The 141,678-nt window shown below is 33.0% G+C and overlaps 17 protein-coding genes, 2 non-coding genes and 1 pseudogene across 21 annotated transcripts in view; 8 read left to right on the top strand and 12 right to left on the bottom strand.

Annotated features, from left to right (window-relative positions):
• Positions 1-1,835, bottom strand: part of CCP1 (P-loop containing nucleoside triphosphate hydrolases superfamily protein) — a 5,256-nt gene extending 3,421 nt beyond the window's left edge. Inside the window, exons 1-5 of the mRNA XM_016334973.3 lie at positions 1,589-1,835; positions 891-1,061; positions 743-798; positions 167-232; positions 1-23 (exon numbers count right to left, since the gene is read on the bottom strand). The exon at positions 1-23 is cut by the window's left edge and continues 85 nt beyond it. Of these exons, the coding sequence (XP_016190459.1) occupies positions 1-23; positions 167-232; positions 743-798; positions 891-1,061; positions 1,589-1,627 (355 nt within the window). The 5' untranslated portion in view covers positions 1,628-1,835. The remainder of the gene's footprint in view (positions 24-166; positions 233-742; positions 799-890; positions 1,062-1,588) is intronic.
• Positions 1,836-11,269: 9,434 nt separating this feature from the next.
• Positions 11,270-15,333, bottom strand: ATGA2OX3 (gibberellin 2-oxidase 3). Its single transcript, XM_016337446.3, has 3 exons — positions 14,928-15,333; positions 14,313-14,655; positions 11,270-11,693 (listed from the first exon to the last, which is right to left on the bottom strand). The coding sequence occupies exons 1-3, from the start codon at positions 15,323-15,325 to the stop codon at positions 11,454-11,456; spliced, it is 981 nt and encodes a 326-aa protein (XP_016192932.1). The 5' UTR covers positions 15,326-15,333; the 3' UTR covers positions 11,270-11,453.
• A 16,861-nt stretch (positions 15,334-32,194) lies between these two features.
• LOC107633849 (uncharacterized) lies at positions 32,195-32,866 on the bottom strand. The gene has a single exon (XM_016337447.1). The coding sequence runs from the start codon at positions 32,864-32,866 to the stop codon at positions 32,195-32,197; it is 672 nt and encodes a 223-aa protein (XP_016192933.1).
• A 16,942-nt stretch (positions 32,867-49,808) lies between these two features.
• On the top strand, positions 49,809-52,684 carry LOC107631510 (uncharacterized protein ycf23). The gene is made up of 9 exons (XM_016334974.3): positions 49,809-50,308; positions 50,551-50,616; positions 50,879-50,953; positions 51,164-51,226; positions 51,375-51,434; positions 51,657-51,746; positions 51,842-51,949; positions 52,072-52,194; positions 52,335-52,684. Exons 1-9 carry the CDS (start codon positions 50,108-50,110, stop codon positions 52,464-52,466), a joined length of 918 nt encoding a protein of 305 aa, XP_016190460.1. The 5' UTR covers positions 49,809-50,107; the 3' UTR covers positions 52,467-52,684.
• A 738-nt stretch (positions 52,685-53,422) lies between these two features.
• On the bottom strand, positions 53,423-56,253 carry LOC107631511 (HMG-box (high mobility group) DNA-binding family protein). The gene is made up of 6 exons (XM_016334975.3): positions 56,002-56,253; positions 55,360-55,500; positions 54,564-54,621; positions 54,196-54,240; positions 53,774-53,854; positions 53,423-53,681 (listed from the first exon to the last, which is right to left on the bottom strand). Exons 1-6 carry the CDS (start codon positions 56,064-56,066, stop codon positions 53,631-53,633), a joined length of 441 nt encoding a protein of 146 aa, XP_016190461.1. The 5' UTR covers positions 56,067-56,253; the 3' UTR covers positions 53,423-53,630.
• Positions 56,254-57,255: 1,002 nt separating this feature from the next.
• Positions 57,256-61,665, top strand: KASI (3-ketoacyl-acyl carrier protein synthase I). The gene is made up of 7 exons (XM_016334976.3): positions 57,256-58,331; positions 58,850-59,281; positions 59,483-59,656; positions 60,225-60,338; positions 60,477-60,578; positions 61,096-61,162; positions 61,266-61,665. The coding sequence occupies exons 1-7, from the start codon at positions 57,876-57,878 to the stop codon at positions 61,331-61,333; spliced, it is 1,413 nt and encodes a 470-aa protein (XP_016190462.1). The 5' UTR covers positions 57,256-57,875; the 3' UTR covers positions 61,334-61,665.
• Positions 61,666-78,905: 17,240 nt separating this feature from the next.
• MCM3 (Minichromosome maintenance (MCM2/3/5) family protein) lies at positions 78,906-83,858 on the top strand. 2 transcript variants are annotated; one of them, XM_016334977.3, is made up of 16 exons: positions 78,906-79,132; positions 79,231-79,340; positions 79,448-79,656; positions 79,945-80,075; positions 80,156-80,394; positions 80,480-80,716; positions 80,866-81,020; positions 81,102-81,310; positions 81,428-81,593; positions 81,668-81,870; positions 82,067-82,126; positions 82,220-82,491; positions 82,669-82,743; positions 82,946-83,084; positions 83,172-83,275; positions 83,499-83,858. In XM_016334977.3, the coding sequence occupies exons 1-15, from the start codon at positions 79,067-79,069 to the stop codon at positions 83,229-83,231; spliced, it is 2,331 nt and encodes a 776-aa protein (XP_016190463.1). In that variant the 5' UTR covers positions 78,906-79,066; the 3' UTR covers positions 83,232-83,275; positions 83,499-83,858. The 2 variants fall into 2 exon arrangements, with proteins under 2 accessions (XP_016190463.1, XP_016190465.1); XM_016334979.3 differs by having other exon boundaries at positions 78,976-79,132; positions 83,172-83,234.
• Positions 83,859-84,112: 254 nt separating this feature from the next.
• Positions 84,113-85,466, bottom strand: LOC107631517 (krueppel-like factor). The gene is made up of 3 exons (XM_016334981.3): positions 85,349-85,466; positions 84,428-84,710; positions 84,113-84,319 (listed from the first exon to the last, which is right to left on the bottom strand). Exons 2-3 carry the CDS (start codon positions 84,678-84,680, stop codon positions 84,285-84,287), a joined length of 288 nt encoding a protein of 95 aa, XP_016190467.1. The 5' UTR covers positions 84,681-84,710; positions 85,349-85,466; the 3' UTR covers positions 84,113-84,284.
• Positions 85,464-87,765, top strand: LOC107631516 (uncharacterized protein At4g18257). The gene is made up of 3 exons (XM_016334980.3): positions 85,464-85,889; positions 86,233-86,553; positions 87,227-87,765. Exons 1-3 carry the CDS (start codon positions 85,612-85,614, stop codon positions 87,399-87,401), a joined length of 774 nt encoding a protein of 257 aa, XP_016190466.1. The 5' UTR covers positions 85,464-85,611; the 3' UTR covers positions 87,402-87,765.
• Positions 87,766-88,158: 393 nt separating this feature from the next.
• Positions 88,159-88,242, bottom strand: TRNAL-CAA (transfer RNA leucine (anticodon CAA)). The gene has a single exon. It is a non-coding gene; the product is annotated as a tRNA-Leu (tRNA).
• Positions 88,243-89,413: 1,171 nt separating this feature from the next.
• Positions 89,414-91,599, bottom strand: LOC107631518 (NAD(P)-binding Rossmann-fold superfamily protein). Its single transcript, XM_016334983.3, has 4 exons — positions 91,150-91,599; positions 90,734-90,853; positions 89,891-90,163; positions 89,414-89,785 (listed from the first exon to the last, which is right to left on the bottom strand). The coding sequence occupies exons 1-4, from the start codon at positions 91,465-91,467 to the stop codon at positions 89,630-89,632; spliced, it is 867 nt and encodes a 288-aa protein (XP_016190469.2). The 5' UTR covers positions 91,468-91,599; the 3' UTR covers positions 89,414-89,629.
• A 1,650-nt stretch (positions 91,600-93,249) lies between these two features.
• On the top strand, positions 93,250-96,287 carry UREG (urease accessory protein G). Its single transcript, XM_016334984.3, has 6 exons — positions 93,250-93,689; positions 93,802-93,862; positions 94,147-94,348; positions 94,512-94,633; positions 94,746-94,850; positions 96,008-96,287. The coding sequence occupies exons 1-6, from the start codon at positions 93,433-93,435 to the stop codon at positions 96,089-96,091; spliced, it is 831 nt and encodes a 276-aa protein (XP_016190470.1). The 5' UTR covers positions 93,250-93,432; the 3' UTR covers positions 96,092-96,287.
• Positions 96,288-96,417: 130 nt separating this feature from the next.
• LOC107631520 (putative small nuclear ribonucleoprotein F) lies at positions 96,418-97,844 on the bottom strand. The gene is made up of 5 exons (XM_016334985.2): positions 97,729-97,844; positions 97,549-97,636; positions 97,334-97,371; positions 97,166-97,230; positions 96,418-96,757 (listed from the first exon to the last, which is right to left on the bottom strand). Exons 1-5 carry the CDS (start codon positions 97,732-97,734, stop codon positions 96,688-96,690), a joined length of 267 nt encoding a protein of 88 aa, XP_016190471.1. The 5' UTR covers positions 97,735-97,844; the 3' UTR covers positions 96,418-96,687.
• A 2,991-nt stretch (positions 97,845-100,835) lies between these two features.
• LOC107631521 (NADH dehydrogenase [ubiquinone] 1 alpha subcomplex subunit 13-B) lies at positions 100,836-102,675 on the top strand. Its single transcript, XM_016334986.3, has 3 exons — positions 100,836-101,155; positions 102,069-102,140; positions 102,236-102,675. The coding sequence occupies exons 1-3, from the start codon at positions 100,941-100,943 to the stop codon at positions 102,378-102,380; spliced, it is 432 nt and encodes a 143-aa protein (XP_016190472.1). The 5' UTR covers positions 100,836-100,940; the 3' UTR covers positions 102,381-102,675.
• Positions 102,676-103,464: 789 nt separating this feature from the next.
• Positions 103,465-105,357, bottom strand: LOC107631523 (tetrahydroberberine oxidase pseudogene; annotated as a pseudogene). The gene has a single exon (XR_015907524.1). The product of XR_015907524.1 is annotated as a tetrahydroberberine oxidase pseudogene (transcript).
• Positions 105,358-108,246: 2,889 nt separating this feature from the next.
• Positions 108,247-112,296, bottom strand: FLS2 (Leucine-rich receptor-like protein kinase family protein). The gene is made up of 2 exons (XM_016334987.3): positions 109,011-112,296; positions 108,247-108,913 (listed from the first exon to the last, which is right to left on the bottom strand). The coding sequence occupies exons 1-2, from the start codon at positions 112,294-112,296 to the stop codon at positions 108,570-108,572; spliced, it is 3,630 nt and encodes a 1,209-aa protein (XP_016190473.3). The 3' UTR covers positions 108,247-108,569.
• A 2,129-nt stretch (positions 112,297-114,425) lies between these two features.
• On the bottom strand, positions 114,426-114,497 carry TRNAP-AGG (transfer RNA proline (anticodon AGG)). Its single transcript has one exon. It is a non-coding gene; the product is annotated as a tRNA-Pro (tRNA).
• Positions 114,498-131,877: 17,380 nt separating this feature from the next.
• On the top strand, positions 131,878-134,836 carry LOC110269543 (uncharacterized). The gene is made up of 5 exons (XM_088507695.1): positions 131,878-132,386; positions 132,446-132,653; positions 133,255-133,846; positions 133,947-134,491; positions 134,576-134,836. The coding sequence occupies exons 1-5, from the start codon at positions 131,878-131,880 to the stop codon at positions 134,834-134,836; spliced, it is 2,115 nt and encodes a 704-aa protein (XP_088363821.1).
• A 418-nt stretch (positions 134,837-135,254) lies between these two features.
• LOC110269851 (uncharacterized) lies at positions 135,255-135,792 on the bottom strand. The gene is made up of 2 exons (XM_021117624.2): positions 135,601-135,792; positions 135,255-135,527 (listed from the first exon to the last, which is right to left on the bottom strand). Exons 1-2 carry the CDS (start codon positions 135,790-135,792, stop codon positions 135,255-135,257), a joined length of 465 nt encoding a protein of 154 aa, XP_020973283.1.
• Positions 135,793-138,150: 2,358 nt separating this feature from the next.
• LOC148572687 (uncharacterized) lies at positions 138,151-139,050 on the top strand. Its single transcript, XM_088507694.1, has one exon. The coding sequence runs from the start codon at positions 138,151-138,153 to the stop codon at positions 139,048-139,050; it is 900 nt and encodes a 299-aa protein (XP_088363820.1).
• The last annotated feature ends 2,628 nt before the right edge of the window (positions 139,051-141,678 follow it).

The raw sequence follows: 141,678 nt of genomic DNA, 5'->3' as shown, positions 1-141,678 counted from the left end.
TTGGACTCCCACGAATTATATCCCTGCCAATAGTATGATGTGGAATAATAAAGATAAAGATAAAACGAAAGAATCACACATGAAATCCTTGATCCAAGCACAATGTATCGGTTCCATATGACCATCAGTTGTATAAATGTTTGTGAAAGATTAGGAGAAAATTTACCTACTTAAGCTCTCTGCTAAAGCACGCATCTCTGCAGATTCAAAAGGTGGAAGCAAAGACTTTTGCCTGAAAATGTTCAGGATAATTAATTATCAGTAGTTTAGAGAATGAAAATTTTTTCAATCTACCATAACATCACTCAAAGTCAGAGCTTAGCAACAATCCAATTAATTTGCTGCTCAATTAATTACGGACAACAACCTACATGTTTGTGATACATAGGATTCCAATAAACTGCTCTAATTAGTGTAGAATACACCAGTGACATCTTTGTTAATAAGATTTAATGTTTCATTTTATAAATAACAGAAAAACTAGAAAGACTTCACACTACTATCAATTACCCAAGCAATCAATTTCAACCAATAATTCATAAAATAGATTCAAGCATTGAAAATGATGACTTCAACAATTATAAGAGATGCAATTAATATCCAATCATAACACGATTCACGACTCGAGCATGCCAATACCATTCCTTCTTTTTTTCTCTCTACACGATTAATCCATACAGAAAAATAGAAGTGCTGAATTCTTTTGGAAAATAATACAAAGTGATGAGTCAAAAAACCATACGGCCTTTCGTCCCCATGGTTTGGTGAAAAGCCATTTGTCTGCGCAGGATTCTGCCCCTGAAACACATAAAAATGAAGCACGGATGAGTCAAATTTGAAGCATTGATGAAGGGTTCACGTGAAAAATCTGATGTATCAGACATAGGAACCTGGCTCTGAAACTGCTCAAAGATTGTCATATCAGATGATCTTTTAGCTTGCAGATTGCCGTTGGATGCATGGTTCAATGAGTTTCCATTACCAACAGCTTTATCAGCAGCCTCACCATTCTCCACCACTTTCTTCCTCCCAAACATCGCATCATAATTCAATTTGAAGTCCTATAATAATAATAAATAAAAAAGACAAGAGAGAGAGAGAGAGAGAGAGAGAGAGAGATGAAAAATTGTAAAACCCTCGGCACAAATACACTATCCACCAGATCAAGATTCAAAAGCACAACCAACGAAATTTCAGACAGAAAATTACACAACAGACAGTAAATGCCTTCTCAAATAGAAATAAATTTTCCTAGAAAGTTTGCAAGCTAGTTAGAACACTAAACGACGGAAAATGGATCCAATCTAGTAGAACAGCTCAACTAGCACGACGAGAAAACGGAAGAAAAAAACAACCGATTAACAAAAACACATCAAACCGATCCTACTTCTACAACTGCATGACAATGCAATTGAAAGCATCGCAACAAATCGTCCGAGTAGGTTGATCGGGGGAAGTGCAGTCCAAGGGTTCGTAGCGCCAAAAAGGGAAAAAAGCAGCAAAATAAATTGAGAATTGCGCATGGTTTTAGCGTTGAAGATCTTCTGAGGAAACAAACAAACAGAGATGGAGAGAGAGAGACTGAGACCTGGAAGGACCAGCGAGTGGGCATTGGTTCATCGGCCATGTAAGAGAGAGAGAGTTGAAGCGAAAAGCGGTTTCTCTCTCTAGAAGTTCCGTGGCCAGCTACACCAAGAGTATAGTATGCAAAGCAACAGCTTCTGACTCTGGAAAGAGTGATGAGCGAGGACAACCAACAAAAAATGAAAGGGATACTCTTTCTACTTTCTACTGAGTTGGAGATACTCAGTCACGTGCTGCCACCACGTCTCTACGCTCAAGCTAGTGTGAGAAAGTTAATAAAATAATAGGAAATGATAAATAGGTCTACAAATATTTAAATTTTTGAAGATTTAAAAATATATTTAAATTTGTAATTTTTTAAAAATCTAAACATATTGATTTTTCATGTTTATTTAGGTATGTCAGGGTCTATCATATTCAATGAAAAAATTAAATGTGACTCCACACGTGAGAGAATTTTTTAAATTAAATAAATTAGTCCCAGATCAATATGTTCAAATTTTAAAGAGGTTAGATATTTAAATGTATTTTTAAATTTCCAGGATCTTAGATGTTTATGGACCAAAAAGTCAAGAATCGATTTATCTTTTTTTCATAAAGTAAAAAAAAATAGATAGATTAATTATTCTTAAATTAAGATAATTAAATTTAAATATAATAAAAAATATATAATATTTATTTACTTATTAAATGGTTAAATAAAATATCTTAAAAGAAATAGTAATAGTGATAAAATAATAATAATATTAAGTGTGTGTTTGAATTGTGGTTTGTGAAACCGAAGTTTGAATGAAAGTAATTTTATAGAATTGATTTTAGAGTAAAGTATCGTTTTTGTCCCCAACATTTGGGGTAAGTCTTATTTATGTCCTTAACGTTTAAATCGTCATATTTGTATCCTTAACGTTTATAAAAGTGATTCAATGTTATCCTACTATCAATTATACTAACAAATCAGATTATATTTTTCAATTATTCTCACTTAGATGTATTCATTCTCAATTAGGTGGATGCGTTCGATTTTAATATTATACCCACTATTTGTGTTTAGATTCAATTATGTCCTTAGAAAAATGAATTATGTAAATGTTGTAGGAATTAGTTTCAACTTTTGATGAGCTATTTTTGGGAGTGGATCATCGATTCTATCCCAGACATTTGTATTCTAACTTCAAAAATAGATTTTTAAAACTCAAACTAAAACGCTCATGATGTGTAATTGACGGCAGGATAACATTGAATCACTTTTACAAACGTTAGGGATACAAATAGGATTTACCCCAAACGTTGGGGACAAAAACGATACTTTACTCTTGATTTTAAATAGAAGTAAATTTGTGCCAACATGATTTATGTTTGGCAATTCTATACTAAAATTGATTTTGATAAAATAAATATTATTTGGATAATATTAGTTAAAATTATTTTTAGATAAATAATTACTAAAAAGGACATGACAATAAATTACAATATTATTTTTTTATACATGTTTAATTTTTTTATACTTTTTTCTTATATGTTTTTATATAGTATATTTTTAGTACTCTTAGTATTATTTTTTAGTATGCTATAATTTTTTACTATTATTATTATTTATGGTTAATTTTTTTGTTTAATTTATTTTACCTAATGGGATCAATAAATTATATTATAAAAAGATAATAATAAATATAATGTACAAAAATTACAACTATAAAAATATATAATGTGAAACAAAAAATTAATAAAAAATATAAATAATAAAAAAAGAATTCGAGAAATAATAAGAATTCTATAAATAATACAATAATATGTATAAAGAATAAAGTTGGTAAAAGAAAAATAAATGTTAAATATCAATAGCAAAAGTTCTTTAGTGCAATGCAAAAATTAAAAATAATTACTTATTGTAAACATAATTTTGTTTACAAAATTACTTCTACATTTATATAAAAAAAATTATTCAAACTAAAAATTAAAACTTTCAAAAGGTTGTAACGTTTTTTTTTTTTCTTCCAACATATTTATCAAACATACCCTAATTGATTAGAGACTTAGAGCTACTGTGTGGTCTAAAATAAAACTGGTCTAAATGGCAGTATGTTGCTAAGGTTTGGTGTAAATTAATTGGGCCAAAATGCCAGAATGGATTGTCGGTCCTACACATGTTTAATAAACAATTAATTCATTTAATTGATGTATATAATTTAACAAATGAAACGTGTGAATAAAAAAGGAAAAATAAGGCACTCCTGTAGGGGTGGCAACGGGGCGGGTAGGGGTCGGTTTTTGTTCTATCCGACTCCGCTCTACCCTATAAAAAACTCGCATCAAATCCGTCCCATTCTATCTGTGGGTTGTAAAATATTAAACCCTAATTCACTCCTGTGGGTATCCGCTCCTGCGGATATCCGCTCCTGCGGATATCCGCTCCTGCGGATATCCGCTCCGCCCCTACTTGCCCCTATAATTATTAAATTCAATAAATAAAATTAAATTTTAAAAATTATATAACCACCATTTACATACATAATATAAATTAAAGTAAAAATTTATATATGATATAATATTATTAATCATTTTACTAATTATGTTATATATGTTACATATATTATATATTAAAAATATATATATTTACATATATATTATATATAGCGGGGCGGGTAGGGGCGGGTTCAACCTAAACCCGACCCCGCCCCGCCCTGCCCAGCCCAAAAATCCGACCCATTAAAATCCGTCCCCGTGCGGAGTCGAATAATTATCTGCCCTAAGCGGATAAGGACGGGATGGGTACCCGCGAGTTCGGGTAGTATTGCCACCCCTACACTCCAGTCCACTCTATATAGGCCAATTCAATGATTCACAGCTTCTAAAATTTATAGGAATTTTGTGACAAAAAATGCAGAGTTAATGAAACTCAGCAAGGGGTTGAAATCCACCAACCAAATGCATGAGGAAGAGGGATTGATGGCGCATCAGATTTGATTACCTGGATGACATTGACTCCAACACCGCTGCTGCATCCAATGTCCAAGCGGGGCGGGTTGGTTGACCAGCTACATTTCCCAAATAGGGAATTCTCCCAATACACATTTACAATTGATCAACCAATTGAATCTTTCAACTTTTATTTTTATCGGTTAAATAGTTGGTCTTATGTTTTTTAATTTTGGAAAATTCATGTTTCTTGTTTGTTTGGAGATAATCCCCCGTCCCATATAATAATTAATTCCTCATTTACATAAATTAATTCATAATGAATCTAAATTTTATTTAAAATTTACTGTTGGCTAATAAATTAGTTTCTACTAATTCAAATTGAATAACACTTAAAGAGTTCTGTTTATTACTTAGCATTTGTCATATTTGAATCTGGATATAGCATATTAAGAAACATATAATTTGTCACTTTAATTAAAATTTTAACTGTTAACCTAAATTAATTTAATCTGTATTGATTTAAGGGACGAGTGAGTTGACTATTCAACCTTCTTAAGTTAATTTTTTTGTTAACCCAATTTTGTTTACTTGGTTTTTTTTTTTTTGGGTCTTGTTGATCTACTTGCTTGATTTCTATATATGGGGCTCTTTAACATGGGTTTATCCGTCCAAGAAAAGAAAAAAGTTTTCGATCGGCCTTAGAGTCCTTTATAGCCCAAATTATGAGGAGAAAACGACCATGACCAAAAAATGCAAAAGTACATTTCGCTCAGTCCACCTGTGAATAAACATAAACTATGATGAGAAAAGAAACTGGAGCCATATATATCCCAAAAAATAAAAAAGAAAATGGTGCAACCACAGAGAATGGTTTAAAATTACTTTAGTAGGTCCGTTAATTTAATCATGGAATAGTTTGCCTAGCTTGTAAGGATTCAATCGCTAATTCTTGCGTGATTAGCCATAACTATTAACCGAAGATTTGAGCGACAAAAGAGGATTGAGTCATATTATATCACGAATAATTTCATAACCAATATGTAATTGTTTGGCTTGATTTTGGTTTATTTTTTTTATAAATGGATCCATCAATTTTATATTCTATATCTTAATTCAAAGAATATATACGATTCTTCTTAAAAAAATGAGTAACTCAAAATTTATTGATTGTAGTGTAATAACTTTACAAGCGATAAAATTATATAAATATAAATGAATCAAAACTATCTAAACAAAACGCTATACTAAAAAAACTTGAAGAATGCCATTAAAATATTCTTAAATAAAGATGTTAATAAATGAACAAAAAACTAAACAAAAAAAAAAACAGTAAACAAAGAAGGGAATTGAAAACAAGGCAAATATAAACAAATGAAAAAAAAGGCAATGCCATAAAGAAAATAATAAAATAAATTGACTTCAAATATTTACATATATTGACATTCTATGATTTTTTTTTCTTTTTGCATTAGTATGACTGAAAATTTATAGAAATTTAGTGTAATTTGAAATGTTGAATAAAAGTCTTTTTAAATTTTTTTGATTTTCCTATTTATAGAGAAGAAATTTATACTGTATTTGAGTAGTTATTTATCTTTTACCTATGTTCATGTATTATTTATTTTCTGAGTTTAATTACCCACGTTTTTATTATATCTTGATGGTCAAGTAATAATTTTCACATTCATCTGTATTAATTAAGAATCAATTCTATTTCTCAGGTATTATTTATATTTTACTAGTTCAACTCATTAAAACTCTCCCTTTCGATTTTGACTATACTCTTGGACCAAAATTTGTGTTATCAACTACTTATTATAGTAGAAGTAATTACGCTGTGTTGAATTTTTTGTGCTAACAACAACTAATATATTAAAAAAAAAAAATCATTCAATCAAATATTTTTTTAATAAAATAAAGTAAAATTAATAATCATATTAGTAACACAAACTTTTTCTTTTGAAATGCGTAGCGATGAGAAGGTGCAAATTAAAGGGTCCGATGAAATCTTTAGTTGATTATACACTCAAAGCAAGAGAAGAAGCTAGCTAGGATACATCACAAAAACAGTAGAACTCTGACCAAAAAATGTTACATCTAAAATTCTAAATTATTACGCTAGGGTCCTTATTGACGGTTACCTAATTACGAAACTAGACGTCTAGACCCATAAAAAAGAAAAAAACATATAATGGCTTTAAAAAAAATGACACTAAGCTTGTTTAAAAATTATTTAATACAATTTTTTTTATTTTTTTAATAAAAGAATTTATTTTTATTTAAAATTTAATTTTATTATTTAGAATGATTATAATATATTAAAATAAAATTCAATTATATATGAATTAATTTTTTTTTTATAATTTTATCCTTCGAATTCACAAAGTTATTTTATTAATTATAAATAAAAACATTTTTAATATTTGACCTATTAAATTTAAAAAGTACGAGAATTGATTTAGAAATTAAACTCTTTTTAATCTAACTTATAAATAAAAAATTAAAATTAAAATTCTCAAAGAAAATTAAATAATTCATTTTAATTATGTTAGGAGTTATGAATTGAAGAAAGGTGATGAGAGCCAAGCTGCTGATTTTGGAAGTTAGTTAGAGAATGAAAATGACATGGCATTGAGTTAGTTACAATTTTTCTGTTAAGAAGTCAAGTGATGGTACTAGAAAGATAAAAAAATCATAAGTTATCTTATTTAATATTTATTAATTATTATAATATTAACGAGTTCTACAAGGTAGATAATAAAGAGTGTGAACAACTAAGGCTGGAAGTGAGCTGAGCTGAGCCGAGCTAGACCAAGCTCAAGCTCGGCTCACGAAAATTGAGCTTGAGCTTATTTTCTTAAGTTCAAGCTCGACTCACCAAAAGCTCACGAGCTTGCTCGAGCTCACGAGCTGGCTCAAATAAGAGAAACATAGATACATAATCTATAATTTTATATCAATAAATTATAACTTATATATTTTTAAAAATATTTGAAAAGATCAACTTTATATATTGTTTATCTATCAATAAATTATAAATTTTTTATTTATGTCCTATATTAAAATTATATGTAAAAAATAAATATAAATATTAAATAATTAAGATTGTTATATATATATAATCGAGCCAGCTCACGAGCTAATGAGCTGAGCTTATCCAAGCTCAAGCTCGGCTCATTTAATTTATGAGCTCAATTTCAGGCTCAAGCTTAGCTCACCAGCTCACGAGCTTAGCTTATCGAGCTGTTAACGAGTCGAGCTCGAGCTGGCTCATGAGCTGGCTTGACTCACTTCCAGCCCTATGAACAACGTAAGCAATGAGCTCCATTCCAAGTCCATTAAAACTAAAAAATATTTAACTCCATTTATCTATCATAACTCTAGTTTCTCACCTTCCACCTTTTTCTCATTTTACTGCAGTTGTTTCACTCTTCATTTTCTGTCGCACGTCACTAATGCACCTCACCGCCATCGCCATCGTTTGAAGAAGCAACGCACCGTATTGCTACTACACCTTCTCCCCTGTGTCGCGCCACCCTTGTGTTCCCTGCAACCGACACCGCCGATGCACCTTATTTTTTCCCTGCGTCGCACCCCCTACTCTCGACGCTGCCGCTGCACCTTCTTCTTCTATGCATCACGCCGCCCCTGTTCTCTCTACAAGCGACGCTGTCGCTGCGCGCCTTCTTCTCCCCTTCGTGACGTCGCACCGTCGCCGAGCTAGAGAACTTGTTTTGCCGCTTCTCTAACGCTGCATCTCTGTCCTTGCTTCCACACCGTTGTGTATGTCGTGTTTTCGCCACTTCCATCACGTGCCGCTTTGTTTCGTTCACCTAAATGGTATGACCCAAATAAATATCCACATCTTAGTGAAAAAAACCATTCGCATACATAGTAAAATGAACATCATGCGGAGCATGATCATGCAGAATCAAGCAAATCAAGTAAAATATCAACGGTATACCCAAATAAACATCTAATTTAAATGAAAAGAACCTTCTGCATATATAGTAAAATAAACACCCGACTTAGTTGATAAGAAATAAGTAACGAGACAGCAGTTACGGGGCACAAGAGTCGCAATACAACAGCAGCGGTGACACAAGATTGCGAGAGAGTAGTTCCGACAAAAATAAAAGATTCAAAATTGTGATTAGACCTAATAAATTCAAATTTTGATTTTTAAAATTAAAATTAACTTTTTTTTAATTTATTGTTTATATTATTCAAAAAATATGTTGTTTTTTTTTATACTTTTTTAATAATCAATGAATATTAAATAAGATAAGTTTTGATTATTTTTAACTAATTTTTTTTATTACCAAATATTTCTAGTGTTATAAATACCTCCACTAGTATCTGTAATAATCACCCATTCACAATGACAATCACATTACTCTTATTTTTAAATCACACTCTCTTCTCTCTAGAACTGAGTTCAGCTCTTGCTACACATTCTAGAGTTTAGACTCTGATCCTTCTAAAAAAAAAAAAAAAAGAAAGTTAATTCTCGAATGAATTTTAATTTTTAACATTTCAAACAAACTCTAAACTTAGAAGAATCAGAAATGATCAACAAATCGTAAAGTATGACCCTACTACTATGCGTGTCATCTTAGAAATTGAGAACAAAATTATTCGAAAGCACACAATGATGCATTGGCATTATGCCATTGTATAATAGTTGTTATTATTTGCACATAGTCCAGTTTTTCCGTACGGACATGGATGGAAGTTCAATGAATTTGGCAAGCAAAATATAGATAGCAGCATATGATGTTTATTTTCAAATAAAGATGAACTCACTTTAATTATTGTGCTGGAAAATGAAAAAAAAAAAAAAAAAGGTCTTTGTTTGTTGGTTCTCAATAATATGGGATGCACACGTGTATTTGTGGCTTCGATCCTTATAGTATTAAGTATGATCGCATGTGCATAACTGCATAAGGTACGTCAAATTTGGACCCTTGAAAGCAAAAACTCATCAAATACATTACATTACATGCATGCATGTGCATGTCTTTGAAGAGAACAAACAAACAGAAAGAAAAAATCACCGACCATTATTGTACTTATTGATGAACTTAATAAACATGGCGCCCACAAGTTTGTGCTGTAGTTGAAAAACTAAAATTTTAGATTATAATTACAACCATGCATGATATATATTGTGATTAAGTTGCACTAGTATTTGCAGTAAGCACATGTTTGGTAACAAAAAAAATTAAATAAAAATATTTAAAATTTATTTTATTTAGTATTTATTAATTATCGTAATAATTAATAATAAATATTAAATAAAATAAATTTTGATTTTTTTTCTTTCTAATATTACTCTTCATTGTATTAAAATTGTTGTTATTGCTATTAAACTATGGTTTAAACCAGTCACACACAAAAAAAAAAAAAAAAAACTATGGTTTAAACCAGCCGATTGAACAAAAATTTTATCTAAATACTTAACTAATTCGATTTACTATTTCAATCTATGATCAAAATCCAAAGTAAACTTACCAAAATATTTGTATAAATTGATTGGAATCGATTTTAATTTTGATATTTATAATTATATTTATTGTATAAATGTATATTTTTTTTACATTTTATATTATAATAAAAATATTATATATATATTAAAAATTAATTATAATATATTCATGTATAAATATATATTATTTAATTTTTAATATATATATTTTATATTTTAATATATATTATATACGAATAACTAATTTTAAAAGAGTTCCCACATGTATGTTTGACTTATAATTCCTCCTTCTCCAAATATATGTCTACATTCTTAATTTCAATTAAAAAATATGAAAAAGGACCGAAGCTAATATATATAGGATTTGAATTCTCTAAAGTGTGAATTTTACTTTAAAGAATAAAATGTGATCTCTCACCATTTATTTTATAGGTAGGATAAAAAATAAATATAAAAAAAAAATCATTCAAAGGTAGAAGATCACACTTTATCCTCTAAAGTACAAATTTAAAATTTAGAGAATCCAAATTTATTTGAGCTTGATTGCAACTTGGGAAGCTTAACGCCCAATCCGACGTAATAATAATATTATGGAAAAGTATAGGGTACAAATATATTATCTGCCAACTTCTGCCAACTCTTATTTATAATTGTGTTTCATGGAAGTGTGTTCGTGGATGTATCTAATAATTAATATATTTTAAATACATATATAAAGAGACACATCCATAAAATATATCTATAAAGACACGTCTATTAAACACAGCTATAAAAAAGATATTTTTATTAGACACATCTACGAACATACTTCTATGAAACACAATTATAAATAAGAGTTGGCAGAAGTTGGCAGATATGCTGTTGGTAACGTAACGGAACCGTAATATTATATATGCTTGACAGACTAAATTTTTGTAATAGTTCTTGAAATTTACAATTTTTATTGTTTTAGTCTTTTAAATTTAAAATTTATTATATTAATTATCGAAATTCAATTTCAAATGTTATATTAGTCTCTTGACTTTTTTATCATTATTTTTTAGAATGTTGAGTTATCTCTGACTTATCATGTTAGACACAATATTAAATAATATCATTTTATTTTGATGTTTAAATAAATAAAAATGAGATCGATTATTTTAAATAACAAGCGAAGATAAAATAATTTGTATATTATATAAATATTTTTTTTATCTTTTTATTTTTGTCTTGTTTAAGCATTAAACAAAACAGTGGCATTTAATTATGTGTCCAACCTGTTAAGTCACAGTTCAGTACTTTATTTATTGATTCAACGCTAAAAAAATTTCAAAAATTAATATAGTATTTGAATCTCAAAAATTAATATAATAATTTTTGAATTTAAGAGACTAAAATAATAAAAATTGTGAATAAAAAAGATTATTTTAAAGATTTACTCAATCTGCCATTATATTTAATTTCATCATTTGAGATTAGATTATTATTTCTCAAAGAGGCTGAGCCTATTATCAGCAAGCCTTGACTTGTATGCAGCATTCTTGTATTCCAACCATGTGAATTCCTTGTAAAGGCTCTCTTCGTCTTTCGACATGAGTGATTTCAATGGTGCTATCTTTTCACTTAATGCTGCTCCTCCAAAATATATCATTGACATCCTTGACTGCTTTGACTCTGCCAATACCCTGTGCTTTACACTTTTAAACCTTCTATTGGTCATTACCTTCACGTGTGCAAAACCAAATTAGATAAAACCAAATAGAAAAATATATTTTACAAAAAAAGATAAAGTATATTTTTTATTTTTAATATTTGCGTTTTTTTTAAATATTCTTAATATTTAATTTTATTTTTTATTTTAGATTTATTTAATTTTATTTTTAACTTTTTTTATTTGTATTAAAACAACTCTAAAATTTGTTAATTTTGCCTCTATAACATTTGAAGTTAATGTTTAAGAATAATTTTAACATAAATCAAAAACGATAAAAACAAAATTAAATACAACTAAACATTAAAAATATTTTTTTTAAAAATTACAAACGTTAAAAATCAAAAATATATTTTATCCTTTAAAAAAATTTGGGAGAAAATAATAAAAGACTAATTAACTACTAACTAGTAAAATGAATCAAATATTGGAATGTCATTTTCTTAACTATGCAATATAATAGTAAGGATATATGATTTTTTTTTTTTTTCGGACACATAGGTACATACACCCCTTAAACAAGGACATCAGTCGCTGGCAGATTATGAGGAACAAGCTTGAGACATGATTCCTGTTCTTCCCTTGAGAATGTAGGGTATTATTTGGTCTAAAATGATATCTATATTCTTTTTTTATGAGATTACAATCACTTATTTTTCTTTGATATTGAATGTGATGTGGAGTCTATATATATAATGCTATTGGCTAACGTGCCTTTAGCATGGTACTTAATTTGTTAAAAAAATTAAATTGGTAATATTTAATGAATTCTAAACATTTAATTTTTTATTTTAAAAGGTAAGTTAGATAAATTAAGCACAAAACAAAAGGTACTATAGAATTAGACATATATAATATAAGATAAAATATTATTTTAGTTTTCAATATTTTAGTTAAGTTTTAATTTTGATTTTAATGTTTAAAACGTTATTTTTTTGTTTCTTGGTCAAAATTATTTTTTTCAAAAAAAATTATTTTTTCTATTACAGTTTTTGGTGCTACTTGAAGGAAATCATAATAGAATAGTAATTTTGGATTAAAAATTTTTAATTTATTTTGACTTAAATAATTAAAATAAGACAAAATAAGACATTTAAAATGAAATGAGATGTTTTAAATATTAGGAATAAAATGAGGATTTAATTCAAATGTTAAAAATTAAAATAATACTTTATTCTATAATCTATATATTATATAGTCTAAGAAAAATTGATATAACGTGAAAAAAAATACGAATAACAAACGGGATAAAAAAATACAAAAATTTAAAGTTAAAACATCTTGATCTTAATAGAAAATTATGCAAAAAGATAAAATGGTTTTCATAAAAATATAATGTAATTTACTAATCAATATAAATAAGTATTGTATTATTATACTTATTCTATCTTCTAAAATTACATAATTGTTATTAGAAAAAAAATAAAAAAGAACATATTAATTAATATAAACGTTTGACAATTTTTTTTGCATGAAAATTAAATTTAATAAATATTTAAAAATCTTAACAAGTATTATCGCAAAAATAATCAAATGCTTACTTAAATTTAATAAATAAAAAATAAGTAAAAAAATTAACTATTTTATCTTAATAATTAAATATATATTTTTTATTTTATTAATTAAAAAATATTTTAAATATACAATTAATTAATATAATTTTATTTTTATACAAATATTAAGAATATTTAGTATGTAAATAATATTTTTATATAAAAGATTTAAAAATATTATTTATACATTAAAATTAGCTAACACTGTATTTATACATAAATATATGTATAATTTAATTTATTTTCAATGTGTATTTGTATTATAATATATAATTTATACTAGTGATTAATTTTTGTAGTTGATTTTGATGTACACGTAACATAGTTGAAAAAATTAGGGTAATGGATTCTCTCAAATTTTTTTAACAATTGAGGGAGTAAAGTGTGATCTCTCACCATTAGTTTTATATGTGGGACTAAGAATAAATATGAGAGAGAGAGTAATAAAGGGTTAAAGATCACACTTTACACTCTCAAATTTTGTTAACAATTGAGATGATTCATTCCCAAAAATTAGACACTCCTAACTATTTTGTCCCTTAAAGAAGAATGATCATGTTATGTATACACAAAAATTAGCTACTAAATCAGTCACTAATATAAAATATATATTAGAATATAAATACATATTAAAAATAAATTAAATCACATATATATTTATATACAAATATATTAGTGACTGATTTTAGTGTGCGAATAACATTTTTGAAAGGTTTTGCTAGGTAGACAATGACTTTTGTAAACAATATGAACAATGGGCTTTAAAATTGACCCAATAAAATAAAAAATCACTTCACCTCAAATTACTTCCTAAACCTTAATATTAGGATAACTATCTGCACATCTAGTAAATAATAAATTAAACATCCAACCATTATTAACTATGTACGAATAAATCAAATTAAAAGAAATAAACATCTAATTAAAAATCTGCATACCTATTAAATTGAATATCTAATAAATACATTATTGATATTATTTAGTATTTTTTTTATTTACCTATGCTTTTCCTTTTTGAAACAAAGAAAAGAGTAACACTAAGATAGTAAGATGAAGGAAAGAAAGAGTGAATGGGTACCTGCAAGGAGTCACCAACATTGATGAAAAAGGAAGTAGGATCAGGTGGTATAGAAACCCAACTGCCATCGTTAAGACATATCTGAAGCCCCGATTCGTTGTTCGATCGAAGCACTGATATTATCTGTGGGTCTGTGTGCTCCCCAAACCCAATCAACATTTTCCCATCCTCCTCTGCCGCCACCGGCGGATAGTGGTTCAACCTAAAGCACGAATCACTCCTCTCGTCCCCAACCACCCTACTCAGCGCATTCCTCTCCCCAATCCCCAGTCCCTCTGCCATTACCTCCAGCACCTCGCAGCACATCTTCTTCATCGCCACCATGTACTCTTCCAACGCGCATCTTCAACAACAAAATTATTTGAGTCTATTTTATTATAAAAAGAAAAAATCTAGGTGCCAGCACCCTGGTTAGCATGTAACCAGCAAAAGAAGAGTGAATAATCTCACACCATTAGATGAAATCTCATATCATTGAAAATATCATTAATGACTACTTCCTAGCTACAAATCACAAAACTTGCTGCCCCTAACATTTCTCTTATAAAAAATATGGAATGCGTCATGAAATTATTATATAATAAATGATTGTATATCTAACATGAATCATGGAACCTGAAGAGTACGGGTAACTGGTGGAGAATGAGGAGGGAGTTAGGGGAGAGGAGGAGGTACTCGACCCGGCCGACGTCCCCGTTGGAGCCAATTCGGCTGCTGCCGTAGCCGAAAGGGTCGTGAGGCGGGGCAGCCATGTGTTTGAGAGACTGCGGGTGGTTGAAGAAGTTAAGGGCATGGTTTTCGAGGTTGGAGATGAGGTCGAATGAAACGCCATGGTTGATGAGCTTGAAGAAGCCATAGTCCTGGCAGGCCTTGACCATTATTGTCTTGGCCTCCGGGTGGAAGAGGTCCACCTCAGGGGTGCCGGAAAAGATGGTTGGAGGAGTAGTTTTGCATGGCTTGATGGGGACAAAGCGGTTTAATGCGCTTGTGTGGGACACAACGTTAACAACCATGGTGTTCTTTCTTGTTCAATTCCTTGCAATACTAGACGAGAATCAATCACAATTTATACTCTCTTCTCTTTCTTTTTATATAAAAACTTCAAAAATCATCCGAATTTATTTTCTTTTTATTTGTATTTTTAATTATTAATTTAATTCTTTTAGTATAATAATTTAATAATATATTTTTATAAATTCTACTAATTCTCTGGTAAGTCTCTTATATTATTATATCAGTAGAGTCGTACGAACTTTTTGAACCTTTTTTAGTGTTATTTCTGTGCCTCTCGCATTAGTCAACTCATCAATATGGTTCAAATGTTAATAGTATTTGCAATAAGATGAAAATACAGGACTTCACGTGAAGTTGATAATTGAGAGCCGTTAGACATGTGAAGTTGATAGCTGAGATCCGTTAGATAATTTGTCTAACGGCTCTTAGCTATCAACTTCATGTGAAGTTGACTGCATCTGAATTTTCATCTTGTAATAATGATACAAAAATAAAAAAACTATATTTGTTATTTTAATTCTATTATTAGTCATGGGTGAGACTTTTGTTCAATTTCCACGCATATGTTTTCTTATTAGCTATGTAATGTGAGTTAAAGAAAAGGTTTTGGCCCAGGTCAATTTTCCGAAGGGTTATTAAGGCAATACATTTTCTGTCTAAGATGTTCAATCAAGCATGTAGTTATGAGAAAGTATAGAAATAACGTTTTTTTTTTAAACAACATAATAAGTTAAAAAAAAGGTTAATTTTAATTTTAAAATTTAAATTTTGAATTAATTAAATTTATTCATAAGTCTGAGATGTAATTCATTATTTCCAATTTCCGATGTCTATCTAATAGAATTGTGAACAATAGACCACAGAAGGTAAAAAAAAAAAAGGTTATTTTAGATGATCAATTATTTTTTGAACAATATGAACAACCAACAATAAAATAAAAACACACTACATTTCTAAATTATCCACCTAAATTTTAATATTAGAATAACCATCTACACACCTAGTAAAATGAACATCCGATATATCCATTATTCACATTATTTAGTATTTTCATTGTCTACCTATACTTTAAAAAAAAAAAACAATCTACCCCTAATTACTCTTTTAAAAATTTTATTTTTATTTTTTACACTTTAACCCTTTTTTATTTCATTGTTTAGGTTGTTTAACATGATCATTATTCCTCTATACTTTCTCCTCACTTGTTTTTGTGGTTGGGTTAAACTCATTTAGTTTTAACTCTAGTAATTTTTTTTTTAAGAGACAACTGTGTTAACTAAAAGAGGGTAACAATTAACAAACATGAATTTGATGTGAGGTAGTTCCGAGCCAATTTGTAGTTGACTTAGAAAAAAAAAAGAGTAAATTATTAGGGTCACTATCCTAAATCTTTATGGGTGATATTGTTGTCTAAGATTTCATGTGACTACCCTGACGGAAGGTTGCTATCACAAGGAAGCACCAATAACATGCGGATTCAATGACAACCTTTTGGGCATATATATAGGGCAAGAATGCATAGAGTTGGGAGGGGCCATTTAAATTATAGAGCTTCCTCAACAAATAAAAGCATCTACCCTTACCCTAACAGATTATATCAGGCCATGAGTATCACTGTCAATGAAAAATCTTCACTGATATTTAATTATGGGTAAATATTTTATCGATAGTGTTAGAAAGACAAAAAAAACTGTCAGAACTTGCCTTATTTAGCATGTATTAATTATCTATTTTTGACTAATTTTTTTTGTTACTAAATATTTTCGATACTTTATCTTGTTTCTGATTATTTTTTTGAGACATAATACACTTTAATCATTTTTTAACTTTAGTACATCAGACTCCCACCCATTAAAAAAAATTGACAAAAAAGAAGGAAGGAAGAGTAGCTAGGGAAAGAATTTTTAGTCTTGTAACTATTTGGAGGTGACACGTGACAGGATTACTTGACATGTCAGCAGCAATCTTTTATCATCTAATAGTAGGAGTCGATCCATCATTTTTTTTAATGGGTGAGGCCTGATTAAGGTTTAAGAATGATTAAGATACGTTATGTCTTATGGGCCGGATAGAGTATTTACCCTTTAATTATTTATGTAACGTTAGATATTAATATCAACCTATACTAAAATTAGCTATCAAAATTAGTTTCTAATATAAAATATATATTGAATATAAAATACATATTAAAAATGAATTAAACAACACATATATTTATACATAAATATATGATGATTGATTTTAATTAGTAATTTTAGTGTATAAATATTATTTTTGTATTGATATTTAACGAATATCTAATTTAATTTCTTTCTATTTTTAATGATAAAACATTCATTGATTATTTGCTTTTTAAAAATATCGATTTTTTTCAAGACACGTTGTTTAAGCGACCAGAAAATTTATACTATTTTCAAAAATATATATTATTCAAAACTGAGTGAGCTTAACTCAATTTCAGAAACTAAATTGAAAATAAAAAAAAGTTGTGAGCATAAGAAAGGTTAGGAATATATAGCCATAAATTTTATACATACGAAATGAATGACTAATTGTATGTATGTGTATAGAAGTCGAGTAATGTGATGTAGACACATACATCCTTTATTAAGTGCACGTTTCTATCACAAATTCCATTATGAGTAAAACTAAGTGCTCTCTTTTGAACTTAACATTCATGCACTTCGATAGTTAGTGTCCCGTCAGATATACATGCTTGATTATAACTGATATGGAAAGTTATGTAAGAAAAGAAGTAATAATGTAGCTTCATAAATAATGATAAAGTTTTGAAAGATCCATTTCATCATGGTGCTTGTGAGAACCTGCTTAGCTTTCACACTTTGACTCCTGCTTTCCATTCGTTTTCATATGTTGTTTACATTATTTCCTTCTTCTTTTTTTTTAGAAACATTCCAACGGGTAAAAAGTAATCACAACTTTTGTGTCTAGCTAGATACAGCAATTTTATTCAATAAATATAATCTAACAAAAAGAAAATACCGAAGAAGTAAAAAGTGACTTGTATGTCATTATAGAGATTATTATATAATAAATGGATTTCTAGCTTGGTCATTCATTCAGCCATGTTCAGTTATGTTCATTTATGACTTTTGAATTTTGATATATCATAATAAATTAAGTTGAGGGATTATTTATCGATAATGCTAGAGAGTAAAAAAAAAAACGCCAGAACTTCTTTTATTTAACATTCATTAATTGTCGCAACAATTAATGAATACTAAATAAGGCAAGTTATAGCTGTTTTTACCTAATTTTCTTTAGATACCAAATATTTTCGATATATAAATATATTTGCATAAAAACTAAGTCATAGTAAATGTATCAATAATGTGCCATTTCAATTATTAGGGTTTAGGGTGTAGTTTATACAAAGAAACATGTATTGATTATGTTATTCGTTCTCATCATATTGCTTGACTGATATAGTTAATATAATATGATTTTGAAAGGTAATCTGTTTGGGAATTGAGGTATTATAAATGAGAATTTAGATTTATACAATGAGAAAGTTAATAAAGTAGTAAAGTAAAGATTAATTACTATTGATTTTATAATTTTTATGAAATATACGTTTCATTATCTTAATTTAAAAATAATTAACTCTTCGTTTTATTATTTTACTAATTTTCTCAGTTTAAAAAATTCTGATCCTATAAATGAAAAGAATGAAATAGAATAATAAGTAAATAGCTAATATCTTTTTATTCAAGTAAAGCTCAAGATAAGTTCCAAGTAAAATCAAACCATATATTTAATATATGTTGGTCACATAATTTTAAGTAAAAGATTGTATTTTAGCTAATAGCTAGTAGTTATAACTTTTGATTCAGGGGTAAATTATTAATCCAACATCATAACCAAAGTCATTATCAGAAAATAAAGAAGTGCGTGCATAGCTAATAGCCATGGGATCGAGTTGCCTAGGATCTGATCTTGATAAGAACGCTTAGCTTGTTCAAAAATAATCATGGACAGATCGGAGTACAATAATATAATGATGACTTAAATATGGCTATGGCAATACCAACGAAATATTTGGCATGGTCCCTAGAAATATGCTTCAACATGAAATCTAAGGTAATAATTAATAAAAATGACTATGGATCTAATTAAGTTCCCCAAAAACATTAACAAAAATATATTAAACAATATATATATTGATTCTGTTATAAAATAACTCATTTCAAAAGTTTAAATTAATAGGAATTTTTTTTGGGTTTGAATTTGTTTAATTTTTTGCATAAGCCTTCTTTTTTTTCTTTTATTTGCCTTATGTTATTAGATCAAATTCTTGACCTTTTGAATACAGATATATGATACCATGTCATAAAACTACTTAGAATTCATTTGAGAAGTAGCAAAAAAAATTATTTTTTTAACATTTGGATTATAAAAAGTTATATTAAGCATATTTGATACCACTTTTGAGAAATATTTTTAATTTTATGAAAAGTTAATGAACTTTTGAAGAAATAAAAAAATTGACCTCTTCCTTCTCAGAAGTTATTTCATCATTCATATTAAAAAAAAATTGACTTCAAAATAAAAGAGAACATTGTGCTACTTTCATTTTTGGCTCATGAAAAATATTTTCCTATTTATGCTGAAAATATTGACACTGTATCATTATTTTTACGCAATGTTTCATAGAAGTATTGACCTTTCACTACCATTTTCACACAATATTTACTGACTCTCCACCACTATTTTCACATACACAATGTTCCATCTACGAACCACCTGCTGCATATGTTCATTCCAAAAATTTTTTTTATCATTCTACCACTCTATTTTTATTATTAAATTTGTATTTAACATTGTTCGTGATATAAAATTTCAGTGATTAAGTTATGTAAAATCAATATTCAATATTAAAAGGTATTTGTTATCACCGTTATTTTAATATTCATTCTCTTTGTGTAAAAAAATTGTATTTTTTGAGTCATTTATCCAAACGCTACAATTTTAAAATAAGTACTTCTATGACTAAAAATCCAAACACAAAATAACTTATTTATAATATGCTATTAATAAAAGTCCTTATATTTTAAACTCATTTCTCAAAAGAACTTATTTAAAAAATTTATCTAAATTAAATCTTATTCTAAAAATTTAAACCGATAAAAAAAATAACATTAATAATTATATCTCTCACATATTTTTTTTATATATATACAGTATTTTGAAAATATTTGGCATGGCCATTGAGACACTAATCACACTATGATTGGTTGACAAACATGTTTCAATATCTTGGGATATATATAGTTGCAAACAAAATTACTGAAATAACTACAAATTTTTGTGATGTCTTTAAAGTAGTGTGCCGCATATAATTGGTCCTCATCTCCCGTCATTATACTTCTGCACGCTTAGCTTCCAATCCATTGAATCAATTTCAGGAACAATTCTGTCAAAATCCATCTCTTTAATGTGTCGCTATGATATTTTTCTTTTCTTTAATTTATATCATCATTATTTGTTAACAAGCATATACACCATAAATTTCTCAAGAACATGCATATCAGCATATGTACTTATTGAAAAATTTTAAATGCTTTTGAAACACTGACATTTCAATAATTTTAATCTGTTAATTTTAATTAATATATATTATATTTTTTATTATAATTGAGATCCACCGCTAAAAGTATTGGATCATTGATGTATTACGAACATATGAAATTCTTCCCTTATTATTTATTATAAGTTTTTTTTTTTCCGAAAAAAAAAAAGAGCCAATGAAGATTCGAAAACAAAGACAAGTGCAGTTCCATAAAATTGGGTCCATTTTTGCCAGCACCCCCATTATTATTCCACACCCACAATCCCATGAAAGTTACGTACCAAAGTATACCTAGCTGCTAGTACTGTCCCGCAACAAGCATGATTGCTTACAATAAACAAAAAATAATAATTATAACTCAATATTTTATAAAATCAAATTCGACTATATATATACAAAATAACTATTTTTTATCATATAAACATTTAATTAATTTTGTTGTTCATAATCTAGCTAGATATATAGATTCCCTTCTTCTTTTTGGGAGGTTTAATTGAAATAAGAAAGCAAAACTTGCATTGCTTTTCCGGTGATGAATCTTGATATATAATACTAGTATATATAACTAGGGAGAAAATAATAATGAATGTTCCAATTTGCAATGCACAACTAACACTACTACGTGTTGAAACTAGAAAGGATTTACATATTTGGTCCCCTACCCAATGCAATATGATGCAGTGCACGAACTTCATTATGATCATGTGCTTGAAACAACTGCTTTTGGTAGAATGTCAACCAAAAATAATTTATTTATTTATTTTTCCAAAGATAGGAGATTCCAATTTGCAATCTCTAGAGTAACGTTTGGTATAGAGACAGAGACTGAAAGATTGAGACTGAAAGACAAAAACTAAGAGACAGAGACTGAAATAAATTTTAGTATTCTGTTTGGTATAAAGTGGGAGACAGAAATTGAAACAAGAATGAAACTCTAATTTAATTTGCATAAAAGATAAAATTGAAAATTAATTGAAATGAGGGTATTTTAGGTATAAAATGTTATTAAAGTTTCAGTCTTTATCTCTAAAAATTTTAGTCGCCTATGTCCCTACTTTTTGGAGATACTGAAATACTGAAATTTTGGGGAAAGAGACCAAAATTTTACCAATTTCTAAACCAACAAACATGATACTGAATCTCAGTCTTCCAATCTCTGTCTCAGTATCTCAAAAGTAAAAACAAACGCTACCTAGATGAGTATAAAGAGATTATGTCATTTGAGTTATAACTCGTTAGTAAAAAATAATTTATTTATTTTTATATATTTACTTAATTATATTAATTTTAGAGATTATATATGTTGTAGAAATCTGTCTTTAAGTGGCAGAATATATGTTTAAGAAAAATAACATGCATAGAACTCAACCGAGAGGTTGGATTAGATAGAGTTCAATAGTTAGAAAAAACAACGAAATTTTGAGGAAATTAACTATTAAAATGAAATTTAAATATATATAGGTTGAAGATAGATAAATTCAGGGTAATTCACCTCATTAAAGTAAATGCATATCAATATTATTTGGATGTCTTAAATAAAAAAATACAGCGTCAAAATTCTAAAACACATTTTTATATATTGAAACATAAAGTAAATCGAATCAAATGGATTTAAATGAGGTGAAAAATGTTGCTGAACAAAAATCGAATCAAGTGGATTCGATTTAAGTGTAAGGTTAGAATGATAACAAATCGAATAAATTTGCTTCGATTTATAAGTAAGAGTAAATCGAATTCAATAGATTCAATTTAGCCAACTGCAAAAACGCCCAAGGTAATTCGAAACCAATGAATTCGATTTGATGATTTTGTAAATCGACATCCATTATTTTGATTTACTGTTTGTTTTCGTATCCCATAATTCGATTTATACATTACTGATGTTTTTTTTTTTCATTTTATCACTGTTTCACATACAATTTTCATCGGTACACTTTTTTTTATCTATTATTTCATCAAATTACATTGAATGTCCATTATATGTATATCTTTATATTTTATATATAATATTTTTATATATAATATTTTTACTTTATATCAATTTTAAATTTATAGATTTTCTATTTTATAAAAAATAGTGATAAGTAGAAATAATATCATTTATATAAGTACTTAAAATAAAAAAAATAAAAAAAGTATAATTTTGACTTTAAAATAAGTTAAACAATATTTATACACAATTGCATAACGATTAATTTAGTATTTAATTTTTTATGTATATATAATATTTTTATTAAAAATATGAGTACTAATAGTAAAAGAATATCAAAAATTTTTTAAAATAAGGAGTACACAAAATTCCAAAAATTTATAATAATAAAAAATCAAAAGTATTAAAAATGTAAAAAAAATAAAAACTAAAAAATATATTATTCATTATGTTGTCTTTTTTTATGCTCAATCAATAATAATTTATGATGTAAGGAGACTTTACTGAGTTGTTGTATCCGTGTGTCGGACACATTTTAGACATGACATTTACTGACACTCGTCCAACATGCGTGTCTACTGCGTCCAACCGTGTCTTAATAAACAATAAAAAAATCTTCTCTAGACACGCTTGGACACACCTAAATACCATTATTTGTCACCGTGTCCAATCTTATTCTTAACATATATTTTTGAAATAAATTTAGATGTAGTATATATTATTATTTATTAAAACAAAAAATATTTTAAATATTTGATATAATTAAAATAAGACATTAAAAATAATTTAAGAAATTAATTTATATTTTAATATCAATAAAATATCAAAATATGATTACAATTTATTCAAAAGATACTTTATATTTGATATGTATGCGTGTTTTATGTCTTATAAGATTTTAAAATTCGCGTATCCACGTGTCTCATATTGTGTCGTATTCCAGGTGTCAGTATCCGTACATCATAGATAATGATACATAAACTCATAATTAATTAATGTTGTCAAAGATACTCGTTGAGATTTTAATTAACCATCTGTCTTGTTTGAAAAATTAAATATATAGATCCCACAATGGTTAAGATATTCAAAATTATTTTCTAACAACAATATCTTAAATTAAATTCGTGCCTCATTGTTCGTGTTTGAATAATTCTTGACAAAGTTTTTGACCTTGAAAAAAAATTTCTGATTATTAACTCCACCCACTGCATCTAAGTGAGTAAGTTGACCCACTTATTGGAACAAACACTCATGATTATTTTCTGCAATAACAATTTTCATCACATACATGCATGTAACATATAATAGGACAACTTAACATGATATCTAATTTAGGACAACATTATATTAATAATAGCAAACTATAATATGTCTTATATATATATTTTCCAAGGTTCAACAATAATGGGAAAACAACATTAACATTAACTTTAATCAGCACAAATTTTATTATTCTACAAATTCCTTTAGAAAAACCCTCCACCGCCATAACCATCATTGTTAAATGGATTATTATTGTTGTTGTATGGAAAACCAATAAAGTCTCCGGCGTTATTATTGTTATAATTTGAAGTGTAAGGATGATTTCCACCGCGGTCGCCGTGGCCGCCGTGGCTTCCCCCAGCACCATTCCAGTTACTATCATTGTAGAGAAATGGACTATTATATCCTTGTTGGACAGGGGCATTATGATCATCAAAGGTTAGGTTGGAGAAAATACTCACACTTACATTAGTAGGGTATGGTTCAATAACTCCTGCGTTAACTTGAACCATGATTTAATCTACTTAAAAAACAATTAAAACAAGTCACATTGAAGAATTGAGCATTTATTATTATTAAGACAAAGTTGACCAACAACATTAACTTTGCTTAATAATAAAATTTATGAAATTTGTCTTAGATATGAATTTATTTATTTTTGTACCTTTATTTAACAATTGATTTTACCTAATTGTAGAAACTGCAAATGTAGAAATTGTTTATAGAAAGATAAAATTTTAATATTTTAATGATATTAAATATATAAAAATTTACTTTGTAAAAACGTTCTACAGTCAAATCCTTTAACATTTTAAAATTCTAAAAGAAATAATTATTCATGCTTTAACTTCAAAAGTCAAAATTTTAGTAGAAACGAAAATAATTAGCTAAAAATAAAATACTTATGTTGGACTTCATAATTGAACTCTTTAGTGTTAGACACTCGATTATGCCCTTTATCTATTACCAAAAAAAAAAAAAAATTGTTATAACCCTAAAAGTTAAAATTTTAATAAAAAATTTAAGTGATCTCTACCTATGTAATATAATCCATATCTATTATTTGGTATCTAAGAAAATTTTTTTGTAAATGAAATATGAAGATTTTGGTAAAAAGATAATTCATGGCTTAATTCATTAAGTGTTTATACCTGAGTAGATTTTTTGGGTTGGAGATGTGGAAATGAAGAGGTTTCTGATGAATCATCCGAGTCAGAACTGCTTGAAGAGGAAGAGAGAATCTTCGAATGGGAAGAAACTTGTTTCTTTTAGGGCTGTTGGCTTTCATCGGAGGTACTCTCACTCAATATTTGTTTCTGGAATAAAGATGGTAGAGTTTAATACAAGGTTTTAGAAGGAAGATCGATAGAAGGAATTAATCGAGTTATTACCTTTGTCGATTTGGTAGTTTTGACAGAAACTTTTTGTACTTTTTGCTTTGGTTATTTGGATGTTTTGGTGATCTCGATTTTTCTTTTCTGAGTTCTTTTTGGAGATGCCTCAGCTCCTAGAGGAGTTTTAATCGAAGACTCCTTGATTTTATCCAAAGAGCGACTATATCGAGACTAGTAATTGCCCTACCATTCGACAAAAGACTTGGTGACAAATTCACTATGAATGTAAGGTAGATAGGAGTAATGGCCCGATGTGCATCATTGACATCGAGACATCTTTTGATGTCCTCTTTTGATTTGAATTTGACATGACAAAGGGATTTGTTTTTTCGAGGAACGGGAGATGGGAGAGCTTGTAAAAAACCTATCTGTCTCGCAACATAATGGGGAGCATGGAGGAACACCTTAAATTGTTCTTTTTTGTATTGGGGTATTCCTATTGGAAATACCTGAGTAGCAAAAAAATTGGCCCAAGTTGCATTATCCAAAGCATTGTCACCATCATCGGTAGAGAAAAGGAGGCGTTCCAACCAAACTAGGCCACAATTTCGACGTAGAAAAGAGGTTAACATCAGTTCTTCATTTCGAAAGCTCTTGCATGAATGAAGTAATGAAAATACGACCTAGAAAATGTCTTCAGTCGAAGTGGCATCTTTAAAGTTTAGCTGAAAAGTAACCATCGAAATCCTTCAATATGTTGCTTTTCCAAAGTGGTGATCCCATCTTGCTTCATATACTTTTCGATGGCATTTAGCCAGATTTACAAAAGCTAAAGGGGCCCCCTGCATTGGTCGAATATTTCTTTCAGAGGCAATCGATTAAATGCCCCAGTTCATCATATAGATTTCCTAAGATTAGCTTGGCCAAGTTAAATTTGTGGCCTTCATGAATTAAGACGGCCAATGGAATAAATAACTTTTGCATCAAGATTCTCCTCAAGCAGAAGATGATGACATTTAGCCAGTAATATAAAAAGGTCACACTCTCATCATCAGTAACATGATCATTTTCATGTCCAATATTGTGATTGATGAAATCACTATAAAAATTCTTTTGGATTATCATATAGGATTTGGTAGGTTTTATGTCGAATGTAGCGACAGGGTTGTTTGTTGGGAGCCCAATAATAGCAGCAATATCGAAGAGTGTGGGCCCCACCATCCCACAAGGAAGGTGAAAATTATTTGTAATTTTATTCCAAAATCAGAGTGCAACTCCAATCATCCATTGATGAGTAGTCGGTGTGAAGTGAGAGAGACGAAAAATGTCATAAATACACTGTGCTTTCCAATCTTTGCCTTTTACTGGTTCAAGGCGTTGATACCAGGCAAGAAAATCAACATTTCTAGAAGTGATTTTAGGATTGTTTTTTGAAGAATTTTTTGCTGTCGATGAAAGGTTCAATGAAAAGATTTTGCTTAATAAGCAGATCTTTCCCTTCGACACTCGGAAAGAAATGAGCATTCTTTTTGGTTTGTTCTAGGGTTTGTAGGGGACCAACAAAGCAACAAGTATCATCGTCGGCAGTAGAAGAGAGGAAGAGCCTTTTGTCATTTGGCACGTTCTCAAGATCTTCAATGACAACGTTATTAAATCGAGACAATATCTTCAAATTAAACTGTTCGAAAGTTTCAGTCATGATGTGTTTACCTTTGTCTTGGGTAGTTGAAGTTCTTGGAATTGAGGGGGAACCCATTGATGTGTGTGAAAAGGAAAGTCTTGATGATTGATTTAGTTATGGAGGGAAAAGTTCGCACAAGAAAATCCGAAAAGGATTGGTAAACGTTTTTTTTTTTTGAAAGAAGATGAATTTGAGAAGAAGAGTGAAAGTTGGGAGACGAAAGGTCAACGTTGTGAAACAGTGAGAGTTTTTCTTAAGTGAAAATAAATGAGGTAAATAATGCTGTCGTTTTGTATTTCATTTTTTCAAAATTTGAGATAAGAAACTTTCTTGAGAAGGCGAAGTGAAAGAGAGAGAAACGACAAGTAATGGAGAACGTGCCATAGTGGGTACAAATAAATGAATGGTTAATAAATGTCATTTAAATCAAATTTTTTTATTATAGTTGTGAAGCTAGCCAAGTAAAATAGGATTAAGTATTTTATTTTCAAATGATAACGGAGAGGAAACGCATTAATCTCAAGGGGACAATTTGTTTATCGGAAAAAATGTAATTTTGAGAAACACTTAGGTCAAGGTATAACAAATTTTCTTTCGAGAAATGGTATCCTGATCGAAAAGGATTTGTCGATAAGAAGGAGTAGAAGCTGTTCGATGAACCAAATCGAAGAAGAGGAATATTTGAAGCTATTTGTTGGCAGTTACCCATGTTATACAAAAAAGAGAGGGAACGATTACTCAAGGATTAACGCACGTGGAAGTTACACTTAAATCTGATTGGTCGAATACTTCAATAAGTGGGCGAAAGATCGAAGAGAAAAAGGTTGGAATCTCTTACCAGAAAACACTCTCGTACACTCATATCCCCAGTGAATTTCTGAGTCTGCAAAGAGCTTTTTTTTTGTAGGGTTCCTTCCATTGTCTTTTAAATTTCCTTTAAATTTCTTGCAATCTTTATTTTTCTTACAAATTTATCTTTCAAGTAAGTTTATTTTTCCTGTTCACTTTTAAGATTCAAGATTCAGTACTTTATTTTCAGTTTCAAAAGTCCTTCGATTTCATCGAAGGCAGTTTACCGCTTCAATTATTTTTAATGCAATTCATTTCAATTATAGTCAATTTATGTATGTTCAAATTTACTTTGTTTATCTTTCATTTTTTTTTTTTGTTCAATTGAAAGACCCTTTGATGCACTTTAAAAAACTGGTACTTACAAAAAAAAGTAAATTTTACTCCTAAACCACTAAATACCGAACCACCTTCGATTTGTTAAAAATCGATAAAATAAGAATATAATAAAATAAGATATTAAAAATAAGATAAAAAAAATAAAAATATAAAAATTAATATTTTTATATTTTGTTTGATATTAAACTAAATATAAAAAAGAATAAATTATAATATTTTAATTTTTTTATTTTTTATACAAAAAATTTAAAATATATATAATAACAAAAAAATTATTATAAAAAATTGATAAAAATAATAAAAAATAAAAAAATAAGTTGTATTTTTGTTAGTGTTTTTATAATTTTTTTTGTCTGAAATAATGATAAATATTTTAATTTAATATCTCTGAATACAATATATATCTATATTCATATTTTATCTATTAAATATAATTTTATGTATTTATATCTCTGTTTCAATATTTTATGCTAGTAAACAAACACGGCTAACATTTGCCAATGATTAGAACTCACAACGCTTTTTACGTATTAACAAAGTAATCTAGCAATTAATCCAAATAATTAGTTATATCTAGTTAATCACAAATTCAATTTATATCAAAGTGATGTTACATTTTATATAAGAAGATATAAACATTTAATTTTAGAATGCAGCTGTATTATTATTAAACTATGGCTGGTATATGAATACAACATTGTATTTAACTATTCATGCATCTCTCTGTTAAGACGTTTCTAATGTTTCTGGTTTTAATTTGAATTTATCCTTCTCCATAATTAGAGTTATGGGTACTTCCTCAGTAGTTATTGAGCTAACGATGGCGAAGTTCGCAGTGCCCTGAACATACATAAGGTAAAACTAACACAATGTTAAAAGTAGTTTTATTGCATGGATGGAATAAGATCTTTAAACTACTCCATCATAGATGATTGGAGGCCATGGCACACAAATGGCCAAGTTGCAGGGTATGCCCTGAAGAATGCTTGAACATGTACAGTAGATGGATGTCTAGGATGCTTTTGTAGTAATTAACCAAATAAGACCAATTACAAAGGTGGTTACTGGTTAGGACAAAATGGTGTCCATTTTGTATCACAGTTATAATGAATCATTGAATGTGTATAATATTGTGTACCTTTCTCAAGCTTGCAAATGGTAGTGCACATTATCTATTCCTCATGCAATGCAGGCACAAAACATGAGAAGGTTTTAATTAGCATACTGTCACCTAAAATCTAAAATAAACTCTTATTTTCTTTTTTGGATAAAGCACTTGGTTTTTAAAGATATGGGTTCAAAGTTAATTACGGTTGTCCTTCTGTCACTTTTTATATTGACGGCATCAAAGTTTGTTAATAGTACACGTTAAGTATAATTGGTGGAGATTTGAGATATTTGAATTCCTCAATTTAAAATTAATTTGATCTAATTTTATAAATTTATTATATATATCTGTTGTGGTGTCACCTTAACAAAAAAAGCAATAAATAGACTAATATAATTAATTTAAAATCTTTAAAAAATAAGTAATTTTTTAAGAACTAATCTAATTATTTACTATTTTTTATTAAACTCCTCAACAAATTTAGTCATCTAACAAATATTACTTGTTCAAAGGATTATGCTTTATATATATCTAGTGCCACGAGGTCATCCATGAAAAATATTTATTGTTTATTACGGTTCAATTATATATTTAAATTTTTCAAATATAATAACTTACGAGTTATACTAATTAAATTATTAAGTGTCTGTTTAGTTCGGTATTTTGAAGAAAAAAATACTTTTTATTAATATATATACACACACAATAAAAATAAAAGTATATTATTATTATTAATGTTTAAAAAAAATACATTAATATGAATGAATTTGGATCCTTTAAATTTTAAATTTGTATTTTAGAGGGTAAAGTGTGATATTCTACTCTTAAATGGTTTGTCTCTCATATTTATTCTTGGTTCTATCTATAAAATAAATGGTGAGAAATCACACTTTACTCTTTAAAGTGAAATTCAAACTTTAGAGAATTCAAATCCAATACGAAGAGGCAAGAGGCGTTTGCAAAAATATGGATCATTAATTTAAGGGAGCTACTCAAATGAAGATGCAAAAAACATCTTTTTATGAAGATGCTTTGTATAAAAGTGTGATTTATTGATTTGACCACACTTCAAATAAAAACAACACTTTTATAACATATCAAAATCTAACCCTACACTCCATCATCTAAGGGTCAAAAAGAAAAATTATCACATGAAGACAATTATAATATCTTCATGGGAGTACCCACCTTAATTTAATTCCACCCTTACAAGTTCCAGCATTAATTCCGCCCTTAAAAGTTCTTCCTTGCTTGATAGATCAAGCTTTTTTTATTGCAATACCCTTCTGACTTCAGACTTCAGGGTATCATAAAAGCTAAGAAAGGTTGATTTAGAGCAACATGCACTTCAGCTCACATAAACATTTTAGTAAAATTGTCAAGTAATGATACAATGAACGTGTAAAGTTTACTTTACACTGCACTTTCATTTTAGTTCTGCGTAAGTTTAAATCTTATTAAATAGTTAAGTCCGATTAGAGTTAGACTACTTTAATTGTGATTTCAAAAGCCAAGGATGCATGCAATGTTTCAACATATATAATAATAGAATAAATTATTATTTGTATCCATCAAAGATACATAAATGTACCATATAAAAATAAAATGACAATTATAACCACGGAACATGGCTTTCGTGTGGCAAGAGTATCCAGACGTTGGTTACACAATTATTTTTGGCACATGAAAGCTATCTTCTGTGGGTACAATTGTCGTTTTATTTTTATATGGATACATTTGTCAAAAATGTATAGAACCAACTCCAAATCAGTCAAAAATGGAACAACTTAATTAATTATAAATATAGTAATTAGTTTTATTTATTTATGATTTAAAATATTAGTTATTAAATGTTTCACCACATTTAAATTAGGAGGAGATACATTCAGTATCATTGCAACGTGAATCATGGAAACTGATTCAATTAGCTTCCATCTCTTCACCCTCTTTCCCTCTCCAAATGTCTAAACATGATAAATCAAAAAAACAGATTCAGAACCATTTAATTTACAAAGAAAAGAAACATTCTAATGCTTAGCATAAGTACTATCTACGTAGAGATTTTGGATTCACCCTAGCATTATTGTAATAATAATAATAAAAATTTCGTTAGATAAACAATAAAAAATTTGAACAACGTGAATAATAGGTTGATTTTTTTTAATCCATTTAGGATTAAAAAAAAAAAACCACTCCAAATTAAGTTAAAAAAAATCTTTTTAACTCTACCATTAGAAATTTTAACCATCTTACTCCCTTTTAACTCTAATTACACTTCCTTCAAATTCAAATCCCCTCTCTATTGTCACCATCTCCAACCATCACTAATTGTATTAAGAATAAACATCTCATTACCATAAAGAATAAATATCTCATTTACATTAAAAATAAACATCTCATTTATATGAAAAACAAATATCTTATTTATATTAAAAATAAACATCTCATTTCTATGAAAAATAAACATTCATATGCCTATATAAATTGACCTGGTTATGTGTATCAAGAGTACAAGGTGGGAAGACTTCTCCCAACAAAAACTTCTATTGACAATGTATTAAAAAAAAATAATTCTCAAATATATAACAAAACAACTCTTAAAATCATACTTTAAAGTTGGAGATTTATCCTGACTAAAAAAAATAACATTTTAACAAATAGGATAATAATACTACATAGTACATAAGCAGAACATAAATTTAAGTGAAAAACAAATTAAAGAACCCTACCGAACGTTAAAACTAAAAAAAAGAAGAGTTCCTTCAAAGAACCTATTAATCTCTCTGTGAAGTTGGAAATATAATGCAGCGGCACAATGGGCAAGAATAGGGTGATTGATGGTCGGCACAATGCCGCAGCCAACGGAACATGCAGCGTTCATGGAACACATGCGAGCAATTTGTGCGAACAACTTCTACACTTGAATCTTCGATACCATGTCTAAACTCTTCCAAGCAAATACTGCATTGTTCAGCATCATCATCTTGCTCATCAATTTTAGGTCTTTCCAACAGATTCACAAGTCGGACTAAATCAGAATCTTGGACAACAATGTGCGTCCTAACATAAAGGTTCACAACAATCTCTGGCATGCTGGAGTCACACCCTTCACGGCTTAGAATTGTTCTTGCGGTTCTGCCCATGACAGGTAAAATTTGGTCCAATATCTGAGGAGATATAGGCATTGAAGAGAAGATTTCATGTAAGAATGCGGTGTCTTCTCCGTTACGCAGGACATCGAAGGGAACCAAGAACGCTTCATTGAGAGTAGTAGTTGCAGAAGAAGAAAAGTCAAACTCAGAGGTTTGGTTTGTGGACGGGGTAATTTGGATCAATTCTTTGGTGAGACTGAACATGATGGAGAAGAAATCAGAAAAATAGAAGTCTTGTGGTACGGTTGGGTATTCAATGGAATTGATTGCCCATGAAAAAGAGTTGAATTCCATTGCAAGGCAGTGAAAGTAACTGGTTCAGGATCTTGATTTCCTATACTCTATAGTTAATTGGTTATGTAGCATTTTATAGAGTCCTGAAGGAAAAAATCTTTTATTAAGAGATTCAATCTTTATTTTAACCATAGATGGTTTTAAATTTGATTCTAATTTGTTATTGATTGATATCTTTGATATATCTTTATCTCAAACAATTTAATTAAATATCTTTTGATAGAATTTAGCTAAATATTTTAATGCAAATCAAATGTGATGTTTGAAAGTTGGTTTGGGATTATTATTGTAGTTTAATTGTATTAAAATTTAAACTTTGAATTTGATCTTAAAAAAATTAAAGTATCTTTATACTTGATTTTAAAAATATTAATATAATTAAGGAGCAAGCTAAGAGGTTAATATGGTATTTCCAAAAACGAAAAGTCGTTGTCAGTGCATGACTTGGTTCAAAATTATCACACAATGTGCTTAATTTCTACCCAATTTATAACCGCCAAATTTTTTTAGCTAAATAATTTTAGCCAAAATTTATTTATTTCTTCATCTGCATTAGCATTAGCCTTGCTGGTGGTTCTTTTTCAAAATTATATGTTTATATTAATGTTAGTTTTTCTTATGAGTTGTTGTTATAATTATATTAATATAATTTTTATATACACTGTTTATGTAAACGGTAAAGTAGTTTTATATTTGTATTTAATTACGTAAAAATAACTACTTTTTATATTATATATATGAATTATAATCATCTAAAAAATATATGTGATATTAAAATTAAATTCATATTAAAAACTAATAATAAAATAATAATAAAAATAAAATTATAAATTAATTAAAAAAATAAAAATATAAATTTAAAAATAAAAATATGAAGTGGCTTATTCCGGTGTATCTATGTATTTTTAGAGGCGATAACAATGGTTGCCATTGTTAAATATGGCTTTTTATTTTTTAATTTATAATTAAAAATCCTTGAAGAAGCTATGCTTGTTGTCCGTGTATTTTTGTGTGTTCCTATATACTGTTTATAGATCTATATACTATTTGGAGATGATGATAATGGATTAAAAATGTCGAATTGAAAAAAATAAAAAGGGAGTTCGCCATGGGTTAGGCGAACTTGCCAATTTAAATACAAAAAAAAACCGTATTTGGGGAATTAAAGTCTAAAAATCATGTTGGGAGAAATAATAATTTTTTTATTTTATAAATGAAAAAATTCTAGATATTTTAGCTTTTAAGAAAAATTAATAGTGCATGTGAACGATAACACTAACATATTAATATACTATTTTCGTTAAAAACAAGTAAGGTGAATAATGATGCTTTGAAATTCAGATTAAAACATTTTCTTTTAATACAAACATATTTTTTAAAATAGGACATCTTTTGATTATATTAAATACAAAAATATCAAATAATTTTAAAGGGCAATTCACGCATTTAAGCCCGGGGGGAGAAAATTTACGCCAATCAGCCAAAAGCAAAACTGGTTCATGAATCAACCAAGACACATTTCTATGTAGTTCGAATTAACCTAATTCGAACTTCAAACAATATGTAATTCGAATCAACACACATACGCACACACCCACTAATTCGAATCAACCTGATTCGAATTATACACACACAGTAATTCGAATCAAGGTGATTCGAATTACACACACGCAATCCAAAGTAATTCGAATTGGGTAGATTACATCAAGATACGTTTCAATGTAAGAACCGCAACTAATCAACCGGTTAATTAGGTGATTATATTGCCCAAAGTAGGTTCCGAAATATTAGAGTGAGAACTTGAGGATTTAAGTATGATTTTTGGACTCAGTGGGTCTTTTTGAGTTAGAAAATGTGCTTCTGCGAAAAACCGTGAAAAATCACAAACCGGTTCAAGTCTGCCCGGTATCGCACGAGAAAAAGTGAAAACCGTCAAAAACCTTAGAAAAATATTAGAAGTTAAAAACCGGGTGTTAATTTTAAAGGTTTGGCCCGAAGTTGGGCTAAACGGGCTAAAAATGCTAACGGGTTGGACCGGGCCCAAGTTGGCCCCAAGCCCAACATATATAAGGTTCATTTAATGAACCCTCACCTCATAAACACACACACACTAGAAAAGAGAAAGGGGAGAAGAGGAAGAAGAAAACACTATTCACACCTCTCTTCTCTTCGCCATATCTCGAGCTATGGTACTCCGATTTGCATGCTGTCAGCGGCTACACGTTCCTTGTGAAGAGCTCTAAAAAACCCATATAAAAAACTGGTAAGGAAAATCTCGAATTCCTCTTAGTTCTTCTCTTCAAAATTTCGGTTCTTAGGGCTTTGGGATTAAGTGAGTTTTTGTGTTTTTGGATGTTTAGATTCACTATAATCCTTGATTAGCATTGGGAGTCGACTCCCAAAGCTATTGGGAAAGGTAAGAGATCTAGAACCTTTGTGAGTTTATTATTATGTGAACCCTAAACCCTAAACCTTATATATGTTGGGCTTGGGCTCAACTTGGACCCGGTCCAACCCGTTAGCGTTTTTAGCCCGTTTGGCCCAACTTCGGGGCAAACCTTTAAAATTAACGCCCGGTTTTTAACTTCTAATATTTTTCTAAGGTTTTTGACGGTTTTCACTTTTTCTCGTGCGGTACCGGGTAGACTTGAACCGGTTCAACTGCCAGTTTGTGATTTTTCACGATTTTTCGCAGAAGCACATTTTCTAACTCAAAAAGACCCACTGAGTCCAAAAATCATACTTAAATTCTCAAATTCTTACTCTAATATTTCGGAACCTACTTTGGGCAATATAATCACCTAATTAACCGGTTGATTAGTTGCGGTTCTTACATTGAAACGTATCTTGATGTAATATACCCAATTCGAATTATTTTGGATTGCGTGTGTGTGTGTAATTCGAATCACCTTGATTCAAATTACTGTGTGTGTGTAATTCGAATCAGATTGATTCGAATTAGTGGGTGTGTGCGTGTGTGTAATTCGAATCAGGTTGATTCGAATTACATATAGTTTGAAATTCGAATTAGGTTAATTCGAACTACATAGAAATGTGTCTTGGTTGATTCATGAACCAGTTTTGCTTTTGGCTGATTGGAGTAAATTTTCTCCCCCTAACTTAAATGCGTGAATTGCCCTAATTTTAATATTGAATTTCTTGTAGAATAATCTCTAATAATTTTATTGAATATTATTATTATTATTGAGTGACTATATATATTTTATATTATAAATACATACATAAAAATTTAATGAATAAATTTATTATTTTTTGTCCAAAAAAATACAAAAAATTATGGTACAGTATTATTGTACAATTAATAATAATAATAATAATAATAATAATAATAATAATAATAATAATAATAATAATTTTATTTTACTTTTTTTGGACGGAAGACTGTTATTCTAACGAATAGAAATGTTGGAGATTGATCCGTGTATTAATTTTTCTTGGAGACTAAAATGTCTGCTTTTAAAATTCTTGGGGACTGATCTGGGTAATTACACTGCCAGAAAATGAATTGGGGATTGATTTGTCTGCCGGAGTAAAACCTTGGAGACTGATCTGTGTATTAATTTTTCTTAGGGACTAAAATATTCACTTTTAAAATCCTTGGGGACTGATTTGGATAATTACTCTTGTAAAAAATTAATAGAAATAATGAAAGAAAAATGAAAAAATAAGTTATATTTTTGTTAGTATCTTTATGTTCTTTTTATCTAAAATAATGACAAATATTTTAATTCAGTATCTTTGAATATAATATATGATCCATACCCGAGATACTCGGCCAGTGACACTATATCTCGGAACCCAAGATTCAAATATCAAAATTAACCCTTGCAAAAGTTCTCTATGGCTCTCGCTTATATCTTGGCATGTATATAATCAGTTGAGAGGACTGCTTGAGTAAACCACGAACAGTTTGGAGAACCGGTATAACACAGGAACTCCCAAACAATAATAATTAGGGACCATCACAACTATAGAGGCAAGATATACAAAAAAGTCACAAAGTAACACAATATACTTATGAATATATTTCTAAGAGTGATAATTGACTTGAGCGTCGGAGTCCTTTTTGCAGGTTGGACACCTGGTCGGAACCTTGAGGAACAAGTGAAGCCATCGTTGAAGCTCGGAAGCGGAAACCACGTCTAGTGTGACCGAGCTATTCCTCGAAAAGCAGCTTCTAGACAGGAATATTTGGCGCCCACCGTGGGGCCAGAGACTCATTTTCAGTTTGATCTAACGCTTTACCAGATCACTCGGTGACCCACATCCACCCCCAACTAATGTTGAATTGTTGGCCGCCAATGCCGCCTTACAAGCGGAAGTCCAACGAATGGCCGAGCTATTGGCGGCAAAGCAAGACAACGGCAAACAAAAGGATGACCATAAGAATACCAATGATGACCCTCATGAAGAACATCATTCTGAGTCAAACATAAAGACAGGGGGAGCACCCCACAAGATAGAAAGGCGGAGACTCGGCCCCTTCTCCGAAGAAATAATGAACTTTGAAATACCTAAAAGTTTCACACTTCCGACGACATTGGCACCATATAAAGGAATTGGAGATCATAAAGTTCATGTTACTAAGTTTAAGTCCATGATGTTTCTTAACAGCGACTCCGATCCTATTTTGTGCCGGTCTTTTCCTACTTTTTTGGATAGAGCTGCTTTACTTTGGTTTTATAACTTACCTGCACGTTCAATTTCAAGTTTTGACAAATTCTCCAAGCTATTCATAAACAACTTTGCAGCATCCAAGATTTACGAAAAAGACTCAGATTATCTCAACACAATCAAACAAGGCCAACACGAAAGCCTAAAGGACTATATGATACAATTTGCAATGGCCGCAATGAAAATTCCAAATCTCAACCCGGAGGTACACCTACATGCTTTAAAAAGCGGTCTCCGACCTGAAAAGTTCCAGGAAACAATAGCGGTAGAAAAACCAAAAACATTGGATAAATTCAGAGACATGACAATCAGACAAATTGAAATTGAGGAGTTGAGAGAGGCTCGAAGAATGGAAAGGCCACCATCTCAAAAAGAAGATGAAAAGTCCAACAGAACACCTAACAACTAAGAAGGGAAGAAGCCATTCAGATTGACAACAAAATTTGATTCATATACCCATTTCAACACAAAAAGGAAGGACATTATTAAGGAAATCTTAAATGCCAAAATCATTAAACCACCCAGTAGAGTGGGCACGTATCAGATCAAAAGTATGCTGACAAGACTAAACACTGTGCATTTTATCAAAAGTTTGGACGTACAACCAACGAATGTGTAGTCGCGAAAGACCTACTGGAGTGGCTAGCAAGACAGGGGCTATTAGACAAGTATGTCACAGGACAGATGCAAAAAATTCCTGGAAATCCTCTATCTACCAACGATAATACAAATGCTGCTGCAGCCACAAAAAACAATTATGACCAGCCTCAGCTAACAAGGAGGATCATAAATTACATCTCAAGAGGATTCGCGTGCGGTGGAATAACGAACTTACAGGACCATGTTAACCCTAGCAAACGAGCAAACAGAATCCCGGTGAAGGGGAAATACAATGCTAGGCATAACTTTCAATGATGCTGATTTTCAATCTAAAATCCAGAATCTGGATGATCCTGTGGTCATCTCGGTCACCATTGCAGAAGCAACAGTGAGGAAAGTACTAATGGACCCCGGTAGCAGTGCCGATGTGTTATTCTTATCGACCTTCAAGAAAATGCAATTGAATCCAAACAGCATGCAAGCCTCATCAGGAGAGTTGGTCGGTTTCTCTGGTGAAAGAGTATCGATAGCAGGTCATGTATGGTTAAGGACAACCCTAGGGGAATACCCCACTCGAAAACACTAGATATTCAATATCTGGTGGTCAATTGTGCTAGTCCTTATAATATTATATTAAGACGACCGTCTTTAAATTTATTTGGAGCTATTCTTTCTACTATCCATTTGTGTGTTAAATTTCAGGTACAAGATGACATTATTACAACCGTACATTCCGACTACAAGGAAGTGCGATAATGTTACAATGCTGGGTTGAAGTCTTCCAGGCCGACCTCAGACGCAATCCAACATGTGAACTCGGTATACAACGTCGACGACTTACCGATGATGGTGGAGCTCGACCCAAGATCAAATAGAGAGTGTCGACCAACTCCTGCAGACGAGCTCCAAAAGGCCCTTCGAAAAAAATTAGCTGATGCCAAAGGATGCTGGGCCGACCTTGTACCAGAGATCCTATGGAGTTACAATACAACACCACATTCCACAACTAAAGAAACTCTGTTCCGCTTGGCATATGGAGCGGAATCAATGATCCCAGTAGAAATTTCACAAGGATCACTAAGGATCGAATTCACGACTACTGAGGACAACGAACATATAAGGAGAGCCGAGATGGACACTATAGATGAAGATCGGACAATGGACACACTCAGGCAGCAAGCAATGTAGCATGTCATCGAGCGAAAGTACAACAAGCGAGTTTGGCCGAGGTCACTGCAACAAGGAGACCTCGTTCTGAGAAAGATAGAAGATGTTTGCAAACCCGCAGGACAAGGAAAGATCATTGCCTCATGGGGGGGACCGTTCCGAGTATCCAAAGTACATGAACGAGGAGCGTACTCCCTGAAGACATTGGAAGGAGCCAAACTACCAAACACATGGAATATATTTTCACTACATTTCTATTGCATGTAAAAGATGAGGTCGAAGGGTACTTTTTTTTCTACTGCCAAGGTTTTTTCCCAAATAAAAACAAGGATTTTATTCAGACAGGTTTAACGAGACCATTCACCTCATATTTCCCATTTGGGAAAATATTGTCAAATTCAACTATCATCAGTAAAGACCTAATGTCATTCAAACTAAAAATTTTTTTACAAACGCCTATCAAATGAAAGTCAAACATCCATAATATCGGTATGTAAAACACTAGAAAAGTCATATCATTAAAATAATCATTCAAAAAGTCAGAAATCAAACAGTCATACAATTCACAAACTACAGTTTTTTCATTTCAAATATCTTTTTGCACAGACCCTCCATTCTCACCCTCAGCCCCTTCACCAGCTTCATCATCCACTAACTTTCCATCAACAACTATTTTTGTAACATTTAGGCTCCCAAAATCAAATTTGGGGGATAACATGGTCACCTGGCTTACCGCTCGGTCAAAGCCAGCTGCAAACATCTCCAATTATTCCTCTTCCAGTTCGCGCACTCTAGCTGTCAACTGCCCTTTCTCACCGGCAACAGTTTTAATTTGACCTTGCAGAGACCGAATTTGTTCTTGAAGCTGAGCCACCTCCAGTTCCATTATCTTCATCCTCAAAGTAACCTCCACGACCACTCCATCCTTCTCTTTAAGAGACTTCTCCAAATCCAGTATTCTGTTTTCATTTTTTCTTTCTTCAATACCATGCATCTCAGTGGTTCGGCCTAGGCATAGCATCCTGGCACCCATCACCTAAGAACATAGGCAAAAAAGGTAACGAAACTAGCTACGCTAACCAATACACTACAAAACCAAACAATACAAAGTATACCTGCATATATTGTCCGATGGCTTCCTGGCCAACATCTTTTAGCATAGCAACATCGGCAGGATGCTGACCCACTTTTTCTGCCAGCTCAGCAAACGGAAAACGTTCGTTCCAGACAGAGCGAGCACTAACACCCCTGGAAAAACCATGGAGGCGTAGTTGTTCCCCCAGTTCAATACCCGCTCCAAAGTCAACCTCGGCACTGGAAAGAACTTCCAATGATGCCTCTAGACCCGGATTTTTTCTCTTCAACCGACAAGCACTAGATTGAGCGGCGTCAACACCCGGACCTGGACCCTTCTCGATAACTGCAACATGAGTTTCCTTATTCCCTTTCTTTTTCTAATCCAAAAATGACCTCAAACGAGCAGATGACAAGCTCATAACTTTCCCACCTAAAACCAGGAACAACCAATACCAATTCAGCCAAAAATGATGTCTATCAAAAGAAATTACAGTTTATCAAAGAAAAAATTTTACCAATATAATTTCCCAAACCCACCTTATTCCCTTCAAACTTTAACAATTTAGAGATAGATAACAATTTCCCTGATGAAAAACAGTCAATCAGGAACTCCAATGTCAAATTCTCTTCCTCATCACGCCCCGACGCATCCAAAATTTGCATGGGATTAAGGCACCAATACAAAGGGAACCTCTCTACTAACTCATCATCCAGGTAAAATGGGTGCATAGACTCACTAGATCTCACTTTTACATACAATTCTTTAAAACTTTTAAAAGATGATTTATACAACACAAAGAGAGCTCGTCCAGGATAACTACTAAGATTTACCCAAAGTTCTCTACAAAGTCCTTTCGAATGAAACACTGAAAAGAATACATTCAAAGTATGAGGAGTCTCTAAGAACTCCATCAAGCATTTGTAGGCACGCAGGAAGGCCCACGAATTTGAATGCAACTGTGAGGGAGCACAGTTTAACTGTGTCAATACTTTACATTCAAAACTAGTAAACGGAACTCTAACACCTAGTTCAAAAACTACGCACGTATAAAAATAAAAATAAGTCCAATCTCCTCTCCTTTCACAAACCCTGTCTCCAGCGCTACAAGGAAGAAACTCTACCCCTGTTAATGTGCTAACCCTAATGTAACTACAAAGTGAAAGTTCAGTAATTTTTCTACATTATCATACAAAGAAGAATGACACTTGACATCCGAGTGAACCCATGTGTAGAGGTCATATTTTACTTCTACCACCTTATCCTTTTCTTTCTTTTCCTTTGCGATAGTAATGAAAGCGAAAGAGACAGGCAACAGTAAAGGTAAAACAAACTAACCTCTTGAAGTCATATTTCTTCAACTTGGCACAGATAAGTGTTAACTTGCATAATGTATCTAGCAATAGTGTGAAAGAAAATACAACCCAAAATCCACTACTCCAAAAATAACCGAACGGCTCTGATTAAGGAAACTGTTCACTTATTGATCATGCCTCACGCAATTCCTGACTGTTGGATCAAGGAAACTGTTCACTTACTCCAAATGTAAGCAAATGGCTCTGATCACACCTTGCTTGCACCAAATAGAAATAAATACGTTTATAATATTAAAAATGCCATAAACGATTGACGTTTTCAATTTAGCATTAAAGGAAACCCCAAGATTTGAAAAATTATTCTAAGGTTCGCACGTTGAGCTTGGGGCTACCAACCTTACATCATTCCGAAATATAGGTGTCATAAAAAAGCTCAATTTGTTCTCCACAACAGCAAGTCAAGCTTGGGGCTATGACCCATACCTGAGATATTCGGTCAGTGACACTATATCTCAGAATCCAAGATTCAAATATCAAAATTTTTTTATAAAATAACCGTTGCAGAACACCTCTATGGCTCTCGCTTATATCTCGACACGTATATAATCAGTTGAGAGACTGCTCGAGTAAACCACGAATAGTTCGAAAAATTGGTATAACACAGAGACTCTCGAACAATAATAAATAGAGACCATCACAGTTATAGAGACAAGATATACAAAAAAAATCACAAAGTAACATAATACGCTTAGGAATATATTTCTAAGAATGATAACTGACTTGAATGTCGAAATCTTTTTTGTAGGTCGGACGCTTGATTAGAACCCTAAAAAATAAGCGAAGCACCGAACTATTCCTCGAAAAATAGCTTCCGGACAAGAACAATATATATCTTTATTTCAATATTTTATGCTAATAAACAAATACAGCTAACATCTGCCAATGGTTAGAACTCACAACGCTTTTTACGTATATATTAACAAAGTAATCTAGCAATTAATCCAAATAATTAGTTATAACTAGTTAATCACAAATTCAATTTATATCAAAAGTGATGTTACATTTTATATAAGAAGATATAAACATTTAATTTTAGAATGCATCTGTATTATTATTAAACTATGGCTGGTATATGAATACAACATTGTATTTTTTAAAACGTGAGCCGTATATATGTGATTATTATATGAACTAATTAAAGTAAAATTAGATAAAGATTATCCAATGAAGATATTAAAATATATATATATATATATATATATATATATATATATATATATATGGATAAAGATATGGATTATACTAACTACTGTGATTTAAATGGCATCAAGGCGCTTTGAGAAATAAAGTATTCTCCCAAGATATAAATTCAAAGAAAAGGCTTGCAGAGGATGTCGTTGATAGTTGACTACGTCTATGATTAAGATATTGTCCATTTTGGTGACCGTTGACTCTTGATTATTTGATACAGTTTATTAAGCTTATTATATTGAGTACAAACTATACTCTCCCTCTCTCTGCCCCCCTTTACGACTCGCCTTTTGACTGAATTTTATTCCTTGGCCCCGAGAAAAAAACAGGGTGACAATGAAAGGCAATAATTATTCTGATCTATAAAATAAATATTTTTGTGTGGATGAAATTTTGAGGTATAGTTTATACCTTGCATTATTGTAATACACATTTTTTTTAGTAGAGTGAGAATAATTCGAATGTTAAAGAAGTAAGTAGATACCTATATAAGATATTCTGATATTTAAGTAAGTCAATAAGTGTTTAAAATGTATAGAACTTATTATGTCTGTTATTTTATAATAATTTTATAAATATAGAATATAAGATATGAAATAAAATTTATCATGTGTCTGTATATTTATAATAATTTTATAAATATAGAATGTAAGACATAAAATAGAACTTAGTATGTGTTGTTGATGATATAGAAATAGATGTTTTTATATAGGCATAGAATTGATGAATAGAGTTGATGTTATGATTATTAGTTATTAAGTCAAAATAATAACTATTAAAATCGTGCGTTACAAACTTAAAATAAAAGCAAATAAAGTCAAGTTATGACTCATAATACACAATAAAAATTGAACTATAAAGTGACGGATGACTATATATTTTTGAAATATCAAATATAAAATTAAATTAAATATTTTTATTTTCATGTAGCGAATAATATTAGATATAATTTAGTTTTTATTTATTAAATATGTATAATAATAACAAATGTAAAACTGGTCAATAAATAATATCTTTATATAAACATAACAATTAAAATATAAATACATACTATATTAAATAGTTTAATTAAATATATTAATCAATTCGTCTAACAATCAAAACATAAAACATTCCATCATATATAAAAAATCAAATACCAAAACCACTATTCATATATAACATATATTAAAATATAAAATATATATTAAAAATATATAAATTAAATAATTTATATATTTATATATAAATATATCATGACTAATTTTAATATACACATAATATTTTTATAAATAATACACTAAAAATTAATCATTAAATCAATAATTATATATTTTTGTTTTTTTAGTTAGAAATAAAACTTAAATTCACTACTGTCAAATAAATACGAAAGACTATGCCATTTAAATTATAACGTATTAGCATAATTATATATTTTTGTATACTTATATATATTAATTAACATTTTTAACTAAATAATAAAATATTATAACAATCAAAGATATTATAGTTAAATAATTAGATATATAATAAATAAATAGTCAAACTTATTTATAATAATACAATAATTTTTTGTAAAATATTAAATACGTATTTTTATATACAAATATTAATCGATTGACTAACTGAAAAAATATAATAATACGTATTTTTTTTATTTTTTGTCAATGACTTATAACTCAAATGACATAATCTCCCCATACTCAATTAAAAAGTCACGAGTTCGAGTCTTTCTATCTTTAGTAAGAAAAAATAAATAAATACATTTTTAAAATAAAAATATAATTTATATACTAAAATTAATTATTATATATTTATATATAAATATATAATTTAATTTATTTTTAATATATATTTTATACTAATAATTAATTTTATTATATATCTAATATTGTTTTTAAAAATGTATTTTGACACATAAGAGGGAGCGGGAGAGTCCAAGTGGCACGTAATAAAAGAACAGATCAAATATATGAGTGGAGCATAGACGGCGGAGGCCCTTAGAGATTGACTCCATCAAAACGCGGAGCAGTTTTTTACATTTATTCCTTCCACTTCTCCTCCCACTCTCACACGATACATTCCTTATTAGCTTTATACAAAGTAGTTACAACCTCCGCTTCCTCTCTCTTTCTCTCTCTCTCACCAAAACCCAACTATAAAAAAGAAAGTGGTCAGGAAGGTTCCTTAGCTTTCCTTTCAATATATATAATAACAACCTCTCTGTCGTACACAAATCAAAGAAAGAAACGTAACTAAGATGGTGGTGGGAATTAGCAGCAAGAAGGGATCGTCGTCGTCGTCGTCATGGTTCTTCAGGAACAAGAAAAGGCTTTCTTCCTCGTGGAATCTCAGGCTCAAGTATCTCTTCTCATCCGCTTTCAAGTGGAAGAGCCTCTCCACAATCCGCGTCTCCTTCGTGGACGGCGTCGTTTTCAGGCTCGTCTCTGCATTTGAGGCTGTACTCCTCGTTCTCACCCTCTGCTTCTTCTACCTCTGCTGCGGCTGCAACTTCTGATCTCATCCATCATGCATCCTAGCTGAGACTAGATACACAATCTCTCATCTATCACTATTTCATCATGTAATTATTATTAATTTATTGCTCCTTAAGTACTTGGAATTTTGTAATCTCCATTTTCTAACTCGTCAATTAATGCAAATATATTATTATTATTATACATGGATCCTTCCAGAACAAAATCCGAAATCATCACCCAATACTCTAGCTGTGAGGTTTGGTGCTCGTGTTCCTTATTCAACAGTAGAAATAGAATTCAAAGTTCGAAACCAGCTTTGGAAGCAAAGTAACGCGTTCGAATTCTAATTCTAATTCTTGCTTGGCCATTAAGGCTTGTGACTTGTGACTTGTGAGTGTGAAAATGAAGAATATTATTTTCGTCACTATTGGTGAGGTTAGTTAAGGAAATATTTCTTAACAAAAGAAATTAATTAAAAACCGCTCAAATTTATTTTATTTAGTGTTAGAATTAATAAATTTTAAATGAGATAAGTTTGAATTTTATTTTTCTTTAATATTATTGGAGTTGGTTAATTGTTGAGGAAGAAACTCATACACAGGAAATAATGACGAATAAAAATCAATTTTTATTATATATATATATATATATATTAATTACAAGTTTGGTAAAATTTAATTGTGTATACTATAACATAATGATTTCTACGTTTCAAGTTTTCTAAACCACATCCACACACATCCCAACCCAGTTTCTGATCCTGTGAGAGAGGGTGTAAGATAACATGGTATAATTGCGTAGAAGAATCAAGAATGGAGAAGAAAATAAGTTATGTTAATGGTGTTGGTTGGCTTTTGGAGAGACTCTCGTGAGCAGCATTGCCCTTTGTGAGGAACCAACAGCTGGCTACCGGTTGTAGACAGGTGGTGTGTTAAGGTCATGACTCATAACTCTTGCAAATTTTTTTTTTTTAATTTCAAAATATAATTTTGAAATGGACGACTTGTATTATTGGACCAACGAGGAGGAATTATTCATTGAAGTTTTAGTTTTAAATTAAATAAGGAAAATAATATTCATTAGTTTTAAATAATGAATTTGGTTATTATTCATTGAAGTTTTAGTTTTAAATTAAATAACGAAAATAATATTCATTAGTTTTAAATAAGGTTTAATTACTCTGTTGGTCCCTATAGTTTCATAAAATTTTCAATTAGGTCCCTATACTTTTTTTTCTTTTTAATTGGGTTCCTGCACTAATTTTTTTTTTCAATTAAGTCCTTCTTAGTAGTAATTGACTTAATTTTATAGGGACCCAACTAAAAAAAAAGAATTGGTATAAGAACCTAAATAAAAGGAAAAAAAAGTGTAGGGACCCAATTAAAAAAAAAGATTGGTACAAAGACTCAATTAAAAGGAAAAAAAGTATAGGGACCTAATTGAAAATTTCGCGAAACTATAGGGACCAACAGAGTAATTAAACCTTTAAATAATGAAGTTGGTTAACCAAATTTTTAATGAGATTTTAAAGTTAAAAAATATGTCAGATTGAATTTATGAAGAGAAGTTTAGCAAGATAGAATATATAGAATGTAAGTACGGTCGTCAAAAGAAAAACCCTAAAATAGAAGTGAAGATTAGAGAAAATATCTTACGAAAAGTTAAAAATTTTAAGTATTGCACGGTTATGCTTTATGGTACAGAAGCTGAACAATGGGTGAAAGGGAGAAGAAGACTTAAAAAGACCATTCATGAGGTGGTCAAACGAGATCTATATATAAACGGTTAAACATGATATATGATAGAGTTCAATAGTGTCATTTGATCCATGCAACCGATTTCATCTAATGGGATAAGACTTTGTTGTTGTTGTTGTATTATTAAGGTATCATATGAATAAATAATATCTAATATTTTTGTCCATAATGTTATTACAAGAACATTATAGATTATTGCACAAAAAATTTATAAATCAAATTATTTTTATAAAAAAATTGTAAATGACAAAATTCTTTATTGATTAAGAAAATTAGAGTTTTCGTAAATAAAAAAATTAAATAATAAATTTTTTAATTATTATTTATATGCGACAGAATTTAACTTTTTATTAATAATTATTTTAATATTTATTACCTAAAATTTAAAATAATTTATTGTGTATACTCACATTTGATTAGGTGTTAAGTTTGTTGTATATAAAAATATAATAAAAGAATTAGATATTAACATAAAAAAATTTATATTGATAGTTATAAAATTAACTTAAAATTAGTTTAACTTTAAGACAATTGAATTTTGATTCTAATTATTAATCACAACATTATTATTTTTTTAAATTATATGTAATAAATATTTGAAAAAAGAAAAATAAAAATATAGATTCTAAAGATAAATGGTGAAAGTTTAAACTATATAAAAAAACTAAAAAATATGTATATAATAATAATAATAATATATTTTTTATGTGAATAATATTATGAAATTATTTTTTTAATTATATTTAATTATAAATTTAATATATTTTTTTATAATTTTATGAATTTATTTAAATTAATAATATAAATATAAATTATAAGTTATATATAGAGTGAGAAAGATAAAGAGAAAGAAATAGAGAAGGGAAGAGAGGTAGAAAAGATGATGGAATAATAAGGAAGTTTATTAATTTTAGAGGAAAATATTTCATTAAAATTTTAATGAAAGTGTGTCATGTGATAGATTTTGGTTGTTAATTCAGTAATATAGTATAACTATATTTCAATTTCAATTTTAATTAGAAAATATTATTAATCATCAATCGAGAAGCGATGGAAACAACGAAAACCGTGAATATCTAAGATTCATTTGACGGGAGGGAATCCATCTACGCGATCCAATCAATAGTTTAAGTCACACATTTTCATAATCCGTTTCCGTTTTTTCTTTGGAGAATCCCCTCAACTATCAACTATGTGTGTATGTCAAATAAAAAAATAAGACGCTAATTTTGTTAAGTATTGTGAAAATAGAAGATGTTTGGATAGGAGATGTAAAACATATCTTGAATATTTTAGAAATTCGAAATTAAAAGAAAAGCATCTTGCATAAATTGAAAATTCATTAGGTTTTTTTCATCTTTTTTTTTCCTTTCTTTTCGTTATACATTTTGATTGTCAAATTTATAATTAGTTATAGATAATGATATATAAGAGAGATAGAGTAGTAAAAGAATGAGAGAGATAAAAAAAAAATGAAAAGGAGAGAACTCTTTAATTTAAAAAAAAAATATTTGATTTTAACTATAATAAAAAAGTGACATGTTGATTGTAAAACTAGTAATATATAATATATAATAAAAATAAAAATATTTATTTGATTTTACAGTAGCTAAGAAATTATGTTTTGAAATATATAATTCCTCCTAGAGAGTTTAATGCAATTCGGCCATGTCAAATTATGTTTTGAAATATAAAAAGATTCGGAAAATGCTGGGGAAAAATGGGAGTCGAACAATGCAACTTTAATTTAACCTTAAATGAGATGCATGAAATTCAATTACTAAGCTCTAATAATTCCATATTAAAGTCATTAGATATTAAAATTGGAATTGTAATATGAAATTTTAAATAAAAATATTATTTGTATACTAAAATTAGTCAATAATATATTTTATATAATATATATGTAATTTAATTTATTTTTAATATGTATTTAAATTCTAACATATATTTTATATTAATAATTAATTTTGATGATTAATTTTACTGTACACATAACATATTCGAACTTTAAAATGTATGTTAGAATGACTAAATAAATAAAATATGAATTATGATATCAAGTTTGATTTAGTGTTTTTTTTTTTCTTTTATTTTTTCAATTCAGATTATGATTCAATATTTGAAAACAATAAACTAGGTATGGTACGCTTAATTTATCACTGTGTAAATAATGGAAGGCGATATAGACTTTTTTGTTTTGAGAAATAATAAAAAATTATTAGTATAAAATGTTTTTTATTTTTAATTCTATTGGAATAGTTAACTAATATTAGATATAACAATAAGTATGTAATTATAAATATTATATATATATATATATATATATATATATATATATATATTAAATTAAATAAAATAATTTTAAATTATTATTTCTTTAACATAACCATTCATATAATATGAGTTATGAATGGAAAAGTGTTTATTTTACTTATTTTTCAGTTTTTATAAAATGTTACGTGAAATTATAATTCTAATTTCAATTTAGTATGTATAAAAATGTTGATACGTTAGTTTTATAATTATTCTCTTATTGTCACAGTTTAATTCCAATTTCTTATTTTTACTGCGTTTCCTACTGTATAAAAGATGACAAAAAATGGAACTTCTCTAGAACTTGTCTCTTAGAAAGCCAACAAGATTGGTCATCATTCCTCATTTTTCAGGAAAATGCTTGTTGCCAAATAAAATTTTTTAAATTTTAATTTGACTTTATTCTGGTAATTAGTAATTACCATATCAATGAAAGAGAAGGTAAAATTAAAATATCTAATAAACTTTGTAGTTTCAAAGCTACCAACACCAGCATCATCATCATCTTATCTTGTTCTTGTTGTAACCCTTTCCTCACTCCTCACTCAAAACTTTTCTTCCTTAGTCACTGATACATAGCAAAGTATTTAGACATACACATAGACATGCATTCTTTAACATGCATAACAATTTCTTCTTCTTCTTCTTACACCTTTCTAAAGCCATACCATAACCCTCTATTGGCTCCTACTTCAAGGCCTAATCTTCTAACTTTGAAAAAGAAACCATGCTTTTCTACCAAAGCTCTACTATCATCTACCAAAGAATCTGTGTTGAAGGACTTCCATGAATGTAGAGCTCTCAAGGTGAACCTATTCCCATTTCTTCATCTTTTATGTATAATTGTTTATTTGGGGATATATTGTGATATTGAATTGTTCAGGGATCAGCTGAAAAATTAGTATCTTAACCTAAGCTGAGAGATTAACTAATAGAAATTGAACTATGCAGCTTTAGTTTTTTCACACACAAAATTTTGGATTCATGTGTTTAGGTACATTTATTCTATGCATGTTAACGATTGATAAATCTTTGACTTGTTTTGAAGATTATCTCAGGCCTGCATAATTTTGATAAGGACAATGTTGCTTCAGTTGTGACAGCTGCAGAGAAGGTTCGGTTTTTTTTTTTCTCTTTAAAGATTTGTTCTGTTGATCAGTTCACTAATTTATGTAGTATCCATGAATTGGTTTAGTATTTGATAGCTGATAGATGCATGAAAACAATTATACATATGAATTGTGGATTATTCTTTTAAAGATCTCTAATTATTCTGAATACTGTTTTCTTATGCTTTCTGCAATGAAATATTTAGCATTACAAACTAACATACTAATGTCCAATGAGTTTGTATTGTGATGCCATGTGCTTTACAGGGTGGAGCAACTCATGTGGATATAGCGTGCGACCCGGAGTTGGTGAAACTGGCTATCAGCTTAACTTCTTGTCCGGTATATTAATACTTTTCGAAATTCCGTTAGCTTCTAAAAGAATTATAGTTGTGGAACATATTGATCATTTACTACATTAATGTTGAGCATGTATATTAGCATTTTATATCCCAAATCCATTGGTCATTGGATTGTGGAACAAGACATTTACATTTAGGTTTTGATCCTTTTCTTTTTCTATCATTTGCATATAATTCATGCTTCTTGCAGGTTTGTGTTTCATCTGTAGACCCTGCATCATTTCCGGCTGCAGTCGAAGCAGGAGCACTAATGGTTCGACTAACTTGTCTAAGTTTTATCTTCAATTCTAACTTGATCCTTTGGTTGTTGCACAATCCTTGAAAGTTATGCTAGCCATTAACCATAATCAAATAGGGCTTCTGGGAATTTTTTCACTGAACATGATTAATTGCATTGACAGGTCGAGATTGGAAATTATGATTCATTCTATGAGAAGGGAGTGGTTTTTACTCCGCAGCAGGTATGGAGAGAATTTAATGATTAAAGATTGAATTTATATTTGTCAAAGAGAGTGGCTTTTGTCTTTAATTAGAGCACAAATATCTTGTTTGATTTTCTTATGATAAACACTACGATTATGATATAGCCAATTGAACATAAGAAAAAGAAGATGTAGATAGTTCCTTCTGAATTTCTCAGAGTATTGCTAACTAATTAGCATTTTGTACAAATTCTCGTGCAGATTCTAGGTCTCACAAAGGAGACAAGGAGGATACTTCCATCAGTAACATTGTCCGTCACCGTGCCTCACACACTAAGCCTCCCTGATCAGGTTATAAGCAGTATTTTAAATTCCAGAATACACTATGTAGCTGATGTCATGAATTACCTGCACAGATGAATAAAATTAATCTAAAACCTTAACAGGTCAAGCTTGCAGAGTTACTAGAAGAAGAAGGTGTAGACATTATTCAAACCGAGGGAGGAAAATGCTCAAATCCTACAAAGTCTGGTGTTTTAGGCTTGATTGAGAAGGTAAACAGATAACTTATGTCTCTTGTTTTAAATTCAATGGATCGTCATACACACTGCTACTGTTGTATTGATAAATTTACCATTCTTTAAACCATTAGATTTCTCATGGCTGGTCATTGCAGGCAACACCAACTTTGGCAGCAGCATATTCTATATCAAGAGCTGTTAAGATCCCTGTCATGTGCTCATCTGGCTTAAGTGCTGTTACAGCGCCTATGGCTATCACAGCCGGGGCAGCTGGTGTGGTATGTTTCTGAATCTCAACAAATTTTTTTCCATCTTATTCTGTCCAGAAAAATCATAAACCAACTTTTCTTATGTAATATTCTACTCTTATGGTGACAAGTTATTGATCAGTATACTATTTACTATTTTCTGTTCACAGGGTATAGGTTCTGCAGTTAACAGGCTAAATGATGTGGTTGCTATGATTGCTGAGGTTAAAAGCATTGCGACTTCATTGCAGACATCATCTCCGATGCATGCTACACGCAAAGTGGAAACTCGTAGACAGTAGTTCAGTTCTATCCATTGGGTTGTGTCACAAGAAATAGGTTAGAAGTGAAGGATACCAGTGAATAAAACATGAAGAAAATTTGGGAACCTTACTTCAACATAGGGTTAAAAAAGTGTGAGGATCCATCTTTCTTCTTCCTTTCTATTTCTGAGCTATGGTATTCTGATGTTTCTACAGAGGAAAGTATAACTTTGCCCTGCATATTTTTGCTTCTTTAATTGCTAATTTTGGATTCTAAAATTTCCCTAATAAAGAAGAGCATTAAAAGTAAAATGAACATGCGCTATGAAGAAGCTATTCTATTTAAAAAAAAAAGAAAGCAGCATTTTTCCAGAGTTATTTCCATATAATTGCATACAACGCTTTTCCACTTAAGCAAAAAATTGGATTTAACAATAATCACGAGTTTACTCCCCAGGTTGCGAGTTTGATTTTTACCCCATTTTGAGCCAAAATTATGTCGTTTGAGCTATAAAAAAAAAACTCATCATTTGCCATCTAGCTTCGATGCTCTTAGCTTCCGTCTTCTTCGTGCTTCTCGACCTTCTCTTTCCTCTGTCCTTCTTCATCGTTCACTCATTTTGGTTTTACTTCATCTCTTTTGGCTGTTGTTGCATCTGCTTCTGAGTTCTACCCCTGATACGAGCTTTTAAGTTCTATTCCCTGCTTCTGTTTCGCTCTTGTGCTTTTGCCGCTGATTCGAGCTTTGCTTTTGCTTTGTGCCTGTGTAGTGCATTGTACTAGTTGTATAATTGACTAATTGTTAAAGATTTGAATGTAATTATTATATCATGTACTATTATTTTAATTTATTATGTGTTATGTGGTGAAATTGTTCAATTTAAATGATCAGATTTGAGTAAAATAAATTCACAAGAAGTAAACTCACACTAGATTCGCAAGTTTGACAACCTTGAGAGAAATAATGTTACAATAAAACATTCTATTAAGCATTATGCCCAAAAATCTGCAATTCTATTACTAAGCATCCAAATGGAATTAACAGATGTACTTTACACAAAAAATTGATAGAGAGAACGATAGTTATTCACAAGGATAAAGCAGAGATGACTACAAACTAGATGTACAATTTCAGACCAAGCAGCTTTAATTCAAACAGTTCCAAACCTTCTATCTAGCTAACTAATAATAATTACATGGGTCTTATTCATCAAAATCCGATTCTTCATCAGTGTCTTCAAATTCACCGTTTTCCTGCCAATCAGCAACAAAACAAAACGAACTGTTTCTTTCATAACAAGGTAAACAAGAGTGAGTTCAATACCATGAACATAATAAATTATTACCATTTTCTTATTATATTCTGCCATTGCCATATCAAATTCTGCGCGCTTTTCTGTTGCTATATCATAGTATTGAACCTTCTCCTGTAAGATACTGGTGTTATTAGCACAGAATTCAACCAAAGCCATATTTCTTTTCGCTCAGATCTAAATGAACGAATTTAAAAGATTTGGAATGAATGCAGTTGATGCGAGTAAGTGAACGTTTTAACACAAAAAGGAGCGTCTCCTCAAAGGCACAAATTGTGCGTCACAGGATCTCATTTAAAATATAAATAAATGTTCTTGTGCAGTTAATGAAGAGCTGTGTTACGAGCATATAAAGATACCATTTCTAATGCGACCAGCACCAAAGATTGCAGCCATAATAATGCAATTCAGGCTAAACGAGGAAAGGAGAGGTTACATTAAACCTAAGTCCTAACCTCATAAGTCATCGTTTTCCACTTCTCTCCACATGCCTTGCCAATCTGAACTAACACATGAAGGAAGAATTACCAAAAGGAAGTGCATTAATTTACAAAGAATAACAAGTAACAACAACAACAGCAGCAGCAATAATATAGTCGCTATTCATGCAAAGTATACAAACGTTTTGCAAATTCTCAAGTCTAAAATAACTGACAATTTTTTAATAGAAGCGGGGATCACATTTAATGTTGTATTGGAATTTTAGAAATTATCCGAATTTTATAAATAATTAATTTGCAAACAAATACTATCTTGCTTCAAGACAAACTAAACCTATAAACTAGATCAGAATTACTACAGATACAATAGATTGTATACATACATCTCGCATTGACTTGACATCGGGGTTCTGCTCTTGAAATTCTTTACGAAAATCCTCCCTTAAGAATGACAACAAAGGACTTCAAGTAAGCACAATAAATTTGAAAAATTACAATATTTTCCATCAATGGAAATGAAGCAGTTGGTTTATGTATACAATGCTGAAGTAAATGGCAATATACTGAACAAAGAACAAAAAAACAAGCTAGTAACAAGGAAAGCAAACTATAGCAGGAAAATCATGATTAAATGGCTTGTGATAACCATAATTTTTAATACAAATGATTGTCTTGACTCTTGAACATAAAATACTGATGCATCCAAACTGACTTGTAAGCACAAACTTTCCATCAAGTGATTACCTCCCCAGCACTTTTCCCTCTAAAGTCAATTACTTTACCTTACAATTCCAGAACATTATTAATTCCAGTGGATCATACTTCTAGGATCAGTAATCAGTAAGATGGGCAAAGAAAGAAGCATATAACACTAACTGCAGGTTTGTTTTCTAAAATTAAACACCGGCACTTTTCCAACTATTTGGGAGAGCTTAATATTTCATTCAAGATATACAAACAATGCCATGCCATGAACCTGGAACATACATACATGAAACTAAACTGGAGCTAAATGGCGTTTCCAGTGGTGAACAGGTGAGTAACACGTTAGAACCTGCCATTATGAGTCTTAGCAATACCATATATAAAGTATAACTACCAGTAAGACAACATAAAAGATCATCAATAGCAAGTATAAATTAAATACAGGGAAAGATGGAGGAAAAATAATCGCCCTACAAGAAGTAGAAGAAAGCAGTGGGAGGTTTCTTTGGCTTCTTAGCATCAATCTTTTGTTTTGCTTTGGGTTTCTTTCTCGAATTAGCCTGCCGCAGTGATCTCTTCATCCCCCTGCTTGTTTTGATGTTCAACACTAGTTTGCTGAAAATTCCACAACAACATCATATTTAGATATTTGAATGTAGTTATCATCAATCATTGTTCTAATACACTAGCAACACTTGAATCCAGAGAACCTAGACCTAGATGAACTCCAGAACTCCATCCCCTTGCTTATTTTTTCAGGTGTGATGTCTGAAGCAGATATGATAATAAATAAATAAATAAGACAGTACCTCCCAAATTCATGTTTCTAATCACTCAATTTTTCTCAATTATCAGGATGGAACTTTTTTAGTACAATCTTTCCAGAGAAAGAATGACCTCTTTTATCGCAATATTTTCGCGAATTTACTGATAACAATAATAATACAAAAAAAAAGTGACAAAGGAAGAGTTAAAAAACCCAGTAGTGAAGGAAGTAAGCAACTTTATGTTGAACACAATGACCTAATTGAAAGAGAGTACATTGATACAGAGATAGTGCAAAAATTAGTTGAGTTGGGTAATGGAGAAACTAGAGAGTAAATAGAAGAGTGGTACCGGGAAGGAACAGAAGAAGAGGGTGACGCAGAAGCAGAGGTTTTCCGTTTAGCCCTTCCCGCCATCGCCCTCTCTTTTTCTTCTTCGTGTTCAGTGGTGCGGTTTAGCAGAGCTGTCAGTGTCAGCTGTGCTGGAAGCCATAGCCCATAAACACGCTTCCCGTTATTCAAACCTAAACGACACCGTCATGGTTACCTTCTTTTTTTTTTCTCGTTTATACAATTTTGTTTGTAGAAGAATTTTTTTATTAGGGGGAGTCTTTTTTTTGTGTGTAAATATAAAAACATTTACAAATCTTCAGACCTTTTTTAGTTTGGGTAGAGCTAACTAATCGTGACGACGTTACACTGAAGGGGTCCACTTTATTGAGCTTTGCATTTTCCTAAACAGTCTTGGCCCAAAATAAAATTCATTAAATGGAGTTGGGTTGAGTTGGGTTGAGCTAACTACTTTACAGTTGATGGGTATTGAGTAGATAAACCATACACCTAAATCTGGTATCTTTCTTTTTTTTTTTTTAAATATTTTTACTTACGTGCTAAACTTGATTTAGTTTTTGTTCTTTTCATTGAACGTCGAAGTTCGAACACCATAAAAAAACTTGGCTCTAATGGCATTTTTTTCCCCTCTCCACCTCAAGGTCTAGGGTTTAAACCCTAAAAAATGCAATTGAGAAAAAATATAATAAAAATATGTGAAAAGTGTTTGGGTGTATTGTGTATCTAGAATTGAGAATTGTTCAATCCACCGACAAAAAAAAAGGTTTAAATATTATAAATACTACAATTAATTAATTGAAATGAGAATATTTTAGATATAAAACGTTATTAAAGTTTCAGTCTCCATCTCTATAAATTTTAGTCCCTTGTGTCCCTACTTTTTTGGAGGTATTGAAATACTGAAATTTTAGAGACAGAAACAGAAATTTTAGTACTGAGTTTCAGTCTCTCACTCTCTGTCTCAGTACCTCAAAACAAACGCTACCTTAAAAAATAGGAACACAGGGGACTAAAATTTTTAGAGATGAAGACTAAAACTTTAATAACATTTTATATCTAAAATACTTTCATTTCAATTAATTAATTCCAATTTTATCATTTATACAAATTAAATTAGAATTTTATTCTTATTTCAATTTCTGTCTCTCATTTTGCACCAAACAAAATACTGAAATTTATTTCGATCTCTATCTCTTAATCTCTGTCTCTCAGTCTCAATCTTTCCGTCTCTATCTCTCCACTAAACGCTACCTAATATAGACATCTCTAGTAACCTACTAGTTGTACTCCATATTAATTTTGATTGGGCATGGCTAATCCAAAATCAGGTTAACTAACTACCTAGATGGAACCGCAACCTTAAATAAAATTTAATCAATTTCATAAAAATTGTCATAAAACAAAAATACATAAATGAAGAAGTACTCAATAGTAGAGAACTATTTTCATAAAAAAAATTAATTAACCCAATTGCAATTAGTATTCAATAGTGGTTTATTTGTATTAATGCATTTATTTATTAGTCGTAAAAAATTAGTAAGACTTTTTTTTTTTTATTGATATATGGAAATGCAATGGTGGAAGGTGATGGTGTCGGAGAATACTAAAAATGGGATGTGTCAAGGCCTTGTTTTTATCGCCTCCTGCTTGGTTGTGTGTGGGCGTGCCCGGTTCCGCTTTCATGACACCATAACAATACGATATAAACAAGAAGCATATAGAAAAACACACTCAGTCAAGCAACTTAACGCAACGCAACGCAATTAACAAACTAACAGAGACATTTTCACAAACACCTGGTAGCTCTAAAACCACTTCTCTCTATCTCTCTGTCTCTCTGGAGTTGCATTCGCTAATTGTTACTGTTCCACCATCATGCAAGCCATTCACACACCCACGCTCCGCGTCTCTCCGTTGGACCCACTTCGCAAATCAACCAATCCTCCCATATCCACGCGCCGCGCATCTAAGAGGGTCTCCTTCACCGTCTCCGCAGCCGCCGTCTCCCCCAAGGTTTCGGCTCCTCAGAGGCAGAAGGATCCAAAGAAGCGCGTTGTAATCACCGGAATGGGCCTAGCCTCCGTCTTCGGCAACGACGTCGACACTTTCTATGACAGACTCCTCGCCGGGGAGAGTGGTATCACCACCATCGACCGCTTTGATGCCTCCAAGTTTCCCACCAGGTTCGGCGGCCAGATCCGTGGGTTCAGCTCCGAAGGCTACATCGATGGCAAGAACGACCGCAGGCTCGATGATTGTCTCCGGTACTGCATTGTCGCCGGTAAGAAGGCTCTCGAGAACGCTGACCTCGGGGGCGAAAAGCTCAACAAGGTGCGTTTTTCATGGGAATTCCCCATATTTTGATTTGGTCGGTGATGGTCGTGTTTTAACTTATGTGGTTCAATCTTCTTTGCTGCTTCTGCATCTTAGATCTGTTAATTATTTTGTTTTGTTAATAGGAATCAGTTTCTGCATTTGGTCACTGATTCACTGATAGTTTGGTGCTTAATTGGTCACCTAGGTGTTGAGTTCAGTTTGAATGAGAACGTTGTTTGTTTGTATATTTGAGCTTTTGATTCATTTAGAAATGTGAGTTACTGCAAATTTTTTTTTTTTTTTGTGGCTTTTTATTGCTTCAATGGAATCATATTTTTATGGCATTGATCAGAACTCCTATCTGGATTTTGAATTGGTACATACTTTCTAAATTCTTTCAATTCCTTCTGATGGTGGTTTGCTACTCTTGTATTAATGTTAAAAAACTTGAATCAGGCCTACCTGTGCTTTGAATTGTTTTTGCTTATTTTGAGCAATATAGAAAAGCTTAAATCACTCTGTATTATTTGCAGCTTGACAAGGAAAAGGCCGGTGTTCTTGTCGGGTCAGGGATGGGTGGTCTTACAGTATTTTCGGATGGTGTTCAGGCTCTAATTGAGAAAGGACATCGCAAAATAACACCGTTCTTCATTCCTTATGCCATTACTAACATGGGTTCTGCTTTGCTTGGAATTGATCTTGGTTTCATGGGTCCAAACTATTCCATATCAACTGCATGTGCTACCTCCAATTATTGCTTTTATGCTGCTGCAAATCACATCCGCAGGGGAGAGGCTGATTTGATGATAGCTGGTGGGACTGAAGCTGCCATCATTCCAATTGGGTTAGGGGGTTTTGTTGCATGCAGGGCCCTCTCTCAGAGAAACGATGACCCTAAAACTGCTTCAAGGCCATGGGATAAAGACCGAGATGGCTTTGTAATGGGTGAAGGTTCTGGAGTTCTGGTAAGGCAGCCCAAAAAGTGCAAATAGAACAAACTCCTGCTTACATATTTTGTTTTCATTCTTTAGTGGCAATCTTCCTTATGTTGGTCACTTTAATTGACAATTAAAAGTGATTTGATATTTTAGTACTGTGGCTCTTTGCTAATATATATTTCCCTGTTTCTGAAAAGATAGTTGTCTTCTTCATTTGTTGGGTCTCAGGTAATGGAGAGTCTTGAACATGCCATGAGGCGAGGTGCGCCTATTATTGCTGAATATTTGGGAGGTGCTGTTAACTGTGATGCTTATCACATGACTGATCCAAGATCTGATGGGCTTGGTGTTTCTTCATGCATTCAGAGCAGCCTTGAAGATGCTGGTGTCTCACCTGAGGAGGTACGATTTTATTCCCGACACCTGTTGTCTAATTTTGTTGCTGATTTTATCTGTTGAAAGAAGTTCTACTGTTAATTATTTATATCATTCCTCGTGGATGTCTCTCCAGTTGATATGTTTGCTTTCCTGTTACCATCTATTAGTCAGGGATGTGTTATCAATATCTTTTTAGCACATGATATGATATGATAGGGGAGGCCACTATCCAACATAGCCGACATATTTTGGAGAGTTTCTACTAGGTAGTATAAGTTGGAGCTTGGAGTAGGTCTCCATGATTCACTAGCATTGAGGTTTGGATAATGTTGTGGAGAAGTTAGTGGACAATTGGTATAATTAGTGAGACCAAGAAGTCCAAATAAGTAACACATACAGTGTGAATGGGAGTTATGGCCTTAAGTTAACTATCTTATAACTACCCTCCTCCATTCCCATAGAGAGGAGCTTGAACTACTAATGGAAATAAATGCGAAGGCAAATTTTGCTTTATTTTTAATTTATGTTCTAACTTGGATTCATGCAAGCCTTAAATTGGTGTATTGAAAGCATATCAAATACTTCTTTCCAGGTCAACTACATCAATTGTCATGCAACTTCTACTCTTGCTGGTGACTTGGCAGAGATTAATGCTATTAAGAAGATTTTCAAGAAAACTGATGGCATCAAAATCAACGCAACAAAGGTATTATCCCAATTTTTGCCTTTATTTGCTGGTGAAAGCTTTTCTGTCTTCTACTTGTCAATTATAGCAGATTATATTCTATTAGTTCCATGGTAAATGAGTTGACGGATTTTTTTTTTTTTTGAAATTATTTATCAGTCTATGATTGGGCACTGCCTTGGTGCAGCCGGAGGTTTGGAAGCCATTGCAACAGTGAAAGCCATAACAACAGGGTGGCTGCATCCGTCAATCAATCAATTCGTATGTATACTTAATTCTTTTTTATCTGATTAAGATTATTTGTTGTCAACTATGTTCAACATACAGCATGAGCTTTTGTTATGGTCTGACAATTTTTTATATATGGTCAATGTCGGCATATTTATCCCTTATTTTATGTACGACGGTAATAGTTGACTCCTTTCTTTGGGGAAAAAGATTAGGTCTTCTCTTCCTTGAGTTATTTGAAATTTCATCTAGAAACTTGAATGTGTCATCAATGTTTATGAGAGAAGTCATTGCAGTAATCTCCACGGATAAGTGCGCATATATCCTATTAGATTTTTAATTTGCAGCTGACTACTTTGAGGTCTATTGGCTGAGCCAGATCACAAGAAGGATCCTGTTATTATGGCTGCTTATTATTAACACTTTTACTTTAATTGCCCGTTAGTACCATACAAAGCTTCAGTTGTTGAGTTTGATCTTCATGGTGCTTTGTTTTTTCTCATTTAAATGTTTTGTCGTAATAACATTTTGTCCTTGCTATTGGATGCAGAATCCAGAACCAGCAGTTGATTTTGACACAGTTGCCAATGTCAAGAAGCAGCATGAAATTAATGTTGGTAAGTTTCTATATAATTCAACAACCATGGTAATTTTCCGTTACACAAGATAAATGCCATAATCTGAACAGCTAATGGTTGATTTTTTTTCATTTCATTTCAGGCATTTCAAATTCATTTGGATTTGGTGGACACAATTCTGTGGTGGCATTTTCTGCTTTCAAGCCCTGATAGTCTGGTCTGTCACCACAAATGTAGAACAGGATTATAAATTAATTGCAATTTTGTTCTTTCTACATCATTGAGGCAACTTCCTTTATTTGAGTCTTTGATTTGTGAAAGCTGCAAGGCCTGTAGTTCTTATATTTGTGCTAATTGTGATTTGATAGCATAAAGAACATTTTGCGTATAGCTCGAATATTTATTTAGTTTGGAGTGCTGTGGTGGATACAGAAATTTCTATAGAGCTTATCTTCAACATTCTTCCTTAGTGTCTAGTAACGATGTTTAATCTTTATCGCAGTATGGTTTTATTTGAATAAAATGTTTCCCTTCCCTTTTTTTTTGTTGGTACCATTTGTTTTTAGTTTATCTTCTGGTCTTAATCAGTGATTATCATTTTGAATCTTGATTACATGTTGAGTCCATGGTACATTATTCTTATTCAGGGTGGTTTTGTAAGCTTAAATACATATTATAATGAACCAGGTTAGATATACATTAAAATCAGTCACTTAAGTGATGGGTCCGGTTGGGACCACAGATCCGGTTTGGTCCGGTTCGACCGGTCGGTCTGTCTAGTCTAATTTTGGGTCAAATTTTTCGAAATTAGTGTCAAAATGCTCGTTTTAAAAAGCTCTATCCTATTTTAATATAAAACTTTTTATTTCTAATTTTTATTATAAAAATTTAATTTATTAACTAATTATTTACTAATTTAGCGGGGTTTACATTTCTCATAACAATATATTAATATCTACGTTTATTAAATAATATTGATTATTAATATTGTATAATGTATTAATATACATAAAGTATCATAACATGTATTTAAAAGCATTCTTTTTTTACTTTTTTATACATTTTTATTATTATTGACCAAGAAATACAATTATTATTTTAAATAATTTGATTTTTAATTATTGATAAATTAAAAGTATATCAAAATTATATGACATATTATATTAGCAACATTTTTCACTAAATTACTTTAAAATATTGCTGATAAAATAAACTCATAAATAATAATAAAATTAAATTAAAAATTAATAAATTAAATATTACATGTCTAAATTAAATAGACTTGACTAATAAAGTGAGACCAACTTTCAAAATCTTTTGGAACTAAACTAATCAAATTCTAATGTTAGAATTAAGTTATTTAAGTAATATATATGGTATTCAATTCTAGAGCTTAAATAGTTAGATGCATATAATTAATTAATTATAATTAGGCCAATGCTACTATGTAAATGGTCAAAAATTTCTACATGTATAAATTTGAGGTGTTAAAATGAGATTGAATTTTGTCTATAATAATAGGACCCGCATTAATGAATAAATTATTATTGATGGGCCACCATAAACAGGATGCATGTAGAAAATGTTAACTATTTACTACTTTTGCATCCTTTAAATTAGATAAATTGGATTTAATTAGTATCAATAATTTTTTGTTGGTGTTCGATCATAACATTAGTTGAATTTTGGACTTCAGCTTGGGATCATACTTTCTATGTCAATATAAAACTTTTCTTTGTTTAAAAATTATTATTTGTATTGATTTTGTTAAATAAAATTTTATTATATAATATTTTTGCTATTTTTATTTTATATTGTAATTATGAATATTTACAAAATACTATTACCTTTAAAAAAGTTATGAACAAAATTTTTTAATTATATATATAATAAAATTAGATTGATTTATTAAAGATAATTTTTTTATAATTTCAAATAATATAGATTTAATTTATTCTAAATGACAAAAAATAAAATGAAAAACATTTTACATTATTTTTCTAAAAAAAAAATAATACAAATATACTATGACTTTAAAATATTTTTTGTTACGTAAATTTAATGTGATAGTAAGAAAAAAATTTAAAAGATGGTGGAAATAGTCATGAAATAATGTCTATTCCTTCTTTTACATGATTTATTACAGTTTTTCTCAATTAAGTGCTAATATATATATATTTCTATATCAAAGAAACTATTACTATCGTTTTTTTTCCATTGTTACATCAAATTTATGCACGAAGAAAAAAAATTAATTTTATTAAAAAATTTTACCAAATAAAGTTTTAAAGTCATAGTATTTTTTGTTACACATGATAAATTAAATTTATATTATTCAAATTGATAAAACAAAATTTCTAACAAATTAATATAATTTTATTAATTTTATTAATTAATAATAATTTTTAAACCTAAATTTTTATCACGGCAACAAAAAATTGAACTAACGTAGAAGGTTAGTTCTCAAGTCCTATCCAAAAATTTCAGTAACTGGCCTAACACACAAAATTTCGTCAAAGATTAACTAAAACTATTAATTAATTTAAATAAGACACAAACTTTGAAACTTTCTGCTCATGTTAGTGTTTTTTCTGCAACAATTCAAATGATGGGCCCATCAATAATAATTTGTTCATTAATGCGGGTTTTGTTATTATAGGCAAAGTCCAATCTTATTTTGACACCTCAAATCTATACATGTAAAAAGTTTTGGCTATTTACATAGTAGCATTGGCCTTATAATTATAATCATTTTTGTAATCACAAGTAATGAAAATAGTTTAACTAGATTGAATATTTAGAATACATACAATTTATAATGCGGCAAGCAATAATAATCACATTTAACTCAACGATAAATTCAGCTTCTCATAGAAAGATAATTCCATCTACATTCTATTAGGTTGGTTATAGCATATAAAACGATCAAACCATCATTAAACAAAATAAAATTCACAGTCTTTGCTGTGTTGAACTTTTGCATCCAAATAATTCGCACCCAAATCAACGAAACAATTCAAGTTGCACACCTGACGGATGTGGTGCATTATATAATGATTGTGGTAAAAGATAATTCTGCTGTAAGAACAAAAGAAAACAATTGAGTAACAACATTCATTATATAATTAAAAGAATAAAAATAAGGTTGAATTTATGAAAGAATGACAAAATTTTAATTTATACCTAAAAAATGATCAATTTCAATATAAAATAAAGAATGCATTATTACTGTATAGAAATAGTTAAGAAAAGAAAATTAAAAGATAAAATAAAAAATTTTGGCTCTGGAATTTACACGGATGAATGGTAAATGAAATACTCTATACATAGTACTTATGGAAATATATGAAAGAATAATTATAATTATTAAAAATATATGATATAAAATATTATGATTATTAACAAATCTTATTGTAATTAATTATTAAATACTAACAAATATAGTTATTTGAAATTAATACTTTCTATAAATAAGAAATAAAAGAGAGAGGTAAGTATACTTGCATCATCAGAATGCTCTACGTCAATATGTTTAGCGCCAACGTAAATATTATATAGATGATAATTAAGTATGATTGACAATTATATTATAAAAAATGACCATTAATAGAATTATTCATTATATTGAGGTTCATATAATTATAAACAAGATACTTTTTTAAAATAAGTTAAGAGAGATATATGCATATATACTAATACCAAAATGCATCATGTTAATATTTTTGGCGCCAGAATATAATCCATTGTATAATAATATAATGATAACTATTATATATAGGGATATTCATGGATCGAATTCAATCTGCATGTCCGCGGTGTTTACACGAATCTAATACGAGAATTGTGGATATTGATTTGATTCGCAAGGCTATCGGATCGGATCGGATTCTGTTCATATACTGATAGATCGGATTGCGGATTTTAGATAGGTACTCGCATATTCGATCTGCATATCTGCAGATCCGCAAAAAAAAAATACGTAAATAAATATTCTTCCTATGTTTTATTTCAACTAATAATTATCATGTATGTTTTATTATTTTATTTTTATTATTTAAAAAAAATTATGTTTAATAATATTTTAGGAGTAAACATGTTTAAAAGAGTGAAAAAAATGGATTTTATTGATATTTTTAATGAAAATAATTTTTTAAAATATTTTTATGTTTTGCGGCACTACAAGAAAAACTTTATTTTTCGATGCTAAAAATTGACGGTTATCTCTCGCGTCAATATTTTTTGATAGCCTGCTATCGATATTGTTGAAAAAGATGATTAAAAATAAAATATCAAAATCGATAGTCACATCGTCGATTTTTTTGATGATGCATTAAACCATTCTCCTATTATCGTCACATTATCGACGAACCATGGGGCAAGAATACTTTTATTTTAAAATCAACGGACATGCCGTCTATTTTAGTATTTAAAATATCGACGAGCAACTATGTTTTGACACTCCAGCAATGAAAAAATGTTTGTAAATGGGTACAAGAGTTGAAAATGTCAGATGGATATGTTTCAAATTTATAAAAGTGTGTTGATGTCAGGGGAGGAAAATTGTTTGGGATGAAAACTCGTGATTGTCATGTATTTATGGAGTGTTTGCTTTCGTTAGCCTTCAAAGAGTTGCCGGACCACATGTGGAAACCGTTGACCGAAATAAGTCAATGTTTTAGGGACCTTTGTTCATCTACTCTTCGGGTTAGCAACAGTGTACAAATGGAAGTTAATATTCCTGTTATTTTGTGCAAGTTAGAAAGAATTTTTCCACTTGCTTTTTTTGACGTAATGGAGCATCTACCAATTCAGTTGGATAAGAGGCACCTGTTTGTAGACCAGCTCAGTATAGGTAGATGTATCCATTTGAGAGTGAAACAGGCACGTATAAGAGATCAGTAAAGAATCGGTTAGAGTAGAGGGTACAATTTGTCAAGCATACTTGGGTAGATAGACATCAAGATATTGTTCTATTACTTTGAGTTAAATGTAGTGTCTAAGAGAACAAGGCCGAATCGAAATGATGATGGTGCTGAAAGTTCATCTGAGCTTGCCCTTTCTATTTTTGATCAACCGGGTGCGCCTATGGGAGCCAACAAATACAGGTGGTTGACTAGTATGAAAGTTTTTACTTGATCCAGTATATGTGATGTATATACCATTCCGAAGTGATCTATTAATGTCGCTTGAAATAAGATGTAGAAAGGGAATATAAAAATATTCCTATAGAATCTTGAGGAACGGGCCCATTAAAGCAGTACGTGAGTTGGGTTCAGAACGTCATGAGACAGTTCGGTCCATATCTGATGGGATTTGAACTGATACTTACGTCTTACTATGGCATTACTCTACCACTGAGTTAAAAGGGATGGGATATAGTTCCGAAGGATGAATTGGACAGTTCCAGTAAGATTTTATTCTTGAACAAAAATCCAATAAACTTATTTGAGGGAGGGGCCTTCCATGGATTCACCTATATAAGCCGCAACTAAAGTAGCAAAAATAAGGGTTTGAGTACCGATTGTATGGGAAATCCTTCAAGAAATTATGCAGGGGCATCCCGTCTTGCTAAATACCCAAAGTTTTCTAGTTTACCCCAACATTCCCCACTTGTTCGACTGTTACTGAGCAGTTTTTGGATATCAAACGGACCTCCCCAGAAGGTAATTTTAATGTGGCCGATTTTCTCTCTTTTCAATCAGTTTCGCTACAGCACCTGCTGCTCTAGCTAATTGTCCGAAAATGAAAGCCGCTCACTTACATATCTTGTTGAATTGTCCTGAAGTAGATACATTTAGAAGTCATTATGACCAGATCCATGGGGGCAATAATTCTTTATCCAACTTTTCATCATTATTTCATGAGCATGTAAGTTATTACGTTTTGTTGACTGGATCAAAATATGTCAATGTAAATATTCTCTAAATACTATATTTTATTTGACAAAATTAGGTAAAAAATCCTAGCAATGGCATAACTTGTCCTCATCTATTGAGTTTAGCATTCAGTCCAAAAACTAGGGCCACGAGTGTTGATATGTTCAAGGTCGATGTGTATATATTCCAAACTCCTGAGCATGCATGTGAAAAGGAGATAGATAATACATGCATATATGTTAAGGGTAATGAAGGGAATAATGCATCTGACTGGTACGACACTCTTAAAGAGATTTTGATTGTTGAATATCCAAGTCTTGTTAGTTTGAGAGTCACCTTATTTTATTGTGAATGGTATGACCCTACCAGGCCTCAGAAAATGCATAGACACAAAGACTACAAAATAATTGAAGTATTACCCACTAGGAGATATGGGAGTTATGATCTATTCATCCTTACGCAAAAAGCTAGACAAGTGAACTACATGACATATCCACAATGTTGTAAGCCTAATTAAAAGATTGTGATTACATGTAAACCACGAAAAATAATGGAGGAAACACAAAATGAATCTGAAACCGAGGTGTATCAAAATGATGAGCCTCCACATACTAGGATCATTTTAAAAACCGAGCTTCCACCATCATTAGCATCTAGGTCATGAGATGTTGATATGATACAACTTCAAGTGGCTGACCTCTAGGTTCCTAATGTAAACAATGAGGAGGACGGTGACATTGAGATCTATGATGACGATGATGCTTACATTGATGATGATAGAAGTTCGGAACTCTCGAATTGAGGTTTTAGTTGTAAATTCTTAGTTTGCAAATATGTTAATTTACTTTAATTCATATTTTGTAATTTTTTGTATCAGTTATGTTATGGATAATAACTTACTTATTTCAATGTGTACAGAATATGGTTGGTAGAGATGAAGATCGCGGTCGTGGCCGTGGCCAAGGCCGAAAGGGTGCGCCAAGATTATGCACTCAACAAGCCAATGAGCCTCCTAACACTACCTCACATGGTGTGCAGATTGATCCAGCTATTATACAAGATATCTCTAGTAAAGACGAAGATCGTGGCCATGGTTGAGGCCAAAATGGGAGGTCTAGGCTTTCTACCAGTCGCTCCCTTGACTTGCATGCGGATCCATACAGTCTTGTTGGGTGAATCAGGCACGACTGTTCTGACCAGTGGGATACCGCCACCTATTGCTACTACTACCCCTCTTGTCAGGAGCCTCAGATACACATGATGCCTACTCTGGATGCGCCAAGATCATGCACTCAACAAGCCAATGAGCCTCCCAACACTGCCTCACATAGTGCACAGAGTGATCCAACTATTGTAGCTCCCAGTCGAGCAGGATCCTGTGGAAAAAGACAAATCACATCTACTGGTACCCAAGATACTCAGGGTCAAGAAACATCCACTACCACTGGTCATTCCGTCACAAGTGCTCCTAAGCTTAGATATGATGGTGCCAAATTGTTTGTTATTTGCTTTAAATTTTATGAATATCATGTCTCATTTTTTTTTTGATGTAGTTGGCACCCACCTAAGCCTGGCTTGAAGCGCATTTCTCAAGTTTTTAAGAAAAATGACAATAAGTATTGGCTGAATTTTGATGAGGCAGATGATGATACTCGAAAAATATGGTGGACATAATGGAGGGTAAATGTTATCTACCTTGTTTTACGTATTTTACAATATTACATATCATAGTATGTTATATGATAACAAGATGTTATTTCTCTTTTTTAAATAAAAATACTTTGACATTTTTGATACGGAAGAGGATGACATCTATCAAGTTTAGAGGTTTAGGGCTGCCAAGCGCCTGTGAGGCATGCTCCATGCCATTCTAAAAAAAGGTGCCCATGCATATTTGATCCCACTAGAAGTTCTTGGTGAATTTATGAGATGTTGGGACACGGATGCCTATAGACAATTACAGGTGAGAAATACAGTTGCCAGGAAATCGACTCGAGGTACTTCCCTTCACATTGCAAAAAGCACCACCTTTCTAGAAGTGAGATTACGCTTGATAAGTTGCTTATAAAACCATCTTTTTTACTTTATGCATTGTTTAAGTTACTTGGTTAAAGTAAAAACGCATGAGAAAACTTGTTTGGAATTTTGTGAGATTTGATCTGGCCTCACATTTTTTAGAAGGGTTAAGACACGTTTTAGGAAATTAGTGATTATATCATTAATTACCAAGTTTTGTGGGAATTATTGTGTGGAGGTATTCGTCATCGAAAATATACCATATATGTTAATGTAGTGAATAAATAGTTACTATTGTAGAGGGTATAACACATGGAATGATACAAAGTCATTTCTTATCCAAAAATCCAAAAATTATTTTTAGATAACAGTATTTAAATTAGAATTTGTGAATATCAAAGATGCTGCATAAAGGCATATAGTAGTATTGTTTGAGCATCAGAGAAAAATAATTGGGGAAGCCTATCGTGTTTGAGCCAAATTGAAACAATGGGTATATAATAGTATTGTTTGTATATTTGCCCTTAAAGTCATTGGAGTTTCTTATTGAATTTCTTTTTATGTGCAACTTGATGAATGACTTGGAAAGTAACTCATAAAACGAGACTTAAAAATTCTATAATCTTTGTACTACAATACAACAACAACAACAAAGCCTTGTCCCACTAAGTGGGGTCGGCTACATGAATCAAACGACGCCATTGTGCTCTGTCATATATCATGTCTACAGAGAGACCGTTTACATGTAGGTCTCGTTTGACCACCTCATGGATAGTCTTCTTAGGTCTTCCTATGCCTTTCGCCCTTTGTCCATCTTCCATCTCATCCACCCTTCTGACTGGATGTTCTTTCGGTCTTCTTCTCACATGTCCAAACCACCTGAGACGCGATTCAACCATCTTTTCCACAATGGGTGCTACTCCAACTCTCTCCCTTATATCTTCATTCCTTATTTTATCCAATCTCGTATGACCACTCATCCATCTCAACATCTTCATCTCTGCCACACTCAGCTTATGTTCGTGTTCCCCTTTAGCCGCCCAACACTCCGTACCATACAGCATAGCCGGTCTTATAGCGATGCGATAGAATTTACCTTTAAGTTTTAAAGGCACTTTTTTGTCGCATATAAAACCAGATGCACTCCGCCATTTTGACCAACCTGCTTGGATCCTATGATTTACATCCTGTTCAATCTCTCCATTGTCTTGTATGATGCACCCAAGATACTTAAAACTTTTAACTTTTCGTAGGGTGTTTTCTCCAATCTTCACCTCTATATTGGGGTTTTCCCTTCTCAGACTGAACTTACATTCCATATATTCCGTCTTGCTACGGCTTATGCGCAGACCATACACTTCTAGAGCTTCTCTCCATAACTCCAACTTCTTATTTAGGTCTTCCCTTGACTCTCCCATAAGGACGATATCATCGGCAAAAAGCATGCACCATGGCACAGGCTCTTGGATGTGCTCTGTGAGTACTTCCAAGACTAATGTGAAAAGGTATGGACTTAAGGATGATCCCTGGTGTAATCCTATACCAATAGGGAATTCCTCTGTCACACCACCTTGGGTCTTCACACTAGTTGTGGCCCCATCATACATGTCTTTAATTGTCCGAATATATGCGATCCTTACTCTCCTCTTTTCTAAAACCTTCCATAAGACCTCCCTTGGTACCCTATCATACGCTTTTTCCAAATCAATAAACACCATATGTAGGTCCATTTTATTACTACGATACCTCTCCATCATCCTTCTTAATAGGTATATCGCTTCAGTGGTAGATCTGCCTGGCATAAATCCAAATTGGTTCTCTGTTACTTGTGTCTCTTTTCTCAACCTCCGTTCTATCACCCTTTCCCACAACTTCATAGTATGACTCATAAGCTTAATCCCTCTATAGTTTCCGCAACTTTGTATATCCCACTTATTCTTGTAGATAGGTACCAAGGTGCTCTTTCTCCACTCATCAGGCATCTTCTTTGACCTTAAAATCTCATTAAAAAGCATGGTTAACCAGTTGATGCCTTTTTCTCCAAGACCCTTCCAAACCTCAATCGGGATATTATCAGGTCCTACTGCCCTGCCATTTTTCATCTGCTTTAGAGCCTCTTTTACCTCGAAGTCTCGAATCCTTCGATAGTAGTCAAAGTTTTGATCTTCTTCCCTTGTGCATAATCGACCAAGGCTCGGAAGAGTCTTCTGTCCCTCATTAAATAACTCGTAGAAGTAACTCTTCCACCTTTCATTAATCTTCTCCTCTTGAGCCAACACCTCTCCATCCTTATCCTTTATGCACTTAACCTGATCCAAATCTCTCGTTCTTCTTTCCCGGCTCTTTGCGATTCTATATATACCTTTTTCTCCTTCTTTCATGCCCAAAGACTGGTAGAGACCCTCATATGCTCTTGTTCTTGCTTCACTTACAGCCACTTTTGTCTCTTTCTTAGCCGCCTTATATTTTTCCCAGTTATCTGCATTGCGGCATAAAGACCACTCTTTAAAGCATTCCCTTTTTATCTTTATCTTTTCTTGTATGCTCGCATTCCACCACCAGGACTCCTTGTCTCTTGGTCCTATTCCTTTAGATTCACCAAAACTTTCTTTTGCTGTTCTTCTAATAACTTCTGCCATCTCCCTCCACATCTCTTCCGCACTTCCATTTCCATCCCACTTTGCCTCTTCTCCTACCCGTCTTAGGAAGCTTCTTTGTTCCTCACCTTTCATCCGCCACCACCTCGTCCTTGGGTTCTTCGTATGATGTCTTTTCCTCAACTTTTGCTCGACGCGAAAATCCATGACGAGCACCCTATGTTGTGTTGTCAAACTCTCTCCCGGGATAATTTTACAGTTAATGCAAAATTTCCGGTCGACTCTCCTCAACAAGAAGAAGTCGATTTGAGAGCTTGTCATGCCACTCTTATAGGTTATAAGATGCTCGTCTCTCTTTTTAAAACATGTATTTGCGATGAGAAGATCAAAGGTTGAGGAAAAGTCCAAAATAGTTTTACCCTCGGCATTGATCACCCCGAAACCATGGCCTCCATGAATACTCCCATATCCAGTCACTTCTCTCCCAACATGGCCATTTAAATCTCCTCCTAAGAAAATCTTATCTCCCAAAGGTATGCCTTGAACCAAACTCTCTAGATCCTCCCAAAACCTTATCTTGTGTTGTTCGTCCGAACCCACTTGCGGTGCATAGGCGCTAATCACATGGAAAGCACCTCCCTCCACCACAAGTTTGATAGAGATGATCCGATCTCCCACCCTCTTGACATCCACTACGTCCTTCTTCCACTGCTTATCCACAATTATTCCAACCCCATTCCTATTCTTCACCTTTCCTGTATACCAAAGTTTGAAACCAGAAGTATCCAACTCCCTAGCCTTTGCACCAACCCATTTCGTTTCTTGTAGGCACATAATGTTAATCTTCCTCCTTGTCATGGTGTCCACCACCTCCATGGACTTTCCTGTTAGAGTGCCTATGTTCCATGTCCCAAATCTCAACCTTCTGTCACTTCGACCTTTACCTTTTACTTTGTGAACTAGCTTATTTACCCTCGTCCGTTCACGAAAACGCGAGAACCCTTGCTCATTTAACACTACATCTGGGCACCGATGCAGCGGCTCTTGCTTTGACACCGTACTCGAGCCATACGGCGCGTTGCTTCCGGGCAACGACCTAGCTTTAGCGCAATAATGTCTTTGATTCATGTCATGGGGGTTCGGCTATATTTTTATGTTGGTTGCCGAAGACCTAACACAACCCTCCTCCTTTATCCAGGCTTGGGACCGGCTATGTACCGCAAGTGTATGTAACATAGGCGGAGTTAATCTTTGTACTACAATAATGAATTTTAATAATGGTATGTTATTAATTAATATAAACTCTGTGTAAGTCTCTGCTATATAACAAATGAGATGTTATTATTTGTCTGATTGATATATATATATATATATATATAGTACAATTGTGTATTGTTGATTAGTTCAGTACATTCATCAATTGCTTTAATTTTGTTGTAAAACTATATAAGTTTAACTTTTCAGTTTTCAATTGCTTGGAGTAATATGGATAGTGATGGATAGTGTTAATGTTTCTGAACCAAATCATACGGCAAATAAGAGAAGAAATTTATTAGCAATATTTGAGGTTGTAGTAATAACAGTTGTTGGATTATTTCTTTCCTTCTTAAGACTGTCAAAACATGGTTATATATAAATATATTGATTGATAATTTGGTTATATTATGTAGAATTAATCGCTTGGAAGACCATCATGTATGGATAAATTTTTTGAACACACTCATACTCACAAAGTGGATAGGATTTAATGGGTTGATGAATACTCTCGAATGACAAAGTTAATTTACCTTTTTTCATTGTAATTGATCTTTTTTGTAAATTGGAATGTGTGAAAATAAATGACTTGATACCTTCCTTCGTTATAATGTTGGACTTATTTTTTTCACATATCCCCTTAGCTTTTGCATTATTGATACTTATAGTAGTTTACCCATCATTTCTCCTCGTTGTAGGATATATTTCAAGAACGCATGTTTCAGGCCGAGCAAGAGCGGCAGGCTGCTATAGAGGCTAGTGTAATTGATCCACCGCCTGTCTCTAAGAAAGCATATGGATTGAGACAGTGGGTGAAAAATAAAAAGGTAGGGTATATGGTATGGGTGAGGTAAGGGACTCTTCCATGGTGCGACCTTGAGTTGATGGGCCAACCATGACCACCAGCACCGATGTTTTGGATCTTAAAAAGCATATTACAATACTCAATAGAAAAATTGAATAACGTGCTGCTAAACATAGAGAGCTTGAAGACCACTACCAAAGAGAGAAAAGAGAGTGGCAATAGATTGTTGAATCCTTGAGGATCTCAACACCAGTAATTATCAGTTTAGTAATCAACTCAGCAGCTTGACTGAGTATGTGAGGGCCATGGGTCCTAATAGTTCTAGATCGCGTATTCTCCCACATCCTCCTTTTACTTTTCTAAGCTCCCAGAAAAGCACAGCCCCAAGTAGAAAACTCTAACCTATTCTGCAGCCACTAGGACAACCACAGAGTTCTCAAATGAAGGATGATTCTGATGATCTTGATGACTCAGATGAGGATTATTTAGACGAGTACGAGTAGGGTTATTTACTTTGCTTTGAATATTTTGTATTATTAGTGGATTGCAATTTAAACGAATATAAGTCTAAGTTTAGTTATTTATCTTATCTTGAATCTTTATGTTAGAGAATCATTTATTATTTTGATAAGTTTGTAAACTCATTATCTAATATTTAGTATAAATTTTATTTTTATATTTAAAAGTTTATTTGCCTTGGTATCTAATATTTATTATGAATTTTATTTCTATATTTAAAAGTTTATTTGCGTTAATTGTCTACTAATTTTCAAATGAAAAAATAATTAAAAAATATGGCTATTAAAATCGACGGCATCGTTGTCGTTTTTTAAATTTAAAATAGACAAAAGAAAATGAAATATAGACGATGGACTTGTCGATATTTTAATAATTAAATCGACAGCTATTTCTTCAATTTTAATGAATCAAATATCGATAGAAACGTTGTCGATTTTATTAAGTAGGTAAAATTCTCGAACTCATATTATAGACGGGAAGATTGTCGATTTTATTCAAATATTATCGATGGTAAGGCAAGCCATCGATTTTATTAAAATTTTGAAAAATCGATAAATTTAGAAATGACCGTTTTTACCGTCGATTTTTAATATTATCAATAGTGTTGTCGTCGATTTTAACGGTATATCTCGTAGTATGGATATATCTGATCTTATCTGTAAATATGCAGATCAGATCCAAACTTAAAAAATGAAAATATTAAATCCAATTTGATCCGATAATTTTAGTACAGATCAAATCAAAATTTTGACCATATCTAATTTGATCTCAATCTGCATTCGCCTCTATATATATATATATATATAAAAGATATTGCTTTTAGTAACAGCTTTTGGTTCCTCTTAGTGCAGAAGGTGAGATAGACGAGTATTTTGTTTTGCCATATGGTGCATATAATGATACATTTGTTTGCTGAAATTGATCCATATCTAAGGAGATGGTTAGATATTAAAATTACCAAAAATGCTTTCTGTATAGAACAAATATTCACTAAATATTTGTTTATAAATATTTATATAATTTATTTTATTTTTAATATATATTCTATATTTATAGTTAATTTTGACATATATTTAATATAATTGTACAATTTAAAATTTAAAGGTTGAAGGCTATTTGTTCACTTGCAAGACTAACGTTTTATAGTTTTTAATATGTAAATCCTGTCAATAAATAATAAAATTTTTCCCTTGCTTTTGTGGTATACTAGATTAGCTTTTTCTTTTTGAGTAATTACTTAAAAGTTTAATTATTCTTTCGGTCTCTATAGTGTAAACCCCGTTAAATTAGTAAATAATTAGTTTTTAATAAAGAAAATTAGAAATGTGAATATTATATTAAATTAGGATAGAGCTCGTCGAAACGAAAATTTTGACATTAATTTCGAAAAATTCGGCCCAAGATGGGACCGAACGGACAAAACCGGTTGAATCGGGTCCAACCCAGACCCGTGGCCCAAACCGGCCCAGCATTTAAGTAAACCGAAGCCCTTCTCCTCCCCAATTCAGTAGAAGTGACGCTGAAAGCCCTTCTCCTCTGTCCGAGCTCCGATCGCCGCACCGTTTGCGACCACGCGACCACCGCGTCGAGCTCTATTTTTCTACCGGAACAATTTCATAGGTAATTCGCTTATTCACTCTTAGCCTCTTCTTCTCAAAATTTCGAAAAAATAAGTGGAGGTATTGAATTTCTTTGCTCTTTGATGTTTTAGGATCCAATTAGCATGAGGAAAACGTTCACTCTTGCTTATGTAAAGTTTAGGTAAGGTAAGGATACCATAAATCCTATTTAATTTACTGAATTTATGCTTTGAGTATTAAATTGGGTATATATGTGTTATAAATGTGTATTAGGTTGTGAATAAATAATTGGAGCTTGAAATTGTGAATATCGGAACGCGGAGGAAGATGTTTTGTGGAGGTTTTTGGGGCTATATTGGTTTTAATAAGTTGCCTTGATCATTACGAAGAAACCGGCCAAGGTATATGGTTTAGGTTTCTTGCATTTAATATATAATGTTATATGAAAACATAGGCTATATAACCATAAGATAAGCTGTAATGCGTGGAAATGTATAAAGCTTAGTATTCTTGATATCTATGTTGAGGTTGGTTATATGTAATGATGATGGTTGCTACATTGGTTTTGATATGGAAAATGATTATGTTGGTAGTGGTATGCTTGAATATATGTTGAACTAGTGTATGAGGAAATTGTTGAAAAGTGAGAATGTGACTTGTTAATGTGTGATGGATGATAGAATGGTGTAAGATCATGTGGCTGGGATATTGTATGATTTAGAATTGGTTACAGGTGAGGAATGGCTAATATGTGAATGGCAAAGCAATGAGATGGAGGTTTAATGTGATTTATAAAAAATTAGTTTTTGGCCGAACTTCGGCGGGCTATAATTTGGTTTCTGGACCCTCAATTTGTTTCCAATTTATTTTAAATGAAAATTGGGTTTGTAAAGTTTATGCCATTTGAAGAACGGAAGAAAAACGATTTAAAACAATTAAATTATGCACGTCGGAAGTTTTGGTGTGAATTATGTCATTATGCAGGTGATTATGCAGCTTTCTGGTGATCTGTTTTTTTGGAAAAACGTACGTCCACGCGTACGCATGGGCATGGACATTTTGGTTGTGCGTACGCAAGTGGCCCTATGCCTACGCGTAGTGAGCCAGCATGCATGTCCACGCGTACGTATGACAAGGGGACGCGCGCGCAAACTGCATTTTTACACTCCCACGCGTACGTGTGGCCTCTTTTTCAGCAAACATGATTTTTCTGAGTTTTAAACTCTATTTCAAACTTCTAAACCTCTATTTTCATTCCTTTAGTCATAAATAATAGTATTAAACCTGATAATCAGATGAAGTTAGGAAATGGTGATAACTTGGAGGTGAAGTAAAATTGAAAAGTGACGAATTGATTATGAAATGTTACAAAAGATCATGTGTGATAACAATCAAATGAATGATCATGTATGATACTTGGCTTGAATAATTAAATGATCTAAGATACGAGATTCTCTAGGTAAAATACCGTGGCTCGCCACCACGTGTAACAGGTTGAAAACTCGATACTCTGTTGACCCTATGACGTAAGGGTGACCGGGCACTTATAAATTTCCGGGAATGGTACCCTATTGAGCGATTTGATATATATATATATATATATATATATATATATATATATATGAGAAAAAGCTATGCATAGACTCATGGGATGCGCGTCGGAGGACAGTCCAAAGGTTTAGCAAACCGGACTTGTCGGGTTGGCTTGATAATATATATATATATATATATATATATATATATATATATATATATATATATATATATATATGAGAAAAAGCTATGCATAGACTCATGGGATGCGCGTCGGAGGACAGTCCAAAGGTTTAGCAAACCGGACTTGTCGGGTTGGCTTGATAACCGACAGATGAGACTCATCAGCCATAGGACAGGCATGCATCATGTGCATATTACTTGAATTACTTGTTTATGCATTAACTGGGTGTGCCTAAGTGTATTTGCTATGTTAAATGTATATTTGCTATCTGCAGTATTTGTAACCTTCTTGTATTTGCCTTTATCTGCTTATTTGTCTGTGATATGTTATCGGAGATGGAGGTATGGAGGAAAGGCAATGTGACTTAGATTCAAGATTAAGTTAAGATAGGCTTAGCTACTCTTAGAGAACCACCTTTTATGACTTCTGTTTAATACTTTAAGCTTTTTAAACCATGAGGTGACACGTGTCACCAAAGGTCCACGTCATCAAGCCACGTTAGCGCACCGTTAACGGAAAACGGGTTAGGGACTAATGTGGTGCAATTTTTTCAATCTTAGGGACGTTATTGGTACAATTGGAATCTCAGGGACGATTTTAATACACGACATCAATCTCACGGATCACTTTGAGGATTTACTCGATGTCGATGGCATTGTCACAGTGGTTTGAAGAGAATGGTGTGACGTTCTCCTCCCTCCAAGTCTGTTCGTGTTTGTGTGACTCAGTTCTCTGGTTTTGTTTTTTTTCATAGCTAAGAAGAAAAAATTTGAAAAATCATTTAAAAAAGAGAAGATAAATGGTTACTCACGTAAGGATATTTTGGAAATTTTACTCTTCTTATCATATCAGACACTCTATTTTGCCATATCACTAATATCTATTAATGATTTGAATAACGTTAACTAAAAAGGTAGAATTTATGTGAATCGAAATTTTTTAAAGTAAAATTAAAACAAAGTAAACCTTATGAGTATTTTTAAAATTTGTAGTAAATTTCAGGACAAAGAAAAAAAATATTTTCTCGTTTTTATTTTAAACATTCGGTAAGTATGCCTACGTAATTGGATTAATCCTTTTCATGTTATACTCGTAACATAGTTTGTTGATGACGAGAAAACCCCGGCTTAAATTACTTTTTTATCCTTCCAGATTCAGACCCTGATATTCGGTCTCATAAAACACCACTTGATTATGAAGTCATTAGCAATTTCTCATGATTGATATTTAAGGCCAAGACATTTTTTTTACTGGATATCATTTTTAAGAAGATATTGGGTCTAGATAGTTTTCTAGTTGTTTTAAAAAGTAAACTATAGTTTCTTTGGGTACCAAAGGCCCAAAGCCCAGAAGTGAAAGCTGACCATGATCGTACCGGACCAGACCAAGATAAAAAAAAACGAGAGCGGAACCGGACAGACCGGTCATTTTTTCCCGCCACGACGCGGGCACCTGACTCCATTTTCCCGCCAAATCTAAAGCCCTAGCATCGCTGAAAAAGAACGAACTCCCTAAACTCTTCTAGTCTTCTCCCTCCATCGCCATTTTCTGCTCTCTTCCTTTCTCTCTCATCAGCAAAATGGACTTGAACGAAGAAGTCAGGGCAGCTCACAAGCGAGAATTCGCCGATTTCTTGGACCAAGATGTACGATTCCATCAACACTCTCCGATTTTCCCTCGTCTTTTCTTCTTCTCTTTTTTTCGTTGTTGGGTTGCTGAGTGAATCTGAATGAATGAGTGCAGGTAGGGAAGGGAATTTACATGGACGAGATCAAAGCGCTCATCAATCACAAGCGCCGCCGCCTCATCGTCAACATCTCCGATCTTCACAGCTTCCGCGACTTGGGTAACAGGTTTCCACTTCTCTCGCACTACTAAAACTTTCTCTATAGCTATACTTACTTCTTAAGTTTCTTTTTTATATATATCTTTTAAAATTTTGTATCCATTTTTCTTTTAGGATTCTGAGGAATCCGAGCGAGTATATGCAAGCTTTCTGTGATGCGGTGACTGATGCTGCTCGTGCTATTGATCCCAAGTATTTAAAGGAAGGGGAACAGGTGCTTGTGGGTTTTGAAGGACCTTTCGTTTCTCGCCGAGTCACGCCAAGAGAGCTTCTCTCTGAATTCATTGGTTCTATGGTCTGTGTTGAGGGTATTGTCACCAAATGTAAGCTTACATCCCTCTTTCTTCTCTAAATTTATTTCTCTTTCATAATAGTTGACTAAATTATTACAATCAATAAGAGGTTGTTTAATTTTTGTTAGTGTCTTCAATGTACTGTTTTGCCTTTGGTACAAGTACTCACTTGGTTTTGTCTTTAGGAAGTTGTCCATATTTGTTGTCGTATCCATTTGTCTTTGATTTAAAGTGAATTTATGTACAAACAATCACGATATTGAGAATAATAAAACTCTGGTTTAGCATGCTGAAGCTAACAACCTAGTTCATTTATAGGTTCGCTTGTAAGGCCAAAGGTTGTTAAAAGTGTTCATTTCTGCCCCACCACTAGACAATTCACCAGTCGAGAATATCGTGATATTACATCCAACATGGGCTTGCCCACAGGGTCTGTTTATCCTACAAGGGTAATCTCAAACTCCATCCTGTCCGTTATGATATATAAGTTACCACCGGATGTTTTTTACTGATTAAATGCTCGTTGTAGGATGAAAGAGGCAACTTGCTGGTGACTGAGTACGGGTTGTGCAAGTACAAAGATCACCAAACCTTGTCCATCCAAGAAGTTCCTGAGAACTCTGCTCCTGGTCAGCTCCCAAGGACCGTGGATGTCATAGCAGAGGATGACCTTGTTGATTCTTGCAAGCCTGGAGATCGTGTGGCTGTTGTAGGGATATATAAGGCTCTTCCAGGTAAAACCAAAGGAAGCGTAAATGGAGTATTCAGGTAACTCTAGACTATATACTATTACAATTCCTTTGCGCCCCTTGCATTCCTCAGACATGAGTTTGATTGATTCATATGTATTCAGGACTGTGCTCATAGCCAACAATGTGTCTCTTCTCAACAAAGAGGCTAATGCGCCAATCTACAGTCCTGAAGACCTGAAAAACATAAAGAAGATAGCTGAAAGAGATGATGCATTTGACCTACTTGGTAATTCACTTGCACCTTCTATATATGGGCATTCATGGATTAAGAAGGCTGTGATTTTGTTAATGCTCAGTGGAGTTGAAAAGAACTTAAAGAATGGCACTCACTTGCGAGGGTTAGTTGTTTTTCCTTATCACCTCTGTTGCTGACTTGCTGTAGGTTGCATTATAAAGCTGTGGTTTATATATTCTTATTTTGCATTCATGTCTTGCAATATTCTTTGCATATGAAATTCACAATGCTACTTTGTCTTGCTTCTTTTAGTGACATCAACATGATGATGGTCGGTGATCCCTCTGTCGCCAAGTCCCAACTCCTAAGAGCAATTATGAATATTGCTCCTTTGGCCATATCAACTACGGGTAGGGGTTCTTCTGGGGTTGGTTTGACAGCAGCTGTTACTTCAGATCAAGAAACAGGTAAAGATCCTTCAATACTAATTTCCATATGGAACATATATTATTACGTTTGCAATGCAAATTATAGTTACTTTTCACCAGGGGAAAGACGCCTGGAAGCTGGGGCAATGGTTCTTGCTGACAGAGGTGTTGTCTGCATTGATGAATTTGACAAGATGAATGATCAAGATCGTGTTGCCATACATGAAGTTATGGAACAACAGACTGTGACTATTGCAAAAGCTGGCATTCATGCATCACTTAATGCACGATGCAGTGTGGTGGCTGCTGCAAATCCCATATATGGAAGTGTAAGTGGCATCCCATTTTTTAATTTGCCATCCAGTTTAAAATTACTAAGTTTTGAACATTTTATGCTGAATGTATGATTTCTTTTAACAAGATGGCTTTTCTGTGTGGTTCTACAGTATGATCGATCACTTACTCCGACAAAAAATATTGGACTTCCAGACTCCTTACTTTCTCGGTTTGATTTACTGTTTATTGTGTTGGATCAAATGGATCCCGATATTGATCGTCATATATCGGAGCATGTCTTGCGTATGCATCGATTTCGACCTGCTACTGATGGAGGTAGATAACCCATTTTCAAATGCTTGATATACATGATAGTGAACATTTTTATTTAATTTATCTCCCCAAAGCAGGTGGGGCAGCACTTGATGGGAGCTCAAGGTATGGAAGAGAAGACGAAGCAGAGACTGAATCGTCTGTGTTTGTAAAATATAACAGAATGCTGCATGGAAAGAAGACTGAAAGGGGTCGCAAACGTGATACTCTCACGATAAAGTTTCTTAAAAAGTATATCCATTATGCTAAGCATAGGATTCAACCTGAACTTTCTGATGAGGTGATGTGCCCTTTCCGCTTCCTGTTTTCAAAAGCATTACCATCCTGTTATTTTTTGCTCATTTTAAAGCCTGTTCATCTATATTGCAATTGCCACAAATGAATTCTTCCTCTTAAGACTGATTCTTTAAATGGTGGTTGCGATTACATCCCATCCAATATATTCACGTGTGACTAGATCTGAATTTTATCTACAGGCTTCTGAGCAAATTGCCACAGCATATGCTGAGCTCAGAAGTGCCAACTCAAATGCAAAGGTGAGCATTAGCTGCTAGCCGAAGGCATATCAGTTTTTTTGTTATTGTACAGATGGTTTAAGATTTTATTGATATCTTTTTGGCTTCATGCAGACTGGAGGAACACTTCCTATAACTGCCAGAACGCTAGAAACTATAATACGTCTCTCAACGGCTCATGCCAAATTGAAGTTGAGCCGGCAGGTTTCAAAGTCTGATGTTGATGCTGCTCTGAAGGTTCTTAATTTTGCAATATATCACAAAGAATTAACAGAAATGGAGGAGCGTGAGCTAGAGAGGGAAAAAGAACTTGAGAGAAAGCGTAAGGCGGAACATGATGCTGGTGGAGATGATGGTGCTGATCATGGTCCAAGAACTCGAAGAAGGTGAGCAATGATATACTTTACATTGTGGAGAAACTCATACTTCCATATTTTAATCCAGAAGCTAAATTATGTCATAAGGGCATTATTGATACCTCGACATTGACGTCTCCTTTCAGTAAATTAGTTGGTTATTAATGAAATCTTGAGACCCTCGTTTTCTTTGTTTCTGTTTGCTAGGTCAACGTCAGATGCCATGGAAGTAGATGATGATACACCAGCTGCTCAATCTGCAGCCAGTCTCACTCCTGAAAGGTCTCTCAACAACTTTGTTTGAGAATTTATTTATCCTCCGAAGAGATTTTGACATCCCGCTAAATTACTAAATGAATGAAGAACTATTTTCTTTAGCATCTTGGAGGATGTTTAATAAGATCTTTGGGATTTTCTATATTATTATTTATTATATTTCTACATGTTTTTTATATGATGTAACTTTGTCTGCATTGACATGTAGAATCGAAGCGTTTAATTCTCTGTTTGGTCAGCACATGCGTGGCAATCGCCTGGATGTTATATCCATTGCAGATTTAGAGACTGTTATCAAAGGAGCTGATTCCAGTTACAGCTCCCAAGATATATTGGACCTACTAAAGGTATGAGCTTCCGTATACTTTGTTGTGTCCTGTTTTCCGCATGAACTCCAATACTCCATTATCATTGGGTCTTTTTTGGAATTTCAGAAATTGGAAGATGACAATAGAGTGATGATAGCTGATGGAAGGGTGCATATGATATCATAAGATGTAAGATGGGTTGAACAATCTCTTGTACAAAAATTCTTCTGGCAAGTATGCGATTTCATAGATCAATGGCTTTTTTTTGTCATAATCAAAATGTATCTGCCCTGTTATTTTATTTATCCAAATAGTCTATTCTTATAGCCAGGAAATAAAAAAACAAAAATGAGGGTGATGAACGCATGAGTTTAGATAATTTATTTGAAAGATTTTGACGAGGTTTGCAGTTTTAAAGCTTTTTAATTTTAACATACTATGAATGAATTTCAGGGAGAAGAATTTGATGTTCGCATCCTCTGCAGTCGACATGATGGAAGGGATTTTCATTCTCCAGAGTTTGTCCATCTTCCTTTCATTCATAGTAACATTCAACCAAAGGAAAAAACAAATGCAGTGGAGCTTGTAGGAGTCAGAATTTTATGTAATCGACCATGAAGATTGTTGTTAACCTTAGTTTATTTTTTGTTTTTGGGTAGTTCTCTGTTCATATTAAGGCACCATATTCATATGCCTGATTATCTATTTCAGTACGGGCAAGTGGTCTCACTTGAGCATTTCTCTGGTCACCCACTAGCTTAAAACCGCACACTCTAAAGCAATCGACATTTTATCTTTTGTTGCTGAGTTGTACATTTTCGTGATTCGTGAAACTAAATTTCCATTTTCTACCCTAATGTTACCAGGGGATCCAACGAATCATTACATGGATTGGGATAGAGTAGTGACGGACAAGATCCTGCATACAGCTTGCGCGGTGTGTTTAGTCTAGTGTTCTGCAAAGATAGTTTATCATTTCCATTTCTTTCTCATACTATACTAAAACCGCAAAATACTAACCTTTCCCTATAAGAGTTCATATGTGTGATTTAGTGTGAATGATAAAGTAAATGTGCAAAAGGATGTCATAATTATAGGTGCTGTTTGAAATCTCAATGCCTCAAATTTCCCCAAAAGAAAAATATAGTCACACATTTAAATTTTTTCCCGAAAGATCACATAAACACCCTAAATTCAATGTGTGCGGAGCACAGTGGACATTGCTTGCCCATCACGAGTTTACTTATCGAACTCCCATATAACCCCTCCATCCTCTGCAGCAATAAAAAACAATTTTATGGTAAGAATGTCCAATATGAAGTTTAAACTAAGAACATAGTCACTGGTTTCCAAACAATCAAAAGAGAAGAGAGCAAGAATACCTTTAACTTTCTTTTCAATCCAGGCCTCCACTAGCATTCCAGCACCTACTCCACCAGCAATGCATATGCTGCAGAAGCCGAACGCCTTCCATAATGGCCATCGAGGAAGAAAATAGTATTCCGGGATTTGCCTAACTTTCTTGGGGAGCCGTTTCTTCAAGGCCGGTTTAGCACTAGGATTCTGCTGCATCTCACCACCAACAGCTTTCCAATCCACCCCTTTGAAGGGATCCTTTGCTTCTTCACTCCCCATAACAGTTCAATTAAGGCTTATAGCTCTAACCTGATTTAGTCGGCATATTTATGGTTTGTGGGGGGGCATAAATTATGTTAGTGATGGATAAAAACACACGAATGAAAGAAACAGCAGCCACGACTTTTCATAAAAACGGCATCTGGATTCAAGGTGTAGCAATGGTTCCTTGATGCACCAATCATTATAAATTGTGCTTGGATAATGAATTTTTAAAGTTTTACAGAATTTTAAATGCTATTAAATTTAATTCATCAATTGAACTTGCTCATCTACAAAATTTCCCGAAAATTAAACCTAGTAAAGGTAAGCAGGGAGAAAACTATAAAATTCAAAGAACTCATATTTCTTCGAGGCATTTAATCAAACACCTTCGTTGCACAACCTAAACATTCCTTCCAGACAACCCCTTCAAGCTACATATTTGAACTATCAATCATTCCTTTGATCAAACCAAGAACCATCATACTTGTGCACCAATTTCGAGGAAGCAGCTCACATTCGGCATATTCAGAGTCGTAGGAGAATCCCATTAAAACCCATGATTAATAGAATGCAATAGTGTTAGTTTTAGTTCAGGATTATAGAGACTGCAAAATATCAACCCAACCCGCTTAATACTGAATTCAAAGAGCTTGCTTTATTAAACAGAAGAGTGAGAGAAATACCTGAGACTCCTCCAGAGATGTCAGTTTCAGAAGCAGCAGCAAAGGTGATGAAAGAGCTGGTCACCGAGAAATAGGGGTGAAATTGCAATATTGCATTTTTGGAGTATACTAACCCGGTTTATTTAAGTCTGGCTTAGTGAACCAACCGGTTAAAACTTAAAAAGCGTTGTTAACGAAATTAGCGCGAAGGAAACCCTAGCAATTGAAATTCCCAAATCGGAGAAAATCAGAAAACCCTAAATCATTCCGAATTAGGTAGTGGAATGGGGGAAGAAGGGAACGGGAAGAAGAGGATGGTAGTTGAATCGCTGGGATGGCTAACGGAATCGTCGATAATGCCGAAGAAGCACCGCGCCATAGAGGGCGTGGGTGCGTCGTCGATGATGGAGTTGAAGGCCGAGCTCTACAAGTCTCAGGAAGATTCCAAGAAGTCTAGGGAACTCGCCGGCCCCGACGCCGAGTACCAACGCGCCAAGAGCAAGATCGCTCCCAAAGATTCCTTCTCCGCCAAGAATTCTGGTGTTGAAGCACGCGATCACAAGTATGTTACCGAAATTTCTTCCATTTTCTGCTTAATTAGAAGTTAATCCGATTGGTTTATTTCAATTAATTAATTTGGAATATTATGATAATTCCGTTGTGTCTTGATTTGAATGTTTTATTTTCCAATGTTATGAATTGTCATGTCCATTGAAATTGGCACCGGCTAGCTTTCGTGAAAATTTTTATTGAAATTTTGTGGCTAATGATGATTAATCTGGATGTAATGATTTGGCTTTCATTTGTTTTTTTGTCGCAGTCTTACTTGATTCTTTGATGTTTTTGTTGTTGTAATATGTTGTATTCTGCTATTGTGAGCTAAAGTCTGGATGCTGATTTTGCAGGGATAAACTTGAGTTAAAAGCGGTTAATGATGGATCAGTGAGCTATGCAGCGCTGGAGAGGAAGGCCGAGCTGTATGAAAAGTTGGTTAGAGGTGAGCTGTCTGATGAAGAGGATCAAGAGAAGTATTGTGTAGATTTTTTTCGTAAGGGTATTGAGCAGGATGAGTTGCCACAGCTGGAAAATCGTGATGCTGCTGAGACTGTGCTGCGAGAAAATGAAGTCGCTGATAATGATGCTTCTGTGATGTTGGATGTGAAAAAGGTTGGGCTGGGGCGAACAGTTGGAGCTGTTGATAATGCTGAGCATAAGCGCAATATCTGGTATGGGATTGATCCTTTTCTTTTTATATAAATAAATGTTGGAGTGATTTGTTTTCTGAAAAGGCCTTTTTTATTTGGATTTAGTGGTTAGGAAGGATGAGTTAATGCAAAGCTTTTAAATCTGTTTGGCAATAGTGGTGAAAATGGTAGTGTTTTGAGTCTTCAGCTGTTCGAATCAGGAATGAGAACTGAGAAACCCAAATCTAATCATATACTGGGATTTCTTGTGAAATTCTCTGCATTCTTTAGGTTGAGCTTTGGTTTTTGGAGGAAGTAGTTACAATAAGTTGTAGCTGATATTGTTTACCCTTCTTTAACACATCCTCTTTGTGGCTTTCATAAGGGCAAGTTGTTGAATGGTGTCCAGTTCAATTGCTGGATTGAGTTAACTATTATGTTGGCAAGCATTATAATAATAATACATGCCTCAACCATAATATGGTAAATACTTTACTTGGTAAAGTAATTATTCATTCTATTATGATCTTCTGGAATAACTTAAGTATAGGAACCTCTAGGAAGGCAACCATGAAAATGTCCATTCTATCCTTTTTGGGGGAAGTCAAGAGGGGAACATAGGCTGCTTCTATGTTTCGATTTCCGCTGTGAACTTTACTGTTTAACATCGTGAATCTATGCTAATCCAATTGCTTTAATGATTTTTGCTTTGCAGGGAAGTTCATGAAGAAGCTAATCGAGCAAGAGAAAAGGCCTCTGAAATCAAACATCGCAGACAGGAGCAGGTAGCTGCTCATCGTGAGAAACTGAAACAAGCATATCTTCGGAAGAAGCTGGAGCAACTGAAAGCCACAACCAAAGGACTTGGATCTGACATAAAGAACACATGATGACTACACCAAGTGCTAAAATAATTTATGATGAATCAGTGTCTGGGAAGCTCGATTTTTTGTTTTCTTATCTGAAGAAGGGCATGTGGAATTGAATGTGAAGCAGACCAAAAGCTCTTCATCATGAGGAATTTTTGTCCTTTTTTATGTCGAAAATCATTAGTTCCAACAAACAAACAAAAAGTAGAAAGTGAGGATACAGGATAAAGGGAAAAGGGTTGGCAAAAGAACCACAATGTGTTACTCCCATGTTGTACATGATGTAGTTTGGTCATTGTTTACATGAAATATTGAATTTCGATTGAAGGTAAGAAAAGTGTAAAACAGTTAAAACGAGGGAAAATATTGGTTGTCATTCTCTTAATATCTTTGTGCCTCAGGCATGTTGCCAAATATCAATATTCTTATTTAATCTCCATTTTTGTCGTTAAATACTCAAATTGTTAAAAGCAAAACTACGGCATTCCTAACTCGATGATCCTACATTGACCTATTTCAGTGGACATTTCCAGAGAAAAAAATTGACCTAGTTTTGGCTCCTAGGCAGATTGTTCGATGATTGGGAAGCATAATAAATTGATATATTCGGGGTCGAAAGAACAAAAAAATGGTTGAATACTCTCAATACTCATATAAAGTAATGTAATGTTGGTCCAAGAAACTAGCATCTAATAGAAATTGTCTTGGAAGGAAGTGGAAGATAAGTTACAATTTCAATGAGGAAAAACTGACGGAAAAGAAAAAAACCATGCAAAAATGTCAGAAGTGGGATTTGAACCCACGCCCTCTTTCGAAGACCAGAACTTGAGTCTGGCGCCTTAGACCACTCGGCCATCCTGACATCGACGTTATAACTGGTAAGATGTTTAATGATAAGCAAAAATAATAATTGACTAACTATTGAAGATATATCGTGTAGAATCCCTGGGTTTGATTTTATATGCATATATACTATATCCGGCACTGCAATTTGGTAACAGTGTCTCTTACTATATTTTATTATCTCCTAAGCTTCATTCATTAGAAGTTAGAACTTTTTTCCCCTGTTGATTGGTATTTATTAATCACTCATAAGACATAAAGAATTATCCTGACCATTGTTTTTTATCTGTTAAGATCCTTTTTGCCAGCTAAAGAGGCTCAGATTACCTAACACGTTGTTCCCACAAATTTATAAAGCACCCTCCTCAATAATTTGAAGTGTAATAAGGGCAACATAAACTCATACCAAGCTACGTGTAGCATTGTTTTTGCATCACTTGCACGAGCAGCATACTTTTTAAATGATTTATCTTTGTTACTTTACGACAAAGTTTCTATATATTTTGCATATTTTACTATTGACAACCCTGCAATCGTATTAGCATGCTTAATAATGCTTATGATTCAAATGCTTATTAACCCCAACACATTCAAATCATTATGTTTACTGTCAAAGCTGCACATTACAGCTTAAAGTTGCTAACTTGTCTAAAATATCAACAATAAAAGGAGTTGTAGTTTTGCATTTTCATTTTCCATCTCGACTATTTGAAAGACAAGTTAGCATCACTTCACTTGAAGTTCTTTGATCAAGTGAGCGAGCTAACTGAAAAGATGGAAGCTTTCAGGGTTGCCGTAGTTTTCACTATTTATGTTATGGCTATGCTGTTTCTGGTTTGTGCTCATTGTGAGGTGGCGGAGCGTGTAGTTGAAGATGTTGCTGCCATTCCCCCAACACCGATGGAAAGCGCAGGAGTGTATCACAGTGCTGAAGCTGCTCTTGGTGTTGCAGCTTTTGCAGTTGCTTGGTTCATCTAAACCTGGTAATCTGTTGGTTGAGAGAGTAGACAATGGCATGCTTTGATTCTTTTATTTTCATTAGGTTTGTGTAAGGAGAGTTGGAACATGTATTTCATCTAAATATTGTGATTTGACATTTAAATTATGTACCTGTCAAGTGTCCCATCTATGCTAATATTTACTTCAAGAAACTCCTAAGAATCTAAATCTGGAAAATGTTGGATAAAGAGTACTCAAAGTGAATTCTTTATCAATGATTCCGCCTTAACTCATACACAGTAAAAAAAAATATATGTCTAAATATATACACATATCATTCTTCCACACCAATTAGGTGAAGCAACAAACGTGGGAAGAGATGACAGTAAGACATGATATTTGTTACAAGAAAGCAAAAGAACCCCAAAACTAATTCGCCAGTCTGCAATATTGAGAAGTCATTGCTGTCATATGGAACCAAAAAGATCATGATACGAGCGCTTAGGAGCATCAGGGCGAGCCACTATCTCCACAACTTTATAAGATGCCTCAGGATAAACCAATGCCTCCACAGCTACCTCTGCAACTTGATCTCTGGATATGGAACCCTCAGAAAGAGTATCCTGATACAAAGAAAATCAATTCTTTTTTTTTCCCAAAATGGTTCTACAACTAGACTAAAATTACCTTGTGGAAATGCAATAGAAGGTCAGAAGTGTAGTCAATACCTCTGGTTCCATAACAACGTTTCCAGAAGGAGGATCGTTTTTCAAACCACCAGGTCTAATTATCGTGTAATTTATGCCGGATTTCCTGATATATTGTTCTGCTTGTAGTTTTGCTACTAAGGTGAGTCCAAAAACATTGAGAAAGATATAAGCTGGATTAAGTAGCTGTCCCATTGCTGCTCCATTGACTAAGATGGAACTGATAAGAATGAATCTGTTAACATTACGTTTCCTGCATGCTTCGACTAGGTTTACTGTGCCAAAATTGTCAACCTGAAAAAACGTGGACTTTGGTTATATGACAGCACTGCATAATCCACCCTTCCTACAATTTTCTTTTGCTTTAATGGTGAATTTAACTTTGTAATTCAGTTATTGTTCTCATGAACTCATCTTGTTTACACGGGACAAACAGTCATAATATTTCCAACAATGGATGCAGTGTGGGAATCCACATACATTGCAACTCAAAGAAGGGAATCCAATATCATGTCACTTTACTAAAACAAGAGGCACAGCATGAAATCAAAGTGCAGAAAACATACATGGAAAAACTAAATCCAGCTACTTTCACACGATTGAAGGAAACACATCACAACTTTGTTGTATAATGTACCCACTTTCTAGTACATACAGAACCAGCTTCTCCAGAACTTTTAGCATCATAGATTCAGAATTAACGAATGTGCTTGCACCAATGATCACCTTGAGTTCACATAATCAAAATTTCTACTTGACCAAATCGAGACCAGTAATCAATATAAGCTAATACTAAAAGTGAAGGGCACTAACATATAACAACAAGGTTATTCATTCAACTACTACATTATCAAAATGACAAACCTTCCATGGAGCAAGCAAATCCCACCCTGGCCGAAAGCCCGTGGCGCATACTACTGCATCCGAATCATCACCAATTGCTTCAGCTAGCTTGTCAGAACCTTCTGTGACATCCGCTTTTACCTGCACACAAACTCACTCATTGACTCATGATACAACTAGTCTTAGTGGTGTAGCTACATTTGAGTTACCTAACCAGTGAATATAGTTGTACATTAACCCTAAATGGCCACTGTGACTAAAAATTGAACTGAATTATAAGATCTTGATATGAACATTGGTTCAACTAGAGACTAGTTTTAGTGTGTTACACCCTATAATACACAAAACATCATCTTTAGTCATGTATTCATGTACCTATATCAAATACTGTTACTTTAAATTTCTTAAATTTTCTGAGAAATAGAAAAAAAGCTTACAAATTGAAGAGAGGGGTTGTTAGAGGAAAGTGAGGCCCTGGCCTTGTCTAAGTCTCTAACCCCAGCCTTGACAGAAAAACCCTTTTTCAGCAACTGCTCAACGATCCTCTTCCCAGTGCTTCCAGTGGCTCCAGCAACAAAGATCTTCTTCTTCTTCACATTCAAATCCTCTTGTTCACGTGTTTTGTCTTCCACTTGCTCTGTGATCTCACTCGCTTCCATGTTGGCGAAATTGACAAGTGAAAGAGATTTGGGTGCAGTAGAGTTGAGAAGGAGTGTGTGGAAATTTGGATATCTTAGAAAAAGAGGAGCAGCCATTGACACTGCTGCCACTCACAAACATGCATTAGTCACTCCCCGTCTTCTGTAATTTGCAAATCAGGCGCTACAAATCTGCCACGTACTCCACATTATTACGAGTAATATTATAACCACACTTTTCAATTCTTTTTGAACACCACATTTTTAGACGGGGAATAAATTACCATTTGTATCCATGAAAGATATAAACGCGTATTCATATAAGAATAAAACGATAATTGTATCCACAAAAGATAGCTTTTCTCAAGCTCTGGTTGCCTCCTCAGGCTCTGTCGCGCTCTGTCATAGTTAGTAAGCTCGCCTTAACACTTCTCTATTCTTTCTCTCTTATTGCTTTTTATCCTTGTCTTTGCTGCGATTTTAAACCGCCGCTAAAAGGTTTTACGGCAGTTCATCAATCGCTCCAAAGAGACCCTTTTCTTGAAGACGCGGCGGTTTTTTAAGGGTATTTTAGGGTTTTCTAGGATTTTCTAGGACAGACATACGACGCGCACGCGTAGCCGACGCCTATGCGTGACCATGTAAAAAGTCCAGTGATGCGACGTGTGACTGACGCGTACGTGCTGCAATTTACAGAAAACGCTGAGAACGATATGTGCTAATAATACCCTAATCGACCAATTGTGTAACCAACGTCTGGGTACTCTTGGCACATGGAAGCCATCTTCTGTGGTTATAATTGTCGTTTTATTCTTATATGGGTACATTTATCAGTATATGTATCTTTAATGAGTACAAATAATAAATTTATTCTTTAGATAGAAATAGAAAAAATATGCTACTTGAGCTATAATTTTTTATTAATTTAATATTTTTTTATTTTTTCAAGAATAAATTTTTGGTCAATTTTATAATATTTATGAGTTAATATTTAAATTTTATCTAATTTATTTTTTATAATAAATTTAAATTTTTAAAATTATTTAATTTTATATTTTTAAATTAAATATTAATTTTGTAATATTTTTTAATAAATAAACACTATTTTTTAAACACGGTAGCATTTACGTAATTTTTTATAGAAGAAACTAGTTTTTAGGGAATGATAATGTTAGTTTTAAAAAAAATATTTGAATAGTTTTTTTCAAACCTCCTCTAAAAAACAAAAAAATTATTTCTTGGTTATGCACCTGCACGGGCACGAATACGATTATGAAATGGGCTCATTTTATTGGTAATGGATTAGAAAGGTGTATAATGCATAATTATAAAAAATTAGTATATTTTTTATAGATATGGAGATAATTATTTTTTTTAATTAAAAACTACAAATGGGAGGTTCAAATTTTGGATAAGGATAGAAAATTGAGGGTCAGATTTTAGGTAGAATAAAAAATTGAGTGTCAATTTTAAATAGGGATAAAAATCTGAGGATAAATTTTGAGTAAAAAAATTAAAAAAAAAATTCAAAATCCTCAAATGGGACATGTTTTAAAAAATTTTTAATATTAAAGTATAAATATAAAGGTCAGATTTGTAAATTTTTTAAAAAAAAAATAAAAAACACAAATCGATCAAATTTATAGTGTCCATATAAAAAAAATATACTAACTATCCACATTATTATAAAACACCAGTCGCACTCCAATACAAAAAAATAAAAAGCATTATGAAATGTGATATCAAGTTTCTTGTTTTATTACTATGGAGTGTCACGTTTTCACATTGAGAAAAGAGCTTTGGGTCCACATTCCTGGATCAGATCATCAGATGCATAATAAGGCCAAATTTTTTATTCCTATTTTAAACAGTAATAACTAATAAACTAATAATAATAGCATTGAAGGGCCGAGGGCGCTTTAAGAAAAGCTGCACAGTGCACCTTCTCATAACAGGGTGCACAATAACATTCAGTCATTCACCCCACTGTCCCCAGTTTGTATTGTACATTTCTACTGTATAGACAATAGAATCTCCACTTTTCAGTTTCAGTATTGCAGATTTGCAGCATCGAATTCAACTATGGCTTCAGGGGTTGAGCATAGCCATGATCATCACCATGACCATGACCATGACCACCACCACAACCACGACTCAGGTAGTAATTCATGGGTAGGAAAAGATGGGAGGGTGTACCATAGCCACGATGGACTCGCACCGCATTCTCACGAACCCATATACTCACCTGGCTACTTCAGCAGAAGAGCTCCACCTCTTTCCGACAGAGACTTCAATGAAAGAGCCTTCACTGTTGGTATTGGTGGACCCGTCGGCACCGGGTCCGTCTTTTTCTCTCTCTATACAATTTCAATTCATTTAATTCGATATTGTTTCCGTCTAATTTGAATTAGAAATTCATGGAAACGATTTTGATTGGTCTCGGCAATGCAGGAAAACAGCATTAATGTTGGCACTCTGTGAACATCTTCGAGATAACTACAGTCTTGCTGCTGTAAGTGTAATGAAATTTTGGCATTCAAGTCATTATTTGATCTTGTAGACAGTTTTTTACACAGTTCATACATAATTTCTTTGTTTGTTTTCTCTGTGAGACCTTTGTTTTTCAAAAAATTATCCTCAAATTATTACTAGGACGAGACATTGAGATAGTAAAACTTGTAGTGTTTTCAAACTTATAAAGATATACAATTTTCTTCTACAATATATTATCATGTTCTTGGTTTTACTGTATGATGCATTTTCTTTTACCATTTTGGAAATTACATTTGTTTTCAGGTGACAAATGATATATTCACTAAAGAAGATGGTGAGTTCTTGGTGAAGCACAAAGCTCTTCCTGAGGAAAGGATACGTGCTGTAGAAACTGGGGGCTGCCCGCATGCCGCGATTAGGGAGGACATCAGTATTAATCTTGGACCATTGGAAGAGCTTTCAAACTTATACAAAGCAGATATACTTCTATGTGAATCTGGAGGAGGTATTTTTTCCATGAATAATTGTTAGCTATACTTTGAATAGGGCTAAATGTTTTCTTTAACAAGATTGCTTGTTATATATCATATTACACATATATATTTCATCACCTTAGAAGTTGAGCTCAATAAAAAAAAATTTGGATGCTCACTGAACTTCTTCTGCAGATAATCTGGCTGCCAATTTCAGCAGGGAACTGGCTGACTATATCATTTACATAATAGATGTATCTGGTGGCGATAAAATTCCTCGGAAAGGTGGTCCTGGAATCACACAGGCTGATCTCCTTGTAAGTGATATGCATGTCTGTTGAACTAGCACCCAAACTGATTGATATATATTTTCTTCATGTGTGAATTTTCAAATGTGATTATGGAACTGATTGGACATGACAATTCCAGGTGATAAACAAGACTGACCTTGCAGCAGCCATTGGAGCTGATTTGGCAGTCATGGAAAAGGATGCTCTTCGGATGAGAGATGGGGGGCCATTTGTCTTTGCACAGGTTAGTTAACTTCATTGTTTATTTGGGTAATTAGTGTTAATTTTACTTAGATCTGCCTTGTTAATTTTCTTTTTCTTTTAATTCTTGCACCCTTTGTGGCGTTATAAATCATAGCTACAACTTACTGGATAGTTTTGTTCATGAAACAAATGCTAGCATATTGATTTTGTTTGGATGGTATATACTAGGTTTCACAACTGTCTCTGAATCAATTTCACTCTAGCTCTTCTTTGTATTAGCGACTAAGTAAAACAAATTGAGTTAATATTCAATTTGACCTCTGAAATTTGAGGTCGAACTCAAATTAACCCCAAAAATTATAATTGACTCAATTTAGCCCCCAAAATTTACAATAGTAACTCACGTTAGCCCCTGAGCTGATTTCTGTAAATGGCATATTGATTTTGCACGTTAACTTGTTAAGATTTGGACTCCTTACTTATTCCATGTGACTAAGACCTACTAGACCTCCTAGAAGTTTGATCGGCTTCAGAACATTCTCGTGAAGACGATAATAACAAGTTCAATTTAAAAATTTTACCGCTTTGGGAGCAACAATCAAGGTTTTGGAACTCAAATCTTGATCACATGGAACCTGGGTGAGAAATCCAAATCACAATAAGTTAATGTACCAAATCAACACATCGTTAACGGGGATTAGCTCAAGGGTTAATGTGAGTTACGATTATAAATTTCGGGGTCCAATTTGAGTCCATTGAAATTTTAAGACTCAAATTGAATCCGACTTCAAATTTCAAAGGGTCTAATTGAATATTAACTCCAAAAGGAATTAAAACGATTAATGAAGTTGGAAAAGAAGTATCACCTTTCCCAAAAAAAAAATGAATGTCCTCTTTTTCACACATTAAACCCTTTGCTTGGAGTGCAAAACAGGTTAAGAGAGAAAAAGTACCCTGCATTTGATTGCAGTTAGCCAGAAATAAAAAAGAATCCGTTAATACAAAGTGAATGCCTAATCTCGAAGACGTGAATATGTAATATGTTAATCGAACATGTTCTTATCTCATTATCTGATTTCGTCGTTGATTTATGAAACTCCGTCAAGGTTGACGTATTGGTTTATATTACGGAAGATTGTAATCTTTTTCAAATTTTAGTGTCTCCCTCCGTTAAAGCTCGTTTTCCATTTTGTGCAGGTGAAGCATAAGGTTGGGGTGCAAGACATTGTGAATCATGTTTTGCAGGCTTGGGAAAGAGCTACAGGGAAGAAACGTCATTGACATTTTCTTTGAAATGCAGCTCCCTCTTATGTCTGTCTTTTCATGTTAGCAGCTTCGAAACTATGATGTTCCCCGTGTAAACCGGACCTCTTTTGTTGTGTGCCTTAATTCATCTTGGTGGTTTTTGAATAGACAGATTAAACAGTTCGCATTTAAGTATATTCGTTGGCTTGAATAAATTCACTTTTAGGTTCAATTTTTTTTCTGGGTCTAAAGAATAGTAATTTGAATCAACCAAAAAATTAACGCTCATCTGCATATATATAATAAACCAAATAGCTCTTCTTATTTTTTGTAAGATACTTGTTCAAAAAATAATTTAAAAAGAACTGAACCATTGAATGATGCATGGATTGAATACGATATTAATGACATTTTCAAGTCTCAACTGAGCTCCACAATGTTAATATGGTGGTTACTTCCATAAAGAAAGACATCTTCATATAATGTCTTCATTGGAGTAACCACCTGTTAATATACTTTCTAATGTAACATTATAAATGATGATTACCATTGGCCCAAATATCCACACGTAAATACACAACCTGAATCTAAGAGGTCTAATGATGTTATTACACTGAGATGCTTTCATCATTCTAGTCTTCTGCAGCAGCATCTATTTCTTCATCTTCAGGCACACCTCGAAGGTAAAGAACATTGTTGCATCTAGAAATACAAAACAGTAAAAAAAACATAATTAGTTCGTCTAAGAAATTTATTCACAAACTAATCAAAGAGGTCACTGCAACCAAATAAAATAAACTTGCTAAAAGAAAGTTTTCCCCCTACAATAGGTTTAACTCCGATACTCAAATTCTGGATCAAATTCCCAAATCTTCTAAATGTACAAATGCCACATTGGTTAGGTAAGCAATCTTGAAATAACAATTTAATTAACAATGTCCATACCATGTTATCATGTCTAAATATGTGCGTAAAATGCTAGAAATCAGATGGTAAGAACAAGAATTGCTTCTAATGCAGACAACAATTTCATTCTCATGACATAGTCATAACCATAGAAAATTTATATAGAATGCATCCACACATACAAAATCTGGATAAAACACATACCTGATTAAAATTTCTCCCAAGTTTCCTGTAAATTGTCCCTCAATGTATTCTTCGGTATTAGCCAGCTAGAGAGAGATCCATAAACACGAAAAGCAATGTCAATAGCTAGGCAAACAAGAACCCTAACAAGAGCAAACAAACATCTACGGAATGATTTAGAAAGTGCACCTGCAAATTCATATAGGAATCAACAGAGACTAGATAACCTGGAAAAGAAAGACCATAGCCACTAGATGATTAAAATCTAAATAATAAAAAAGAAACGAACGAACTGATAAAACAACTCCTAGTTTTATGAAGTTTCTGCAACTTGATTTTCCATTTCAACCTTTCAGGTATTTTCGACAACAGAAGAAAATTGAAAGAGAGAAAGAAGATAATACCTTTGTATTCCATTCCCCACTTCAATTTGACAATAACTTGTTTCCCAGTCAAATTGTTCAAGAAAGGCTTCGGATTCACTGGTATAGTCTGCAAAACTCAAAAAACAAGAGTTTTTTAAAGTAAGCAACAACGGAAGGTTTAAAAGAATCGCGCGAGTTCGAACAGAGAAAGTTACTCACCGCCATTGGAGGAGGAGATCGCAACGATAGTTCTCTCTGCACTCTAAAGCAGCAACTGCTGAAGCTGTAGTTAGGGTTCAGTGACGAAACAAAATTTAAACTAAAATAAATTCTGATCAATATAGTAAAGGTGGATTCTATGGTAATTGCCTAAGTTATTTTTATAAGTAAAAAATAAAATGTATAAAGTAAATATAAAATATTTAAAATTTATTAAATATTATTTTTTTGTCTTTTTTAATAAGTTAAGCACCATGTTTTAGGCACCATAGCATTCATTGTTAGTAAATAACTAAATTTTTTTTGGTAACTTACAAAGAAAACAAACAATGACAAAGAAAGAAAAAAAATAAAAAATTATTTGAGAAAGACAGTTCCGTTAAATATTACTCTCAAATTTTTTTTAAGGCAACGAAAGTTCTACTTGAGAAAGTGTCCTCATTGCAGTCTTTGTCATGATGTTTGCTACTGTGTTTGTATCTCTCAAAATCAACCGGAGATCAGCATGCTATTTCCAAGACATGAAATCTCATATTTTTAACACCAAATGATCAATAAAACCAGAACAATCCTGTAAATTATTGACAATATGTCTCACATATAATGTCTATTTGTCCCGAATCTCATGCTAAAAGAAGGTCTCTCCAAATAGTAAACAACTTTCCTTGCAAAATGCTACGACTCTCAATTGTTCCCAGACAGCCTCATTGGCACCTTCCCTTCTAATCTCTGCTAACACAAGCAAAACCAACCCGAGCACCATTGCAAGGATAGCTAGCATCACAATTAATCTTAAAGGTACCCACTGAAGGAGAATCCAAGAACCACTAATGGTGGAGGGGATAGAGAGTCGTTGCAACTCAAAAATATTCTGGAGCTCCTTTTCCAAGGACAAAGTCATACTAGTCACATTGTTTGTGGTCCAATCCTCGTGAGGATGAAAGATCTCGTTATTCCTCGAACGCCAAATCCATCAGAAACCAGAAAAGAATCTAAAGGGACACTGTTTGCTATTATGTACGAACCAACTCATAAAATCCACTAGTTGACCGGAGATTCCCCAAAGCTTGCCAAATAGCTGGGCTTTTGGACAATCACGAATGCAATGTAAAATTGATTCTTGACCTGAAAAATATCGTGGACAGCTATCCATGTGTGAAATGTTCCTCCTAAAACGAAATGCAGCAGTAGTAAGAGCCTCCCAAAGACATAGCCAGGCCAAAAATTTGTGCTTTTCCAGAACAGGTTGACACCAAAGCCAAAGCCAATTACCCATTTACCCCTATCCTCCCAACTAAACATCTTCTTGTTGAGTCACAAATAAACACTACGAGTATCATAAACCTTTGAAGTCGCACGAGTCCAACACCAACCGACCCCTGAACCAGCTTGAACATCCGGGTTGTAAGAGTTAATGTTGCTCTACAGAGACTGATATAGAGGAGAATAGATATTCTCAAGGTTCCACTGTCCAGATGACCAAAGGTCCAAGATCCTGAAATCCGAATCAGAAATGTGAACATAATCCATCTCATGACACAGTCGCGCCCTCTCTTCTTCATTTAGAAAACCAAAAGTTCTGTTCCAAATTTCCAATGCACTAAATAAAACTTTCCTTCAGGATATTCCAAACTCGACATATACTCTTCCAAATATAAGATCCCCCTTCCTCGAGACCGACTGAGACAATCATCCTTAGAAGAATGGTATTTTTCCGTCAACAGTTGAACCCGTAGCTTGTCAGGATGGTGAAAAGGTTGTCAAACTAGCTTTTTAAGAAGAGCAATATTAGCACAAAAATGATCTCTAATTTCCAAACCCCCAAACTTCTTAGGAGTGACCAACACCTTCCAGTTAACTAGATTCAGGCCTCTACCATCAGCTTGACCCTTCCATAGAAAGTTTTGCATAATGGATTCTATCTTATTAGTTATCCCTTCAGGGAAGAGAGATACTTGCATGCGGTAAGTAGGAATCGTTGTCACTACCGAATTGAGCAAACAGAGTCTGCCCACCTTATTAAGCAATCTCCCTTTCCTGGCTAGCCTTACAAATTAAATTTAAACTTTCATACTCCACTACATGAGTTACGCATATGATATGCTCACCGGCAGTCCTAAATTTATTTGAACACATGCTTGGACATATCGTCCTCTCTCAGTCAACTTAGTGGTTAGGTCCACTTTGATGGGGACTCCTATTACAGAAGTAATAAACATCATGGCCTGTTCTTGATAGCACCAGATTGGGAGCCCCGAAATCCGAACCCATACAAGCGTAGACCCGAAGGATTGCTCACATGGCCGGAAATCTATATCCCACGATTTTACAGCCACCAAGCATGACCTTCTCATGATCTTCACCTACATCGAATTTTACCATGAAATACCCAAGCCCCACATCAAGCAAATCAAAGCCACCTTTGATGCGCCAAACCATCCGAAACTTGTGTGGAAGAGTTGTGTAACTATAATTTTTATCAAGAACCTTGATCACCAAAATCTCTCGATAAGGCTCTGCCACTTGGCTTCTTCAGTGAAGTTTACACACGGATTGGAGATCGCCCTGCTTGCCCACCACTGTCACTATACTATACCCAGCTAGAGATTCTGCAAATGCAAAGGTCTTTGATTTCTCTGGACCAATGACTTTAGACATTTGTAGACTTTGAAAAATTCTCTCGTAAAAAATCCTCTTTGGCACTGGATGCACCCTCATCCACTGTTCTTTATCTCTTTCGACGGTATGGCCGCCATCCTCTCTGTGTTTCGTCCTCAAAACACTAACTCCCGCTCTCTTCTTCTCCCATTCTCGTTGAGTATGCAGTACATAAATAACTAAATATTTTGAAATAGCTGAATTCTTTTTCTTCTTGTGCTACCACGATAAGTACAACTTTTTTTTTTTTTTTCGTCAATACGATAAGTACAACTAATAATTACTGATGTGCTTGTCTGGAAATTTTTCATTTGAGTTTAGCCTCTCTTTTTTTTTTTGGGTCAGGGCTTCTTAGAAAGTTTAGTAACCATTTTGGAATTTTACTAGGAATAAGCACAAACCCGGCCCAATCTTGAAAACCCGAAATCCAACCCATGTTGGTCCATCACTGACCACACGAACCATTTTCGTATTTGCCAGTGTTTTCCTTCTTCTTCTTCTTCTTTCGCACATTGCAGGCACGAGAATCACCACTACCACCACCAGTAGCAAAGATGACGGAGGCTATGATAAGGAAGAAGCCGGGCATGGCGAGCGTGAAGGACATGCCGGTCCTTCAGGACGGTCCGCCCCCCGGTGGGTTCGCCCCTATCCGGTTCGCTCGCCGCATCCCAAACAAGGGCCCCAGCGCCATCGCCATTTTCCTCGCTGCGTTCGGCACCTTCTCCTGGGGCATGTACCAGGTCGGCAAGGGCAACAAGATCCGAAGGTACTTACTTCCCTTTTTTTTTTATTTCTTTTCTCCAATCTTTTATTTTTCTGTTTCCGATTTTGATTCAGTTTCATTGCTCCTTCGATCAGATAGTATCTCGATGTTTTCGTTGGATTCTACTTCATTTTGTGAATACTAATTCTTCCATTTTGATGTGTTTTGCTTGTTCCGCGAATTAGGTTCCCAAAAATCTGGATGTGTTGTTAATTGTAATGCTTTTCATAATGTTACAAAATTCTAGTTCAGATATTGCTTCCTGTGAATATTGGACTTCGGCATCATCAGGGTTCATATAGGTCGAGGAGTTAAATTTACACATCCGCTTTGAATCTCGCTAGAACTTCAAGCTAATTTGAATTGTGATGGGAATAAAATAAGTCTCGATGTTTAATATGATCTTATCAAACCCATGTTGAATCCATCATATTCATAGGTAGTACAGTTTAGGATATACTTAACTCTGGCTGAACTAGTTAATAATTTGAACCTTGATCTTTGGAAGTGGTGCAAGAGAACACAATAAGCAGACCCTAAGAATTTTTGGGAGTCCTTTATCTTGGATTGATTTTGTCAAGCTAATTGCATCAGATTCAGATGTATCTCCTGTTTATATCAATATTGAATTTGTAGAGAAACAAGATATTTTGAATTTACATGCTCTTAATTTAATCAACATGATATTGTAAATCGTTCATCTCTTCTATGCTTGTGAGACAGGCCTATAAAAAGGAATGGAAATTGGGGTACATTTTTGGCATGAGCTATGCAAACTAAAGTGCATACTTTTAATTATTTAGTTGGCATTATGGCAACTTGGGATTTTGCTGTAGCTACATAATTTTATTGAGGGGTTCTTTACTTTCCTCATAAAAAATATAGCTGATATATTGAAATGTTTCATCTTCCATAGGGCACTGAAGGAAGAAAAATATTCTGCCCGTCGAGCCATTCTACCCGTGCTTCAGGCTGAAGAGGACGAGAGGTATGAGATACTCCACCAGCCCCCTAAGATTAGACTTACAAAATTCAATCTGCTAACTGCGAACATAACCATTGTTTTCCCATCTCTTTCTCCAGATTTGTAAAAGAGTGGCATAAATATCTGGAGTATGAAGCAGAAGTGATGAAGGATGTACCCGGCTGGAAAGTTGGTGAAAGTGTCTATAACTCTGGGAGATGGATGCCGCCGGCAAGTGGTGAGTTGCGTCCAGATGTTTGGTAATGTTAATTTCAGCTGCCCACTATTAAGAATTGGTTGCTTCACCATATATTGTTTAAAATATGGTACTTTTGTCAAGTTTCTTTGAAATAAAGTTGTATCAGGAACCATACACTTGTAATTGTGTTGCACTATTTGAAGACAGGATTTTTTTTAAAAAAAAAATTACTTTCTACTTGAAATTGTCGATCCCCTCCTTTCTTGTGTAAATCAAGATGAATGAACAGTCTTGGCATTCGATATTATGTGCTGAAGGAAAAAGTAACGTGTCTCAAAGTGAAGATAGAAGAGATTTTTTTATAACGTTTTGTAAGTTGGATCTCGTATCCATTGTTTGTTTTTATGGAAATATCCAGATGTGTCGAAATAGCAGCAATGAGATGTGGAAAAAACCATTAAAACGAGTAATGGTAGCTCTGATTTGGAGTTATGAAGGAATTTGTAGAAAAGGTATTTGGGTGTGTCTGTATGTTTTGGAGATGATAAGGTAGAAGGAGTTATGCTGCCTCTGAATTTCGCTCTCCAATTCTTCTATTTGTCACGGTGTATAATACATACTATTCGTTGCTTGCCTTTAAAGTTAAGCGTTAACAAAAGTCAATATTTTTTAAGATTAAGATTAGGGTAGTGAGCTGAAGGTATGAAAATGTAATGTAACGAGGACAATTGAAGGAAGGAAAAAAATGCACGAGTCTAAGATATGGGAATAGAGAAAAATACGTAAAATTTATAGTTGAATTATATACCAAATTCATAATGCATTGTTCATTTAAAAAAGAAATTGTGGTAACAAAAAATGGTTTTGTTGTGATTAAGTATGGTAATATATGAAGTAAAAAAGAATAAAAAGATATGAGAAGAAAATGGTAGAAGCTATGACTATAAGAGTCGAATAACAATATTGACATGACTAAATATAGGAATGCTATATTTCTAAACCCTACAGTAAAAAACTAAAAATACATTGATTTTTATTTATTATTTATATATTTATACAATATATAATTAAAATAAGAGATTTAGTATATAAATTTTTTAAATGTCTTTTATTATATATAATTCATAAAAATATGTTTTGCTATTTTCATAACATAAACAAAAAACTTTTTATTGAAACATAAAGAACTTAATATTCTGACTAACCTCATATTTGTGATTATTACACGTATTTACTTCATATAAAAGGCAGTACATTAATACATATTAATCACTAACAAATTATAAATAGATGATTGGTGCTTTCAGAGGTTAGAGATTTTATCTTTTGTCCTTGGAAGTTCAAACGAGAGTAGGTATACTCTGTTCGAATCTAAAGAAATTAAGAGGATCAACCTTAGTCTTGACATATGCCAACCTTTTGAAATTATTGTTGAAATACTTGTGACCCCAAATGCTAGCTTGCTCATACGATGTGTTGCCATGAATGTTATTTACCCCAATGTCAAGGTCTCTATAGTTGATATATGCTTTTCTCGGAGACTTTGACACAAAAGGTTCCATATAACTATAAAGCTTCCTCATCCAATTGATGCGCCTTTGTGCAACCTCCTCTCCTTTTTGTTGCCAGTGCAGAGAGTACTGAATCTGATACAACACTCCAGCTCTGTGTGGGAACGGAATCTCAGATTCTGGAATCTCACTCATTCTGCCTCCGAAAGGAAATATAACCAACTCCAAATCTTTGGCCTCATCTTCAAACATCAAACGCCACAATCCTTCTAAGCCACTCTCAGGAATAGGATCTGTGATAATATCAGATTTTGCTTTGAAACTATCTGTGTTGACTTGACTTCTGTTGAGCAAAACCTCAAGTGGTTGTTGACCATAGGATCCCGATGAATAAAGAGTAGATTCAATCCAACTCATCTCAGTGCAGTCTTCTTTAGCCAAACCCAATTCAGGGAAGCTCTCTTGCACCAATGGAAGAAGCTTATCCACACCTCCAAGAAACAAGCCGTTAAACAAAGCTTGCACAGTTAACTCCCCTTTGTTAATGCTTGAATTCACCGTCTGCAACAACAAACCAAGGACTAGATTATTGTCGAGTTTACTTGCCACACTCTGCCATTTATGAACAAGCTTCGTTGCATTCTGTTCCAAGGTTCTAGGAGCTCTGAACAGTGTCACGGTTGATGGAACCGGAACGAGCTTGATCTTCCATGCTAAGATCACTCCAAAGCTTGCTCCACCACCACCTCTAATGGCCCAGAAAAGATCTTCACCCATGGCTTCCCTGTCAAGAAACCTACCCTTCACATCAATTATGTGAGCATCGATTATGTTATCAGCAGAGAGCCCATATTTTCGAATCAAGGATCCATAACCACCGCCGCTGAATTGTCCTCCAACTCCTACGGTGGTGCATGCACCTGCTGTAACAGCAAGAGTTTTGGTCTTGGTGGCAATGCTATAGTAAAGTTCACCAACAGTTGCACCAACTTGAACCCATGCTGCTCTGTTCTCTACGTCCACTTGGATCTTTCTGTAGTTTATGAAATCAATGATAACAAATGGAAGTTGAGAGACGTAGGAGAGGCCCTCATAGTCGTGGCCGCCGCTTCGAATTCGAATCTGCAAGCCATGGAGTTGGGAACAGATTACGGTGGCTTGAACTTGGGAAGGCTGCAGGGGTGTGACGATGACAAGGGGTTTGGGAGTGTTGTTGTATGAGAATCTGAGATTCTGAAGGGAGAATTGAAGTATTGAAGAGTAAGATGAATTGGTTTTGGTGTAAACAAGTTTGGATAGTGATGTGGAGTTGTTATGGTATAGACATTGAAGGAAGTTTTTATGAGTATCATCAAATGCAGAAGCATTAAATGAAAATAAAAGAGCATAAATTATGGCAATCAAATGTGAGCTTACTCCTGCTCGCTTCATTTCTTGCACTCTGTTGGTTTATTAGTGGTTGCACTTTGCAAATTGAGAAGCACCACGCCACTGTCATTTAATATGATGAATATGTCTTAGAACTTCTACTTAAACAAAAAAAAATTGGAGAAGTTTCACTTTTCTTTAGGCTAGTGGTATGACTATAGAAAATTGACATCTACTTTAATTAAGATTAAAAAAAACATCTTTTTATAAAAAAATTTATTTAAAAGTATAATTTATTTATTTGGTCATATTTTAAATAAAAATAATATTTATTTATTTAGTCATCATTCAATAATTAAAATAAAACATCATAAAGATAATTACAAAATCTTCTATTGAGTATTCATTTAAAATATTGCTGGTCAAATATTTAAAGTTCACAAGATATTACGTATCTTTTTTATTACTTGCAGGTTACAACTAGTGATAATGTCTAATCTAATTTTACTTTTTTTTTTTATGAAAGTTAATCTAATTTTACTTTTGATAAAGACTTAAACAGTAGAGTTAAAAGAAAATAAAAATAGTAAAATAATAAAACAAAAAAATAATTATAGTTAAATTTATAATTTTTATTAATTATTATAATAATATATAAATATTATCAAATATTAATTTATTATAAATTTAAACTCTATTTAAAAATTTATTAATAAAAAAGTTGAATCCTACTAATTCAAAGTTGATTTAATTTATTCGAATTTGATGAGACATATCTTGAACTCTGCCATGGGCCATAGCAACTGGCGATCATGTCAGTCAAACACGCTACCATGACTTATATCCATGTGGTGATTTTTCAAAGTCACTAAAAGAAAATCTCATTCCATTATCCAATAATTGGTCAATAGTCAGGTTTAATTCTTCCTTATTATAAACACTGAGTTTACTATCAAATATTTTTTATTCCAGGATTTTGAAACACTTTTATTGATATAATAATAAAGTATATACATGTAAGACTTTTGTACATGTGATGTTAACTACAATCAAATCTATTTAAAAGTGTGAACTATAATTTACACTTTTGAAAATCAACATTGAAAGAAAACCTTGATAATTGATATTTCAAGTAACTAGATTGAGACTCATGCCATTGGTAAATTAATAAATATTTATAGTATAAAATATATTTTAATAAAGTTATTTAAAAATTAATTAAATATATATGAATTAATATTAAATTTAATGTATTTTTTATTTACAATATTTTATAATATAAAAATTTTTAATATTAATGTTATCTAAAGTTACATTTTTATTTATTATTTTTATTTTTGTATTTATTTAATTGATAGACTTAGTCTTTTTATATAGTATTTATCTTTTTTTTTTATTTTTAATTGTTGTTAGACTTGTTTCTTTTTTCATATATTCTTATGAAGACATATTTTTTTTAAACTATTAATTTGTATACATTTTTTATTGTCTTTTTTGTTCTATCTTTATATGTATATTCTTCATGAGATATATCTTAGATTCATTTACTTTTCTTTCTCTTTAATCTTTTAATTAGTATGTCATCTAGATCTGATAATATTAGTGTTGGTGAAGTTAGTTTCTATAATCAACGAAGAATATAAATGATATTTTGAATAAATGAATTTTTGTAGTATTACCGGTTAGATTTGTTGTAATAAGAGTCAAATTTCAGTATTTTTTGTTGAAACAAATATCTTGATAACAATTGAGAGCCTTTTTTAAAGTAAAAATCATTTAATTTGACTTCTAATATAAGTGTAAGGTTGTACAAATTTTTCAATTGAGATAGTGTTTTTGTGTCCTTGATGACTTGGAGTGTAATTAGATTTAAGACAGTCGTGCCCAATAATTTTTTTTATTTTTTTAATCAAATAACACAAAAATTATTGTAGCACTTTGATTTGTAACCTTTAATTTAGTTTGAATATGTAATAATTATTGAGTTAGTGATAAGTATAATTTTGACAGAATTTGATAAAATTTTTTATAATTTGAATCTATCATAATTTTTTATGTTATAGCATGAAAACTTCATTTTTTGTATTTTTTTTTTACATTTTTCTTGACATTTTTTTGTTTTTTTTCCTAGTGCATATATATTTTCAATGATATCTATAATAATAAGAATAAAATTTTTTAGAATATTTATTGTCTTGTGTATATATATTGAATAAGTTATTTTTAATAAGAATAATTTAAATAGTATAAAGTAAAAATACTTGTTAATATTTTTTTAATTCACTCTATTAGACAATGTCTCGAATGATACAAATTTAAAATAATATTAAAAAAATAATCAAAATTGATTGTTTGATTTAAATAGTATATTGAAATAAGTATAATTATAAGGATTTTAAAATATAATTATATGTAAAGTATTACAAAAACTTAAAAAAAAATATAAATAGTAAAAAAATAATAAGAGAGTTGTTTTTTGTAAATTTGTTTTAAAAATACAATAAACATTTTTATTTTGTACCTAATCATCTAATAGAATCATTTCTAAGTAGATAAACTCTTTTTTATTTGTTGGTGCAAATTTTTTTGTTAGGTGAATCACAAATTGTGAAATAAAGTAATACTGGTAAAAGTCTTATGTATGATATATAAGTAGGTCAAATATGATGGAATTTGAATATTTTATAACTTAAAATATTTTATAAAGTTGATTGGTTAATTTCTAAAGTTTTGTCAAGTAATCAAAATTGATAACATAGCATCGTTAGAAGAAGAAACATAGCTTAAATTTAATATACAAAAAATTGGTATCAACTTTTATATAATAAAAATAGATAGATAACACACTGCCAATAAGTTGATATCTCAATCAACTCGAAACTAATTGGAGTTGTTAATAACTGAGGTAAATTTTTTTCGATGAAAATTGACAAGTAAATGGATTCATACATAAAAATGGTGCTGTTGAACCACAGTATTGCAGAATCTCCCTAATTTGTTGCTGTTAATACTGAATTCTCTTGGCTCCGTTAATTAAATAATTTAGAAAAGATTGCATCAGAAATTCAGATTCATAAAATGATATTTCCACAACAGAAGTAATAGTAAACCATGACAGAAACAGGTTCAGATTATCTCCAAAAGTTCCAGACATAATATGGCATAAAACAACAATTTGAAAAAAAAAAAAAAAGCATATAAGTTACATACTAGAGTATACTCTGAAATGGTTTGGTTGGGTAAGCAAAATTGCATAGACTACTTATGATTGAGAGCTTGACTAGTTGATGTGTTTTTGTACATCCCCTTGTTGGTGCCAAGAAACCATCTACAAAGGTGGCTTCATTCTGTGTATCATTTAGCAAGATAATTTTGTTAACTTGCTGTTTGAAGCTTCATAAGAGTAGATAACACCTCATTCATGTTAGGTCGATCTTCAGGATTGGGGAGAGTACAACACAAGGATAACTTGAAGAGTCCTACCAATACATCAACATGGCCTTTTGTGTCATCCATGGCCAGCATAGGGTCTACAATATTAATGAGCTCCTTCATTCCGTTCGCGACGGCTTTTTCTACTGCCTCAGGTAGACTTACTGGCAGGCCATCATCCTCTTCTGAGAGCCCTGTTGGCCTTCTTTTTGTTAGAAACTCCATTACAATGATGCCAAAGCTGAACACGTCCACTTTAGTTGTAACTTTCCTTATGTAGGCAATTTCTGTGAGTAAAAAAGATGTTTGAGTGGAAAATTAATCACAATATTGAAAACATCAGATAGTATATATAAAATTGAAGAAAATGTGCAGGATATTAACCTGGTGCAAGATAGCCAACTGTGCCTTGCAAAGCTGCAGATGAGGAAAGGGTATTACCATCCTGCAAATGAAGTCCGAGAATTCGAGCTGTTCCAAAATCACTGACATGAGCTTCCCAGTCTCTATCCAAAAGGATGTTAGAAGGTTTTAAGTCACAGTGCACAATGGGAAAGTCATAACCAGAGTGTAAGTAGTCCAATCCGCTAGCAATAGAAATCAGAACACGGATTCTTTCAGATAATGTCCACCTAGACTGATCGACCGATTTGTCATGTATGATGGTATCCAAATTCCCATTTTCCATGTACTCTAGAACTAGAGCTTTCAATTTCCCACTCTCCCAGGCATAACCAAGCACCTTCACCAAATTTCTATGCCTCAGCTGGCTCAAGGTGCTGGCTTCTGTTTTGAAGATCTTATCTGTATTTGCATAGAATTGATGCAAATTCAATCTTTTGACAGCTACAATCTGGCCTTGTTCAAGTTGGCCCTTGTAAACTGTGCTCAAATTGCTAGCACCAATGATGTTGTCAGTGCTGAATAAGCCAGTGGCATTCTCTAGCTCCCTTGGACTGAATCTTTTAAGAGCCAATGCTGTCCTGTAATCTGGTTCTTGATTCTCACCACTCTCTTTTTGTTTAGAATTGCAAAGTTTGTTGCCTCGATTGAGAATCAAAATCACAAGCACTAGAAGTAGGAGTATTGCAAGAGATCCAAGCGCAGCGATAATAGCTATGCTCCTCTTGGATAGAGCATGATTATTACCTTCTTTGCATGGCCTTAAGAATTTTGCTCCACAAAGATCCTGGTTTCCCTTCATATCAGATGCATCGATATGTGCAAATATTCCAGTCATAGGCACAGGGCCTTCAAGTTGATTGAAAGAAAGGTTGAGATGCATCAGCTTGGAGAGATTGGCAAAGCCCTGAGGAATTGTTCCCTTCAAGTTATTTTGAGAAAGATCTACTGAAATGAGATGCTCAAGTTGTGCCAAGACTTCAGGGATTTTACCATCTAAATGGTTTCTTGAAAGATTCAAGTTTTCAAGCAAGTCCAAGTGACTAAAACCTTCTGCAGGAATTGGGCCTGAAATCTTGTTTCCTGAAAAATCAAGATTGAACAGATTTCTGCACCCGGAAATTCTCATGGGAATGACACCTGAAAGATTATTGTTTGAAATATCAATGGCCTGTACCATTTGCAACATGCCCAACTCATCTGGAACACTTCCAGCAAAGTTGTTGTAAGAAAGGTTGAGATACATCTGCATGTCTTTGAAGTGTGCAATGACATCACTAGGAATTGATCCTGTGAGGTGGTTGTGAGAGAGATCCAACATCAAAAGCTTATTAAGCTTCCCCATGCTTCTTGGAATGGAACCATTCAGCTTGTTGTCATGGAGATCCAAATGTGAAAGCATATCAAGCTGTGAGATAGAATCTGGTATCTGACCAACCAACTTGTTTCTATGCAGCAAAAGCTTTGTTAGTGGTTTGATACCAGAGAGTGTATCAGGTATTGTACCTTCTAACTCATTGTCATGGAGGGAGAGCCCCTGCAGAAGAAAAAGTTTGGACAATTCTGGTGGAATTGAACCAGATAACTTGTTTTCAGCAAGGGTTAAAGTGATGAGCTGACTTAAGTTTCCAATCTCTGGTGGAATTGATCCTATGAAGGAATTTACATTCAGCTGCAGAGTCTGAACCTTAAACAGGTTTTGAATGCCTGGTTTTATTACTCCACTCATATTGTTCTCTCCCAAACTTAGTGTATGAAGGTTTGAGCAGTTGAAAAGGTCGTCCGGGATTTCCCCGGAAAAGTTGTTGTGGGCAAAAGATAGGAAAGTAAGATTAGGCATCCTAGAAAAGCCCTCAGGAATTTTGCCAGTGAATGAATTGAAAGCTAAACTTACATTTACCAAGCTAGTACAACTGGTAATGCTAGGAGGGATGGAACCATGTAAATGGTTGAAGCCCAAGATTAGAAACTTCAAATTATGAAGCACACCAATGTCTGAAGGAATTTCACCTGAAAGAAGATTCTGGCTCATTGAAAGATATGTTAAGTTTTTCAAGCTTGTTATCGATGAAGGGATGCGGCCGGTAAACTTATTTAGATGCAGGGTTAGGTATGTTAAGGAACTCAAAGATCCTATCTCAGGAGATATTGTTCCCTCCAAGTTATTGTTTGAGAGGCCTAAATGTGTCAATGATTTCAATTGGAATATGGAAGGTGGAATAGTGGAGTTCAAGTTATTGCTGAATATCCTCAATGTTTCCAAATGAAATAAGTTTCCTAGCTCAGGAGGAATACTTCCAGACAAGTTATTTTCATACAACTCAAGGTTTAAGAGATTCTTACACTTGGCAAGTTCTGAAGGGATTTTACCAGACAATGAATTTTGAAACAAGACAAGGGATTGTAAATTTGTCAGGTTTCCAATCTCTTTAGGTATTACACCTGATAACTGGTTTTGGCTAAAATCAAGAGCCTTCAAAGCTTCAAGATTCCCTATTGAAGGAGGTATAGACCCAACCAAGCTATTCCCATATCCTATCATCTGAATAAGGTTAAGGAGCTTGCCTATATGTGATGGTATTGTGCCTGTGAGGTTGTTGTTATTGAAAGCAATTCCCAACAAAGAAGTGATGTTGAATATGCTCTCAGGAAGGGTTCCATTCAAGAAGTTACTTCCAAAATCCAAATACTGCAAACTTTTCAAGTTTCCTAACTCAGGAGGGATTGGTCCTGAGAGAGAATTCTCAAAGAGACCAAGCACAGTGAGTTGAGTGCAACGACTTAGCTGATAAGGAATATAGCCGGTAAATGAATTTGAAGTTAAATCAAGAACCTGAAGGCTTGAAATATTGCCCAAGAATGGTGAAATCTCTCCATGGAGCTGCTGAGAAGTCAGAGAAATTGAGATCACATGGCTTGAAGAAGGGTCACATTGAATGCCAGACCAATTGCAATGAGGGTGGATTTCAATCCAATCAGCAAGTGTTCCATTTGGGTCAAGGGTGATGGAGTTCTTGAAAGCTTTCAAGGCTTCAATTTCAACCTCCAAGAGCCCAGTATTATTATCTGCATATGAAAGTATGGTTACAATGGAAAGGGCTATGACTATACTCAAACTAATCTTAGGAGAAAGCAACATCATTTGTAGAATATTTTTAAGAATGTTTAGTTGCTGGTTGGTGATATGAAATGTGAAGTAAATGAAGCCTATATATATATACACACTCTTGAGTTTGAGCATTCGAATGATGAAGTTGAAAGTGGACATGCATTGGTGAATTTAATGAGAGTGTGGACCCACATGGTATGCTGCAAAGTCAATTACTTTGAGTACTTTGAGTCATTGGCAGAGATGTGAGTGCAAGGACAAAAATCCGTGACTGTTTAGTTTTATCAAGTTGACTTTGAGTCAAATAGACACGCCTAAGTGCCTAACATGGAAGCATATCCTTAAGGAAAAGCTTCTAGTGGGAGAAAGAGGAGGCAAATAGAAAATACTATTTCCTCCCTTTCAAACATATTATGTGTAGATATACCAAGTTTTTTATCAACACAATATACTAATTGTTGAACAAATAGAGTAGAACATTAAAGAATTACTGTATGTAACAGAGATTTAAAGGGATGGAAAGAGATGTATAAGCTCCAAGGACATAATAAAAGGTTATGCTAGGTAACCAATTTCTTGAATAATATAAACAACGAGTCTTAAAATTGGCCCAATTCAAATAAAATACACTACATTCCTAAATTACTCACCTAAATCTTAATATTAGAATAACCATCCGCATACTTAGTAAATTGAACATCCAATATATTCATTGTTCACATTGTTTAATATTTTCATTGTCTGCCTATATTTTTCCCTTAATAAAAGAACAATAGGGGTTGGTAGTGCATTTAATAGACTAGAAAGTATAAACTAGCTACATGGTTATCTGTGTGCGGTGTGGTATTACTAAATATGAATATGGTTTGAATTCCTCAAACTTGTTAATAAGCCGCGTATTATACGGATTATGTATTCTTTTGTTAATACATTTAGAAAATGCAATATTAATATATATAATGCCAAGCTAAAGCTAATAAATTAAGATGATATTGATGAATGATGAACGCCTTTTGCGGAATGTGTGTGAAAAAGATCACAAGTTGGTGACATATTCTGCCATGCAAGTTGCTCAAATTTAGATAACAACCACCAAAATTATTTTAACATTATTAGGTGAGTATAGGTTTGTGATATTTGAGTCGGCAATGGACTGTCCCTGTAGAGAAACCACTGCTTCTCAAAAGTGAGGGGATGAGAGTGGAAATAGTTGGTGGGAATGGAGATGATGAAAAATATTTCGGTGGCATATTTCTGCTGTTAACGAGATTAATTTAATTGTTAAATGGGACAAGAGGGGGGAGTGGCTTTGTCACTAGAGTCATAATCATAGTCAACTGTCATGTTCTTTGAATTCTGCAATAGATTCTGAGAATTAACAATTATTGCGACGTCATGGAATTTCTGCCAAGTTCAACACGCTTGGATGTATATTTGCTTATTTTAATTTTAATCATTAAACTAGAATTCTCCAATCACTACAACAAATAGTTAAATTTTAAAGTGATTTCTGAGACTGAATATTTGTACTAAAAAGGTATTTTAAATTCTAAATGCACTGTAAACATTCTCAAAAACAAAAAAATTACACCGTATTAGTTCTTTATTCCTTTTTCATCAAATTACTCTTTATACCGTGATGACTTTGTACATTTTTTTTATATTGGACTAGACAAAACATAGTTGCTTTTATTTTTGGGCTAAATGTTTGATGAACGACATAATTATCCTTCATGATTATACATTTTTTGTGGGGATAAAATATTTTATAGCTTATTGAGATAAAATAACATTATTTCAAAAACATTTAATGCTAAAACTAATTATATGTCATATCACTTACGGTATAACAAATAACTCAATGAAAAAGAGACGGAGACTAAGATGGTATAATTTTTTTAATTTCATATATTTTTATAATACAATTAAAATTTCGAAAATATTTTTTATACAAAGGTCAAATTTCAGAAATCAATTTAACTCCCCCACAACAAAATATGGACAAGTTTATCTTCTTTTTTGGGGGATGAGTGTGGACTAGTTAGTTATCTATAAGAAATAAAAACTTAAAATTTTTTTTTGGTATGCAAAAAAAAAGCCACTTTTGTTAATTTAATTTGTATATCAAATACAGATCAGCCCAAACAAAGGAGATAAGGAAGTAACCCTTGGACAGCAACCTCGAGTTCTAGCTCGTAGAAGATAATAAACTTATCACTTCGAAGTGTGTAATTTTATGAAATCCGTGCAGGTATCTGGAATCTGGAATATAAAATAAGATGAAAATAGGGGCATTCCGAGAATTGAACTCGGGACCTCTCGCACCCTAAGCGAGAATCATACCACTAGACCAAATGCCCAATGTTGGTTATGGTAAAATTAAATTTTAGTAAATTACTGAATCTACCTGAGAAGTCAGAACCAACTCTGTAACAGTGTAACTTATAATAGCAAATTCAGCACCCTTACACAAGGATAAGGAGAAGAAACGGTGAGAGATACTGTAGGAAATTAAGTATTAGTTAAGATAATTACAATTATTGTTTTGTTATCAATTAGTTTCATCTATTATTTGCTTCTTAGTTCTGTAACTAAACTCTAACTACTAGTTAGGCCCTAACCTACTGTATTTACTAGTTAAGCGTCCAATATTTTATTTTTCCAAACAAGGCCTTAATTTGGTTTAATAGAAAAATTTGTCTTCCTATACATGGTTTTCACCTTTCTAATTTATATACTATTTTGTTCTTCAATATCTAAGGGGTGTATGATTGTTCCCTATCAAAGCTAGCAGAACTAAAATTGAAGCATCCTCTCCAAAACCTTCATAGCAATGGCTACATCAATGCTTAAAGAGACAGAGTGTTAAAAATATGATAAGACTAAAGGAAAGAGAGAATATGCTCAGAACACTTCTTATGGCTGCTTCCAGATGCAGTTGTACCTATGGATGATGGATCCCACCTCATTAAAGTTCTTCATTTGCAGAGGGATAAGGACAGGTACACACTCATTCTAACATTTACATAGGTAACAATGATTAGAGGCACTTAACATGGTAACCACCTTTTGTTCCTGCAAACAAGACACCATATATTTACCACCAAATATGAAAAATGAAAACAAACAAAATTACGAATGTTGAAGGGAAAAACCCACCATGAAAGCAGAATATTTCAGATTCAACCTTCAAAGAGAAAAACTTATCAGTTCAGCAACAATAGATATTTAAGAGATGGAAAAATTGAGTAACGTGTGAACAACTGCAACTGTTTGGCCAGTATTTTGTTAAGCTTAAAGTAAAATGAAATGAATTCAAATAAGAAGATCAAAAAGGAAGTACTGATGTGGTATGCAGATTAATAAAATTGTGAAAGAATAGGAAAATAAAAGAATTGTGAAAGAAAAAGATGAAGAAATTTTATTGATTATTGATTGAATGAATTGTAAACTATGAAAGTAAAATTAAGTATATATAGAATATTGGCCTATGAAAGATAAAAGTAGATAAAGATAAGATATAGATAAAGATAAAGATAACTATCAGATAAGATAAAGACTAAATTATCATTTAATTTGTGTATTCTGTTGGGCTGAATTTGTGGGCCGTGAGACGTCTTTATTGTTGTCATGGGCTAAGGTGGAAGAGTGGTTTAATACGTCCCCGCAAGCTGGAGGATGAAAGATGTCAAGAACACTAAGCTTATTCAGATTAAGATGGAAGGGTTGAGGAGACAAAGGCTTGGTGAAGATGTCAGCTAGTTGCCCAGAAGAAGGAATTGGGAGAAGTTTCATCACTTCAGCTTGAACTTTTTGTTGAACCAAGTGACAATCAACCTCTAAATGTTTGGTCCGTTCATGAAAAACCGAGTTAGCAGCAATATGAAGAGCACTCTGATTATCACAATATAAAACTGGTGGGCGGATAGAAGAGATGCGTAAAAATTGTAACACATTTAGTATCCATTGAAGTTCACAAGTTGTGTTGGCAAGTGCACGATATTCTGCTTCCGTGGAAGAGCGGGCAACGGTGGTTTGTTTCTTGGTCTTCCAAGAGACTAAAGAACTGCCTAAGAAGAAACAATAACCTGTTAAAGATCGCCGAGTATCAGGACATCCGGCCCAATCAGAGTCACTGAAGCCGAGAAGCTGAATTTCTGATTCCCTTGGAAAGAAAAGTCCTTTGCCGGGACTAGTTTTCAGATATCGTAACACATGCTTGGCAGCTTGAAGATGAGATTCAGTAGGAGATGTCATGAATTGACTTAATTGTTGAGTGGCATACATGATGTCCGGTCGAGTAGTGGTGAGATAGATAAGACGGTCAACCAAACGACGATATACAAAAGGGTCGGATAGCAAGAGACTTTTGTCTTGATATAGTCTTGTGGTACTATCCATTGGAACAGAGGCAGGTTTAGCACCTAATAAACCAGAATCCTCCAAAAGATCAAGACAATATTTTCTCTGAGATAAGCAAATTCCCTTCTCTGATTGAGCAACTTCAATACCCAAAAAATATTTTAATGGGCCCAAGTCTTTAATTCGGAAGTGTTGGTGTAAAATAGACTTAATGGCAGCAAGTTCATAAATGGAATTACCAGTGAGAACAATGTCATCAACATAGACTAAAAGGATAGAAATTTGATCACCAATGAATTTGACAAATAAATTATAATCAGATGAGGTCTGCTGATATCCATGAGATAGCAAAAGATGAGAAAATTTGGCATACCACATACGACTAGATTGTCGTAAACCATACAGTGACTTTAGTAGCTTACAGCATTGATTCGGTTGAGAAGATATAAATCCGGGTGGCAGAGTCATATAAACATCCTCAGAAAGATCCCCATGTAAGAAAGCATTATTGACATCCAACTGATGTATAGGCCAATACTTCATAGAGGCCAATGCCAAAACTAATCTGATAGTGGCAGGCTTGACAACAGGGGAGAAAGTTTCCAAGAAATCAACACCTTCAATTTGAGTGAACCCTTTAGCCACAAGGCGTGCTTTATATCAATCAACTGAACCAGCAGGCTTGCGTTTGATGCGATAGACTCATTTACAGCCAACCGGCTTAACCCCTGCAAGGCAATCAACAAGACGCCAAGTTTTGTTCAGCTCAAGAGCATCCAACTCATCTTTCATAGCACTACGCCAATTAGAGTGTTGATTGGCGTCCTTAAAAGACTTTGGCTCAACGTCAGAATGTAGAGATAAAAGAAACTTTTTATGTGAAGATGAAAGAGAAGAAAAAAACATGACTGAAGATAAAGGATACTTGCACTTTGAGGGAGATTGATTTGTAGAGATGAGAGAGGAATTACACAAGTAATCAGAGAGATATGCTGGAGGTCGGTGAGGCCGGTCGGAATGACGAGGATAGGGTTGCTCAGGTGGTGAAGAAGGTGACGGTGGACTGGTGTCTAGTGTTGAAAGTGATTCGGTGGTCATGGGTTCAACTTGGTTAGGAAACGATAATGAGGAAGAAGGAGAGGTTGTTGGAGAAAATAAAGAACTAGGTGGAGTTGGGTCAATGGGTATAGGTGAAGGTTCAACTGGAAGACTAACTGAATCTTGTTTTTGAGAAGGTATGTTTGGCAATGTTGAGCTGAGTGTCTGGAATTGGACATTTTTTGTGACTAAGGGCAAGATCTTTTCATAAAAAATCACGTTTCTAGAAATCTCAATTCTTTTATCTTCTAAAACATAAACATATACCCTTTAAAACTAGATTGAAAACCAATAAATACAGCCTTTTTGGCTCTTGGATCAAATTTTGATCTATTTACCATTTGGGTAGAAACAAAACATAAGCATCCAAAATCTTTAATGTCATGATAATTTGGTGGATGATTGAATAAAATCTCAAATGGTGTTTTAAAATTAATTGCGGATGATGGAACTCTATTAAGTAAATAAACAGCATGTCTAACAGCATAAGACCAAAAAGATGATGGTAAATTAGATTGAAACATAAGAGCACGAGCTATATTCAAAATATGTTGATGCTTGCGTTCTACCCTTCCATTTTGTTGAGGAGTTTCAACACAACTACGTTGATGAATAATGCCCTTTGAAGCATAAAAATCAGGTAAAATAAATTCTGGTCCATTATCGGAACGAATAGTTTTGACTTTGGAGTTGAATTGTGTTTCAATTAAAGTAATAAATTTTTTTATTTGATTCTGTACTTCTCCTTTTGATTTTAATAAAGTAACCCATGTAAAGCGGCTAAAATCATAAACAATAGTAAAAAAATATTTATGATTTTGAATAGAATTTTGTCGAAACGGACCCCAAATATCAAAGTGTAATAAATCAAAACTTGCATTGGCTTTGTTAAAACTTTGAGAAAATGAAAGTTTCTTTTGTTTAGAAAGATGACAAATGTCACAAGTCTCATCATGATGCATAGAGATAAAAGGAAATTGTTTATGTAAATGATTAAGTCTTTGCCCAGAAAGGTGTTCTAAACGAAAATGCCATATATTGGAAGGTGTAATGGGTGGAGATTGGATGGAATTTATGGAGTGTGTAGTGGATGAATTTTTACCGAAATTAGGTTCAAAGACATATAATCCCTCTCTCATTCTGGCCAAATCAATTGTCCCCAAATTGTTGCTCTGTAGAGTGCAAGAAGAAGATGAAAAAGTGAGTTCACATATGAGTGCTGAAGTAATTTTTGAAACAGAGATAATATTAAAGTTGAAATGAGGTAAATAAAGAACATCATGAAGAACCAAGGATGGTGAAAATTGAACGATGCCTTTATAAGAAATAGTAGTTCGAGAACCATTTGGTAAATGAACAATAATAGGAGAAATTTGTGTGTAAGAAATAAACCAAGACAAATTTGATGCAATGTGATATGTGGCACCAGAATCAATGATCCAAGTATTCAAGAATGAATCTCGATTTGAAGAATTGTTAACAGTAGAAAAGGTATTGAAAGAACAAAGATAATGAGTAGTTGGACTTGGCAGAAGTTCAAGTTGGTTTGAAGGACGAGCTTCTTCATTGAAAGGAAGTGCCATGAAAGAAAAGTGTTGGGCTGACGAAAGGTCCAAAAGAGACTCCGGATGAAGTTGTTGGTGTGCCCTTTCTCCTTGATCCATGGATGTCAGCAGAGCTCAAGAGGAGCTCTGATACCATAATAAAATTGTGAAAGAATAGGAAAATAAAAGAATTGTGAAAGAAAAAGATGAAGAAATTTTATTGATTATTGATTGAATGAATTGTAAACTATGAAGGTAAAATTAAGTATATATAGAGTATTGGCCTATGAAAGATAAAAGTAGATAAAGATAAGATATAGATAAAGATAAAGATAACTATAAGATAAGATAAAGACTAAATTATCATTTAATTTGTGTATTCTGTTAGGCTGAATTTGTGGGCCGTGAGACGTCTTTATTGTTGTCATGGGCTAAGGTGGAAGAATGGTTTAATAAAGATCATAATGTACAAACCAAGTTGGGTTGGTCTAGTGGTTAGCTCACTAGTCCGCTTAAGCAAGTGTCGGGGGTTCGAATCCCGCCTTGTGCATGCAGCAACTCATTGGCCAGCGGCAAACCCTTAAATGGAGCTCAATACCGCGACGGATTAGTCCTTAACCTGCCGGGTTGGGGGATACCATGGGAAACTAAAAAAAAAAAAAAAAAGATCATAATGTACAATATGGATTTTAGCACAATGAACAAACACCACGTTTACTAGTAATGGTTCCAAAACAGAAGTCTTAAAATAAATGAAAATTCCATGCATTGCAGTGGTTTTCATGTGAAGTTGATATTTGAGAATCATCGGATGATTTGATAAATTTGCCTAAATCATTATTAATGATTATCAACTATTGACTTCACATTACAAGTCTTTGCATTTAAAATATGGGAAGTTCTATGGTGGCATAGAAAGTAGTAGCTAAGAATGGCTAAGAGTTGACTAGCCTATCAAAAGAGGATAAGTGATGATACAATGGATTAAAGGTGAATCTACAACAATCTAACTTTTTGCAAGTCTACCATGCTCTATATGCTTCCAAATTTACCACTAGACTAAGATGCTTCTTATTAGTATATATATATATATATATATATATATATATATATATATATATATATATATATATATATTATTTTATTATATTCAATTTATTTTAATTTTAAAGTCACCTATTTTAAAATTAATTATATTTTATTTAACTATAAATTTTATTAAATATATACAAATTAAAAAGATAAACAAAAAAGTTTATTAATCATAATTTATTTTTTTCTTTTATAATTATATGATATCTATTAATATTATTTTTTTAATAAATACTTGTAGTATATAATAATAGGTAAAGACTCACACGCAATTGTTTTCATATGAAATTAATAGTTGAAAAATTTTAGATGATATGTAGTCAAATTTGTCAAATCATCTAACGGTTCTTAAATATCAACTTCACATGAAAACAACTGTACGTGAGTTTTCACCTATAATAATATAATAATACAATAAATATAAACTAATTAATAAAATATTAAAATTTGAAAATGATAATTATTTTTATAAAAATAAAATAAAAGTACTTATAATAAAAAATAATTAAATTTTATATAATTGTTTCGGTTCGACCAGTGACTCACTGATTGAACCAATGACCCAATAACCTTACACCGGTTCAGTTCTGATGTCCATTAAGCTGATGTGGATTTCTTTTGATTTTCGAAAAAAAAAATTTGGTTTTCTAAAAATTTTAAGTTTGGTACTTTTCATGTTCTTGAGTTCTTTGAGTCTTTAAATTTTGTTCTTTGTGTTCTTGTAATGCAAGGTAGACTTGTAATTACATTGCCCAAAAAATATTTTTTATGTTTGGACCTTGCAATTAAGTGAACAAACTTTAGTAAATTATTATAGTTTCTATTTTTTCTTTTCCTAATACTGGTCCAATATAAATGATTATAAATTTGTGAAACAAAACTTCTTCTCCATTTATTAAAATTAGCTATCTTTTGTGAAAAAAAAATAATCTATTTAAAAAAATTTTATAATTTAATTCTAATAAATAAAAAATCATGTTTAAATTAGGACTCTTCCACGAAACACAATATAATATTGGAAGGGCTCTTGGATGATCATCCTTCTCGATCCAAAGTTAGTCATTCTCTTTTTTGTGTGTGTTAAAATACACAACCAATCAGGAGATTATATAGTGGAGAAATATGTTTTAGAAGATGCACTTTCAAAAGCATAAAAATTTTATTGAAATAAAAAATTCGAATTCTAATTTATAAAAAGAAAAATTAAAATTATATTATTTTAAACAATTATATTAAGTATATACTAAAATCATTTATTAATATAAAATATATATTAAAATATAAAATATAGATATCATATAATTATAAAAGAAAAAAAAATGAATTGTGATTAATAAAATTTTTTGTTTATCTTTTTAATTTGTATATATTTAATAAAATTTATAGTTAAATAAAATATAATTAATTTTAAAATGGGTGACTTTAAAATTAAAATAAGTTGAATATAAGTAAAATAAAATATTATTATATATATATATATATTATAATTTGTATATATAGTACTAAGAAGTATCTTAGTGTAGTGGTAAATTATCCTTTCTTGTAACCCTTAGGGTAAGGGTTCAAACCACTTAAGAAGCATTTTGGAAAATTTGGAAACATATGGAGCATGGTAGACTTGCAGAAAGCTAGACTGTTGTAGATTCACCTTCAATTCATTGTATCATCACTTGTCCTCTTTTGATAGGCTAGTCAACTCTTGGTCATTCTTGGAAAATTTGGAAACATATGGAGCATGGTAGACTTGCAGAAAGCTAGACTGTTGTAGATTCACCTTCAATTCATTGTATCATCACTTGTCCTCTTTTGATAGGCTAGTCAACTCTTGGTCATTCTTAGCCATTACTTTCTATGCCACCATAGAAGTTCCCTTAAAATATATGTAACGTGTACTAACCAATGTTCTCATAGTCAAACAAATTAATGAAGATCTTCTAAACATTAGCACTGCCAAACTGGCAAAGCAAGATTGGAATTAGAAAGATTCAAATTGTAAATAAGTGGACCAAATTAAAGTAAATGCCACACCTTTTGTGGTCAAAGATCAGCATGGTTATATATGGTCTCTTCGTAATTCAGCATGGTTGAAAATCATGAAACAAACCAATATAAACACATATTTATGTGAGGATATGGTTGAAAAAAGTATGAAGAGAAGGGAAACGTATTGTATGATGACAGCCATGTTTTTCTTAGCATTTTTGCAACATCCACTGCAACGTTAAGAAATTAAAACCTGTGATGGCGTCTTTGAAATTAAGCAACTAATTTACAGGATTCATGAGAATGTCGTCTTTGAAATTTGAAATATTTGAAAAAAAATCTCTTCTTTGCTAATTCAGACACCCACAGCGCACAATCTGTAATGCCAAATTGGCAATAACCATAGAATGGAGTAGTATTCTTCAAATTCATTTCGTCATTTAAGTGAAAGAACCGTAGATTAAACAAAAGACACGCAACCAAACCTTGTTGAAATTCTTCGATCACTATCATCATTCTTGTTGCAATAATAATTCTTTAAATTCATCAGCACCTTCATTCTTGCGTATTGCCATTTATACAAAGCAATGCACAAAAGCATACAATGTAGATTCTTTTGTAGACATAGAAACCGTACTTGCAATTGCCTCCATTTCTTCTCTTAATAGAAGAGGATCAAGATGCTCACCTTGATCCCATCATCTTGAGTGATGAGTGATACCAACTCTATGATGAGAGAGTTACACGGCCTTGGGAAAAGTTGCATGTTCGGATGGTAATCTATACAGCTAATTTAATAGATGAGAAATGTCGGAGGATATCAAAATTTATTATTTTTTTTTATTTTTTAGTTATTAATTTATTTTTTTGGTACAATAATACAATAATGATTAAAATGAATAAATTTTGATCGAGTATTTTTTTAATTTATTATTTATTTATAAATTAATTTAGTTATATAAATAATATTTTGTATGAGATGACAAACTTTTAAATAGAATTCTGATTTGTAAAATATTAGTCTTTGACTTTTTGGCCTGTTCAGTTAGTAATTCTGTAAAAAACTAAAAATTATAAATAATTAATTTTTAATTAGTATAAATGTTTTTTATTCACTTTTTAAATATTAAAGATTTAAAATTTAAAATAAAAATTTAAAATAATAACTAATATTGTAAATACAAATATTTAACTAAAAATGTTATAAATAAAAGTATAAATCTAACAATAATAAAAGCAATTTTATTCTTGAATTGAGTTTCATAATTATATAATTGTCTTTAAAATTTAGGATACATCATACGTTTAAAATGATTTGACTCTAATATTAAGTAATTGTTGTGTTTTAAATTAAGTTATGAATTTGTCTTATACAAATTCTTTTAAATCAGACACTATAAAAATACAAGATAAATATATAATTCATCCTAAAAGAATATAATAATTTTTTCATATTTATAAGTTCGAAGGTTAATGTAGACCAAATATCATTTCTTATTATATTTAAAGGAGAGATTGAGAAACATCTAGAGATTAAGACTAAATTAAGTATAGTATAAAATATATAAAATTAAATTATGATTTAACTTTTTGTTTGGTTTAAAATATAAAATAAGAATATTTACTAAAATATTTTTATTTATTAAAAAATATTATTAAAGTTTCCATTTTCGTTTCAAAAAATTTTAATTATTTGATGTTTTTACTTTTAAAAATACTAAAGAGATTGAAATTATGTATCACAAGACTAAAATTTTAACATCAAATATAATACTGAATCACAATTCTCATTCTAATTTCTGAAAATAAAAACTACTTCAAATATGTATTTATTTTAAGTTTATCTATTATTTCTTATATATTGGACAATCATAAATTATATCTTATTGAGTAGTTAATTTTAAATAATTATTTTGTTATGATTTGACTGTATGAATAGAGTAATTACCCAAATCAGTCCCCGAGAATTTTAGAATTGGACATTTTAGTCCCCAAGAAAAATTAATATACGGATCAGTCCCCAAGGTTTTACTCCGGCAGACAAATCAGTCCCCAATTCATTTTCCGGCAGAGTAATTACCCAGATCAATCCCCAAAGATTTTAAAAACGGACATTTTAGTCCCCAAAAAAAACTAATGTACAAATCAATCCCCAACTTTTCTCTCTATTAGACATAATAGTCCCCCGTCCAAAAATAAAATAAAATAAAATAATTATTATTATTAATTACACAATAATATTGTACTATATTTTTTGTATTTTTTAGACAAAAATAATAATAAATTTATTCATTAGATTCTTATTTATATATATATATATAGTCACTCAATAATAATAATAATAATAAATATTATTTTATAAGAAATTCAAAGTTAAAATCATTTGATATTTTTGTATTTAATATAATCAAAAGATGTCTTATGTAAAAAAAAATTATATATGTTTATATTAAAAAATATGTATTAAAACAAAATATTTTAATTTGAATTTATATTAAATACATATTTTTTTTAATACAAACATATTTTTTAAAATAGTACATCTTTTGATTATATTAAATACAAAAATATCAAATGATTTTAACCTTGATTTATTTGTAAAATAATCTCTAATAATTTTATTTTTTATTATTATTATTATTATTATTATTATTATTATTATTATTATTAATTACATAATAATATTATACCATGATTTTTTGTATTTTCTAGATAAAAATAATGATAAATTTATTCATTAGATTCTTATATATGTATTTATATATATATATATATATATATATATATATATATATATATATATATATATATATATATATATATAGTCACTCAATAATAATAATAATAATAATAATAATAATAATAATAATAAATAAAATTATTAGAGATTATTTTATAAGAAATTTAAGGTTAAAACCATTTGATATTTTTGTATTTAATATAATCAAAAGATGTACTATTTTAAAAAATATGTTTGTATTAAAAAAATATGTATTTAATATAAATTCAAATTAAAATATTTTGTTTTAATACATATTTTTTAATATAAACATATATAATTTTTTTTTACATAGGATATCTTTTGATTATATTAAATACAAAAATATCAAATGATTTTAACTTTGAATTTCTTGTAAAATAATATCTAATAATTTTATTATTATTATTATTATTATTATTATTATTATTATTATTATTGAGTGACTATATATATATATATATATATATATATATAAGAATTTAATGAATAAATTTATCATTATTTTTGTCTAAAAAATACAAAAAATATAGTACAATATTATTGTGCAATTAATAATAATAATTATTTTATTTTTGGACGGGGGACTATTATGTCTAACAGAGAGAAACGTTGGGGATTGATTTGTACATTAATTTTTCTTGGGGACTAAAATGTCCGTTTTTAAAATCTTTGGGGACTGATCTGGGTAATTACTCTGCCGGAAAATGAACTGGGGATTGATTTGTCTGCCGGAGTAAAACCTTGGGGACTGATCTGTGTATTAATTTTTTTTGAGGACTAAAATGTCCGATTCTAAAATCTTCGGGGACTGATTTGGGTAATTACTCTATATTTTTTTACAGTCTATTCTTTTCGGATAATTGAATGTTGAGTATCATTATTATTTTTTTGAAAAAAAAAAAAAATCTTAGCATAAATCAAAATCTAAGGTGCATGATACCCGTAACTTAAACACAAAAACAAAAAAAAAAACAAAATATTCATGCTAAATATTTTTACATTTCAAACTTTGAATCCCTCCTTCTGTAACGAGAGTCGAACCCATGATATCAAGCTTGAATGAGACATGTAATAAATTATGTTTTCAACTGCTAACGAAGGTTTTTCAAAATAATGTTGCATGTTGACATCACAATATATTTGAATGCCAATAGAATTATTTAATTATAGATTATTTTAAAAATTCAAATTAATTATTTATCTTAATCTTATCTTTTTCTTTTTTATCTTATTGAAACTCAGTTTAGTTCAAAATTTAAAATAAAGATATTCAATTACTAAATGATATCTACTTTCTAATTTTATAAATACATTATACATAGTACAATCTCAACATAATTAAAGAGAGTTTTAATTACATTACTGCTGTCACTGTAATCTCCACCTCCACATTGCTATAGAGTTGGTGCCACTGCCACTATTTACATATCATGGATGATCAATCAAGCCTCTTTCGAATTTTGTTTTTGCTCTTGGTACGTTTTTGTGTCCCAATCTTTTGAATTTTTTCTTTTTTAGTCTTTCTTTCTTTTCTTTTTAACCTTTTTCAAGTTCTATTTGGAGTCTTTCCCTGTTTTTATTTGGTTAATGGAGAGGGTAATCAATTTGTTTTCAGACTCTAACTTTTTAAATAAATTTTACTATGTAGTTGTTAATTTTCTTTGTAGTTTAGTTTTTAGGGTACAAATATAAATAGTTGTCAGCAAAAATTAAAAATGCTTGTTTATGTCTTTATATAATGTAATTTTTTCTTTTAATTATGCAAAAGATTCACGCATGATAAAAAAAATAATTTCACTGTAAATATATATACCTTTTTATAATAATTTTTATTTTATTTTGTGATGATTTTGTCCCTTTTTAAATTAATATAACTGTATAAGAATGAGGACGAATTCTATGATCAATTGGTAGAATTTCAAGTCACCAAAAAAAAAAATTGGTAGAATTTCTCAATTTTATAATGCATCAAAATTTACATATTTTTAAGAATTGATATGAAATCGAAAGTTTTGGACTTTACTTGCATGATTCTGAAAAAAAAAAATAAAATAAAGAATGCAACGCATGTAGAAGCATAACAACGATAGAAAAGAAAAAGGGGGTAACTGGATTTTTTTTTTGTTTTTTTTTGGGGGTAGGGGTGACTGGGTGAGCATGAGTAGTGGGTACTCGATTATCTGTTCGAATCCAAACCAAACCAATTAAATTGGTTTTGAAACCAACGGATAATATTCGAATCAAATCAATGACTTTCTCTAATAATTGGTTCGAGTAACAGTTTTGAGAGTGTAGAATTCGAACCAACACACCCACACACTCCTGAGGGGACTGCATCTGTTGTTCTGGCTGGAGTATAGCCGCTCTAAAACTCATTGGTGGTGGTGTCCTCTTGGAGCTGGAGAAGTAAGACATTGGTTTTTTCTTACTTAATATCTACACTACTTTGTACTTTCCATTACACCGTTTTGGAAAATCTTAGTTCTTTTTTCTTCATATTTTTTATATTCATATTTATTTTGTTGGGGGGTGATGCATTCACAAATTTTAGTATACGTGTTGATACTAAATATTGTTGTATTGCTATTTCAAGTTAAATGTTGCCTGTGTGTTTTTTTAACAAATCTTAAAAATTCAAAGTAAAAAATAATTTGTGCTTTGCTTCCTGTCTCTCTCTATTTTTGGGGCCTTCATATCATGAAGATGCTTTATGACAATTGGATTACATCCCTTAGGTAGCGTTTGGTAGAGAGACAGAGACGGAAAGACTGAGATTGAGAGACAGAGACTAAGAGACAGGGATTGAAATAAATCTCAGTATTCTGTTTGGTACAAAATGGGAGACAGGAATTGAAACAATAATAAAACTCTAATTTAATTTGCACAAAGGGTAAAATTGGAATTAATTAATTGAAATGAAAGTATTTTAGGTATAAAATGTTATTAAAGTTTCAGTCTCCATCTCTAAAAATTTCAGTCCCCTGTGTCCCTACTTTTTGGAGGTACTGAAATACTGAACAGAAATTTCAGTACCATGTCTCTGAACTAACAAACACGATACTGAGTCTCAGTCTCTCAGTCTCTGTCTCAGTACTTCAAAACAAACGCTACCTTAAAAAACGGTGGGACTCAAGTTAAGGTCTCAAATTATTTAATTTTATTTTCTATTGTAAATAATTTGATTTTCCACTTATGAAATGCATTTGATAATGTGATGTTTATTGCTGGTAAGATTACTCCATTTGAGATAGTTGAGATAAGTCTCAATGTAGTCCCTGAAGTTGCACTCGAGCCTCAAAGTAGTCCCTGAACTTAAAAGTTCCTCAGAGTCATCCCCGAACTTGCACTCCGGGACTCAAAGTGGTCCTTCCGGCCATTTCAGCACACGTGGCGCAACCGGAAAGCTTAGCTGGCAGCGTCGTTGACACCTGGGACTCACAGAAACGACGTCGTTTTGGCTGTGGCGCCAAAATGACATGAAACGACGTCGTTTCACGCTCACTACGTCCCTCCCTCAACATTTCCATAACATTTTGTCTCCCTCCTCTCTACACACAAAACAAACACAACACAGAGTGTGGTTTCTTCTTCTCCCTCCGTCAATCTCCAATGGCGCATGTGCTCCTCCATTAACCGGACCGATTTCAGTGGAAGACGTTGGCTCTGGAGCATCGCTGCTTTCCTCTCCTTCATACACAAAGTTGGGCAGCCTTGTTTCTCTGAAAGAGGTAAGCCAAAAATGAAAAAAAATGTGGTTCCTCTGTTTTTTGATGTTGTTGTTCATCTAATATTCACAAAGTTCAGGCCTTTTTTTCGATTGTAATTGGTGGGTATGAACGCCTCTGTTCTTTTCTCTGTGTTAGGGTTTGATCACTACTGGCTTTCGTAGTGGTTTGGCCAAGCAAAATTGTAGAGTATGAGTGTTTCTTGTGTTTTGATGATATGAAAACGTGTTCTCTATGTGTTAGGGTTTACTACTCTTAGTGGAGGAGTTTTCAAACTGTTAATGTGTTTGAGGAGAATGACTCTGATCAATGTATTTATTTAACAGAGTTTGCATGATCACAGTAGAAGTAAAGATTTTTAGGGAGTTGAAATTTTTTGTAACTCTGATAATGGATTCTGAACTTGACTGATTAGTGAGAGTGATGATGAAAATTGTAGAAGAGAAAATTCATGAATGGTTTTAAATGATGATAAGCCATTATCTGAAGTTTAGCTGAAATGTGCTTCTGCTCTTTATGTGCTTCATTTAACTATTTTTCTCTTGGAATACACAATTATGATACTGGTTAGCTTTTCATAGAAGACTTTTGGGAACTTTTTTTTTTTGCCAAAAAGTTTCCAATGACTACACTTTTTCGAATAGAAAAAAAAAGGTCCTAATGTATATTATTACTATTCTTGAATGTCTTGAAGGCGTGAGGAAGCATTGCCTATATTCAAGAGGAGACTCTTAGGTGCCTTGCTGGAGTTTTCTGCTCAAGAATTGCAGGTTCAGGTATATTGGTTTTTGTCAATGATCTTCTTTTCAAACATTTTATTTATGGCATGTAGGCACAATTGTATCCTTTTGTCTTCTGATTCTATTTTCCTCATCAATCATTTTGGTTTCGAATGTCCATGCTTATCCAAAAATAAATAGCTTCACTCATAGTTAAGCACACCTAGTTAGTGTTTGAAAATGGTTCCTGTGATACAAATATAGTCAGCACTTATATAATATCAGCTCCATATCAAATATCTCTAGAGTTCTATTAAAAATGTCCAAAATACTCTGATAAATTGATAATAAGCTATGAGTTAGCCTCATATGATCGCATGACTTAAAGCTAGCACCTCCGTTAGGAAAGAACCTGGTGAAAGCATGAGAGTCCATTTTAACTATGTAAAACTAAGTAAACATTTATCAATAACACTAGAATCTGTGGCGATTGGCACTTTCAATACTCATAATTTTCACCTTACAATTTTCAGTAGAATTTTTTAAACCAAAAAATTTATTCCACAATAATTAGAAATTAGGTCAATAATAGTAGTTGATTGTCTTTAATGACCAAGGTTAACTTTTTGAACTTTGATGTAGCAGGGTTTGAATTGCCTTGTTAATTTATATCAATTCTACACTTGTACCTATCTGATTTAGAATTTTGCAACCTCCATAGCAGGTTGGGCATTGTATTATTCCTAAGTCATCCCTCTTATTGTGGTTTTTTAGCTAAAAATGGTGAGTTTAAGTATATAGTTACAACATAAAAACCACTAAAAATATGCAAAAGTAATCATAAAATTAGTGTATGAATTTTTCTTTTCGATTTCCATTTCTGGAAGCATGCCGCTTTATACACCAATATATGCAAAAGTAATCATAAAATTAGTGTATGCCGCTTTATAATAGTATACATTATTCTGTTCTATGAGTAGTGTTAGGAGTGGTTGGTTTATCTTATGTGTGTGTGTGCTCTTTTGTGTGTCATAGTTGTTGTGGTTTAAAGTGTAATTATTGTGATTTGATAAAATCATGTGATTCGTAGACATTATCCAAAGAATGGATAATGAATCAAAGGTTTTTTGTTTTTTGTTTTTTGGTTTTGGGTTGAGTTTGTACAAACTATCTAAAAAAAATTAATTTTGTAAATATTGGCTGCTAAGTCTTTGGAATATTTTTCTGAAATTCCACAGGTTTGTTCAGATAGATTCTACAAGTAAATCGGGTATGACAAGAAAATTGGGTATGACAAAGTTAGCCAAAGTTGGTGGCTGGTGCCTAATCGGCCTATGCAAACTGGTTTAAGAGCAATAGCAGATGATAATGAGCTGATGGAGATGTGTTACCTGGCTCAGCAGAACAAGAGGGTTATTCATATGTACTACGAACATGGAGTATTTGAGTCTGTGTATATTGAAGAAGCAGAACCAGTGGTTTCTGGCAAGGAGCTGATGCTGATACCAACCATTATCCCCACCCCAAAACTCACCACCAATGCCACAGCTGAACCAATTCCCAGCACAACACCATGCAATCCAACTTCTGAACCAAAGAATACTACTGAATCCACAAAACTAAAGGAGCCACTTACCTCATTGGCTGCTGGTAACCGAAACAAAGCAGGAAAAGTTTCCCCCCAACCCACTGCAAGTCTTGGACCTAAGCCCAATCCACCACCAAAGAGAATGGCCCAACCCAGTAAAAGCAAGCCCAAAATCCCACAAAAAAAAATGCCCCAACCCACAGCAATTCCGAAACCTTGGTCCAAAGGAAAAGAAACCAAGAAGACTAAAACAAAGAGAGGCTGTAAGAATGTAAAAATACCAGCAGCAGCATGTCGAAGGAGGCCACTGACAAGAGCTGCTGCTACTGGAAATATTGCAAGAACAATTGGTAAAGGAAAACAGCCCAAGACAGCCTTTGTTGCTTTGTCTAGTTCAGAGGGATCCTCAAACAGCCATGACAGTGACGATAGTGCAGAGGATGAAGCATATAGGCCTGGTGGTGATGAAGTGTCCAGTGAAGAAGACTTGCCTCCGGATAGGTCAGCAGGAAAGAGTAATGTGAAATTGAGAAGTAAGCCAGGGAAGAAACTTATAAAAGGAAAGAAGTCTGTTATGGTTGAAGATAATGGTCCTGTTTGTGCAGACTCAGATTCTGAGGATGATGAAATCATTTTTAGACCGATTCCTAAGTTTGGATCATCAGTTGCTCCTTATCATGATGTACAGGATGATCCTTATAATGACTCTGATGGTGGAGACTCATGGCACTTGGAAGAAATGAAGACTCCTCCAAACTCTGAGGATGAGTTGGAGGAAGTTGATTCAGATGATGTATTCCCTGCATTTAGAGAATGAGGGAGGTTTGGAGAGCTTAGGCTAGAGGTTGGAATGACTTTCACTACAAAAATGGAGTTCAAAGAGGCTGTGCGTGAATATTGCATACAAGAGGGTAGAAGGATTTGGTTTAAGAAGAACGATAACGTGAGGATGAGAGCTGTGTGTAAGGATGCGAGTTGTGGCTGGCTTGTGTATGCCTCTAACAATACTGAGAACAACTGCTGGCAGATCAAGACATTCATGGATGACCACACCTGTGCAAGAGAGACCAAAAACAGACTAGCTAATAGGAAGTGGCTAGCTTGCAAATTGGTGAAGAAACTAAGAAAATATCCGAATCTGAGACACTCTGAGGCTGCACAATATTTTAAGACTAAATGTGATCTGGAACTAAACAAGTCTTCACTGACCAGGGCCTTAGGAGATGCTAGATCTGTTGTGTATGGTGATGCAGCTGCCCAATATGGCATGGTGAGAGATTATGGGCTGACACTACTGAAGAGCAATCCAGGATCCACTGTCACAGTTGGGGTTATACCTCAGCCCAACCCTGATGATGATCCAATTTTCGAGAAGATGTATGTCTGTTTGGAGGGATGTAAAAAAGGATTTCTGGCTGGTTGCAAACCCCTCATAGGCTTGGATGGGGCTTTTCTGAAGACCGGCATGGTGGTCAGATATTGTCTGCAATTGGCCAAGACGCAAACAATCATATATATGTTATTGCTTATGCAATTGTCCCTGTTGAGAACACTGAAAACTGGAGATGGTTTTTGGAATTACTCCATCAAGACCTGGGGGATTATAAGAAGAACAACCTCTGTTTTATCTCAGATATGCAGAAGGTATGCAATATTTATAGGTTGTCACTTAAAATGATGTTTACACACTGGGCTACTGATTATATATGCTGAATTAATCTATTGTGACTTAAAATGATGTTTATACACTGGTTGTGACTTAATACTTATTAGTTATAACAAGTCACTTGTTGTTACTTATTAGTTACCTATTGGGTGTGTTTCAACATGATGATACTAACACATGGCTGCTGTCTATAGTTGCTGAATTAATCTATTGTGACTTATTTATACAGTGGTTGTGACTTAAGAATTCTAAGTTATTTAGTGTCAACCTATCTATTGTAGTTATCTATATGATGTTAATACACTGGGCTGCTGTCTATATATGCAGAATTAACCCTGGACTGATTATATGCTACATAATGTTCTGTCAATCTATTGTTACTCATTTATCCTGTTCTGCATAATGTTCTATAATAGTGCTGTGTAGGGACTAGTTTGATGTCACTTACATAAGTGTAGGGACTAGTTTGATGTCACTTGAACAAGTCTAGGGACTATTTTGATGTCACTTATATAACTGTAGGGACATATTTGCTGCCCGATAACAACTATCTGACCCCTTCTTTGGTATCTGAAACAGGGCCTTATAAATGCAGTTAAGGAGGTTTTTCCAGATGTGCATCACAGATTCTGTGTTTGGCATCTGTGGAAGAACTTCAACAAGCAATGGAAGGATCTCCAGCTTAGAGGGCTACTCTGGGATTGTGCAAGGTGTACTAGCCAAGATGGCTTCCTTGATATCATCAAAAAGATTGAAAGGGTTAATAAGGAAGCCTGGGAGTATTTGAACAAGTGGCCTAGAGACTCTTGGAACCGGGCATTCTTCAGTAATGCACCTAAAATAGATAACATCTGCAACAATGCCTGTGAAGTCTTCAACTCCAGGATCAAAGATGCTAGAGCTAAGCCTATTATCACACTCTTGGAAGAAGTCAGAATGTATGCAATGAGATCGATAGCTAGGAACAAGGTGAAGCTGAATTCGAACACTGGAGTTCTACCTCCTATACAACGCAGCAGGTTAGAAAAGATACGGAAGGAATCAAAAAATTGGGTCCCGATGTGGTCTGGTGACGCAGATTATGAGAAGTTTGAAGTACATGGCTGGCCGACCAACATGGTTGTGGACTTGGGAAAGAGGCTCTGCACATGTGGTTTCTGGCAATTGAGTGGTACTGTTTTTTAAATTCATTGTCTTAGTCTTATTATCATTATCAACCTTTGTTGTAGGCTTACTGTTGTTGTCTTCGTTGTTGTGTGAATGTTGTTTAGGGATGCCATGTGTGCATGCGTGTGCTGCACTGGCAAAGGCTGGTAAGAGACCGGAGGACTACTGTCACCAGTGGTTGACCATGGAAGCATATAACAACACATATGCCTTCCATATCAATCCAATTCCAGGTCAAGCACTATGGGAAAAGTCACCATATAACAGACCACAAGCACCAAAATTTAGAAATAAGTCCGGACCACTCAAGAAAAAAAGAAGAAAAGATGCTGATGAGGAGCCAAGTGGGAGTAAGAAGTTAAAGACGAAGATGAAAAGAATATATAAAAAAGTTCGATGTCGTTGTTGTGGCGAAGCAGAACACACGAGAAGGAACTGTCCAAAGAGGGCTGCTGCCGAAGAGGCTGCTGCAGCTGCAGAAGCTGCTGCTGCAGAGGCTACCGCTGCAGAGGCTGCCGCTGCACAACCCACTGCTGCTAATGGTGGTGAAGGTCAGGCCAACTCTGCTGCCCCTGTCCCAGAAGCCCCAACCGAAATCAATCTTGACCAAAGTCAACCACCCTCGGAAGCAACTGATGACTCTCAACAGGTTCACGAGCTTATATGATTTTAAATTTATCATACTCACATCCTTACCTAGTTTACTAACTATGTTACATTTCTTGGCTGATAGGTTCTACCCTCACCTGTTAGGCCGCCAAAGCTCCCTTTAAAAAGAAAGTTAGCCAAGGGTTGTGAAAAACCAGCTTCAGGAAGTAGCAATCCACCAGTAACCACCCCACCTGCTGCTACCCCACCAGGAAGTAGTCATACATTAAGGAATCCCCCACCTAACCCTATGCAAGGTGCAACACAGGGAACTGCTACAAGGCTTGCAAATTTCATGAAGTTTGTGCCCAATCCTGGATTCAAGGCACCCAGACACAAAAGATGAAGATTAGGATGATTATGTTTAGGGAAAGCAGGCTGTTTTTTTGTATCTATTTTGCTGATGTTGTTTACAATGCCTAAAATATTGTCCCAGTGTTGGGGATTTTAGGGAAAGCAGGCTATTTTTTTGTATCTATTTTGCTGGTGTTTTGGCTCTATAATGCCTTTTTTGAATCAAACATTACCAATATGAATATGAATTATGAATTATGATTTTATTCAATTGAGTTTTCTCAGCCTTTTCTTTATATATTATCCTTTGTTACAAATCTAAGACTAGTTCAAGTGTTGTCCATTTCTATTTCATTGAAAAGAAGTCCAGGAACAGAAGTATGCATATAATCAAACACCTTAATTTTCATTTCTTTCAAACAAAAGGATAGGAACAACTACATGAACAAGGAATGCATATAACATGCATGTCATTTGTTTTTTGTTAGATACAGTTGACCCTGCTGTCTATCCAGCTTTAATACAAGAACACCAATTACAATCAGCAGCATGAACACAAACATCAAAATTTCCTCCATTTTTAGAACCCTAAATTCAGCTTTTAATTTACCAAATTTCCAAGCCATCTTCATCTTCCATTCTTCATCATCAACTGAATGTCTTGTTCTATCATCACATGGCATGGCATCTTCCAAAACTTTATCAACCCACAAAAACAATTCACACCATTTCTTCCCAACGGTCTGCACATCAAAGAAAATTCAATCAGCAAAATTTATATCCTCCAATACAGCATTCAACAACAACAACACTTACATTGTAGTTTGGGCAACCCAGGAACGGTCTCCTTGGATTAGAATCCGTCCCTGACCACCGGAGCACCGGTCTCGACCCGCAGGCACACCATTCTGGCAAACGAGCTTCTCTGTTTCTGTTCATTCTCCTCATGATGCTTCCAAATGATCGTAGGTTGTTCGAGCTCCCAGCTGCATTGCTCGTGGTAGCCATAACCGGCGGGTTTCAGAGAGGGAGAAGAGAAGAACACAGCACCAACGAGAAGAGAGTAGACTGAACAATGTGGCCTTCAAATTTGGGGATTAGGGTTTTAACTAACCCTGAGGGACCAAATTGAGTCAGAAGAGTTTACTCTACCATATCAGCTAGCCGTTGTGAGTCCCAGGTGTCAACGACGCTGCCAGCTAAGCTTTCCGGTTGCGCCACGTGTGCTGAAATGGTCGGAAGGACCACTTTGAGTCCCGGAGTGCAAGTTCGGGATGACTTTGAGGAACTTTTAAGTTCAGGGACTACTTTGAGACTCGAGTGCAAGTTCAGGGACTACATTGAGGCTTTTCTCGAGATAGTTTTATGAAGGTACATTTATTTGTGCTCAATGACTTCAATTAATTTGAAAATTTTCAATGCTGCAGAGCTAACCCTCAAGACAACATGAATCAAGTTCCCAGTTTGGCCAAACCTACAGTATATATCATCACATCAAACACGCGCAATAGAATAATGACATTATTTGTGAATAGCACAAATACATATTAAGATTTGGATTTCGGTAAGATTACTTCATATTAGATATTTTGTGAAGGTTATATCCATTTCTACTCAGAGACTTCAATTAATTTGAACATTTTTTTTAGCAACGCTAACTATTAGAAATTCAGACATAGGAACCAAGTTCATAGTTTGTTAAATGTACGGTATATAAGAGATGGCTTACTTGTCCAGGTTGCCTTGGAAGGGTTTATAGAGTACAGAATGTACGGATTCAGTTGAGACTATACACAATGTAACTGAAAAGGTACTTGTTCTCGTAATTACGTTTGTTTAATGTATAAAGCAGGATCTCAACTCAAAAGGATTCATGATACGCCTAACAAGAAACCCAACCAGCAAACTCAAAACAACAGCAGCCCAATTGAGGAACCAGAAGAGAATGTTGAAGCAGCAGGTGGGATAGCCACTGAGAAAGGCCCAACAAGTAAGAGAGAAAGAAGAGCCCCATCATGGATGAAGGATTACCATATGAACTAATAGAGGGAGAGCATGATAGTCAATCCATATAGGCAGTTAGTTAGGATCTCAGAGGAATAAAAGGTAAGGGGTAAAGAGAGAAAGAGGGCATAGAGAATTACGAAAGTGTGAAATGGAGTCATTCTCCCAGGACTCGAAGCTGGGGGTGGCGTCATTGTAACTACTGGTGGTTGTTGAATTTTGCTTAATTCTTCTATTTCATTCATCTTTCATCCCGTTCATGTGCATTTTCATATTTTGCATTCATTGAGTCTAACAAATTGGTGCTCTCGTTGAGAAGATTCGGAAATGGAATCAGGAACTCCACTGTCCCGCTTGGAGGATGCTTACCAACAACATCGGTCCGAGATCGCAGCGCTTCAGAGAGGGCAGATCGAAACCATCGCTCAGGTCGTGGAAACCCAAAGCCGACTTGGATCAGTGGAAACGTCGGTTAAGAGCATTGAGAAGATGCTCAAGGAAAGCTTGAAGCTCAAGCAAGCGATACCGAAACATGGAGAGAGTTTCGATTTCGCAGGTTCTACGGGGAATCTCCATCTGTCACAATGGCCGAAGGGAGTTCGGGCCGAGCTACCAGTTTTTAACGGCGAGGGAGTGGAGGAATGGACCTTCCGAGCCAGGGAATATTTCGAGCTTTATGCGGTACCAGAGGCGTGGAGAGTGCGGCTCTTGTCCTTCCACCTCACCGGCCCAGCATATACATGGTATCGATGGTGCGTAAATAATGGCATCATGTATACTTGGGAGGGATTCTTGGAGGCGCTAATCACTAGATTCGGTCGCAATATTTTTCATGACCCAAAGGCAGCGTTGAAAGATCTTCAACAACATCCCACGGTCGCAGAGTACCAGTCCCAATTCGAAGATCTGTCCAACCAAGTCACGGGACTGACGGAGGATTGGCTAGTGTCACTCTTTACGGCTGGGTTGAACGATGCACTCAAGTGCGAGCTCATGCTTGCGAAGCCTAAGACATATGTGGAAGCGGTCGCCCTTGCCAAACTGCATGAGCAGAAGCATAGTGCAAATTCTCTCAATCTGCGGCCACACAGCCACCGTACTGCCGGAGGTACTCCTACCACTCTCAGCCCTGTTCGGCCACCATTGCTACGACCACCCTCATCATCCGCATCATTGAAGTCCCCAGTACTTGAAAAGGGACCCCCTGGCTCACAAAGCGGGAGTAATACTCCTCATCGTCGACTCACAGCTGCCGAGATTAAATAGCGGCGCGAGAAGGGACTTTGTTATTATTGTGATGAAAAGTATTCGGTAGGACATAAGTGCAAATCATCCTTTCTACTATTGGTGGGAGGTGAAAAAATGGATGAGTTACTTCATGGGTGGCAGACCGAAATGACTAATCCAGAGGGAGACTCGGCCAGCTTGGGAACACCCATTCCGGAGGAAGGCGTGGTGGAGATAAGCTTCAATGCCATGGTGGGGGTGTACCACCCAGAAACTATCAGAATTGTTGGAACCTGTGAAGGGAACCCAGTAATGGTATTAGTGGATGGGGGGAGCACCCATAATTTCATGAAATCAGCGACAGCAAGGAAAGTGGGCTTACCAATCACTCAAGTACCGCAGTTGAATGTATATGTTGGTAATGGCGAGTGTATTGGCTGTGTTTCCAAATGCAATCAGGTGCCGCTACATATGCAAGGATTTGGATTCCGGTTAGAAACCTTCATTCTTGATATCAAGGGAGCCGATATTGTTTTGGGGGTACAATGGTTAATGCAATTAGGTGATGTAACAATGAATTATTTGAATTTAACAATGGAATTCGTGGTAGGGGGACAAACTGTAAAGCTGCAAGGTGAGCGGTTGTTCCAGCCAGGGGCAATCGGAGGTAGAACTCTTAACAAGATGGTCACTGCCGATGTCATCGCTTCCTTCATTCATTTAAGAGTGCTGGAACCGAATGAACTTGAAGCCACACCAGAACAGCAAGATCAACAAGTGCAGCAAGTATTGGAAGAGTACCAAGAGGTGTTCCAAGAACCCACCGAATTACCTCCACCCAGAGAAATTGAGCACCAAATTCACCTCCAACAAGGAGCAGACCCGGTAAATGTACGCCCCTATCGTTACCCACATCATCAGAAGGAAGAGATTGAGAAATTGGTGGAGGAAATGCTACAAGCAGGGGTTATTAGAGAGAGTCACAGTGCTTTCTCCAACCCAGTATTACTCGTACACAAGAAGGATGGGAGCTAGCGTTTTTGCATGGACTACCGCGCATTGAATGCAATTACCATTAAGGATAAGTTTCCGATCCCAAATATTGATGAGATCCTTGATGAATTAGGTGGTGCCGAGTACTTTTCCAAGATTGACCTCCGTTCTGGCTACCATCAAATTAAAATGCATGAAAGTGACATTTCGAAAACAGCCTTTCGAACACACTTGGGACATTATGAGTTCATCGTTATGCCCTTTGGGTTAACCAACGCCCCCTCCACATTCCAGGCTACTATGAACGAACTGTTTCGTCCTTATATTCGGAAATTTGTAGCGGTTTTCTTCGACGACATTCTCGTTTATAGCCGGTCCAAGGAAGAACACCTTTGCCACTTGCACACTGCCCTGTCAGTGCTGCAACAGAACCAATTTGTTGCCAAACTTTCGAAATGTGTCTTCTGTCAAACCCAAGTAGAATATCTTGGTCATGTGGTCAGCGGTGCCGGGGTGCAAGTAGATGCTTCCAAGATAGCCGCCATAATTGAATGGCCAAAACCAACCAGCTTGAAACAACTACGGTATTTTCTCGGTCTCACTGGGTACTATCGACGCTTTGTAGCTCAGTATGCGCATCTTGCTGCCCCATTGACGGACCTGCTCAAGCAATTCATGTGTAATGTGTTATCATTTGTTTTTCTTGCATACTTGCAGTGTTTTTCAATGGCTATAAGACAATACCCAACTATTTATTTACTACTCGGGAGATTTCATGGGATATGATTAAGCAAGCACATCATGGATCAAGAACACAAACCTGGTTTTATTATATGACCCCTTAAATTTTGTTGCAGCTATTTATATATGTCCAAGTTTTAGATCTTTTATATGACCCCTTTGTTCAGATAAGTTTTGAGGTAATTTTTAATATATCCTCCGTGGTCATTTCTTTATCTGTTGTCTTGCCATGTCTAATGACCATGTTGTTGTAGGTTTTCTTTTCTGGTCATACTTAATTGATATTGTTATGAAAGGCCAAAAGGTTTACCAAGTTCTGAGTTTCCCTTTGTGTTCATTTGCAGAGATGCCCTTAGCTTCAAGTCATAATATCAATAGTTGAAGGTAGACTGGTTATAGTTCTAAGTAAAACCGATAATATTTCAAGCCAAACTTTTGTTGTATGTTTGTAAGGAACAATAGCGGTAAATGATCATCTTTTGAAACATTAAAAAATAAAAATATCAGGATGTGAGGTGTACATTAAAATTAGTCATTAATATAAAATATATATTAAAATATAAAATATACATTAAAAATAAATTAAATAATATATATATTTATATATAAATGCATGATGGTTGATTAATGTACAAATAGCATTTTCTTTTTTTAATATCTATGCAGGGGAAACTTGCCCTTTGGAGTGACTAGTTTGCGTATGTGGAGGTGGGCAGGTGGCCATTGAGCTTCTTGCGGCCAAAACCATGGATAAAGTTCCAGCAAGTGGATCCTCTCAATTATTAAAAAAAGTTGTGAGTGTCAAATGTGATTTTAACTTTTTATTATTTTTTTATATTTATTTTTTGTCCCACTTATAAAATTAATAGTGGGAGATCACACTTTACTCCTTCAATTGAAAAAGAAATTGAGAGAATCAATTTTCATCATGATGTGTGAGAGAAAGAGTACGTAGTGTGGACCCTACCCCTACTCATAAGTCTTAACTGGCTTAGTTTTATTTTATTTAATAATAGAATAAATGACTATTTGTACCAAAAAAAGATGATAATGCTAAAGATGATAATGTTAACATATGTATTTATGATTGTTCGAAACTGATCTTATATCTATGAAAGTTACTCTTTGTGTGACAAAAGTATCCTATTTTAATTATGCACTTACTTCGTTATTATCCGAACCTACGTGGCATCCACCTTCCAAAACCCTATCCCTCTTCGATTCCATTTCTAATTTCAATCACTCATCTCTATTCTATGGCGGCAGCTTCTTTCTCCTCTGCCGTCACTGCCGCTCTTCCGTCCCTTCGCACCTTCGCCTCATCTCTGCGCTCTCCTTCCCAATTCTCCCTCTTTTCCAAACCCTCCATCAAAAGTGAGAAGCTCCAAACAATCACAAAACACCTATGGAAGATGGGGAATACCACGCCATGCCTCCATCAGAGGCTATTTTTCGATTTGGGTTCAATCCCACAAAAATTGCGTTCTTAACCGGCGTCGAACCACAAGCGTCGCTGTTGTTTGGAGATCACAAACCTGACGACGGAGTATGAGATTTTTTTCGAAATGACTTCAAACCAGTTGTTCGTCCCTGAGATCGGACCTGACGGCTCCCTCGAGAAGCTTCCATAATTAGTTACACTGAGAAGGTTCTCTATTCTTCGCTCTTCAATTCAATTCCGTCATCACTTCATTTTCTCATTCTTCGCTTCCTTCCTTCTCCTTGTTGCAGATCATCGAAGAAGAGCAACTTCAATTGCACAGGTCTCTTTCTCTGGCTATTTTTTTTGTTCATTTGGATCTGGCGATAAGTTTGTGCTCGATTCTTGATTCTTTTTGTGCGGTTGCAGTTGCGGCATTGTTTAAGTTAGGTCGTTTTACTTCAATGGTCGAATTGAATTCATTGTTTTTTATTTTATTTTTGGTTTAC

This window comes from Arachis ipaensis, chromosome B3 (assembly GCF_059453495.1).
Source record: "Arachis ipaensis isolate K30076 ecotype BB chromosome B3, ASM5945349v1, whole genome shotgun sequence".
NCBI classification, from domain to species: Eukaryota; Viridiplantae; Streptophyta; class Magnoliopsida; order Fabales; family Fabaceae; genus Arachis; species Arachis ipaensis.
This window is presented reverse-complemented; position numbering and strand designations above follow the sequence as displayed.

What these genes read in the sequence shown, in the direction of transcription:
- ATGA2OX3 (XM_016337446.3), bottom strand. Translation starts at nt 15,325, where the DNA reads ATGGTTGTTAACGTTGTGTCCCACACAAGCGCATTAAACCGCTTTGTC. An exon ending in CAGTTACCCGTACTCTTCAG is followed by an intron (nt 14,656 to 14,927) that starts GTTCCATGATTC and finishes TTGTTGTTGAAG; the next exon opens with ATGCGCGTTGGAAGAGTACA. An exon ending in ATGTTGGTGACTCCTTGCAG is followed by an intron (nt 11,694 to 14,312) that starts GTACCCATTCAC and finishes GCACACGTGAAG; the next exon opens with GTAATGACCAATAGAAGGTT.
- LOC107633849 (XM_016337447.1), bottom strand. Translation starts at nt 32,866, where the DNA reads ATGGAATTCAACTCTTTTTCATGGGCAATCAATTCCATTGAATACCCA.
- LOC107631510 (XM_016334974.3), top strand. Translation starts at nt 50,108, where the DNA reads ATGCATTCTTTAACATGCATAACAATTTCTTCTTCTTCTTCTTACACC. An exon ending in TCGAAGCAGGAGCACTAATG is followed by an intron (nt 51,227 to 51,374) that starts GTTCGACTAACT and finishes TTGCATTGACAG; the next exon opens with GTCGAGATTGGAAATTATGA. An exon ending in TTTTAGGCTTGATTGAGAAG is followed by an intron (nt 51,950 to 52,071) that starts GTAAACAGATAA and finishes TGGTCATTGCAG; the next exon opens with GCAACACCAACTTTGGCAGC.
- LOC107631511 (XM_016334975.3), bottom strand. Translation starts at nt 56,066, where the DNA reads ATGGCGGGAAGGGCTAAACGGAAAACCTCTGCTTCTGCGTCACCCTCT. An exon ending in ATGTCAAGTCAATGCGAGAT is followed by an intron (nt 54,241 to 54,563) that starts GTATGTATACAA and finishes GTGTTAGTTCAG; the next exon opens with ATTGGCAAGGCATGTGGAGA. An exon ending in GGAAAACGATGACTTATGAG is followed by an intron (nt 53,855 to 54,195) that starts GTTAGGACTTAG and finishes AGTATCTTACAG; the next exon opens with GAGAAGGTTCAATACTATGA.
- KASI (XM_016334976.3), top strand. Translation starts at nt 57,876, where the DNA reads ATGCAAGCCATTCACACACCCACGCTCCGCGTCTCTCCGTTGGACCCA. An exon ending in GGGGCGAAAAGCTCAACAAG is followed by an intron (nt 58,332 to 58,849) that starts GTGCGTTTTTCA and finishes TATTATTTGCAG; the next exon opens with CTTGACAAGGAAAAGGCCGG. An exon ending in GTGAAGGTTCTGGAGTTCTG is followed by an intron (nt 59,282 to 59,482) that starts GTAAGGCAGCCC and finishes GTTGGGTCTCAG; the next exon opens with GTAATGGAGAGTCTTGAACA.
- MCM3 (XM_016334977.3), top strand. Translation starts at nt 79,067, where the DNA reads ATGGACTTGAACGAAGAAGTCAGGGCAGCTCACAAGCGAGAATTCGCC. An exon ending in TTCCGCGACTTGGGTAACAG is followed by an intron (nt 79,341 to 79,447) that starts GTTTCCACTTCT and finishes TTTTTCTTTTAG; the next exon opens with GATTCTGAGGAATCCGAGCG. An exon ending in GGTCTGTTTATCCTACAAGG is followed by an intron (nt 80,076 to 80,155) that starts GTAATCTCAAAC and finishes TGCTCGTTGTAG; the next exon opens with GATGAAAGAGGCAACTTGCT.
- LOC107631517 (XM_016334981.3), bottom strand. Translation starts at nt 84,680, where the DNA reads ATGGGGAGTGAAGAAGCAAAGGATCCCTTCAAAGGGGTGGATTGGAAA. An exon ending in GATTGAAAAGAAAGTTAAAG is followed by an intron (nt 84,320 to 84,427) that starts GTATTCTTGCTC and finishes TTATTGCTGCAG; the next exon opens with AGGATGGAGGGGTTATATGG.
- LOC107631516 (XM_016334980.3), top strand. Translation starts at nt 85,612, where the DNA reads ATGGGGGAAGAAGGGAACGGGAAGAAGAGGATGGTAGTTGAATCGCTG. An exon ending in GTTGAAGCACGCGATCACAA is followed by an intron (nt 85,890 to 86,232) that starts GTATGTTACCGA and finishes CTGATTTTGCAG; the next exon opens with GGATAAACTTGAGTTAAAAG. An exon ending in GAGCATAAGCGCAATATCTG is followed by an intron (nt 86,554 to 87,226) that starts GTATGGGATTGA and finishes TTTGCTTTGCAG; the next exon opens with GGAAGTTCATGAAGAAGCTA.
- LOC107631518 (XM_016334983.3), bottom strand. Translation starts at nt 91,467, where the DNA reads ATGGCTGCTCCTCTTTTTCTAAGATATCCAAATTTCCACACACTCCTT. An exon ending in ATTTGCTTGCTCCATGGAAG is followed by an intron (nt 90,164 to 90,733) that starts GTTTGTCATTTT and finishes ACGTTTTTTCAG; the next exon opens with GTTGACAATTTTGGCACAGT. An exon ending in ACGTTGTTATGGAACCAGAG is followed by an intron (nt 89,786 to 89,890) that starts GTATTGACTACA and finishes TCTTTGTATCAG; the next exon opens with GATACTCTTTCTGAGGGTTC.
- UREG (XM_016334984.3), top strand. Translation starts at nt 93,433, where the DNA reads ATGGCTTCAGGGGTTGAGCATAGCCATGATCATCACCATGACCATGAC. An exon ending in ATAACTACAGTCTTGCTGCT is followed by an intron (nt 93,863 to 94,146) that starts GTAAGTGTAATG and finishes ATTTGTTTTCAG; the next exon opens with GTGACAAATGATATATTCAC. An exon ending in TCTATGTGAATCTGGAGGAG is followed by an intron (nt 94,349 to 94,511) that starts GTATTTTTTCCA and finishes CTTCTTCTGCAG; the next exon opens with ATAATCTGGCTGCCAATTTC.
- LOC107631520 (XM_016334985.2), bottom strand. An exon ending in GTGGGGAATGGAATACAAAG is followed by an intron (nt 97,372 to 97,548) that starts GTATTATCTTCT and finishes TTTCTTTTCCAG; the next exon opens with GTTATCTAGTCTCTGTTGAT. An exon ending in ATTCCTATATGAATTTGCAG is followed by an intron (nt 97,231 to 97,333) that starts GTGCACTTTCTA and finishes ATCTCTCTCTAG; the next exon opens with CTGGCTAATACCGAAGAATA.
- LOC107631521 (XM_016334986.3), top strand. Translation starts at nt 100,941, where the DNA reads ATGACGGAGGCTATGATAAGGAAGAAGCCGGGCATGGCGAGCGTGAAG. An exon ending in AAGGGCAACAAGATCCGAAG is followed by an intron (nt 101,156 to 102,068) that starts GTACTTACTTCC and finishes CATCTTCCATAG; the next exon opens with GGCACTGAAGGAAGAAAAAT. An exon ending in CAGGCTGAAGAGGACGAGAG is followed by an intron (nt 102,141 to 102,235) that starts GTATGAGATACT and finishes CTCTTTCTCCAG; the next exon opens with ATTTGTAAAAGAGTGGCATA.
- FLS2 (XM_016334987.3), bottom strand. Translation starts at nt 112,296, where the DNA reads ATGTCCACTTTCAACTTCATCATTCGAATGCTCAAACTCAAGAGTGTG. An exon ending in AGTTGGCTATCTTGCACCAG is followed by an intron (nt 108,914 to 109,010) that starts GTTAATATCCTG and finishes TTTTACTCACAG; the next exon opens with AAATTGCCTACATAAGGAAA.
- LOC110269543 (XM_088507695.1), top strand. Translation starts at nt 131,878, where the DNA reads ATGGAGTTCAAAGAGGCTGTGCGTGAATATTGCATACAAGAGGGTAGA. An exon ending in GATCCAATTTTCGAGAAGAT is followed by an intron (nt 132,387 to 132,445) that starts GTATGTCTGTTT and finishes AACCCCTCATAG; the next exon opens with GCTTGGATGGGGCTTTTCTG. An exon ending in TTATCTCAGATATGCAGAAG is followed by an intron (nt 132,654 to 133,254) that starts GTATGCAATATT and finishes TATCTGAAACAG; the next exon opens with GGCCTTATAAATGCAGTTAA.
- LOC110269851 (XM_021117624.2), bottom strand. Translation starts at nt 135,792, where the DNA reads ATGGCTACCACGAGCAATGCAGCTGGGAGCTCGAACAACCTACGATCA. An exon ending in TGGGTTGCCCAAACTACAAT is followed by an intron (nt 135,528 to 135,600) that starts GTAAGTGTTGTT and finishes TTTGATGTGCAG; the next exon opens with ACCGTTGGGAAGAAATGGTG.
- LOC148572687 (XM_088507694.1), top strand. Translation starts at nt 138,151, where the DNA reads ATGGATGAGTTACTTCATGGGTGGCAGACCGAAATGACTAATCCAGAG.